This window comes from Adiantum capillus-veneris, chromosome 15 (assembly GCF_014529385.1).
Source record: "Adiantum capillus-veneris isolate H3 chromosome 15, ASM1452938v2, whole genome shotgun sequence".
Lineage (NCBI taxonomy): Eukaryota > Viridiplantae > Streptophyta > Polypodiopsida > Polypodiales > Pteridaceae > Adiantum > Adiantum capillus-veneris.
Window position 1 is genome coordinate 75,601,419 of NC_140945.1, and position 144,179 is coordinate 75,745,597.

The following is a 144,179-nucleotide window of genomic DNA, read 5'->3' on the forward strand; positions in this document are numbered from 1 at the left end:
AAACGTGCAAAAAAAAACACACACGTACACACACACACACACACACACACACACACACACACACACACACACACACACACACACACACACACACACACTATGTTACACACACAGAAAGTGAACAAACCTACTAAGAATCTTGGAAGAAGCTCACCTTGTTGATGGGGAGGAGCATGTGAGTGGAAATCTCAAGTCCGATAAGCCCTACGACAAAAGATTTGCAACAAGTGAGGATGAGGAGGGCAAGAGAAGAGGAGAAAAATGAGTAAAATACATAGAGAAAACCCGTGGGTTTTGTTTTTGTAGAATTTGTTGGTACAAGCGACACTATAAGAATCAAAACATGCACCAGAATAGGCATCAGTATATGCATCGATATGGGCATTGGTATACACCTTGATAAAGACGTTGGAAATTTGATTTTTTGATAAAATTATTGGTCTCCCTTTGGATTTACCTACACATATACCGATGCCCGCCATTGATGTCGGTAGTCTAACGTCAAAATTTAGGCAATCTCTTGTAGTGCCATTAGATAATGAAGATCTTATTGTCCAAAAGGAAGCTGAGATTGGAGTGATGATGAGGGCACTTTCAATGAGTGGTGGATTGATAAATTCTACAAATATGAAGGAGAAAGAAACTGTCATGCAGGTGCTAAACTCTTGTATTACTAAATTGTTGTGAGCAGCTAGGCACTTGGACCACTTCAAAGTGCTTAGATAGTCAAAAGTTTTATAGCTGGAAGTGCTTGGCATCACTTGAGAAACTTAGAGCTCTTGAAGGTGATCAGAGTACTTCAAAGTGCTGAGACCATCTCGGACACATTACCAAGTGCATGAGGTCTAATAACATTTAGAGAATTTTCAAACACTTCATACCACTTTGAGGTAACTCAACGTGCTTTAAAGTACTTGTTAGTGCTTGAAAATGCTTCAAAGTGCTCCAAAGTATTTCAAAGTGCCTCAAAGTACTTCAGAATGCTTCAAAAGGCTTAAAAGTGTTTGAGATTTCTTGCTAATGCTTTTCTAGGAACTTTACATCACTTTGCAGTACTTGAAAATACTCTAAATTACTACAAAGTTCTTCTCATTATAAGTGTGTCCAAGATCTCTACACCACTTTGAAGTACTTGTAGGTACTTGAAAGTTTCTCTTTCAAAGAATTCCCATGCACTTTGGTGAAACATTGTGAAGTACTCGAAAGTGCTTCAGTATGCTTCCAAGTGCACCGAAAAGTTCTTAAAAGTGATAGTTCCTTAGAAGCCTTTAAGCTTCATGCTTAGTTGTCATCCATTTTTTTGTCAATTTGGTATAGATAATAGTTCAAGAAATGGAAAGGGAATTACGTGAGCTAGAAGACAAGCCTCCTTCATGAAGGAGTCCTCCAATTTCCTCAAGAGAGAGGGTAGGATCCTTCCAGTGCCTACTCCAACTTCCAAGTCTATTTTAAGTGATGATATTGTTATAATTGGTGGAACCTGTGTGGCTTGTGGCCAAGTGTTGTTGGAAAAATATTCCGCTGGGGTTTTTAACCTACCATGTGTCCACAAATATCATCCCTTCTACTTTTTTGTTGTATGCGCAAGTGAGCTCAAGTGTGTTGTATTAGACTGTCAATGGGAGATACCTAATTTAGCAAGATGTTGGGCACTTGGGAATCTATATGAGGAGACACAATATAGTATATAGGTGTTTTATCTTAGTTTTTGTTCATGTTTTTTGTAGTTAAGATCCACATATTTTGCTCTAAATCCCCACCACACACCGATGAGGTAGAGCACATTGATTACAAAGTTCTTTGCATCATTGATTGATTTAATAAAAATAGGGATTTGGCACTCATTGTTGACTTCAACAATGTACTTAATGTACTTTCAAACATGCACAATATGGGTAAAACAAGGCTTTGCTTGGATATATCAATGCTCTACTTTGCCAAAATAGATGGAGATGACAACATTATCTACTATCTATGATAAGTCGCAAAGGTTTTCTTATTTTCATTGAGCTAGGTAGTAGAGGTGTTCCTGTGGTCCTCAAATGCTCATCAAAATTTGGAAAATGCTATTGACAAGTGCCTAACTCCAGCCAAGTGTTTCTTGAGTGGTTAGCTCTCATAGAACACCTGCTATATTAGCAATTGGACTTTTCATTATCCTCCAAAGCTAGTGTACTTCAAAAGAACTAGAAACATTTTGGTATCGTTTCCCCTTGGGGGGTTCACTATATGGAGATCTTGTATAGCACGTGCATTCAAGAGGCATTTATTAAACCCCTATTCTACATTTTTTGAGCTATATAGAGACCCCTTATGTATCATTTTTCTCAATAAAACGATCCTTATGTACCAAAATTTTAATTTTTAAAATTTAAAACACCTTAATGTATGTATATTTTTTGTAAGTTCACAAGAGAAATTAACCCCTTTTGTTGAACTCACATGAGTTTATTTTTGGCATATCCCCCTAGAAATACATTCTAATGGACTACATATAGAGAGATAGCATCACTTTTCACTTTCTCTGACAAGTGTCTCCCATGCATGTTCTTGTTTAGCATGTACTAAAAACAATGTAGGCCAAAAGATGACATTACAAAAAAGAAGCCTCCACACAAATTCTTGTTATTTCTTAAATGCTGCACTGCATTTGACGATATATATACATCCAACAAACACATTACCAAGCACAATTTCTTTTCACAAAAATCCTCACCACATGAATTTGTTTTCCATGTAGTAGAGTAGACCTCATTTGGTAGCTTGTTGTGTGTGTGTGTGTGTGTTTGTGTGTGTGAGATATTTGGATCTAGGTAGTGGTTGTTCTTTGCTATAGTTCAGCTAGTCATGGTGAAGAAACTAAGTGAGATCACGAGGTAATCAAAGAGAAAGCAGTAGCTGGAGAATGAGATAATTTTTTAGCTGATGTGTATAGTGAAAGTGACCCACTTAGTAGCAATTCACTCAACTGAGAACGACCATTTGTGCAATCTCCATTCCTTTTGCAAGATCCTTGTAGATCCTTCATGTTTAATTGGTTGAGATTATCAAGTGCCACCTCATCGTTGTCTGTCAAAAAGGCACTTATGATACCACTCTTGACCTTTGCACCCTTGCATTTCCTTGCTATCTTGATTCTAGCAGTTGCAACTTAAATGATTGAGCAAGTCATTGTAGGGTTGCTTTGTAATTAATGCCTGGACTTCAAGAATTTCCATTCTGGAGATGGCCAATGTAGCCTCTACAAGAGCATCAACAAGTTTATGAGCCTTTTGATGTTTATAGATAGCTTTCAAGTGGATCAAGTCTCAACTAATCTCCTCTGTTACAAGAATCGTTGCATTGGTGATAGAGTGTTGACCATCAGTAATCTAGTAGTCATAATATTGAGCCTTGTCCTCTTTAAATTTAGTTTGTTCCAATGGAACTGCTTTAGCTTTAACCTCTTTATCATATTGACAAACTTAATAGGCATCATGTATGAACAAGAGCAAGGATTATTTTCTTTCTTTGCAAACCACTCCAAAGCTAGTTGAATCTTCACGGTGAGAGGAGGATTAGCAAGATAGAGCCAGTGGCCTCAACACAAGGGCTAACGCATGACGGCCTCACCATGAAAGGCAAACAATAGGGGCACCACCTAGCTTGAAATGCGGCTAGGGTGCAATGACAATACTACAAATCACACCATACACCATGTCACGCAGTTGAACATGTTATAAATTGTGGTATGAGGTGGTGGAGAAAGAAGTGGAGACAGATAGTGAGAGTTGTGAATGTAGGTGCGTGAATTACTATTCACACAATAGGTGGTGAACCTGCACACCAATACATGAATATCAAGAACAAAACAACCCTAAGGTGGTGAACCCACACACCTCTACATACAACACAAAATAAATAAACAACTATGTAACATAATCACAAATCCAGCACAATAGAAAGAATGACACACCAAAAAGAGTAGATTATTTGTGGGGAGAGATAATGGATAGAGAGGGACAAGAGAGGAAGGAGGAGACCATGGGTGCCTCGTCGATGGGTGGAGATGATGTCAAGGAGTGGTGTGAGGGTGACCTTCACTCTTGTTGAATGCCGAATCCTCCACTTCAAATTGCACCAAGGCGTGGCAGTTGATGATGATGGAGGTGGAATATGTGTTGATGAGTAGCTTGTGTGTGCATAAAATCCTTACCATTGTGGTGTGACGGTGTCTCCCAATGCTCTTTTACATGGACTAATACTTCTAGCTATATTAAAAGTGTGGAGGCATGGTGCCTACGCCTCAAAATGCTCATAACTTCTAATAACGTAGAGCTAGTGTTGTGGTGAGACCATTGTTGTTTTGATGATAGAGACCCCTCCTTATATAGGAAAAGAGGGTGGGATTTTCTTATATTTTATAGGGACGTGACCCACACAATGTCACCGTGGGTCGGCCATGTGTGATGAAATGATGCTTGTGATAGAGGTCCACAGAGAGAAAATAGTAGGGGGAAGAGAGAGATGGAGGGGAAAGGAGAGTAGAGGTATGGGGTTTTTACATGGTATGCTAGTCGTAGCTACCTTATTTGAGAGAGGAGAGAGGTTTTTTTACAAGAGGTTACCGAAGGTGGTTTGTAGTTGGAGAAGATAAATTTGCCACTTATAGTGGTAGTGGCTCTATCTTTGATCAAGACTTCATTTATTGTGGCTTTGTTTCTCTCACTCATGCCCTAGATTTCAAATAAGGTTGATGTTGTCGTTTGTAATTGATGAACGTAGGCATGGCCCACCTAGTTGGCGCTTCCGTAACTTGATGCTTTGCTTGCACAAGCCTCCCTTGCGTCGTGTCGTTTGTAGTGGTCGTAGTCGAATGCCTTTGCAGTTGTCACAATGGTCGTCACTTCATTGAAGCCGTTGGCACGAAACGCGTATATAAGAGAGCATGTGCATGTGTGCAAATTGATGGTGGATGTAACTTGACTATTTTGGGCTTATGGGCTTATTTGTGAGAGTGTTTGGTGGTGATTATGAAAGTGGGGTGTTTGTTGATGGTAAGTTGTGTATGTGTGTGTGTGGCTGAAAAACAGTAATTTTCAGTTATGGAGAGCTGGGGAAAGACATGAGAGTGAGAGAGAAGAGTGTGTGTGTGTGTGTGCATGTACTCTATGTGTGCTGAAAATTGGTTGTTTTCAGCTTTGTGTGTGTGTGGAGGGAGATAAAGTGTGTGTGTGTGTGTGGAGGGAGATAAAGTTTTTTTTGTTGGTCAAAGAGAGAGAGAGAGGGAGAGAGAAAAGGGACAAAAAAGTGAAAATTTCAGCCAAGAGAGAGAGCAAGAGGCAAAGAGAAGACAAGGAGAGGGAGGGCTCCATAGATGGAAGAGGACAAGGTGGAAAGAGGTGATAATGAGAAGGAGGTCCCCTTTATTTGCTTTTGTAAGAAGGTGGTGGCCATGGTTGTACAAACCATTGAGTACCCTCTTTGAAAAGTGGGGCATTGATGTTATGGGTCCTCTCCCTAGGACAAAAAATGGTAAACTCTACATTCTAGTGGCTGTAGACTATATGACTAGGTGGGTGGAAGCACAAAGTGTGGCAAAGGTAAATGAGAGGACAATGAGCAAATTTGTCTACACTCACATTTGTTGTAGATTTGGCACACCTTTGGAGATTGTTTCTGATAATGGTCCAGGGTTTAGAAAGGGCTTGCTCACAGAAGTCTGTGAAGAACTTCACATTCTACATCGTCATAGTACACCCTACTATCCCCAATCCAATGGTCTGGTAGAAAACGCTAATGGTGTCATTGCAAGCATCATTAGAAAGATGGTGAGAAACAAGACAAAGTTGTGGGATGACTTCTTGGATGGTGCCTTGTGGGCGTATCGAACCACATATAGGGAAGCCAAGGAGTTTACACCATTTCACTTGGTCTATGGTCAAGAGGCTTTACAACCAATTGAGCCCAACATTCCAACAATGCAACTTCATGGAAAAGAAGCACAAGATGATCAAGAAGCATGGATGGATTGACTTCTTACCTTAGCTAAGCTTGAGTGGAAAAGAGAAGCAGCATAAGAGTGCTACAAGAGGAAAGCTACGTAGGCGAAGGAGAAGTTTGACAAGAAACTAAAGGACAAAGGCATCAATGAAGGAGATCTTGTGCTAAGGTATGACAATCGACTCGATAATCATTTTGATGCCAAATTTGAAACTAGATGGCAGGGGCCATACATAATTAAGAAGGCTTTCAATTCAAGTTACTATCAACTTATGGACTTGAATGGGAAAGAGCACTCTAGGAAGGTAAATGGTTATCACTTGAAGCCCTATTTGAGTCGCCTTCTACCAAAGATCTGTCAAAGGGCAGCTGTCTCATGTAAGTATTGTTACATGAAGCATGAGTGTAACTCCAGCCAAAATTCTGAGGGGCCAAACAATGAAGATCTTGTCAAGGACTCTGAAGTACTCTCTTTGGAAAAGATGCTCTATGATGGTACATGAATGTACCATCATCTTGGGGGAGGGCTGCTGATAGCCGTTTTTCGGCTCTCCGTAATTGCCATAGTGAGTTAACCCACCCTACCAAAATCATCCAAACACTGTGGCTATCCCTACCATTTCACTGTATATAGGTGTGTGTGAGTTAGGGGACTTTTCCCATATCTTCTTAAAAACCCTTAATTAGTTAGTCACTGGGCTAGTTGAGCCAAAAAAATAAAAAATAAAAAAATATAAGTATATTATGGCCCATTTGTGTGTAAATATTTCATTGTATATAGGGCCTAAATAAAAGGATTTTTCATAATTATTTTGGTATTTATTTAAATATTTCTACCTATGGTGTGTTATTTATGCTATGTACATTGACTCAACATTACCATATTTTTTCTTACCATTTTGCGTACTCTTTATTCCATATAAAAATAATTTCATGCAAGCTTCTCTTATTTTTGGTGTAACTCCATCCCAACAAAAATCCAAAAAAACTAGTTCTATTTATATGTATATTTTTTCACTATTGTGATTTTTTCCTTCCTACATCTATTCTCTATTACTCTCATAAATTAGACCACCAAAATTATCCATCTTTTTATGGTAGACTTATAATGAGAGAGATTTATTTTGGCCCCTTTATATTTTTTCCACCTATTGAGGACAAGCTTTTTGAAATGGGGCCTCTAAACCCAAACCAATGGACCTACCCTCACAAAATGTTCGTAAAGAGGTACGCACACTACTTGGGGCACCACCTTCTTTTGGGAGTGGAGAAGGAAACCAATCAAAATAACACTTGCACTCACCCACTCGAGCAACACAGTTTGAAAACCCCCTTACTCTATATACACTTTGGACACTTGAACACCATCAACGATTATGCAACCCAATGCCGTGCATCAAAATGAAATATGCAATTTGTGGAATAGCATTCACCTTCTCCCCATAAGAATACCCATAATACATCCAAAATCTTCCTCTCTCAAGCACTCATCAAAAAAATCATGCGCACAAGACTTGCCTCTCAAACACACAAGAGAATCACTTACATCAAACTAACACACTTTGCATAGAGAGGTCATCTCCATCTATGCAATGCCATGACACAAATAAAATCACCATGAGAGGTAGCCACGTGCATATGTAATGAAGCAAAAGAGAGTTGGAGTGAGAAATTTCTTTAGACCAATTGAATAAGTGTGGAGAAACAAACCAATGGTAAATTGAGAATAGAACACTTACTTGATTTCTCGCACACCGTTTAAGGGGAGGACAGACGCTGGCTAACCATCACGAATTGCGACACTTGAAAGTTTTGAAGATGATTTCATGATCATTAACATAACCATGAGAGAGATCATGATGTATTTACAAGTTATTGAGGTGCTACAAATGATTTATTGGGTTGATGGAGTAAGAGATGGTAGAATGGAAAGAGTGGAGAATAGAGTTGCACTTCCTCCAAAGAGGAGGGTTAGGAGGGAGGATGTGAAAGAGGGAGAGTTGGGGTTTTCTCTACTATTGATCAAGAAACAACATGAAGTTGAAAATATAGGTGTGTGTCCTTGAGTCTCTCCAAGGGGGGCTATTTATAGTTGTGTAGGAGTGGGATTATGCTACAGTTAATTAGAGTAAGTGATTAGACCTAATTAAGTGTCCTTTGACCAATCATTGAATTTTGGACATAAAAGGGACTATTTATTCACCAAAAATATCATTTTAGATCGTGAAGGCTCCATAGGGGTGCATAATGTAGGTGGGCCCCACCATGAGGCCCTACGGGTGGCTCCTACGGGGTATCTCAACTTGTCTGTCTTGGCATTTAGAAAGCATCTTTAGGTTGGTCCCATCACATGCAAGTGACCTTGAACACTCATTGCTCTTCTAGAAGATGAGTAGGGGAAAAATAAGATCTCACCCTCTTGATTTACTTGATTTACAGTTCCCTTTTGCTGCGAATTTGACAGATTTACACTATTTTGACCATAACTTTTTACCTGTAGCTCGGAATGACATGCTTCAAAAGGAAAAATTGACCTTCTCAACATGTTTGATATGAATTTGGACTATTCTTCAGGCCCATGCACCAAGGAATTCGGTTTGGAAGGTCCACACTAGGCTAGGGAACCTTTTGCTTCCAAGTCTTCTTGTATGGGCCCTTTGCTTGTATGCATCCAAGGGGAATCATGCTTTTTCAAAAGGCTATGAGGCTTAAACAAATAGAGGAGGGCCCAATATTATTTTCTTGTGAAAAGAATATACAATTGGAGTCTTTTTGAAAGGAGAGAAACTATATGTATATTCTTAAGAGATATTGGGCCACCTATGTAGGGGGCATAGAAGACTTGTAGAGAGGGACCATAATCTTTGGTAAAGACAAGTGGAGAGTTGATTTCCATGGGAATTTATCTATATGGGGTGGAAGATGGATATATTATTTTTCTACTACTAATTCACAAGAGGTAAGAAATTTTGGGGGTATATAGTTGGTTATTGTATGCTTATTCTATTTACAAAGAAAAAAAGAAAAGGGTGGTAATATAAATATATGACTAAGGTGACATTTTTGGGAAGAGTATAATGTATGTGTCGCCACAAAGGTTAAACGAAGAGGGAGAATTTACTCTAGATAACTTAATAGCGTAGAAAAATATATACACATATGAGGAAGAGGACGTTAAGTAGGCTGACAAATGTTGCAAAAAGATGGTAATCATTTTATGCCACTCACTATATTCTTTATATTTGACATGTACATATTTTTTTAGACCCCTCAATATTTGATTTTTTTAGTTGTACTATTCACTTATATCATGATCTCAACAATATCTTCAACTATAGACCTACCAAATAAGGTCAAGGGTATGTGGCATGCATGCATGCACCATGGGGGTCTCACTCTTGGAGGTATTCAAAAGAATCTTCCAAAGAAGGACCTCACATGGACTTTGTGCAGTGGAAATAATAGTCGGTTTTGCTGAATTTTTAAAGATCACATGCTCCCCGAATTTGAAAAGGTAATATAAACAAAAGTTGTAGCTCGTGGGCTGAAATTTTATCTCAAATGTTTTCATATTTTTTTGAGGTACGAGCTGTGAGCTATGATTTTATTGGTGGACCCCAGTTTGCCCATGTTATGCAGCCACACTCCCTCTTCCACTTTATCATTTTCCTCTTTCACACACACTTCTCCACTCATCATCCCCACCTCTCTCACCACTCCTCTCTGCACCCTACTCACCTTCTTCTCAACCTTGAAGAATAAGAGAAACCATGGTGAACTCATGTCTCCTACACACACTTCCATTCCAAAATTGACCACCTAGTCTCATTTTTCCTCTTCCATATTACCCATATCTATCAAAAAAACCACAAAATTCAGCCTCTTCTCTTGAAAGACAGCATCATGGTGATTGATTACTCATGTTCACTTATCTTGGCTCTCAAGGAAGGTCAAATTGGAGAAAAAACGTATCGTCAAAGCTAGTGGACCGTCAACAAGCTTCAAAATTGACCCTACTCAAGACACTTGGAGCATCAACATTGTAAGAAATCCATATTTTCTTACCTATTAAGAGTTTTTTCTTTCTTATTTGTATCCTATATGGATACTTCCATTGTAAATATCCAATTCCATTTGTAAATTAATAAAAATACTAACTCTACTATTTTACTAACACTAACCTACTATGAAAAATCCTATCACCTCCACTTCACTCCTCTCTCTCTTCTTCATCTATCCCCACCAACTTCTAACTCTACTAATTTACTAACACTAACCTACTATGAAAAATCCTATCACCTCCACTTCTCTCCTCTCTCTCTTCTTCATCTATCCCCACCAACTTCTTGATAATTCGAAGCAAAAGAAAATAGATAAGTGCTGAAAATCTAACCCAACCATCGTTAGAGGAGTAACCCTAGCCCTCAAAATTGCTATAAAAGGAGAGTGTAACTAGCACAAAAAGGGGAGCCATAAGCAAGAGCACTATGCTATAGCTTGAGAATCCAAGCTCAACCTCTCTAGAAGGAGCTCTTGAGTGGAAGCTCATTGTCTTATGCATATGCATGTGTTGTATTAGGGGTGATTAGGAAGGGAACTCTATGCCATTGTAAGAGAGAGTGATCATTCAATTGAGAGTAGGAAATCTATCATTTCTCCTACTACTGTAAGCCCAACATTTTTTGAATCAAGGAGGGTGGATTTGGAGTAATCTTGGATACTTTATCTCTCTTCCAACGTGAAGTAATGGACAACAATGATGTGTAAGTGTCTTGGTGTTTTTTTTTTAAAGTTCTTGATAGCTTGTCTCAGGGTGTTGTCATCAATTTAGCCATAAATCCCACATACTGTAAGAGGGCGACAGGGTGGAGAGGACTCCCTTGGCTTTAAGACAGTGATTGGGGTGGCTTTTCTTGTGATGTGTTGTGGTGTAATTTACTCAAGCTATTTTAAACAAATACTAATCTCACTTTCATTGGTCATGACAAATTTGTAAGAAGGTATTAGTGCAACAATCACCCCCTCCCCCTTCCCTCTTTTTCTTACATATATAATTGTGTTTGCTTGATCACTGTTGAACATTTCAAAGCAGCCCGAGCACTCTCTCTCTCTCTCTCTCTGTTTACGCGTCCTAGTTCGCATCCAAAACTAGGTGGTGCCCCAAATTTTTGTAGGGTTAGGTTGCGGGTTTGTGTATGTGTTTGCTGTTTTTTCCAACCCCAACCCAATTGAGCAGCATGGGAGCCTAGAAAAGTTCTTAGAGGCCACTCTTCTTGTTGCCCGCCCCAGACCGCCTCACCGCTTCTTGCTTTTCTGCTCAAAGGACATGATGTAATTGTACAATTTGAAACTTCCCCAAAAGTTCCTTAACCTTTCACAAATGGCCTTGCAAGCTATGATTTTTACAAGCCCAAGTTCCTTGTATTTATTATATTAAAAGCATGGAATCACCAAAAACATTTAATCGTTGAATACCTTGAGTCACACACCATTCTAACCCAAGAGTTAAGGTTGTATATTCTACCTCATTGTTAGAGTGAGAATCCAAGAGATTCCCAATGGAGAAAACCTTATCCCCTTGCTTGTTGAAGAGGACAATGCCAGCTGTAGCTTTGTCCACCGTCCTCTTGTAGGCTCCATCAAAGTAAAGAGAGTGAGCCCCCTCTACCTTTGGGACCTCCAACAGAGGTGTAGTCTCTTGATCATTTGGCTTTATCTTCGTCTTCTTTTCATGGTGGAGATGAGTGAGAATACCTCCTAGACTTGCCCTTGTGGAGTTCTCCACTTGCATTGTGTAGTGAAGCTCTTGCAGCCTTGTGAGCCATTTGGAAATCCTAGAAGAAACATCCATGTGCTGCATTACATAAGGAAATACTTCTTCCATTGTTAAGATTATGAATGGTCTAGACAACAAATAAGAGCGAAACTTGGTGGTAGCAAACATTAATGCAAGCACCATGTGCTCCACTGCCATGTACCCCTTTTTTGATGGAGTCATCATGCGACTAGACAAATAAATAGTATGCATGAAAGAAGTTTGAGGATCCTTTTGTATCAATACTGCCCCAACTGTGTCACTGCCCACACTAGGATTAACATAAAATGGATCATCCCACTTTGGAGGTGCAATGGTGGGTAATGAGTGTAAGATTTGTTTTACCTCATTGAACTGTTGTTCATTTTCTTCACTCCAAGTGAAGATCTCTTGATGGGTAACTTGTTGTAAAGGGAGAACCACTTGGGAGAACAAGTGAATGAACCTGCTCAAATACCTTACCATTTGAAGGAATGAGACCAACTGCTTGGTCGTAGTGGGCGATGGTAAAGACACCAAAGCTTGAACTTTGCTTGGGTCAGCTTCAATACCTTTGGCCGAGATTACATGGCCAAGAAGAGTAACCTTGCTTTCACCAATGTGGCATTTCTCCACGTTGAGCTGGCCACCCAAAGCTTGTAACCTAGCTAGACCTTCATAAACTTTCTCCAAATGAAGAGAACAAGAGCTATAGACACAAAAGTCATTAATAAAAACACGAATTGATTTTCCAAAGAATGGCTGAAAAACAAATGTCACATAGCACTAAAAAGTGGTTGGAGCATTGGTGAGACCAAAAGGCATAACTCTGTAAGCAAAACATCCCCACGGTGTGATGAAAGTTGTCTTCTTTTGATCTTCTTCAGCGATGCTAATTTTGAAGTATCCTGAGTAGCCATCACATACCGTGTAGCGCTCATGTCCTGCTACTTCATTGAGAATTTCATATTGAAAAGGGAGAGGAAAATGGTCCCTCTTTTTGGCTGCATTAAGGGACTTGTAATCAACACAAACCCTCCACTTACCATTCTTTTTTTGTGTGACTACCACTGGAGAAACCCACTCTGAGTCTTCAACAGGATAGATGAAACCTGCTTCGAACAATTTTCTCACCTCCTTGAGCAACGCCTCTTGTTGAATCACTCCTAGCCGTCTGAGCTTCTGCACTACAGGTTTACTTCCCTCCTTGGGCTTGATTTGATGCTGAACTACTGTGATTCTAGTGATTTTATCATATTCATCAATGAACAAGGTGGTAAAATTACTGTAAATAATCGCAATTATTTACTTTTTTGCAAAATTGCCTTGAAAATCATCATCATGATTCACCTATCACTAGTACACATCTACCTCATGTCACATTTCAAAAATGAGCCCACAATGTCCAGTAATTCTCAGATCTTGTCAAAAAATGCACTATAAGCTCTTTAGTCCAAATTTTGAGTTATTTGTCACATTTTTTGATCCAAAACCTCCCATATCTCACATAGAGGGTCTATAGCATGTCTACATCAATTTGAAAGAAAAAGTGCTCAAATTGATGAACATTTAAATAATTGTGATTATTTACATTTTTGTCCAAATGATCCCAAATCTCATCTTTGACTTCCGATGGGACCAAAGTAGATGACGTGACAAGCCCACCAATCAAGTTTGATCACATTTGGATCTCAAAAACCCAAAATCCCTTCATATCTACTGTTTCACAGTTTGAAGACTAAATATGGTGCAATTTCCACTCTGTACACTGAAATGGGCTCACACTTCACTCAGAGTATCTAGATCACATGTTCTTCAAGCCTATGATATCAAAAGTGCAAAAAGATGGATAAAATTTCCTGCTATAAATAATCGTGGTTATTTACTCTTCTTGAAATTTTTGTCTGGAGTGAATGATGATGATCTATACATTATGCATCTATGCATGCTCCAAAATTGGTTTGAAGCAAAACAGACATCATTTGCCATCAATTCAGGCATAGTGCATGTTAGAGAGGAGTTTATGAAATTTTCTAAGTTTGACAATTTTATGACCCTCACACCTTTATTACATCTAAAACAAGTCCTAAAATGAGTTTGGTAAGATTTGATCATGTGGGCATCACTTTGTGCTCTTGTCGACTCTAAAATCACGGGTTTTTGTTACCACTTGGTGTGTAGAGATGTTTGGTCTCACTGTTGAAGACATGGACTTGTCCGTTACATAGTCATGAGGTTGCTCATCCAATTTGCACTCATTCGGAGTCAGTTTGACTCCATATGTAAAAATTGACACTATGTTGTTTCCTGCTATTAAAGGGATTTCCTTGACTCTTTCCTTGAAACCATCCAGATGCATTGTGTATGGGCCTTGTCTATATGCTACTCGTGGAGTCAGAATTTAATTTTGGCATGTGGCAAAAACCTAGATTGTCTACTTGGGGAACCCCTCAACCCCTGCCAAATGTTCATCTAATGATATGGAAGTGTTATACTATCTAGGGGCATGCTAGAGTTCAAATCTTGTCCAATTCGGTTGACTTGATAGGCCGCCATGGTTGTTTTTGTGTTCTAGGAGTCTGCACACAACTCGAATTCTAGGGTTTTCTCGGGAATTATACCGGCTACCCGACTGCATAAAAATGCTCTTTGATGAGTTTAGAACTTATCCCTCATGTCTCGTGTGAAACGGCGCTGAAAATAGGTGACTGAGAACTCTGGAAATTGCGCGCGAAGTAGGCCAAGAGCTCTCTTCTCCAAGAGTGACTAGTGGAAATGAGATGATTTTGGGTTACCTAAGATACCTATACTCGGACTTCCCAAACTACTTTTCCCCAAATTCCCTTGTTCGGCCTAATAGACCGTGAAATCTATACTAGACTAAAAAATTTCCTCAATCAGACTCTGTTAGCGCATTCTGCGAGAATTTGCTAAATCAGGCCATAGAGACCTAATTTAGACCTCCCGCTTTCGTTTGTTGTTTTGATCAAAAAAATTTATGCCTCTCCATCTTGTCCTCTTGATCATCGACATATTTTCAGTTCCTCCATCTGAGCTCATTTGCTATTTATTATTAAATTTTGACCTGTTTATTGAAAAAATCAAAGAAAATAATAAGATGCACTAAAAAAGTGAAATATGAAACATCAACAATAAAGAAAATCAACTAAAAAACACTATTATATTATTTTTGGTGTTTTTTTTCATTTTTAAGCTCCAATATAAAGAAAAATGAATAAAACTAAAAAAAAGTGTCATTTTTAATGTAATTTTTGATATTATATACAATGTTTACACTCATCGAGGAGATTTTATCAGCTCAAATTCCCTTGTTAATGATTTTTAAGGGAAGTATTATGTAATTTTGCAAAAAACCACACGTTAACATCCAACTTTTTTCTCCCTCTTCAAACATTTCCCTTAATTACTGAAGTTTTCTTCCACCCCTCCTAGATGGAGTACTCCGGGACGGTTGTGTGCATGGGTTGAACAATCCTGTCTATGCATAGACGTGGTTGGATCTACCATGCTTTGAAGCTCAATGAAATTCAAATAAGTATGCGGTGCAAGAGTTGGGTCTTGAGTAGTTAACTCAAGGGTTTTTGTGGTCGAGGTATCTGGTTGATGTTTCCTAAATAGAAGATTTTGTAATTTATTTTCTTTTTGCTTGATTGTACCGTCTAGATGCCTTGGCACACTGATTTTTTGAGATCTCGGTAACGATGATGATGGTTGTTGAGATTTAACTTTTCATTAGTATTTGGATTTTCAATTGATGAACTATTGTGGTGGAGTTTTTTGAGATTTAACTTTCCACTAATTCATTGGCTTTACTATTTGCGGAGAAGATAAAGGCTCCTTTGGTTTCCAAACTCATCTAGTGACAGTTTCTCTTTTGAAATATGTTTTTCTCTGAGTTGTTAGATATGAAACTTCCTTTAGTATGCTAGATGAGTTTTTGGACACCCAAATTTGAGACAAATTGTCCTTGAGTTGTGCTTTTGGTATGCTAATCTTCCTTACTCCTTGCATGCTTCTTGTAACATTTTCTTGTCAAGAGACTGACGTAGATTGATTATTCCCTGGTTTCTTTTGTGGGAGTGATAGCTTGAGTTGATTGTTGTCCCAATCTGGTACTGCCTTGTATGTCAGCATCCATGAGATTCCAAGAATCATCATTTCATTTATATGCTCATTTGATATGCATATAAATTGATGAGGGCATGAAAATCCATTGATTATCACATTCAAGTTAAGCACTCCCAATGCCGTGCTGGGTTTTTGTTGCATCCTTTGATAGCAAATATTCCCAATGCTAAAGATTAATTCATTTGAGCATTGATATCTACTAATGCATTTGTGCTATGATTGTTCAAATACTGTGATACGGAGGTCAATTCCATCTAACCATTCATCATCTGTTGATACTACATTAGTTAGTGATTCCCATAGTCTTTATCTGGTTCCAAAGTGTTGATGGGAATAGGTGTTTGTTGATTTTTGAAAGCAAATTTTCTCTTGAGTACTCAAAGTCAAGCTTCCTCTTGAGCTTTTTCAACAATATGCTATTTTTTAATCTTTCTCTGCAGCATGTCACATGAGGTATGGGAGTTTTTTGTTTGACATTGAAGACAGTTTTTCAAAAATGAGTGAACATCACTCCTCATGGTTGGCCAAAATACTCCAAGTCTCAGAATCCGTTGCATCGTTTGGTCTTCCGCAAAGTGAAGATTATGGTAATGTGTGCTTGATTTAGGTATTGGGTTTTCTCCTTGGGACTAATACACAAAAGAAATATTCCATCTTGATTTCTTTTACATAGCCTTCTAGCTAGTAATTGATACATAGTCGATTGCCCAATTAATATTGGTGTAATAGGAAGCGATATTTCAGAATCCACTTGAGCTATAGTCATCAATGAGACCATATTTTTTGACCAATCGGGTATCATCTCCACGAAGAATAGATATGCATATGGTAGACCATCGTCTACCCCTTTTGGTGATTCTCCTCAGATAATCCTTGATAAATGACCTACTCTTTGGTGTGTGGTGCCCTTTTCTCAACTACAACAAAATCAAATTCCAAAAGAATAATGAACCATCTCACTATTCTCCCTGTGTTTCATGGTTTGTTGACCAAATACCATAAAGCTTGGTGGTCCACAAAGAACACAAATTTGTTGGCTAATAGGTAATTTCTATACTTTTTTACGGCATAGATCATCCCTAATCCTTCTCTTTTGGTGGTTCTATAGTTCTTTTTTGCCACATACAACTATCTACTAGCATAAGAAATGGGAAAATAAAATTTTATGTCTCCTAGTTGAGATAATATACACCCAATGGAAAAATTGGAAGCATCAATATGTATATGGAATATCATATTCCAATCTGGTGCTTTTAATATTGGGGTTGTAGTGAGAGCTTGTTTAAGATTCATGAAAGATTCTTCATACTCATCAGTCCATACAAAGAGTGTAATCAGTCCATACATGGGTTTTGTGATTATAGTATATATATAAATGAATCGTCTATAATATCCACAATGTCCCATAAAATCCTGAACCTCTTTGACTGTTGTAGGTCTAGGAAATTCAATAATAACATGAATTTTATCCATATTGATCGCTATGATATGTTTTGACACTATATGTCCAAGAATTTCTCCTTGTCTACCCCTAAATGTACACTTTTTAGTATTTAAGTAAATCCTATAAAGTATATTTTTTCGAATACCTTTTTGAAATGTTTAACACTAGGTTGGTAATGGGACACTTTTATGTCCTATTTAGTGACCATTTTCCTTGAATTATGTCAAGAGTTTCAAAATGGATTTTGAGGTGCTATCTATCTACAAAGTTGTATCATGAGCTGAAAAAAAATCGACATTTTTTTGGAATATCAATTCCATCTTTAACATTGTCCTTGCACAACATTTCGCAACCTAACTGTGTGAAAAAACGGGTCCTGTTTTTGGCTTTTTTCAATTTTTTGCAACTATACCACTCTAGAATTCATGTTTGTGATGTCTATAATGATAGAGAACTATCTTTAGTAGTCCTCAATATGTCCTGATTCTTCTAGGGAGAAATAAATATTAAAGTTGTAAGTTGTGAACAAATTACAGAAATTGTCAAATCCTATGTTTTAGCCAATTTTAGCTTTTCTATGATTTTTTTGGTGGATTTCATGATATCCAAATGCATTTTTGATTTTCGATGTCACATATTGTAACATAAAGCTAACATTCCTTGAGTTTTGGGGCTCTTAATACCCTACTTTGCATAGTACACAATGATGGTTGATTTTTTCAATTATAGAAGAAAACGAAACATTCTAGTATATCAAGTATAGCTTTTTCAATATTGTTAGTTTCTTGTGACAACTACATGCATTTTGTAGGTAGTAACCATATCTAGTCATAAGGATCAAATTTGGCTAGATATTGAATAGTTTCTATGGGATTCTATAACTCATAATGTTGAACCGAGCTTTTTCATGTTTGCTGTATTTAACACTTCATCTTTGTCCCCAAGATTCCCTTTGGTAAGAGATGTATTATTCTTTTGACATGCTCCATGGCTCCTTATGAACATAAAGGACAATAGGGAACTAAGAAAACATGCATATATTATTTGTATTGAGTGTGGCTATAGAAACTTTGATGATAGGTTTGTAGAATGGTGAAAATTCAACTTTTTTGTACCTATTTATTTTGGCAAAACAAAAAATAGTGAGTGAGAAGAAATCATATGTTCTAATCACCAACCCAATGAAGTTAACCAGGGAATTTATCTCAAGTCCTACAAAAATCCCTAATCGTATTTTTATGCAACAAAACGTAAGAAATGACTGTTTTGATGAAAATTCAGTGGTCCATCAACTTTGGAGGCTTGGTGTGACCAAAAGATAAGAAATTTTATAAGTTTCTTATTTTTTCCATGTTTAGTAGGCGTTGAACTATAACCTCATGAAAGGATTTTACAAAATGAGTGGATCTATTATGGTTTTGGAGGTTTTTTTCAAAACCCTGAAAGGACACTTTTATGTCCTGTTAGGTTACCAACCTAGTGTTAAAATGGTCAGCTCAGATTGATGAATGTACACATCAATCATCCATATATACTTCCAAGAAATTCCTAAGATATTCTTTGAAAGCATGGCTCATCAATATTTGAAAGGTGTTAGTAGCATTAGTTAGCCCAAAAGGCATCACCCTATAGGCAGAAATACCCCAGTTGCAAAGGCAGTTTTATGCTGATCTTTTGGATCAACCAAAAGTTGATTGTACTCCAAAAAGACATCTAGAAAGCTGTAAAGTTCTTTTCTTACAAATCATTCTAAAACATGCTCGGTGAATGGAAGAGGGTAGTTATCTCTAATGGTGGCTACATTCACTTTTTTGAGATTGACATATACTCTTAATTTTCCATTTTTCTTGGGTACCACCACAATTGGAGACACCCAATTGGTGTGTTCAATTTCATAAATGAATTAGACTTCCTTGAGCTTCTCTATCTCTTCTTTGATCTTTTTGGCAAATGTTTCATTATAAGTATATGGACGTTGTCTACTTGTTTTTGCATCATCTCTCATAGGTATAGTATGTTGATAATTTGTTGGATCAACACCCTTGAAATATTTATAAGACCAAGCAAAGATATCTTGGTATTCTTTCAATAAACTTAGCAAAAGCTCTTCTTCTTCTTTAGTCAAGTCGTTCGCAATGTAGGCAAGTCTCGGCTCTTCTCCTGGTTCAACTACATCTATTTTCTTTGCATTTTTAGGTCCATCATATGACTCACCTTGCTTTCTTAGCCCTTACAGGTTGTTTCACTATGAGATTTTGATCTTGAAGAGTATATTTACTGTAATGGGATGGAACACTCATTACATCTTTACTCTCTTCCTCGGTTGTTTCCATTTCAGTGTATGCACCTCCTTTAGAATTTTCTTCCACTCTTGACATGTTTTCTTTCATTCAACTTGTGTCATGGAAGGAATGATTCATCATCCTTTCTCATTTTCCTTGATGGTTTTGATGCTCCTTGCTTGTTGTCTAAAGGATATCTACTGGTGATCTTGTCTTTGACACAATCATGTGTATCTATTTGCATCACAAACTATGTTCTCCCAGAAATTGAAATATCTTTTCCTTCTATATCATTTTGTCTTCTTGGTTTTTGGTTTGGAAAGTCAAAAAACTTTCTCTCTCCTCTTTTTAGGAGTATTTGGGCTCTCACATGTTCTTTTTTTGATCCACAATCATTGGATGTAGCTGAATGTTCTTCAAGCTCATCAATAGCATCATAATAGAGCTGTGAAAGGACTTGTTGAGCTTTCAATAAGTCCTTGGATTCATGAACTTTATCTTCAATTTGAAGGGTTGAGATCATTTGTATGGGAATTATGTCATAACCATCTTCATTGCAATATTGAGTATGCATAGACGTATTCACACACACATCCATTGTTGCCAAAATGTGAGTCTATTTGAATGGATGAAACAAATGCTCCAGAAAGGGTTCAGGTATATATGCTTCATCTGTGAAATCCTTTCTAAGATACGTTCTTCTTGTTTTAAACTCCCATCTTTTGAGGCTCCACATATCCAAATAGGCATGTCTTTGTTTAACCAAGATGGAAGCTTTGATTCAGCTGAACAGATTGAGAAAATTTTTAGAATGGGTGTTTTCCTTACATCTCTATAAGAGTGATCTTTCAAATTAACCCTTGTGATTGATCCCACTTGCTTCAAGTGCAGGTAATTGTTTTCCCAATCTTGAATGAGTTGTATTGGCTGCATGAATAGCCCTTCGAAGATGATTTCATTAATCAAGTTTCTTTCCAAAGTCCACTATTGCAAAAGTATGTTGATAATCAATTCCACAAGAACAAACTATCACTTTTTCAAGCAGTCTTAGAGCAATTGCACAGTACAGCTCAAGAATGAAGAAGAATATCACCATAATGTCAAGGAAAAGCAAGATAAATAGATGGAAGAGTTAGATGAACTCCTCATGCAGTTATTAGATGCCTGTAAAAGCAAGGAGCAACATCTAATTAAAGTGATAAATGAACTTATGAGCACTACTAAGTCAGTACAAAAGCTCCAGGTACAATTGAATGTAGCAAAGCTTTTGTGCAATACTGAGAGCATAGGATCAATGACCAAGTGGCATGTCTAAAGAAAATATTTAAAAACTAAGCAGTAGCTTGACTCAAGGGGACTGATGAAGTTTACAAAACTTTAGAAAATAAAAACAAAGAATTGGAACTTGAGTTGAATCTAGAACAAGAACAAAGAAGGGACATCGCTCTAATACCCATGTAAAGGGAAGAAAAATTGCTTAAAGAGATAGAAGAATTGAAAAAAGCCAATCAGTTTGCTGAGAGAAGAGAATGTGGAAACTCAGGAGGAGGCAAGTACATTTGAACAGCCGAATCTAGAGATACTATCAATCTCTTGTGCAAAAACAAAAACACAACCAATTGAAGAGGAGATAGAAAGTTTTCAATTCTAGGTACCAATCACAAACAAGGAAGAAGTGCCAATGGTCCAGATATCTAAAGCTGAAGAAGATGCACTTACAGAGCAGTTTGTTCAAGAAGAGGACGTTGAATGGAAAGCGCCTATGGATTGGGAGTTGAGAGTCCTTCACTCTATGAAGGTAACTCAGCTCACTCCCAATCAAATCAATTCTCAATGAAATCAACAGTTACTGCCTTATCCTCTGATAGAGGTGGAGCTATTGCAAGTAAAAAAAAGACTCTACAAGGATATGCAAGAATAGGGGTCAGATGCTCTCCACCCCACATGGAGGAAAATTGGGCTAAACAAAACTCAAGGTATCTCATATTGTTTACAAGGGCACCGCCATCAATTCAAAAGGACCCAACATTTTGTCTTATACCAAGGGTAAGGACATGGCAAGCACATGAAGCACTAAAATAGAAAATGATGACTTTGCTTAACTACCCAAAACTGCCAATTTTAGAGCAAGGATCGGCAATTGAAGAATACATGGTGAATACCCTAGCGGGTGCCGTTGTCGAAATGTGTGCGGTCTAGCTGGGAAGGTGCAAAACCTCTGGCTGTGAGAGTTTGTGATGAGAGTCACAAAAACTTTGTGAAAAACATTTGTGGAGAATCGTGAACCCTCTTTCTAAGGGTGATTGAAAATCTAAGAGCGTTTGTGTAACAACAAAGTCACAAACCCTATTTCCTATCGTGCTTGGAAATTGCTTGTTTTCGTAGTTGAGATTATGATGAGAGGATCACCAAATCACATTCAACTTCACTTAAAAAGACCATTTCAAAAAACTAAAGTTTCAGCCATGAGACCTCAATGCTCATACAAGCAAAAATCTCAATCAAAACCCAAACCTCTTTCATGGTATCATGTAGCCTCGCCCCCAATTACATAGTCATAACATCAAACAGTTGAAAGGAATACTCGAGCTTCCTCCTTCATGGCGACCATTTTATGAATTTTTAGAGATTAAGAGCTTCTAAAGTGAAGCCCACACACCATTTTGATAGGGGAAACCCTATTCACTCCCTCACAAGCTCAGATACAAGATTATGAAGAGGCGAGACTGCCCTACACATAGATTGAGCAACCATGGAAGCAATTACACAGTAGAGAAAAATTGATGGTTTTTCCTGTAAAAAGCAGCCCTCTCTCTCTTACCCATGGCAGTATGAGCTGATGTGTCAATTTATGGGCCCTTTTACCACTTTGGACAGAAACTAGATCATTTTCAGCTCATTTTTGACCCAAAAAATGCAATTTTAAATGCAAAAAATCCTAGACAGAGTAAAAAAAAATACCTTTAGTTTGTGGGATCACTTTCGTAAGCATAAAAAGCATAGATAAGCATCATTTTTCATCAATACAACATTTTGGGTCATTTTCCATACAATCCTGCAACGACGCCTGTTAGCTGCTATTTTTGACAGATTTTGCCCGCATTAGTCTTTATAGGCAAGAAGAGTGTGCCACCATTAAACACTTGGAATATATAAATTGTCAAACAAAATTAGCAATATTATCAAGTGGGAAAGCACGCAAAGGTGCCACATCCAGGGCCGCGAATCCCCAGATTGTTGGGGTATAAAGCCCAATGTGGTCGCCCAGGTAAGTGGGCGGGCCACCAGGTATGTACAAATATTCTTTTGTAAAAACCTAATAAGAACTCACTATGCTCTACACATTACAGTAGAGCGAGTTCACCATATCGTCGTGCTCTTCTTCTCGCACTCTCTCTCGCGTCGCACTTCCGCTCGTACTCCTTCAACTGGTATCAGAGCTCAGATCGAGGCTCGGGGCAGCACTGCAGGAGGCTAGAGTCACCAACTCAGATTGGAGTGAAATTCGACAGGCGAAGACATGGCGCCAAATCTCGTGGGACTGCCCAAAGGGCTTGGTGTTGTCAGAATTTCATTCTGAGGTCATCTCGGCCACCGTTCGGCTTCGACAAAGGTCTGCGCATGCCATTTTCGACTACGTGGTCTCAGCAGGTGCAGATCCGACTCTGCAAATTTGGGGTTTTCGGCCTACGACTGCAGGTGCTGAGGATATCGACACTCCCAGAGTGTTTATTTGTGGCTGTCTACACATCGAAGGACGGCTCACAGTTCTTGGAGACGTGTCACATACGACAAAGAGCGAGTTCACCATATCGTCGTGCTCTTCTTCTCGCACTCTCTCTCGCGTCGCACTTCCGCTTGTACTCCTTCATTGAGTGTTCCATTGCCACCATATGTGAAACTTAGCAAACAAGATTGTCCTGTGTCTGAGGAAGAACAGGCTGAAATGGATAAGATTCCATATGCGTCTGCAGTGGGTAGTTTGATGTATGCAATGATTGCTACTCGCCCAGACATTGCATTTGCAGTGGGAGTAGTAAGTCGATACATGTCAAACCCAGGCAAGAAACATTGGGAGGCAGTGAAAGGAATATTGAGATACCTCAAAGCTACAAAGAGTATGCGTATATGCTATGGGAGTCAGGAGCTAAGTGTAAAGGATTTTACAGACTTAGATTATGCAGGTGACTTAGACAACAGAAGGTCTACGTTAGGGTATGTCTTTACATTGGCTGGTGGAGCAGTATCATGGCGTTCTAGATTACAAGATTGTGTTACTCAGTCTACTACAGAGGCTGAATATGTTGCAGCATCAGAGGCATGCAAAGAATCAATTTGGCTTAATCGACTAGTAACAGATTTGGGAATCAAAGAAGAGATTCCTGTGTTATATTGTGATAGTCAAAGTGCTATACAATTGGCTCGCAATCCAATTTATCACTCAAAGACAAAACATGTGGATGTGAAGTATCATTTCATCAGGGAAATGCTCGAGGATAAGCAACTTCAGCTTGTCAAAGTTCACACCATAGAAAATCTTGCTGATCTACTTACAAAAGGACTTCCCTCAGAGAGCTTTGCGCATTTTCGCAAGCAGTTAGGTGTAGGGTAGTACATCACTTCTCTACATCTCTTGTATATTAGCTTGTATAGTAGCTTCTCTCACACTTAAAGTACCACATTGGACTTTAAGTGGGAGGTTGTTGGGGTATAAAGCCCAATGTGGTCACCCACATAAGTGGGCGGGCCACCAGGTATGTACACATATTCTTTTGTAAAAACCTAATAAGAACTCACTATGCTCTACACATTACAGTAGAGCGAGTTCACCATATCGTCGTGCTCTTCTTCTCGCACTCTGTCTCGCGTCGCACTTCCGCTCGTACTTCTTCACAGATAGGTATGCACATGATAGCGACTGCAGTAACCGCTTTAACATATATCACAACATGTACTTTATTTATTTTCTTTCCATTGATTGAGAAGTGTCAAAGGTGAGGTGAATGTTTTTATTTCCCACTATGTACGTGCCACAACACAACACCCAAGTTTTTCATGAGCCTGAACAAGGAGGAGTGCCATGGATGTCCTTTTTAGAAGGTAACCAAGGCTTATGCTATGATTTAAGTGGGCAACCTTTAGAAGAAGTCCTTTACGACTTCTATGCAATATGTTGGTATTCAGAGAAATTTTTTCACCACGCAATATGTTGGTATTCAGAGAAGTTTTTTACACCGGTTTCTTCATGTGGCGTACAAAGATTTGTAGACCAGTGATCAACAATTTAATCGCAATGTTCATGGGATATTCAGCCATAGAACTAAAGAATAAAGTTTCTATTTAGTTTTTGCAAGTCTCTGAGAAAGAACGGTGTATCCGATATCAAAAAGCACTTCAAACACTTAATGATTGCCTCGCCAGCTGTCAACATGAAGACTACTTCAGTCCATGAATTGTGTCAAGGGACGACATAGTTGAGGAGGGGGGGAATGTTAGCAGCAAGCTAGCTCATGTAACATTTTTCGGGAGTTTCATTGTAAGACACTTATTCTTTTGATAAATTGGGAATATTGTAACTCATATTTGACGAGTGGATATTGTAATCTATAAGCAGGAGCTATAAGCTTCCAAATTGTATCATTTAATCCTTGGTTAGAGCTCCTAGATGATTAATTTTTAACCTAAGAAACCTTGACTAAGGTATACAAGACAATTTTATAAAGTTAATATTAAGTTTTTGGATAAGAAATACACAACGTGAGCTTATGACACTCTCTTCTCTCCTTCTCATGCTTCTATCTCCCTTTTTGGTTGTCACATTGTAGTGTCATATATTGCATTGTAACCAGAGGTAAGAGCTCTATGCATTGATGTAAACATATCATGATAACTAGTAGCATTTGACGTCATCGACCTACAACCTAATTGCATCATAAGTAGGAATTTAAGCTAAGAAATGACAAAGTAGGTATAGGTGAGGTATTGGGGCACCATTGCTAAGCATTTAGATGCATTTGGAGTCAGAAACAACTAGGTCAAAATCTCAATATTTTTAATGATTGCATTTTTTCCCCATCATTGAAGGTGAGATTTGATACCATAAGCATGTGTGCTTAGATGTTATATACTTTTCCTAGAAGTTTCATAGCATTTAGATGTTGTTTGATGCTGTAACAATCATGGTTTGCTTGGTGATTAACAACTAGCTTTTGATTACTTAGGTCATTTGAGTGCAGCTTGAGTTAGATGCAAGTTGGTTGTTGTTTTCAAAAATATTGACACCCTCTTGTAGCCTTCATGCACCAGCTGAGTCAACTTCGTCCCATGGATTGAAAATTATGTTTGTGGTTATTGCTATGTCTATAATAAGATAAGAGTGAGGTTAGGAAACCCATCCACAAGAATGCCAAATAGTGCATCAAGAGAGATGGAATCTCTTAAGATTTCAGCTAATAAAAAGTAGGAAGAGCCACTAACCAAATTTCTTTAAGGAACATATCACCACAATATTCTATTAATGCTCCATGGATTTCGTTGTAATGGCCATGTGATATGCCCCTACACTAAGCATCGACTACCTACACTAATGCTACATGGATTTCGTTCTGATGGCCATGTGATATGCCCCTACAATAAGCATTGATTACCTACACTAAAGGGTTGATCGCACGATAAAGAGTGTAAGAATGACATCTTTGAGTATGCTTGCTGAAGGAAGTGATTCTACAATTAATCTTGAAAGAGACGCTATTAGGTCTCCCAATCTCGAAAAATTAAAAGGCCTTGAGAAACATCAAAATGAAATAAGTGAAGGCCCGTGAGTTTAGGAAATGAAAAGACCCATGGAAGTGGAAAGTCAAAAGACTTTTTTTGTTTATATAAAGAGAGATGGTCCATTTCACATTACTACATTTTTGTTTTTCTTTGCTTAATTTTTCTTTAGCATTTTTTTCTCTTTAGAGTGTCTTTTCATTATGTAAGTAGTGAATATCTTTATTTTGAAGCTATTTTGTCTACTTTTTAATATCTTGAAAGGGATGCTATAGTAAAATACATTTTCCAAAAATCTTTATCAACCTATTTTGGTCTACAATTGGAACTTTAATTATTTGGACAGTTCAAAAGGAAAGAGGCCTTTCTATCATTGTTGTCTTGTTGCACATGCCGCCCTCGCCCCTATCCTTGCCATCACTAGCTCTATAGATTTCTTGATCCTCCTAGAATCTCTCGCTCTGCACATAGTGTTGTCCCACCCACCCTAGTCATATCTTTCTCTCTCTCTCTCTCTCTCTCTCTCTCTCTCTCTCTCTCTCTCTCTCTCTCTGCCTTTGCCCTTAGAGATTGCTCTCGATTTATCAAAGTTGATGATGGATAAGAATAGAGAAATGGGGAGAATACATGAGAGAGAGAGAGAGAGAGAGAGAGAGAGAGAGATAAGAGAGCGCGTTAAACCAACCAACCTAGGCAATGAATTAATCATTACACAATAAGGGCTAAGAGTACTTACATAGTCACCGTAGCAAGTTTCCCTACCTAGACTTTGACAAATAAGTTAAATAAATATCTAAAGACAAAATAGATATTGGGATCACATTTGACAATCTTGAGACAAACAAAGCGGCGGCTTCCTTGAGAACTCTATGCGTGCATAGTCTAATAACTAGGTGGTTCCACTACTAGCATTGGAGTGAGAAGGATCCCTCATTTTACATCCCTCACACCTTGGATTTTGTATCATCATGCTCACATTTACCCTTTAGAGATTCCAAAAAATCACTTTGAAGTTTTGTGAAGAGAAGAGAGTTGATCTTGGGCATGTGACTAAGAGCATCATCCTTCGAATGAATATATTTTGTAGACCATTTTATACCTTCATGGTTCAACACAATTCCATATTGAGTACCATACAAATAATGTCGCCTGGTTTTCAAAGTGGACAGAGCCCTTTTTCGTAATTTTGCTACGAAAAATCAAATTTCTTTCTTTCAAATACAACTTTCCTTCCTTCTTGTAGAAAGCTTCTCCACATTGAAAGTTTTTTCCCTTGGCTTTTAGTTGGTTCGCCGTAGGAACAACAATTCAAGCATAGTTTTTTAAGAGCCTTTTGTAAAAAATTGCAAATCCCAAAAAAATATGAAGCTCTTCATGGAGAAATTTAGAGCCATTTATATGAAGGTGGGCAACAAGATTAATATGCTCCAAATAGTGAATTTTCGCTTTCAAAAAGTCACAGTTGGATTTTTTGGTGTATAATTTCTGTTTTTGTTATAAATCAAAGACTTTCTTCAAGTGATATAAGCGCTCTTCCTTAGAGGTACTATATACTAGAATTCCATTGAGAGAAACAATGACAAGTTTGCCCAGATATTGTTTCAAGACACTATCCATGAGTGTCATAAAAGTAGTTGGCATAACCAAAAACTTATAATTTTCAAATCTTGTTCAAAAATTAGTTTGAGATATATTAAAAAGCCTAATTCTCACTTGATGAAACCCTAACCACAATCTAATTTTCATGAAAATATTAGCAAGGGTGAGTTTATCAAACAAATCATCCACGCATGGCAATGGACAATTATTCGTAATAGTGACCATGTTTAAACCACAATAATCTATCCACATGTGAATACTACCATCCTTTTTCTTCATCAATAGGATGGGAGATGCCCATGGTGAAGAACCGGGTTGAATAAATCCTCTATTTAGGTAGTTAGAAAGCTATAACTCCACCTCAATATCCTAAGATTGACTCATTCAATAGGGTGGTTGTGCCAACAATAATCCTAATGGAAACTCTTCTCAAAACACATCATTGTATTCCATTCAAAGTTCTTATAGTTTACTAGAAAATTTTACTTTTTCTAATGGAAGAGAAGTAGGAACAAATAGAAGAGAAGAGATAGAGAAATGTGGCATTGAGGAATCATCAATTATTAAACTGTTATTAACATTTGACAAGAAATGACTCAGAGAGTAACAAAAAAAGAGTTCTTCTATTTCATCTTAGAAGAGAGCTTCATAAGCTTAATTGTACAAATAAGTGGTGAGAAAGGAACATCGGTTTCTCCCCATAGTAGCACCTTAACACCATTGGATTCACACGTTAAGCTATTATGCGCATAGCTATCCTTTAATGAGGACTCTAACCCATACCACTCCCAACTTAGTACCATACCTTCTTGATCCATATTCATAACTTGAAAGTCCAAGGATACCCTTTAATCTCTAGAGATACACCCTTTACTTGTATATCCCACACTTCAACATTATGTCATCAATTGATCCATTTTACTAACTTATAGCTAATAAGATTATGCACAATCGTCTACCAGAATTCTCATCTTGTGACCTTGGATAAAGACATGCATTTGCATGAGCACGTGTGGACCAAAGTTCGGTTACCGCATAGATTCCATAAGATAGAACTTGTGAACCACTCCAATATGTGCTACTTCCACATTGGAAAAACAAGAAGAGGATTCTAGGGGAAGAAATTACACCATGTACACAAATTTTTTGAGGCTAAGCGCCAATGTGAAGCAGCTCGAGGGTTGCTTATAAGTAGGCATACGGTTGGGCAGAGAGCCATGCTTCACAACCCATAGCCTTAAACGGATATTTTAGCTTGACATGCAAGCTATCATTTTTGTGACCTTTTACCCTTGATCAATAAGGATTTAATCAATGCAATGATTTTGAAGTGTCAAGTATGTGTGTGCTATGTAATCTGTTCTCATTTTGATCAAGATGGATATTAGCCAACACTATAGATTTTTCAAGCGTCTTGTGATCCTAGGATTTAGCATGCTTCTTAAGCTTTTGGTGTTAGCCCATGGATGAACCCATGCACTTGTTGTAAGACAGCTTGACCCTCTATCATTAGGATCACTCATGATAGTGTGAGATATAATCAAGCAATATCTTATGCTGCTGCATAGATAACTTATCCCATGCAATCCAATTTCTATCCATTGGTGCAGCCAAAGTCGGTCCGAGCCCCGAGGGATTAACTCTATATACAAAACGGGACGCCACTTGCGAGTAGACAACTTTGATAAGATCCTATATACGACTCATATTAGGGAATATGACCCCCCCTTCTACGCTTATATGACATTCAATGAGAAAAACTATCATACCCCTATCTTACATATAAAATATAGGTCTCACATTATCTAACTGAGTAAAACTAGTCAAAGAGTGTGTAGCGTAGTGACTGGCAATGTACTAAGAAACCATTTTTGTTGATAACTAGACGTACCCTCAATGTGTCTTAGTTTGACTTTCAAACTATGTGTCCAATTACTGGCTATATTGGTTCATTTCTCACCCATCCAAAGTTGGTGACCTATTCCAAATCAGCCCTTATCTATGATTGGCTTGATGAAAAATTTAATGTGCGACTGATAAAAAGCCTCCCCAAAACTTGTTCGAGTTCGAGTGCACACCGGTGACCAATCGTTACAAATAATCAATTCGGGTCAGGTCCCCCACCCCGCAATAAATATGATACCCCCTTCCTTATTTTTATTCTTGGGAGATAAATTATTGGGGGCCTACCCCTAACTTATATGCTTATGTAGATTTTTTAAACCCCCCCCCCCTCCCCTGCACTTACGTGGTGTGGTAAATTTTCCATGGTGAATCCCCCAGGGTCCTAGCTGGAAAGTGATCTATGCCACACAAAGGCTGCAGGTAGTGTAGAAGGCTACAACAGGTATGGAGTCCCTGGGCAGATTGGTGGCAGCGAGATTATATGCTTAAAGCAATTTTTTTGGGCCAAAAGGGCTAAAGGATGGTCTAGATGGGATAGAAAATGAAGGTTCCCAAAGTGCTGAGTAAGTGCTCTAAAATGTAGTGTTCGATGTGCTCTAGAAGCCGGTCGCATGGCTTGTCAAACGGAGCCCCTGTGTGCAAGATACTGAAGTTCAAATTTGAAAGGTGTTGGAGATCCCTGACGAACATGGAAGCTGTGAACAGGTGGCCCAGGCAGATATCAGCAGGTAGATGTGTAGTGCTCAAGTTATGAAGCATGCCTGTCTTTTTGGATTGCGAATCAGAGCTCTAGATAGCAAGTTATGGCTAGTTGAAGTTTTGGCGGGGGCTAGTTATGGGCCGAGTTGATCGCATGGGGAGTCATGCCATTTGGAATCTTGTGGTTCTCGTTCAAGTTTCCATACACACAAATTGTGCCATTGCCCCAATCTTGCACAACACCAACAGCTCTCAACTAAGGTCGTCCCAAAATGAGAGGAAAAGCTCCCAGGCCAACTGGCACAGCATGAAAGTTCACTATAACATTCACATTAAAGACCTCAACTTCCAAATTCTTAATCAACCCCAAACACTTCACTTTAGCATGGTTTGCTACTGGAATCCTGAACCTAGAGCTTCCGCATGTAACTAAACCCAATCTCTTAACACATGACTGGGTGATCACACACACTTAAGCACCTCCATCAATGTAGGCCTCTCCCATTCCCACACCTTTGTGCTGTAACCATCTCTCCTCTTGGTCCCCTGTTGAGATAAGTCTAGAAGCACTTATTGCACATTGCCCTTTGGTAGAGTCCTAAAACTAGAGTAGTTCTGCTGAAGTAATTAGGTAAATTAATTATCTGAGCTTGACATAATTATCACGATTTTCCTAACATGTAATTAACCTATCATAAATAACTCAAAGCAATTTGAATCAATTTACTAATTTCCCCCTTTTAATTTGTCCTAAAAATAGAGTAATTCTGCTAAAGTAATTAGGTAAATTAATTATCTGAGCTTGACATAATTATCACAGGTTTCCTAACATGTAACTACACTCTTCATGAGCAATTACAACCATTAAGGTTGGCAGTCCACGGGACCCTTCTATTACATAAGCTTGACAAAAACTACATTGTTGCTTGGCAATAGAGGTTGTTGACCCAAAATTGGTTGAGTTTCTACAATCCCGTCGAAGGTTTTTACATTTGAGCCATATTAGGTGGATAACTATACAAAGGTTTCCCTTACGGTCTTAGTGGAACATATTGCATATTCCCCTCATACTTAGGTCTATAATAGCACTTGTGGGTCTAATGGCTTTTCCATTTTCCTTCAATATCACACCATTTTGTCGTTTAGGATGCCCCATTGGCTATCATATAGGAGGTTTTTATTGCACTATTCTTAAATTCATTTTCCTTTCCACAATTTCTATCATCTAATTCATTCCTTTCGGCATGTCTTTATATTATGCTACAGGAGGTTGATATTTGACTAGCAGTCCCACTTGAGTAGGCATTGTAGATGTTGTTATTTCACTCTTTGTGTCACCCTCAGTCTCTTTCTCACCATAGATTTCATAGTTATCCCCCAAGTCAATTGTATCTAAAATGCAAGATTTTATAGTTGTCCCCCAGATCAATTGTATTTGAAATGCAACATTTGAGTGTCATATGTTTTATGCTATACAAGTAGCATCATGCAATATTTTTTTCAAGATCCCTTCCAACAATAAGAGGCTAAACTCACTTCTTCTGGCTTTTCCCAATCTTTCTTGCTACATATCGTATCATGCAGCTAGCACAATCTCTTACGACTCCTTATTTTTTCTTGGAATTATAGATTTGACCTAAATATTGTGTTTGAACCCAATTTCAAAAAAGGCACCTAAAAATATTCTCACAAGTGTTTGAAGATCTACTGCACTTCCTATCCTAAGGTCTAAAACCAATATAAAGCTTTAACTTAAAGGCTCATTCCAAAACCTTAGTATTGTGTATGGAGATCATAGATTCATGTAGCTCTCTATAGTTGGTTTAAGCTCACCAAATGATCATTAGGATCTCCATTTTGATTATAATTTTTAACCCATTTCTTGAAATCTGTTGGCCCAACTATCCTTGAGTCTATTACTACCCTTTGATGAATTGCAGGTGCTAGTCTCATAGATTCCATCGGTCCCAAGTCTTGGAATAAAATGCTATTTCATTATGAATCTCTTTGTCTTTAGTTGGCTTGATTGACACCCATTTACATGGATTAGAGGTTTCAACTCCCTTGTTGATCTAATCTTTAGGGAATGACAATTGTTTTGGGTTGGAGCTTTAGAGTCAGATGTCATATTGGACTGAACTGAAAGTACAAAGTCAGATGTAGGACACAAAGTATTGGAGTTGATATATCCAGATGATTAAAAAAAAGTACAATTGGCACTAAGTGTTGATTACAACAAAGCTTGATGACAATAAGAGCAAGCTTGATGATTACAAAGACTCAAGACAACCCAATAAAGTGACAACAATCCCCAATGAAAGTAGTGGGTCCCATTTATAGGTGCTCGTACTGGGTTTTGATTGATTATACACTGATACCATTACTATTTGTAATTACTATTGGTAAATACTAAACCCGACTATGTACAAGTGCCTGTATAGAGGCACTTCTCCCTATCTACATTCTCCTCTCCTTTCTTTGAATTTTGGTGTACTTCAAAATTATACATTGTGCACCAATGTCATGCTTCTGTTTATCTCAATCTTTCTTCAGAGTGGCCTTCTCAAGGGTCTAAGGTGGAATTTGAAGTGTCGCATGTTGGTCACTCACTTGAGAACTTGAGGCGGTATTCTCCTTTTGGATAATTCAATAAATGGTATACTTCTATAGCTACTTCTTCTGTCATGTAGCCACTGTATCCATCTATGAAAGTGTACATCTCATGGCAAGGAATCTCATCCAATATCATATTAGTAATAGGAAAAGGAAACGGGTCTTGAATGGTTGAACATTCAGTTTTTGATAATAAGCATGAACCATCAACGTCCCATTCTTCTTCAAAACAGCCCGTATGGAAAAAAACCAGGCACTCCTCGCTACCTCAGTGTGATGAATCTTGCCTTCAACAAGTTGTCAATTTCTATCTTCATTTTTAGAATCTTAGCATAATTTGGATTCATACTATACCTCTGGAGGATTACTACCCATGCATCTAGTTTCAGTGGTATCCAATGTTGCCACACCTCTGGATCTACGCCTTTCAGGTCCGTATACTCCCATGTGAATACACCTTATATTTTTGTAGCAGTTGCCTGCATTTCTCCTTTATCTCCAATTTTAGATGTTCATTGATTTTGACCATCTTTGGATTTTCCTCTAAATCAAGATTCCATTCTTCAATTTCTTGATCATCTTGCAACACCAATTTGGTCCGCCACCTTTTCCTTTTTCCAAAGATTTGGCTTCCTTATCAGTCCTTATTCCTGCTCCATAGTCATTAAAGGAATTTCCCAATCTTGTTGAATCTATCTCTCTATATTTGATTGTATATTGTTTTGATTGGGTATGTCTACTATTGGCTGCATGTGTTGCTCATCTAGTTTGAAAACCTCTACCGTCTAACTTAGTTCTTATGGCAATTTTCCATTCAGATTCACTAGTCTTTTTCCTGGATTGGACTAAGTGAAATTCTTTGGATATTGCTGCCTTTGATGTTCTACTCTCTCTTAGTCCAAAAGTACCTCATTCAAGTCTATCTTTGCTATAGAAAATATGTTCATAGATTCTAACATTCATTCGATCTTCTTTGTACCATATTTTCTACACAATTTCTTTGGTCTCATTGCTCTCTTCCAACTTTTGGTATTATTTGTATTTACCTAGATTTTCCTTTTGGGTCCTTGAATTGTTAATGTCTGGCCTACATAATTGTAAATAGTTCTTGCAGTTTGGAGCCACGGTTGTCCCAATAGCATATTGTAGGCTCCATGTACATCTAGTATGAGAAAACTGGTTTTGAATTTCTCAAATCCCACTCTAAATTGCAAGTTCTCAAGTAAGCCACTAGCCTGGTCTATTCTCTAATCCGCTGTCCTAATTTTGAATAGATCTGGTTTCATCTCTTGAAATCCCCATCTTTTTTTTGACATGCTCCTTGAGGATGTTCACTCAAACAGATCCACGACCATCACATCTAATGTCTTTTTCCTTTGCCTTTTGATAAACCTATCAGCCCCTGGTAAGGTCCATCTGATAACATCTAGATCCATGGTAAGCTTTTGAATAATTTAACAGACCTTTACATAGATTTGATCTTATTTATTCCGAAAGTTGTTGTCAAAACTAGAGGATCTTCCCTCCGGATGGTTGCCCTCATAGTGCCATGCCTCTACTAGCTTGTTGCATCTGATGGATGCTTTTGTGGGAAATTAGATTGTTTTTGTTGAACATTTTTCATCCCCACATCTATTTTATCAACTTCTGCTCTAACTTGTCAAACATCTTCTCCTAGGCACTCCTTTGAATAATTTCACTAGTTCCTTAGTTCCCTTGACAACTTCTACCTTACCAGTCTCACTCTCTAGGAGTCCCTTCTTTGTAACCTCTACAAGATTTGGCAAAAGCCTTTGGATACTCCTATCCATTTAGGATTTTGTGGTATCTTTTGATCCAGATCCTCTGTGATCTTGGCTGCCAAAGTCCTCTGCTCTAGCCATTCATTTATATCATTGGCCTTTCCATTAGCCTTCAAGATGGCTCTTTGCTTCTTCCATCTATGAACCTCTTTAGTTTTCCTTGTTTCTTTGACTATCTCATCTGGTAAATCCTCAGTGAGACAACCCTAGCACTCCTAGTGATCACGTGCACCAAAACTGGGTCTGCCATTTTTCCTTCAAGCACTTTAGCTTTAACATTTTTGGACAATGAGCTGTAAAGTGTCCATACTTACCACATGTGTAGCATCTAGAATTATGCCTTGCAAATTTAGCTCTTCTTGATCCCCTACCAACAAAATTTTGATATCTATCTCTTCTTGGCATATTGGTCGTACTAGCCTCATTTTTCATAAACCACCCTGTAAGTGCCAGGACATGCACGGCTTGCGCACAGTCTCACAAAAGGTTCTAGAACACTTTCTAAGCTGACGTGAATCCTAGACTTGAGATAGCTTGTCCACATGCACATAGAGTTAGATAGCTTGTCCACATGCACATAGAGTTAGATATGCACGTGACATCCCCTCCTTTTCAAAGTGAGGTATTGGTACCGAGCTGTATGGCGTCGAGGGAGAGCGCTAACAACTCTTGGAATCCTACGAATGTCAAAAAATGGTGATTTAAGTACTCAACTATGCAACTAAGGCTAATAGACGTGTAGTTGCAAACCACAACAAAACTGTCAATGCTCTGGGTTGCATTTAAATGCCCGTTTAAAAAAAATTATACATATAAAAAGCTATTACATGTCGTATTCCCAGATAATGTTTGAATACCCGTATTTTTGTTTTTTATTCAAAATTTCTTTTGATAAAAAAAGACTTCAATTAAAAAAAAACTTATGAAAGAGATAGTCGCCAATTTTGATCAAAATTAATGACTGACTCTTGCGTTGTCAAGTCTTGAGAGACTAGTAGTAGGAGATGTCACTTAAGTACAGTGCGATCACGGTGTATCCATGCCAATGTAAGCGTGCACAACACATATATCAATGGCTCACCTGGTTGAGATTTTCATTCCAGCCACGGGATTATTCTTCTATTTTTTGCTATGTATGCACGACCTACTAGTCCACTGGACGTATGACACTCCATCATTGTATACACTTCCGCTATAACATTAAATACTCTGTCATGGACAAGGTAAGTAATTGATATCTTAAAACATTTTCTATGCTATTCCCAGGAAAAGTGTCCTATTTCCAGTTACCCTTGTACAGTCACACTCCCATACAGGGTCAGTGGGTCAAGATGTGACTTATGGTACCTCTCTCTACAAGAGCGTGGTACAGGTACACTGTTGTAGGCTTATAGAATAATCTAAGCCTCTCTCTACGAGGACGTGTAGTTGTACGCTTATAGGGTAATCTAAGTCACAAACATGGTCTGCACGGGATCATATGCAAGGGACATGCAATACATTCAAATAAGGGGTTTTCCTCAACCTAGCATTCTCTCTCTCCCTCTCTCTCTTCCCAACTTCTATGCGGGAAAGGTGAAACTAGGCATGATTTTATTGACATCTTTCTATGTCAATACCATAGCCAGAAGGGCTACGAGACGACATGAAAGGCTAAGAGCCATCTATTACCACCTAGTTTGGCATGGCTCTAAGAGCGTTGGCATGTCTAAGAGCCATCTGTTTGTAGTCTAGCAGTGATTGATTTCAAGATCGAACACTTCTATCCAGTTTAGTACCCACTGATTATAATGGACAAGCAAGAGTCTTTCCATTAATGATTTTTTGGGCATTATTTTAGCACTACACACTTTGAGTGTGAAAATAAAGTTGCATTTTTGAACGTCTTAAACTCGTAAGGTCTTATCTCTACCAAGGTGTTTAAATGACACAGCATTTCAGACAACACGATTGCTCACAAAACCAAAGATTATGGATTTTTGGGTCCAACAAAGATCTAGTTGTGAATACGATTCCAACTTCAGTGGTTCTCGTATTTTATCTCTAGCACTATGAGTGTTTATATGAGTCCAATTTTGGGGTAAGACCCAGCTCGTGATTATTAAATCACTTATTAAGTGTGATGGTCAATTTTGGAATCTTCACACTTGCACTTTCAAGGAAAGAAGTCCATAAGCTGCCAAGGGCTTGTGAATAATTCTAGCTTCCAAAGTTGAATTAAGATACTATCAGCGCTAGTTGAGGAGTTTTCCTGCACAATTTAACCAAGGGGTTTAACAATGTTGATTTTAACCAAGGGGTATGGTTTGCAAAGGAAACACCCAAGGTTACATGTACAATACTACTTGCATTTCACTAATTTTTAATTAGTGTTTCTAAGCCTTTGCCGACAGGAAATTTGGGCAGGTGCTTTTCACTCCGCTACATGTACGCATCTGTTTTGGTTTGGTTTCTTTTGGTTTTATTTTTTTTATATAGGATTCATAAACAATGTTTTCTCTTCAGAGAAATGACAAGGTCATGTAAGAGCCACGCAATTTGGGCTATGGTGTCCAAAATACGTTTCTGCATTATACAGTTATAGACCCACTTGTAGGGTTTATTTGGCACATGTTGTCACATGGGATGCAACATGGTCTAGGAACTCATGGCGTTCGGTCTAGCGACTGTGGAACAAGGCTAATGAAGGTCCCTCTCACTCCTATTGTGGAGTGTTTGCAGCTACCTCCACACACAAGTACATCTTGTACTTGTAGTATGTTCTTTTTTCAGACATCCTTAGTTGAGACATATTCCACATGTGGCGAATATGAGTCTCTAGGACTTACACTAGCGTCCACTATTTCAAGTATGTGCCATGACAAAGTCCCTAGGTGCTGGTCAATTTTGTTTTCTATACCATATTTAGGACAACGTATCAGGAGCACTTTCAGTGGCCAAAATACTTAGAATGGCGTTACGATACACGTGCTGCTAAACAACATTACACCTAGCTGTTTATACATATAGCAAGGCTATGAGTTGTTGATGAAAAAGTTTCATTGTTTGTACCTAGAAGTGACTTCTGTTTCACCTTCTATTATGGTTCAAACGTTTCAGTTTGGCTTGCAAATGATTGCAACAAAAGTATTTAGTTTCTTTCCAGAAATATTTACATTCCTCTTTAATGTGTGCTAGGAGCATCACATTCTCCATCAGTTGTTGCAAGGATGATCATGGATATACATGTTTGGATATGTTTCTTACTAAATGCATGCACAGTAGGTGTTATGGGGTCTAATGTTTAGCAAAGGCTGATTTGGAGTGGCATGCATATTCATGACATTAGTTGCTTATGAAGCATTTTGCATTCTATGTGCAGTCTCTCTATGAGATTATGTTTAGATCTACTAATACCCAACAAAGGTCAGGACTTGGTTTGGGTGCTTCTTGATCTTTCAAGTTATGAAAGATGGTTATTCATTTCATTGATGATTCCTCAACAACCTTGTACGATATTGTGATCCATGTTTATCAGTCATTTGGAAAGAATGTTTGTAAAACGTTGTCGAGAAATTTGCGGTCTTGCCAAGAAAGCACCGGGCTTTTGGCTGTGAGAGTTTGTGACAGAACTCCAAAAACTATATGAAGGAGTTAAACCATAGATGCCATGAAGTATAAGGTTTGGAAGAAAGTGCAATCAAAGAAGCTTCATTCTTTCTCTCTTGTACTCACATACACAAAGAAAGAACACAAAAGAGAATATTAAAACAACACAAAGATGAAAACATCAAGGCTATGGTCATATCGTATCATGGGTAATATGAAAGGGTTAATAGATGAGCTAATGTTGTTTAATCTTTGCCGATCGAACAGGCTACAAATTGTTCTTTGGAATTGTATTTTTGTGCTCACCATAATATATATGTTTTGTCTAGTGATTGGGACTAATTGTGTGTACAAATCCTCTTGGTTCATAGCAAGATAACTACACTTACATCAAAAGAAAAGTTATAGTCTATAAGAGGTAGTATGATGGGATCCGGTGAAAGAAGTATTTCATTGAGCCTTTCTGGGCCAAAGAGAAACACTATACGTTGTTGAAAGTGTATTTTACGGCTAATCCATACGTTAATTCTAATAGACCGCACAGAGTGGAGGCGATAGAAATTCTCATCATGTGGATTACTCATCTAGGATAGTATATGCGAAATGTAGATATGAGAGAAGTGAAGAGATGATAAGTTTCCCTCCCAAGCCCTATTCTGGCCCGTACGTAATAAGGATACTACGGAGAGAGATGCACCTGCAGCAAGAAGAACCTAGAATTTGTAGAGAGAATGAATTTTTAAGAGTGAGAGAGATAGGTTTGGTTAAGGAGGTGAGATTAGGTATATATATGTTGGATTAGAGATGAAAAAGAAAACAACAAGAAATAAAAAAAGTATCAATGTAGAACACATCTTACTTGTCAAACCCTTCAGCACCTTTTTGATGGAGAGAGAAGAAGAGGGAAGAACTCAACTTTGATTGATACACCAAATCCAAGACCTTCTTTTGATTAGAGTTGATCTCCCAAGGATAGCTTACAAGAATGGCTAGTCTTCTTCTAGAAGAAAGTGTAGGCTTAGGTTTATGTTAATAACTAAGTACGATTAAGCATTACTACTCACTCCCTCATGAATTCCTCTCATCAATGGCTTGAATGCTTCAATGCTTTTCAAGGAAGAAGAGTTTCCCTTTTATAGGTGAAGAGAACCCCAAGGATTTACACAAGAAGAGAGGAGCCAGTGTGAACAGAAACAGGAAAAGTTGGAAATGAGTTGTCCCTGCATGATGTGGGCACCAGTATTTTGATCATATCTCCTCAACCGTGGCTCCAAATAAAAAAGTAAAAATATGGGAAGAAAATTCAGCTCATTACCTACGACTTCCATTTAATATGTATTTTCCAATTCGGATTGGAACCTTGTGTTAAAAAAATCATCAAAATCATTAGGAAAATTTTGAACTCATTTTTGGGCCTTTTAAGAGTGCCACATCATCAAAGTTGTACAAAAGAAAGCAACCCGATAGACCCCTCTAAATATTGCTTAGAACCCCATGATATGATCTATCATTGGAAAGTTCTTGAAAAATGGATTCTAAAGAGCCAAGGTCCGAAAATTTTGGATGACTTCTATGAACGTTATGCCATTTTTTTTCAATCAGCCAGGTTTTGTTACCCACTACTACATTTGCCCCCCTATAGCGACGGCTACAGCGACGAATTTTCGTCGCATTAGCGAGGGAAAAAGGCGTCGTTGTAGCCGTCGCTACTGTACATCGCATAAACGAGGCATTTAACGAGGGCTATAGTGACGAGTTACCGTCGCATAAGCAACAAAAATAAGTGGTTTACTTTTCGTCGCATAAGCGGCACGTGGCAAAATGCGTGGTATAAGCGGCGTGTGGCATAAGCGGCGAGATGCTTAAGCGACGAGTTGTTGTTTTTTTTTAAAAGACCGCATCAGTGACGCTTTGAACACGCAACGACTATATGACGTGCAGGGTTTCATAAGTGATTTCTCTCCGCTCCCTCTCTCTCTCTCTCACACACACAGTACATACAACAATCTAACTCTAATGCTCTCTCTCTCTCTCTCTAGCTCTCTACACACACATACAAACTCTAGCTCTCGAGTGGAACACACACACCCACAAACTTTAATTCTCTCTCGCGCGCCGGTGTTCTTGCAATTGTGATTGCTCTCATTGCTCATACATTTGTTGGCATTTCGCATAGTAGTGTGGACTTTGATCGGACCGGTGCGTACGTAAGCGATATAAATTTACAATTTCGGCTTCAAGATGAATTATGGTAAACAACTCTCTCTCTCTCTCTCTCTCTTTGCTAATTTTTTAAGTTAGAACTTTAAATTAAATAAAAAATAGACGATCATGTTTGTTTATTAAAAATATATATTAAAATAAAATAGTAGGCCCTCAAGCCAATATTAAATCTCAATCCCATGATTTCTGTCATGTAGCAGACGTTTCTATAAGTTCTAAATCGGCTCCCTTTGTTCAGTTAAGAAAAACGTTCTTGATGTATAATAGAAATAATTCTTGCGAACTTCTAAAATGATCCATTGGCCAGCCGCTTCAGATCTCGTGAGCCATATAGCCTGCCAAGATGCCTCGTTGGCAAGTGGACAAGCTATGTGGGCTCACGAGATCTCAAACGGCTCGCAAATGGGCCATAATCAAAGTTCAAAAAAGCTGTATAACTTGTTCACATGCCTCATTGGCACGTGGGCTCCATGCGTTAAAGCTCGCCGATCGACCATTTCTGAAGTCCATGATAAAAAAACGCTCGCGGACTACTTTGGACGGACTACTTTGGAAACGGCCCATTGGCGAACCATTTAAGATTCTGTGAACCCACATAGCTTTTTCGCGTGCCAAAGAGGCATGTGGGCAAGCTATAGGACTCGCCGAGAGCTCAAACAGCTGACCGATGTATTGTTTCTGAGCGTTTTTTGCTTGAGGACTTTGAGAACGATCCATATATCAACGAGTTGTTTGATCTCTTAGCGAGCCGTATAGCTTTCCCATATGCCTCATTGGTACATGGACATTCCATGTGGACTCACAAGAGCTCCAACGGCTCGCCGATGGACTGTTTCTAGAGTCCACAAAACAAAAACTTCTCCCTATTTCATACAACTCGGGACATGTGGGTTTAACATGAAAATAAAGAAAACTTGGTACATGTCGGTACTTGGTACTTGGTCCTTGCTTTCATTTGGTTGTAGGTTCCATAATGAAACTTCGTACTTGCAATTGATACATGGTCCATGGTATTAATTGGTCAATGTAACTTTGTGGTACTGTAATAAATTAACATGAAAACAATAAAACCTCTTTAGTGCTAGATTTGGTATAAGGTACTTGGTACTTGGTACTTGATTTGGTACTTAGTACTTGCAACTTGAAACTTGGTACTTGATTTGGTACAAGATATGTAGAATCTGACACTTAGCGTAAAATCTGCTACCTTTACAGAAAAAATCAAAATCAAAAGCTTGTTAATACTAGAGCCTAACATAGAAACCAAGAAAACGTGTTAGTGTTAGTGTTAGATTTGGCAGTTGATTTAGAGTTTGGTATCAGGTTCCATAATGAAACTTGATAGTTGTCATTGGTGCATGGTACATGGTACGTAACTTGAAACTTGGAGCGTATAAAATCATCTTAAAAAAACATTGGAAGCCTTTTTAACAATGTGTAAACCGACCGGGCGAAAAGCCATAGGCGGTGACCCAAACCAGGACAACAACAACTGAACAGAAAGACTAACGTCCCTAGCGATATTTCTTTTATATTCTTAAAGACTTGCACAAGAGTGCTATAAGATCAAAATGCCTTAATTTTGAGAAGTAGAGCAACTAACAAAAAACTTAGGACTAGGTTTTACATGCCACATCATCATTTGGTAGCACAATGACCATGATTTCAATCCATTTTTAAAAAATATATATATAAAGACAAATAAATAACATTGAGATGGTTACTTAGGTTAATTATCTTATCGACAAATAATTAATTGTTTGACAATAGACAAATTCAGTGATGCAACAAACACATGTCAGTATATATCATCAGTAAGTTTATGTACATGTGTCCAAAATGTGTGGTGATCAATCCTCACATATACAAAACAAATCTCATCATCACATACGATGTAGCAATGCACACTGAAAAATACATATATAACGATCCCAAATATGCAAAAGAAATCTCTATGCAGGATCACTATGTGATCCATCACTACTAGAAGATTCACTATCATCGGTCTCATGATCGCTAGTGCCACCACCACTAGTCCGAACCGTGGGACTACGACTGTCCCCATCTCTGCGATCATCACCATCATGGTTAGTGATTGGGCCGCTGCTCCTCTCAGCCTCTCGACGTCTCCCCTCGGCCTCCTGTCGAGCCACCTCTGTCATATCAGCCTCCCCATGCTACTCTTGTATTAGTTAGTGAAAGAAAAAAAGAATATATTACAGTTACCATGAAAAAAACTACAAAGCAAAACAAAGATACATACAAGTGGATCTGGAGTGTCAGTAAGTGTCTGACACAAAGCACGATAGCCGGAGTATGTGGCGTACTCTATCTCCTGTGCCGTCGGTGCACGACCATAGTCTTTCGTCTACATTAAGACACAACCAAAGACTTATTAATTTTTGCATTCAATAATACTACCTTTAAAAGTTAAAATTAATACTACCTTTAAAAGTCACCTTCTTGTTTTCTCGACCGCCATCTGGTCCAAGCTATTCGCAGCCATACTGTGAACACCATTTGCTGAGGGGTTCGGCCTCATGCACACACCCCAACTTAGCGGTATACCGTAGGTTATACGCATATCAGCAGACCCTGCCTGGCTCACATCCTTTATCTTCACTTCACAATCAAGCATCACGACCACAGTGCCACATTCCAGGTTCACCACATCTCTCAATTCTTTGCATACGAATGGCTTATTGCCATGGATTTCCACAATCCCCTTCTCGGGCAATTCGAAGGTAGCAACCTGTAGGTCGCTGCGTGTCGCATGCTCCAGCTCTCCCCTCTCGTGTGGGAGATAGAAGTCCGCAGGGTTCACCTGGTGCTCCTCCTCAATTTCTTCACTGGTACAATACCCACCATTTAAGTATGGCTCACAAGCCAACAACTCCCCATCCAACAGGGTATGACTAGCACTACTTCCGGTTTCATGCAATAGTTTTTCCTCATAATGGGCATCAACATAGCCGGGAAACATTGCATCCAATTTCTTCGTCAACTCTTCCTCACTCATGCATTCTTCTCCTTCGTCCACACAGGGGACATCCATACATTCTTCTCCTTCGTCCATACACGGGGCATCCGTCTCCTTCTCTTCTTTTGCTTGTTTTTCCTCTTCGCTCAGCTTGGCATGCATCATCGACACCTTTTCAAAAAACTAGGTCATCACTTGCTCTTGCCGACGGAACTCAGCATCCATAAGCATTTTATTTCTCTCCAGCTCTTTTCTCGCTCTTCTACTTTCCAGCCGCATCTCCTCTACATCCTTGTAGTAACTCTCAGTCGTCCTCGAGAGTGTCTGAGTCGAGGTCTACATAGCCTTTTGCACCGCATCCCAGTCATATCTTGGTTTTCCTTCTCTCCATCCAGCAAAGCGTTCCCTCACGCGTTGTATCGCTCTTTCAAAGCATAAGAGGGCAACCTCCACATTGAACCATGCCTTCAGTGAGGCCATATCCAAAAGCTTGAAAAAACAGATTGGCCCTTAAAATAGTAGAATCGGTCACGCCACTTCTCCTACGCAATTGCAGCTATGAAGTCATTTAGTGTAGATGCATATCCATCGACAGCAGAAGCTCAGCAACCATCGACAGAAGAAGCTCAGCAACCTAGCATTTTTGGAGACCCATCACCTAGCATTTTTGACAATTTTTAGCATGGCGTTTTTCAGCAATGAAAGACCAGCAGATTGAGCCCCTAAAGAGTAGCACATTCAGCCCCAAGAAACCTCAGTTTTGAGCCCTAAACCTGCAGATTTTCAGCGCCAAAGACCTACAGAACAATCCCAGAATCAACGTTTTTGGACATAGTCGTAGATTTCAGCCCATAGCGTTTTTAGACAGCAGATACAAGATTGCAGATTTCAGCCCTTAGGACGGTGTCGTCATCCCCTTCGCCATTGCCAACATAGCCCCAAGAAACCTCAGTTTTGAGCCCTAAACCTGCAGATTTTCAGCGCCAAAGACCTACAGAACAATCCCAGAATCAACGTTTTTGGACATAGTCGTAGATTTCAGCCCATAGAGTTTTTAGACAGCAGATACAAGATTGCAGATTTCAGCCCTTAGGACGGTGTCGTCATCCCCTTCGCCATTGCCAACATAGCCCCAAGAAACCTCAGTTTTGAGCCCTAAACCTGCAGATTTTCAGCGCCAAAGACCTACAGAACAATCCCAGAATCAACGTTTTTGGACATAGTCGTAGATTTCAGCCCATAGCGTTTTTAGACAGCAGATACAAGATTGCAGATTTCAGCCCTTAGGACGGTGTCGTCATCCCCTTCGCCATTGCCAACATAGCCTAGAATTGCATCAGTTCCATGCATTCAGCTTGATCCAGTTGGTGCTCTCCTACGCGATTGCAGCTATGAAGTTACACCTGCCTCCATTGGGTTACTAGCATGGGAACTTTTGATGGACCAGAAAAACCAAGTTGATCTTGTTCTTACGGAGGTCGTGATGCCCTGTTTATCAGGCATAGGTCTATTGGGTTGAATTATGAACCATGGGGCACTCAAGCACATTCCGGTTATCATGATGTCCTCTCATGACTCCATGAATTCCATTTTCAAATGCTTGTCAAAGGGAGCTGTGGACTTTCTTGTGAAACAAGTGAGGAAAAATGAACTGAAGAAGCACTTGCAGCATCTTTGGAGGAGGTGCCATAGTTCAAGGACCTGAGCATTGGAAAGATAAAGATTTTGATCTAAGAGGAGTGGCTACTGCAACGAATGCACCTTTTCTAGACCTTGTGCCATCAACACATGAAAATTCTAGGACAACTGGAAGCGTTGAGGATGCTCATTTGACTGGACACCATGTACATTTGATTTGTCTCATATGGTCCCAAGCGGCGAGCATGATAGAAGAGAGGAAAAATCATGCACCCCAACAGTGCATGGTGCACCCTTGAGAGAGTTGCCTACAACCTGCCTCTACTATATGCCACACTTACTCAGAGAGCAGCTCCGACCGATTTCCACCTTGACAGATCGAGAGTCAAGAGACGAGAGAGAGAGAGAGAGAGAGAGAGAGAGAGAGAGAGAGAGAGAGAGAGAGAGAGAGAGAGAGAGAGAGAGAGAGAGAGAGACATAGATGTTAAAAATATTTCTTTCTTTCTACTTACCGTGCTGCGTCACGTCGATGACCCATGAGATTGCACATTTGCTTGACCATCCACCTGGGACTCCATCCTGTCCCATACTCCACCTCTAGTGTGTTGAGAACATATTTCTTGTCATCCTCATGCTGATCACTACAGTGCAAAATAAAGCTGATTAGTAATTCAACTAACAAACTAAAATTTACATTTTTTATGTTAATTAATACTTACTCCCATGGTATATGAACTTGCTTTAGATAAGACGAGCAGAGGTCTCCCATCTGACGTTTGAGGGCGATGCCGGCCCCGAGCTGGAGGATAGCCCCGTTAGGCAAGATGTCGCATGTGACACCCAAGCTGCCAATGCACGTGCGCATTGGTGGAGGTGGAGACACTGATGGGGGAGCTGGCGGCAGCTGAGGCGGTGTCTCACGAGTCGATCGCCCCGGTGGCGTGCTACTCTGCCGGTGATGCCTACATGCAATATAAACATACGGCAGATTAGATGAGAGTTCTTAAAAACTACTTGATATTTAATTCATAATCACCATAATAGATATAGAGTCCGAGACTGACGGCGACTAGCTTGTGAATCAGGTGTCAACTGAGTACTAGGAGGTACATTATGAGTAAGCCGCTGACTCTCATGATGTGATGTACCTGGAATAGGAGTCCTAAGCAAACAAAGACATCAAGGGAATACATATATTAAGATTTCTATATTAAAAAAAAGAATGACATTACTACTTTATCAATCGAGAAGATTACCAATGTGCTATGGTCTGATCTGCATGAGAGGAAGTCTCCACTCCTGCGTGTGGCTGGGAGGATGTACCCTCTCCAGGACGTACGGGCAAACTGAATCGCCCAAGAAACTCAATGGAGCTGTCTAAACTGGCCTCATCCATCTCCATATAATCTGACATAGCCTCCGTCAAAGCCTCTCCTGATAGTCCAGTGGTACGTAGCAAAGTCTTGGTGAACGTCAACTTCACTCTATGACCCTGGTCACTCATCCTATCTGTATATTTAAAACAAACCATATGTCCAACTAACACAAACATCGTATCTGAATGTAACATCAATTCAAGTAAAAATATTAATAGATCAAGAATCTACAGATGAGGTCGAAGCAGCCATGAATGGAGTGGACTACAACAAAATAGATCAAACAAAAATGTTACAGATGCTTCAAAAGGTTATGAATCAAATGCAAGATCAGGTAGAAAAACTAAAAGAGAAACACGCTCAGTAACAAATTCAATGCAAGAGTAAGCTACATGAGAGATTTGATGGTTTGTGGACGAATGCAGCACGAGCTTATAACCATATGGTAGATGTGGACAAAATGAAGCAGACCTGGATGTATTCTTGGAAAGGACTCAACATGAACTATATGATGTTGTTGGCAGCGCTTTCGCTTTACCTTTCGCTGCCTACTCTCACATGGTATCAGACGCTGAGGTTCTTCTCCCAAGCCGACGATCCCCTGTTGATTGCTTTCGTAATGAAAAACTCCCTCAAAACTGAGATCGCTCCCCTTGGTGGCTGTGTTTTCTACAAACAGCAGCGTTTTCACCTCTCAGGCTGCGTTTTCTCTGCTATGGAGCCAGATCAGCCATCGCTACTCCCTTCTCTCTCAGCCCTGAAGGGATTACCCTAGCCATCGCTACTCCCTTCTCTCTCACCCCTGAAGGGATTACCCCAGATCAGCCGTTGATAAAGCACTTGCAGCAGCGTTTTCAGCATTAGACACAGTACCAGATCAACCCCTTGAAGCATTGCAGAGAACCCCCATTTTCAGCCATAAAAACGCAGCAAAACAATCATTTTCAGCCACCTGAAACAGCCCAAAGATTTGCAGAATTTCAGCAGTTAATAGACCACAGATTTCAGCCCTAAAGTCGTCATCGTCATCACCGTCATTGTCATCGGCAGGTCCCATGTTGCATCAATCCATTGCATACACATTGTACCACTTTGTGCAATCAAAAAGTAGACCACTCTCGCCAACGAGAGTGGGGCCTTCGGAGGAGGGTTTTACAACGTCTCTAGTGTCATTGACAAAGTTGTTGCCCCCGCATCTGCTGTGCTGAAAGTTTTTGATGCCATGCATGACCTTGAGCACTCTCTCTTATGTGATCCCCAACATGATCTCATCGGCTACATTAGTCTCATCTCCCGCCTTGAGGAGGCTATCTGCTTTCTGTCTCAAAATTGCCCTATGGCCATTGAATGGCTTAAGGAATTTGTTGATTTTTTAGATTATAATGAGGTCCTTCAAGATGCACCCATGAAAAGAATTTCATCTCATCTCAAGCTTCTGCAAGCGTGTCAGTCCAACGGAGATTGGGCCAAGCTTGATGGAGGACTTCACTCCGTGTCCCTAGACAGGCTGGAGGGTGAATTTGAGAGAATCCTTTTTGTTGATAGCTTGCTAGTCCCTCCTCTTTGTACTGAAGTGTTAAGGAAATCTGATTCTGGAAGCGACAGAAAGCGTCAATCACAGAATTTGAAGATCTTGCACCTAATCATGCAAAAGCTGGTCTCCAATGGAAGGACCCATAGAAGTATGGAAATTTTCATTGAAACTCGCGTGCGAGTTTTTAGAGAGAGTATGAAGGCTCTACCACTTAATTATCTACAAATTAAGTCTGGCTCAAAGGTTGATTGGAAAAGCTTAGGAATGTACATTGGCCCATGGACACAACATATGGAGGTAGTTGTTAAGTCAATCTGTGAACCAGAGTATCAGCTTTGTAGTCAGGTTTTTAAAAAGCTTCCCTTTGAAGATTGGGAAGGCAGCTTTGGCAAAATTGTCGTGTCTGGAGGTTTACTGGAGCTTTTACATTTTGGGGAAGTAGCAATAAACAGTCTAGATGAACCACAGAAACTCTTCAAGCTTCTTGACATGTTTGAAGCCATGACTAACTTGAGATCATTGTTTGGAAGGCTCTTTGGGGGCCCAGGATGCAAGGATGTTCAACAGAGGATGAAAGGTTTACTGAAGTTGATAGTGCAAGGTGCTCATGCCATTTTTTTGGAGCTAAAGCAGCAAATAGAGAATCAGAGAGGCTCGAAGGCACCCATTGATGGCAGTCTGCTAAAGGTTTTGAGCTTTGTGATAGGATATGTCAAGCACTTGGTTGGAGATTTCTATGGACCGATCATGACCAAGGTGCTTATAATATATCGAAGTTGGAAAGATGATGTTCAGGACAAGACAAGCACAGAAACTCTGCTTTCTAAAGCGGTCCTAAGTGTGATGAATGCACTTGTGCTAAATGTCAATGAATCAGAGTTCAAGGTTCTTCTGGGTGAGTCTTGGCTTAAAGAGCAACAGCAGCAAGCTGAGATTAGTATCTCTATGTATATGAAGGAGGGCTGGGAAAAGATAATTCATCATCTGAATATACCAGGGGTTATGAACTTGACAGGTAGTCGTGCCGCGGCTCGAGACCTCCTCAAGACCAAGCTCAAGGCATTCAATGCAGCATTTGAGGAGCTTTATCAGATGCATGTGAAGTGGATTCTTGTGGATGCAGAGCTGTGAGAAAGGATCAGTATAAAGGTGGTGAAATTAGTAGTCCCACCTTACAGAACTTACCTTCAGAACTATGGACCTTTGTTAGAACAAGATGGCACTAAGAGCAAGTATGTGAAGTATTCTGCACAGAGCTTGGAAAGGATACTTGGAAGCCTCTTTCAAGGGAGATCCGAGAGAATTCTCAGTGGGTCTGATAAGAAATTGAATGGGTCAGCTGCCATTGCACACCCAACCACTGTTAGTGTTGTATGATTTTTACTTGACTGAAATTAAACCTACAACATTAGTGTTAAGCATTGGTATGGTTGTTGTTGAGACTATCTTAGTTGAAGGAGTTCACTTATTTTAGATTTCCCACATTTGTGTGTGTAGCCATTGCCTTGTTGAGCAGTTGCCTCCAAGGTTGGGGCATAAAGGTTGGTGACGGTAGCAATAGTAGTTGCAGGTCCGGTGGCTAATCAAACTTCCTGAGCTGAGAAGGACCAATTTTCCATGCATGCAGGCCCTGTTTTCTTGTGTTGACAAGATTGTTTAAGCATATTTTGAGTAGCACATTTTGTCACCATCTGGGCTTCTCGGCTCAGTATTAGTTTCTTTTGCCTTTCTTGTTTTTGGGTTATCGACAAGCTTGATTGAGGAAAGCTTGAGTAGCATACTTCGTCACCCCTTGGCTTCTATTATCCAAGTAAGTTACTCAGTCCTCCTTTCTCAACATGGAGTGCTGACAAGGTTGTTTGAACATATCTTGTTCTCATTTTGATCATCCCCAGTGATGGGGTTAGGGCTACACATAATGTAGCTACAGCATAGCGGCCAAAAAATTGAAGGCGGATGCGGTGAGCCCATTAACCCAGGCATCGGGACAGTGGGTGAACTCCCCCTCTGCTAGCATAGCACCCCCTAATTCCAACTATTTTTAGGAGACCATAATCAATCTTCAAGACCCAGATTCATAGATCCTCTCCCTCTCACTATCGTTAACAGAAATTCCTCTCTCCTACCCGTTTGGTCACACCTTTGAATTACATAAACCTACAGTATTGCATTTTTCACTAAAGAGGCAAGTGATGAAGAAGAGGGGGGAGGCGGGGGAGTACCTCCTCTTCTCTTGCGTATTTTGTTGTAGCGTTGCTGTGGAGCTCGGTAATGTCTATAATTTCCCGCGAGTCACATTTCAAAGGCTTTGCAACAATAATATAGAAGTGTCTCATCGCATGAGAGAAGGGGCAATGTGCAGGCGTCGCTAGGAGCCTCGTTTTGTTGCGTCGTTTAAGCAAGGACCAATTTGAAGCGTCGATTATGCCACGGCTACAAATTCAAGTCGTGGATTATGCAACGGCAGTGGTTGCTTATGCGACGGCCGATTTTTTTTAATATAAAATATCCTTGCTTATACGACTGAAACCTCGTCTATGTGATGCGTTCGTCATCGGTTAAACGACGCTCGTCAATTATTAGTCCCTCACAAACCCCCCCTATGGTTAGTAGTGACCGTTACGGTAATCTAAAATCACCTTTTTCTAGATCTACATGAATGCAATGTCCGATACATGCATGCTATATATCAATAGATAGCATTTGAAGAGTAGATTCTAAATATCCAACCTCCGACAAGTTTGGATCTTATTTGCAAAAAAATTTACCGATCCCCACTTTTTGAAAGCTATGCCACATCAACAATTCTTACAAGGCCCATTTTTTAGTCCAAACTTTTCCTAATGTAGGGTACAGTTTTGGCAGCAAAAGTCTTCTTGTGGCCCCCTTAGCCTAGACTTTCATTTGATTCCAATGGACACCTCATGCAATATGAAATCATGACATTGCTCTTTGACAAAGTTTTGTAATCATGCTTGCAATAATGCATTAAAATAAGTGTATTGTTGAAATCATGCCACCTAGTGTCCCACTAGGATTTGATTCCCTCCTAGTAGCTATTTAAAAAGAAATATAAGAAAAATACATAGAATATATATATATATATATATATATATTGGAAATTACCCTAGATATAGGATCTAGCTAGGGTGTGAGATAATAATGAGATGGTAGAAAGAAAGAATCAATGCTTTTTGCCCCAAGTTAAAGAGGCGGAGCTATTGACGCTTTTCCCATAGTACTTTTTGATTGGTAAAGTAAGAATACGTTATCCTCGAGAAAAATAATAGGATGAGATAGAAAGCTTATTATTATACTTAAATATGCATATGTACATTATAAAAATATAATTATGTAATTAAAAAGTTACAAGATAGATCTTGTAGCCGCGTTTTCACTATGTAAGTGTCACATCACGACATCCACCCCCTCTAAACCTGCACATCCTTCGGTATGTGCCACATTCTCTCTTTGATAGATCAGCCCTCCTGCACATCTTCCTTGCTTTCTTCTTCACTGGATGATTCCAAAGCTTCATCTTCACTTTGCTCTGCACTTGTGTTTTGTTCTTTCTCCTCGTCAACATCTTCTGGATATTTGTCTCTTCTTCTCTTAAACATTTTGATCCTTTTTTTTGTGATGGGAATCTTTACTTATGTACCATCTAGTTCTGATAAGTTGTAAGTAGCATTTTCATGCACACGCTTTACAACATATGGTCCAAACCATCTTTTCGAAAACCTACGCATGAATGTGTGCTGATTATCAAGGCTACTATCATATACTAAAACCCAATCACCTTTGTCAATTACTTTGCTCATGAGACGATGTCGCTTATCAAAGTAGTCCTTGTTTTTCAACCTTGCATTTTTGAGTCATTCTTTTGCAGCCTCAATGTCTCCAGGTCTTCTCTCTAGTTGCCTTATGCGCAATGAAAGGAGACCTTCCCTGCTAAGCCCCTCTTGCCAAGGTAGTACATTCCATGTGGGAATTGTTTCTTCAATCGGCATCACTGGATTTTGACCATACATTAGCTCCGCAGGCATGTAGCCAGTTATTGAGCTATGTGTTCTACGATCAGCCCATAAATCATATGGTAACAGTTTTGGCCATTCACCAACTCTTCCTTCACAAGCCTTGGCCAAATCTTTGATGATAGGAGGATGCCCTCTTTCACTCTTTCCATTGCCTTCAAGGTTGTAAGCTATAGTAAGAGAAAGCTTGATTTCTAATCTGGAAAAGAAGTCCATTGCTTCCTCAAAATCCAGGTCACCTCTATCTGCAGTGATCTTTCCCACACAACCATAACGGCAAATCACCTCATCAAGAAGGAATTTGCACACAGCTTATGTGGTTTTATCTCTTAATGCTCTTCCTTCAACCTGATTAGTTAGGTCCTCTCGTGCAAGAACCAAATACCTCATCTGCCAGAGTCCTAAAGGCATTGTGACTAGATCCACAATCCATTTATAGTTCATGGCCAGTGGATATGTAGGATGCAATCCATCATGATGTCGGACATTTGAATACATTTGACAAGTTACACATGACTCTACAAATTGAGATACATCTTTATACATACCCTTCCACCAATATTTTTCTTTCAACTTGGAGAAGGTTTCCCACACACCCTTCTGTCCAGCCCATAGACTCTCATGAAACTCCTGCATGAGCTTTACTTGAGTCTCTTGTTTACATATAACCCGTTGTGGTGTAGCACCCTTTTGTTTAGGATGCTTCCACAAGTAACCATCCCTCAAAAAGTACCCATATGCTTTCCTACATATCCTCCTGAATTCTTGTTGAGACCAATCATCCTGTTTTGCTAGAGTACTCAAATAGCTTCCAATAATAAGCCAATGACCTTCATGAAGATCTTTCAAGAATGATTCAAGTAGATTAGTCATGGAGACATTGTTACCTTTGACATGAGAGATAGAATAGAACTTTGTGCCTACATCATCTCTCTCATCAATCATCTGTGACTCATCTTCATACCTTTCCCTTGATAGCATATCTTCCATTGTATTGTCTTTACTTGCAATGTGCTTAAACTCAGGATTTAAGGACTTAATGTATGCAATCCACCTCATCATAGCAATGTCTGGCGTTGAGCAGATCATAATTATCCCAAGAAGTGGTAGACAATCTGTTTCTACAACTACACATACACCAATTAGGTACTCTTTCCCACTTTTCAAGTCTGTAACCATACCCCATAACTCTCTCTTTATCTGCGGATAGTTTCTTTGGCGAGTACTTAGTACCTTTGCTCCAAATATTACCACATACCTGTGTCCTTCTTTGTCATCTTGCCCTATTGCCCATCCAATCCCTGTAGAACTGGTGTCTACTGTCCCAATTACTGGCCTTTAACACTCATAGTCTACCTTTCTCAAAGTTGGTGATGATTGAAGCAACTCTTTTAGCTTTCTCATGGCTTTTACATGTGCTTGTGTCCATTTAAAATTTTGATTCTTTCTACGCAAATGATAAAGAGGATCAGCTACATGTGCATAATGTGGAATCCAAATAACATAAAAGATACATGCTCCCAGAAACCTTCAAACCTCAGTGATGCTAGTGAAAGTTTCTTTCATTCTTTGGATGGCATCTACCTTTGTTGGACAAGGTTTCCTACCATATGGTCCGCACATGTGCCCCACAATGAGCACTTCATTGACACCAAACATAGACTTTTTTCCTAACAAAGTAAGTTTCACTTCCTCCAACCTAGACAAAATTTTATCACAATCATTTATGTGATTTACCACAAACCTGCAACATCCCTTGAGATCCAAAGCTTCATCTTTGTCACTTTCTTCACATCCTTTTATAGGCAAATCATCAATGAAAGGCATTGTGATTTGAGGAATAAAGTCACATAAGACCTTATTCATTCCATTCATCATATGTGCAATCAAGTTGGTTGCTCCCTGTGGAAAGGTACACATCCTTACCAAACCCAAAGGTCTCCTAATGGTTGTCAAGTCTGTGCTTTCAATCGCAAGTTGAAATTGATCATACCCTGAGTAGAGATCCCCCATTGAGTAGATTGCCCTCCCTGTAAACACCTCTACAAACTCATCCACAATTGGACCTGTACCTACATTTCTGATTGTCACCTTGTTCACTGGTTTCATATCTTGGATGAAGCGTAGAGAACCATTCTTCTTTGGAACTGTGAACCACCTATTTGAGTATGGGGCACAAGAAGGCTCCAAAATTTTCATTTTGATTTTCTCATTCAGTACTTCTACTAACTTTGGCAAATGAGCCTTTGAAACTGGAATAGGCCGCAGATTTCAAGGCACATGAGGTATTGTGAAAATTACCATAGGAGCTACAATAGAAGGATCAACAGATCCTATCTCATGTGGCTCAAATGCAAAAGCCTTACCATGCTTTGGAATCATTCCTTTGAAGCACTTTGTCTCCTCCTGTGTTAGAAACTCCTCGCGACCAATCTGCAACTCTTGGAAAGACTCCTTTGTGAAGGTATGCCCAGTCTTTTTAGGATTCCTCAAACTTGGTTGTAAAGAATCCTGCTCAATCTTTTCCCTGTTGTTGGGTGGTAAGGGTGAGGCTACTGGTTTCACCTTCTTTGCTACACTCTTGTCTTTAGTTTCAACATGGACTTCTGGGCCAACTGTTTGGTTTTCTTTAAAGGATTCTATTACTTGATACATTTCCATAGAACAAACTTCCACAACTTTATTTTCAAGATGCAAATTAGACCCCATTATAGCATCAAGCTTACCCATAGTATCTACAAAAGAAACTTGTTTACACAAACCCAAAACATTTTCAATAGGCTTTAGCAACCCACTCTCTTTCATGCCTATTTGTCCATTATTTACATATTGCCTCTTACATCTCTTCAAATCTTCAAGTTTTGTAAAACATACTGATCCATTCCTTGTTACCAAGGAGCCCGTTGAGAAAGTTTCACCTATTTTTTGGATCAGACGAGACCCTTTTCTTTCTGTACCACAACAATTCCGCTTTACAATGGTACTTGGCCAAAACCCATCATTTCCCTATGGTCATGAAACTCTTTGCTCACCTTTGGCAGAGGATGTTCTCTGAGGTTGTCACGATTTCTTTCATGGTTTACACAAACTGTGAGAAATTGGACAGCACGTTTATCATCTTTGTTGCGTATCATAGCATATGCTGAACCATCGTCCATTACCTTTGTTTCCATTCAAACTCCCACAATGTAGGGATGTTCAAGGATGAGATGATATGAAGATGTATCCTATACAAAGAAGTTCTGGTCAATATTTACATCACCTATTGTCACCTTCATACCTGGACATGCTGCATACAATTCACCGAATGAATTGTTTGCCACTTTTACCATACAACCATGATCTGTTTCCATCGGTCATTTGCACTTGTTGTTGAGACTCTTTGACATTATGTTTATTTCTGAACCATGGTCAATCAAGGCAACAAATGGATCTTCAAGATCACCTACCTTGACCAAAGTTTCTGTAGTAGCCCTTGCCCAGTGACTTCGTGAATAGTAGCTCCTAGGAATAACTTCAACTTCTTCATCATCATTTGAGAAATGCACTTTCTTCACTCTCCCACTAGATTAGTAGCATCCTACCACTGCTCCATCATCCTCCTTATTTTGCAACCGCATCCCTTGTGTCTTCAAGGTTTCTCCGTCAACCTGTGGGACGAGCAAAATCAGCAAGAGTTTGCCTCTTTCTCTTGATGATGTCAATGATTTCCTCGTGGAATTCATGCTTTGCAATGCCAAGGACTTCTCCCAGAGTGAACTCAATCTTGCTATTCAAAATCCTTTCCTCCAAGACTTTCTTTAAATCTGTAGCAACCTCAATATCAGATTGTAGTTTATAAGTTGGGCCTTTTGTCTTACATTTTGTTGGCTCTTTCTTCTTTCCTGTTGTAGACTCCTCCATGAGTACTTCACGTGGAGATGCTCCTTGTGTTGAGGGTATTTGAGAAGGCATTGAGTCGCTTCACTACTAGCCAAGGGGGTGGTTAGCGACGGTTGTAGCGATGGATAAACGTCGCTTAAGCAAGGGTCAGATGCGTCGCTAGAGACGTCGCTATTGTACGTCGCATATGCCACGACCATAGCATGGCTTTTTGCATCAACTTATCGTCGCTTATGCATCGGTTGTAGCAGCACCTTTTGCATGGCATGTAGCATCGCTATTAGCATTGTCTGTAGCATCGCCTTTCGATGCTTATGCCACGCTTGTAGCATCGAATAAAGCATCGATTATTGATGCTTATGCCACGCTTGTAGCATTGACGCATTGTCTCTTATGGGACGTCTCATTTTTTGTTAATAAAAGTGCGTCGCAAGCGACGGTTCAGGAGTGTTAAGAAAAAAACGACCATTTTTTATAGCCGCGAGCTTGTAACAGCTTGCGCTGCTATCTTAGCTTGCTCTCTATCTATCTCCATCTTTCTCTCTCTCTTTTTTTGTTTGTTTAGCTAGTAGTGCTCTCTCTATCTCTCTCTCTCTCTCTTTTTGTTTAGCTAGTAGTGCACTCTCTCTCTCTCTCTCTCTCTCTCTCTCTCTCTCTCTCTCTCTCTCTCTCTCTCTTTGACATACACATACATACACACGCTCGCTTTCTTGAGTTCGTGATTGCTTATGGAGTTTTTATTATTTGCAAAAGTTGATTGGATCAGTGCGCAAGGAATTTCAGATAACTACTTCAATGGCAAGGATGAATTCTGGTAAACACACATATCCCACTCTTGTTGCTTTGTTATTTGATGCTCGACTAGATTGGGATATTAGAATGCGTAGCGTAGAATCCAAAACTTATGAAGAAACTAGAGAATCATAAGCATGTTAAAAGTAGATCATAACATAAAAACAACGCTTCTGGACTTAAAAAACATGGACATCTATTAGGGTTGTAGAAGCACCCCCCTCGCGGATGGGCACGTTTGCATACTATGGAGCTCGCCAATCGACGAAGGTTGTGAGCTCTCAGCGAGTTGTATCCCTTGGCCACACGGTGCATTGATCAATAAATTAACAAAAAAACAAAGAAAACCTTTAGTGTTAGATTTAGTACTTGGTACTTGGTGGTTTGGTACATGGTACATAGAATTTGATGCGCCGCGTATGTTCTGACTCTTTGTACTTGGTACGTAATATGTATTCTGATTTGGTACATAGAATTTGATACCTGATAGTTCAAACTCGATACTTTGGTACTTTGTACTTGGTACTCGACTTTGTATGTGATACGTAGAATCTGATAGGTATCGTATATTCTCAAATTTGTGCAGAAACTATGGAAATCAAAATCTTGTTAATATTAGAGTGTGACATAGAAAAAGATTCCTAAAAATTAACCCATCGACCAGCCACGTTTTGTTTTTCTTAATGTAAAAACGAATAAACTACGATGCTAATTTTTGGTGCACTTTTGAAGTACATGGATCAATAAATTAACAAGAAAACAAAGAAAAAATTTTAGTGGTAGATTTGGTACTTGGTACTTTGTGGTTTTGGTACATGGTACGTAGAATTTGATGCGCCGCGTATGTTCTGATATCTGATACTTGGTACATAGTGATAGCCGTTTTTCGGCTCTCCATAATTACCATAGTAAGCTACCTCACCCTACCAAAATCACCGAAACACTATGGCTATCCCTACCATTTCACTGTAAATAGGCGTGTGTGAACTAGGGGACTTTTTCCATATCTTCTTAAAAAACCCTCAGCTAGCTAGTCACTGGGCTAGGTGAGCCAAAAAAAATAAAAAAATAAAAGTATATTATGGCCTCTTTGTGTGTAAATATTTCATTGTATATATGGCCTAAATATAGGGATTTTTTATAATTATTTTGGTATTTTATTTAAATATTTCTACTTAGGTGTGTGTTTTATTAAACCTATGTACACCTTCTTTCATCCTCTTACACCATAATTATATTTTTTGCCAATATGTACATACTCTAACCTCATATTTTTCCTTTATACAAATCACTCCCACATTTTCACCCTCACCCTCGTGAAAACAAAAAATTGATTTCTACTTATTGGTTACTTTTATTATATTATTTACTTGCATACCTTTTCCTCTTTCACCCAAAATAATTCAAGGAGGGACCATATCATATGATTCCAATATCTTTCCATATCCATAACTCCTCCATATTTTTATTATTATTTTTACTCATTATTCTAACACCATGTGCTTATTGAGCTAAAGTCCATGAATAGTCCATACACTAGTCCCACCATGTATATATTTCTTATTTCACCAATAATCCTCCTCCATGCATGGGTCAAGGGCAACTTGAATGCCTTGTATTATAATATGACAAAGGAGGGGCTCACTCTTGGATGCATTGTACAAATTCAACAAAGGAGGGGGCCACTAAAAGACTTTTGCAGGCATAAAAAACAGGCTTTTTGGTGAGAATTTTGGCACCTATCTCCACTCCGAATTTGGAGCGGTGGTCAAAAGAGAAAATGTAGCCCACGCTCTGAATAATCACCTCAAAGTTTTTCATGATTTTTGGAGCTACCAGCGGTGAGCTATGATTTTTTGAGTGGACCCCAGTTTGCCCACTTTTCTCACAAGTAGCCCTTAGTCTTCTCTCACCCTTCCACACACCTACTCACTTTTACACATCCCTCCCTCTCCTTCCCTCACTCAAACCTGCAATTTCCATGGCTTCTCCCACCCTCTTCACCATTACCCTTCTCTCTCATCCCTATAGTTCTTTTATGAACCTCTACATACATACACCCTCTCCATGTCTCTCTCTATTGCTTCTATGTTACAATTTCATTTACCTCTCCTAAAATATCTAAAATTCAGCATCTTAACCATGATAACTTCTGCAAATTGAGGATTTGCATCAACAAATCCTCTTTTCATCGTGGTGGTCAACCGTGGCTGCGGCGTAAAGAAGCGAAGAAGAAGAAGAAGACCAACGGTCATTTTTTCCACAATCTACACAAGGGTGAGTTCAAGCTTCTTAAAAGCTTCACCATCTCAATGATTCTCTTTTAATTCACCCCTCTTCCTTCATCAAATCAACTCACTCTACCCATTGTAAATGTAACATTAACTTTCTAGTGATTACTAACGACTAACATACTAACACAAAATAGCATTGACCTAACCATAAAAGACACCTCACCTCAAGACATGTATAGTAACTCTCTCTCTCTCTCTCTCCCCTTCCTTAAAACTTACTTTCACCTTCTCTACCATCAATAATGCTCTCTTTTGAGCCCACACCCATGACTCAAGCAGACAAAGAAGGCCCGCAATGTTTTGATATTCAAAAAAATCATAATCCTGATTTGTTAGCTTGTAAATTAGGATTTTCAATAATCTTAATGAGGGGTCTCCAACCTATAAATAGGCCCCTCTCCTTCTTGTAAAACAACCTCCAACATCTCACATAGCACCCCAACACTCTATGCGTGAGGAGAGACTTAGGTGTAGCAACCACTTGTGAGCTTCACTCTTGGTGAGAGAAGCCTTCAAGCTACACATTGCAAGTGAGAGAGCGTGAGTTCCACAAATCTCAAAACCACTATTGTACATGCTCCTTCATCATCAATAAATTGAGGTTTGGTGCATCAAAGGCGTGATTCGACGTTTAAATCTTCGTCCTTCCATTTGTGCAATACGGTTTGGTGAATTCAAGGTGACTTATGTATTTTGAGTTTTATCGGTTGATCTTGATTTTAGAAAGTGTTTTAGTGTGTTTTTCATTGCCAGTTTTGTGTCCATTGTAAGAGGGTATTGTGGTGAGAGGCCTCCCACACCCTAAGACAATGTGTGTGTGTTTTGGCAATGATTAGCAATCACTAAGCATTGAGTGATTTTTGTACAAGTTCTACGATAGCATCATAACGAACCATCTCCATTTGCAAGTCACAAATAAGGTATTACGCAAGATCCTTTCCTCTCTCTCTTCCCTTTGCTCTAGCTCTCTCTGGTCCATTTCATGTGTGTCTTGGTGTGAGGTTGCTTGTGTGTGTTGTGTGGTGCATCTTCTTGGTTGTGCCAAAATCTCTCTTGCGTCCTAGTTCGCATACCATAACTAGGTGGTGCCCCTATCTTGTTTGGGTTTGGCTGTGGGTTTGTTGTTTTGTTGTGCTTGTGTTTGCCCCAGCCCCAATTGAGCAGCACGGGAGCCTTGAGGGGTGTTTAGAGGTCGCCTCTCTTGTTGCCCGCCCCGGACCGCCTCAATTTTGGTGCCCCCACTGAGGAGCGATCGTGTACTTATTGTTGTTGTATTGCATGAATGCTTAAATTTCAGCATAATCAAGTAGATTATATGAATCATGGAAACATGTATGACCGATTTTAATTTCAAGGAAACAAAAATTGATCTAGAATATGGTTCGGATTATGCATAACATAAGAAAGGAAAAAAACATTTTCACATAAGAATCTAGAATTCATGCTGAAAGACCCTTCAAAACTTTGTGTAGTTAGTTGATGATTGTTTGGAACTAATCTTTGTGTGGTTGTAGCATTGAGAGACTATGAAACGCTATACCTTTGATGATATCCCAATCTTCTTCGGAAATCTAGAAGAAGATGTTGATGATTTTCTTGCTGATTTTAGAATGGTTTGTCATATCCTTGGTAAAAGGGATGACATTGAAAAAGGGGATTTTCTATTGCTATGCCTTAGAGGCAACGCTGAGCAATGGTTTTGGAGTATGTCTTCTCAGATTGAAGATGGATATACCCAAATTTCCAAAGCTTTGAAGGCCAGATTCTCTAAAGTTCCAACAATGGAGAAAGCATGGGCTTCACTACGGAGACTTCAACAACATGGTGAAGACTACTATGCTTATGAGGATATTTTTTCTCGTCAATGGGAAGGATGTGGATTTAGTTCTACATTTCCAGATTATGTAAAAATGGATCAATTTATTTCGGGTTTGTCTCCTTTCCTTAAGACTAAGGTTACTTGTAGTGGACCCTCTACTTTTGAAGAAGCGGTCACTATTGCCCGAAGGAAGTTTCACAAGTACTTCTACATCAAAAATGGTTTCCATCATGCTAGAAGAACCAACCACCATGAAAGTGTTTCTATCAAGGAGTCATCTCCTTTGCCATACTTGTCTCCTTCTACTCCGACAAATGTTGAAGAAGTTACTTACATGCTAGCTGATTATTCAAGTGCTAAAGTGTGTGGCCAAGATTCAACTGTGGAATCTCTTTCTTCTACCTTTATCACAAGCATGCGAAAATCAACACAAGATATCTCAAATGGCATTGATGATTCAATAATGGATATATCCAACCCTTTGGTGGAGGATCAATTTCTAGTCCGAGCAGACGAAGCTTTTGTGCAACATGACTCGATGGAGAATGAAGACCTTGAAGGTAACCTTGATCTTATGGAATGTTCTGAGAGTGTATCTTGTCTAAAAGAAGAGAGTGAAGAAGAAGATGAAATCATAGGTGGAGAGATCATAGACCACATTGATCATAAAGAGATGATTGTGTACATGGAAAGCCAACTCCAAAACGAAGTAGAAGAGTGTGAGTTGAATCCATGTGAGTATAATCTTCAAGAAGTGTTTGAGGATGTTGAAAAGCATTGGTATGACCCATGTATGTTAAGCATAGAGGAACCTATCATGCAAGAAGCCAAATGTTTCACAAAATCAAGCAGTATTCCATCAACCTTTGAGGTGGTACAATGTGAGGAGTTACAACCTTGCCAAAGGGGGGGCTTAGAAGGGGATGAAGAACATGGGAGAGTAGTAAAAGATAAAATCATAAAAGGAAACTATCAGAAGGGTATCATTCTCTTCAATGGTGTTTTAGTGGGTGGCTCTTCATTCATGGGACAATCTCTTAGCAAGGAAATCCAAGCTTTTGAAGCCCCAATCATCTTCATATTGGGTTTCACCTCTTCAAAGTCAACTTCTCCTCTCTTCACATATACCTTTCATCGAGGGCACCATACCTTCTTAAGTGGAGGAGGACATGAATACTTGGTGATAAACGGATGTTTCCAAATCTTATTCACTTGGTTCTTTGTTGTATGGAGGTCGCACATTGTGATGCTTCTGGTCTTCATCATAGATGAAAAACTTGTTGACTGCTACATGTGGATATCTCATCAATCAGTACCAAAATCTATTCTCTTCCAATGTGTTGGAAGCAATAGAAACCTTCGTCTATTATCTACTTATGTGGTAAACTATTTGCAATACCTTCCAATAGCAGCTGGAAGCATGGATCGAGCTTTCCTAAATCATGAAGGCCATATAATTTTTGACTTGGTGAGCCTACCCAGGTTGAATGAATTTTATGAGCTACAGTTCAGGAATTCGCTCATACAAGCTCTTGAAGATCGTAGCAGATACATCAACTTTACACAGGAGGAAGAGCAACCAATCTTTTATATCACATTCATAGTGATAGATGCAATGATGGACAACAGTAAAATCTACAAGTTTCTTCAACCAAAATCAGTAAGTGATTCCATACCATACATCTGGCTTTGGGAAAGATATTTCAAGATCTTTGATCCTGGGGGGTGCTTATGGAAACTTTCTCAATGGAGGAGGTTTACTCCGTCACTTCATTTCATCTTGCTATTGGCTCGGAGAACCTTCCATATCACACAAGGTTTTTTAATCATACAACAAAGGTTCTTCAAAGATAAGAGCAGACAAAGACAGACGTTACATAATATACATGTTGTATGATCAGATAAATGGTACATGAATGTACCATTATCTAAGGGGGGGGCTAATGATAGCCATTTTTCGGCTCTCCATAATTACCATAGTAAGCTACCTCACCCTACCAAAATCACCGAAACACTATGGCTATCCCTACCATTTCACTGTAAATAGGCGTGTGTGAACTAGGGGACTTTTTCCATATCTTCTTAAAAAACCCTCAGCTAGCTAGTCACTGGGCTAGGTGAGCCAAAAAAAATAAAAAAATAAAAGTATATTATGGCCTCTTTGTGTGTAAATATTTCATTGTATATATGGCCTAAATATAGGGATTTTTTATAATTATTTTGGTATTTTATTTAAATATTTCTACTTAGGTGTGTGTTTTATTAAACCTATGTACACCTTCTTTCATCCTCTTACACCATAATTATATTTTTTGCCAATATGTACATACTCTAACCTCATATTTTTCCTTTATACAAATCACTCCCACATTTTCACCCTCACCCTCGTGAAAACAAAAAATTGATTTCTACTTATTGGTTACTTTTATTATATTATTTACTTGCATACCTTTTCCTCTTTCACCCAAAATAATTCAAGGAGGGACCATATCATATGATTCCAATATCTTTCCATATCCATAACTCCTCCATATTTTTATTATTATTTTTACTCATTATTCTAACACCATGTGCTTATTGAGCTAAAGTCCATGAATAGTCCATACACTAGTCCCACCATGTATATATTTCTTATTTCACCAATAATCCTCCTCCATGCATGGGTCAAGGGCAACTTGAATGCCTTGTATTATAATATGACAAAGGAGGGGCTCACTCTTGGATGCATTGTACAAATTCAACAAAGGAGGGGGCCACTAAAAGACTTTTGCAGGCATAAAAAACAGGCTTTTTGGTGAGAATTTTGGCACCTATCTCCACTCCGAATTTGGAGCGGTGGTCAAAAGAGAAAATGTAGCCCACGCTCTGAATAATCACCTCAAAGTTTTTCATGATTTTTGGAGCTACCAGCGGTGAGCTATGATTTTTTGAGTGGACCCCAGTTTGCCCACTTTTCTCACAAGTAGCCCTTAGTCTTCTCTCACCCTTCCACACACCTACTCACTCTTACACATCCCTCCCTCTCCTTCCCTCACTCAAACCTGCAATTTCTATGGCTTCTCCCACCCTCTTCACCATTACCCTTCTCTCTCATCCCTATAGTTCTTTTATGAACCTCTACATACATACACCCTCTCCATGTCTCTCTCTATTGCTTCTATGTTACAATTTCATTTACCTCTCCTAAAATATCTAAAATTCAGCATCTTAACCATGATAACTTCTGCAAATTGAGGATTTTTCATCAACAAATCCTCTTTTCATCGTGGTGGTCAACCATGGCGGCGGCGTAAAGAAGCGAAGAAGAAGAAGAAGACCAACGGTCATTTTTTCCACAATCTACACAAGGGTGAGTTCAAGCTTCTTAAAAGCTTCACCATCTCAATGATTCTCTTTTAATTCACCCCTCTTCCTTCATCAAATCAACTCACTCTACCCATTGTAAATGTAACATTAACTTTCTAGTGATTACTAACGACTAACATACTAACACAAAATAGCATTGACCTAACCATAAAAGACACCTCACCTCAAGACATGTATAGTAACTCTCTCTCTCTCTCTCTCCCCTTCCTTAAAACTTACTTTCACCTTCTCTACCATCAATAATGCTCTCTTTTGAGCCCACACCCATGACTCAAGCAGACAAAGAAGGCCCGCAATGTTTTGATATTCAAAAAAATCATATTCCTGATTTGTTAGCTTGTAAATTAGGATTTTCAATAATCTTAATGAGGGGTCTCCAACCTATAAATAGGCCCCTCTCCTTCTTGTAAAACAACCTCCAACATCTCACATAGCACCCCAACACTCTATGCGTGAGGAGAGACTTAGGTGTAGCAACCACTTGTGAGCTTCACTCTTGGTGAGAGAAGCCTTCAAGCTACACATTGCAAGTGAGAGAGCGTGAGTTCCACAAATCTCAAAACCACTATTGTACATGCTCCTTCATCATCAATAAATTGAGGTTTGGTGCATCAAAGGCGTGATTCGACGTTTAAATCTTCGTCCTTCCATTTGTGCAATACGGTTTGGTGAATTCAAGGTGACTTATGTATTTTGAGTTTTATCGGTTGATCTTGATTTTAGAAAGTGTTTTAGTGTGTTTTTCATTGCCAGTTTTGTGTCCATTGTAAGAGGGTATTGTGGTGAGAGGCCTCCCACACCCTAAGACAATGTGTGTGTGTTTTGGCAATGATTAGCAATCACTAAGCATTGAGTGATTTTTGTACAAGTTCTACGATAGCATCATAACGAACCATCTCCATTTGCAAGTCACAAATAAGGTATTACGCAAGATCCTTTCCTCTCTCTCTTCCCTTTGCTCTAGCTCTCTCTGGTCCATTTCATGTGTGTCTTGGTGTGAGGTTGCTTGTGTGTGTTGTGTGGTGCATCTTCTTGGTTGTGCCAAAATCTCTCTTGCGTCCTAGTTCGCATACCATAACTAGGTGGTGCCCCTATCTTGTTTGGGTTTGGCTGTGGGTTTGTTGTTTTGTTGTGCTTGTGTTTGCCCCAGCCCCAATTGAGCAGCACGGGAGCCTTGAGGGGTGTTTAGAGGTCGCCTCTCTTGTTGCCTGCCCCGGACCGCCTCAATAGGATATATATTCTGATTTGGTACGTAGAATTTGATACCTCATAGTTCAGACCCGATACTTTGTACTTGGTACCCAACTTTGTACATGATACGTAGAATCTAATAAGTATCGTATATTCTCATATCTGTGCAGAAACTATGGAAATAAAAAGCTTGTTAATATTAGAGTGTGACATAGAAAAATATTTGTAAACTTGAAAAATGACTCATCGACCAGCCACGTTTTGTTTTTCTTAATGTAAAAACAAATAAACTACGTTTCAACGCTAGTTTGGTACCAAAACAGGACACTTAGGTGTCCCTTTTTGAAAAATTTATATTAAATGCTACTTGCATTAGACAATGCATTTAAGAAAACCCTCTTAATGTGATCAAACATATCAACTAGGGGATCTTTTAAAAAATATAATCTTGCATTTTGGAAGCTATCATGGTCAAGAATTACAGTCATCAAGTGGACCCTTGTAAGACTATGGTTGATGTTTTCAAAACATTGACTTTACAAGCTAAAATAAAAATGAATACACCTTGTAGAAAACTATGACAAAAGTTTGATATTGACATTTTGAGACAAACACATTAAAATCCTCAAACTTTGAACGTAGATCAACTAGAATTGTTAAATGACATGGTATGGACACAGTTGGAGCACCTAGAACCTTGGTTTCAATGTGCTTGTATAGGACTTAAAATTTTCAAGAGATTTTGCACGACAAAAAAATCAAGATTGGGTTCAAGCAACAAGATTTAATTGAGTTAGGGATCTAAAAAATATCTACTGTCGTGGTTTTTACATATAGAACAAGTGTCTCATCTCCATCAGCTCATATACAAAATGCATGTACAAAACGAGTCTCATCAGCGCATATACAAAACGTGTCTCATCAGCGCATATACAAAACAAATATCTACTCTCATCAGCCGCATATACAAAACAAGTCTCGTCTCCATCCTCAAATATACAACAAACAAATCCCTAGTCTCTATCACTATATGAGCCGTGCTCACTACCAGAACAATCACTAGCATCTGTGTGGTGACCAACAGTGTCATCTCCATCAGCATCACCCGTGGCACTACGATTGTGGATATCTCCAACCACGTCCCTAGGTCTGTCATCACTGACCGGATCGCCGCTCCTCTTAGCCTCTTGGCGTCGCCCCTCTGCCTCCTGTCGAGCCACCACTGCTGGATCGGCCTCGCCATGTTGCTCCCTTATTAGTAGTGAAATCAAATAGCAGCATATTACAATCTGCATGAAAACAAAGTACAAAATAAACAATCATACTCACAAGTGGATCTGGCCTGTCAGAAAGCGTCGCGCACAAAGCCCGATAGTCGTAGTACGTAGCGTACTCTATCTCCTGCATCGTAGGTGGATGACCATAGTCTTTGGTTTGTAGTAAGACAGAACCAAAGACTTGTTGTCAACTTCATTTGCTAATATTAGCTTTGAAAGTTCAAATTTGAAGGGTCTATACTCACAAATGTGGCCACGAATCCATCTCGTCCCATCCGGCCTAGTCTAGATGTGTGACCACTAGCCACTCTCTTTCGTGCTGCCTCTTATGTAGATCTGATTATATAAAATAACATACATTAGAGAATCGTATAATAGATAAGTTTCTAATAATTCTAGTATATGTTGGCAAAAACACACACCTTCTACTGAGGAAAAGTGATGCGTAAGCGCATCTCCTTGTGGTAGTTCTGCCATGTCTCCATGCAAATAGACGCCTTCCTCTTGTTTGTCTCCACCAAATAGTAGCGTCTGCTTATTTTTTCATTAGAATAAGCGTTAGAGTATACTGTAAGATTTGTTAGATTTCAACGTTATGTTACTTTTATTGAGTTCTTATTTTGTTTTTTTGATAAATGTCTCTTGTTTTTATGTTAAATGTAAATTAGATTCGGATCGGTCAGAGGGTACACCGCCACCCCCAACTACTCGTGATTGGGATGCAAATGAACCCATTTATGATGATTTGTACTACGACGAGTCTATTATATGTTGGTGCACTCGTTGTTGTGGCACATATCGGAGACCTAGACGGGAGTGTTTTTCACATCAGATGACTTATGGTACTTTTGAGCGAGCACCACCTCCTGAGGAGCGACATCGACCTATGGTATGTGATTGATCTCTCTTATTTTCATATTGAAATTTTATTAACAAAAAATTGATATGTAATAGAACCTATTATATATGTAGGTTCCTTCACTTGATGAGGAGGATGACTTCACTATTAGTGGTGCACATGTCCCTCGCACACGACACGGACAAGTCATTTATCAGCTGTTGCAACTCGAGGTTTCTCGGCAGCCTCTACCTCTTGCTTTGGACGCTGAGACGAGTGGAGATCACCTCTTGCCTACTCATTTGCAAGCTCTAGTACAGACGTACGATCGAAGGCGATACGGAGGATGGTAGGGAGGATCACTTCCTTTAGATGGAGTTGTTTTTAGCTTTTGGGGCAATCGCTACATGATTGCTCCGTCCACCATCAGTGGAGCAGGACGAGGCCTCTTTATTGCACAGGATTTGCACGTTCCCCCTCATTCAAAGGTCACCCTTATGTCTTTTTGTGGACCTATATATGGATGTGTTCCATGGCATCGGCTTGCTCGTTACATCCAGAGCATGAACACATATGGTTTATGTCTCAATGCAGCCTCTCTTTCTGATAGAGGGATTATACATGCAGAAGGACAAAGACTCTATGTTGATGGAAGACCTTACTCTCAAGGAAACATAGCAGGTTTAATCAACAGTAGTCGAGGGATGAGTGCAAGAACCAATTGCACATTTGTGGAGTGTGAGAATAGTCATGAACCAGGACATATGAGTAGGGTTGTACCACGATATATTGTTGTCAATGCTATCAGACCATTACGGGCTGGTGATGAATTGTTTGTAAACTATGGATGGCGTAGACCTCCGTGAGCACCCTTAACAAATTATGATTAAAAACTTCATTGTATACAAATTATTAATGTTATTTTGGACTCTTGTATCCTAATTTTACACTTTAATTTACATCTTGTTTCTTTTATCTCGGATTTATTGTGATGATCGTCTTGTCTTTTATTTTAATGTTTGTACATGTGTAACAAAGTGCAATTTGAATTATAAGGAAAAGTGCTACTTATATGTGTGTGCCTGTCTAAACATTCTAATGATACAATCTTCTTTGCCTATGCAGATTCCGGATTATGACATTGATAATGTCGCAAACCAACATCCACATGGCGGATCTCACATGTCTATAGAGTGCATGAGGATCCTACGCAAAAGTGATCCTCACACGTATACAAGACTTAAAGAACAATATTCAAAGGATTTTAATGGATGTGCTGATATCTTTGATAATGACGATGGCATGGCTGAATTTATTGAGGATTGGTATCAAAATGATAATACAAATATTCCTAAAACTGAGAAATATCTTCAAGAAGAAGCTCTAAAGCATATCTACACAGGAAGCCAGCTAACACGACTAAGTGCAAGCTTACTTATACTTAATCTTAAGAATCATTTTGGATGGAGTAATGTATCTACTTCAGCACTATTGAAGTATGTATGAATACAACATATTTTTTTGCTAGAATTCTAAACTTTTGTGATTTTTATTGATCATAGTTTTTGTTCAACTTGCAGACTACTCTCTTAGAAGTTCTTGCCGACAAGCAATATCCTTCCTACATCACATGATGAGGTGAAAAGGATGATAAGTAGTCTTGGACTTGACTATTCTTCTATACATGCATGTCCCAACGATTGCATTTTATATAGAGATGAGTACAAGGACGATATATCATGTCCAAAATGTCAAACGTCTCGTTATAAACAGAAGAAAGGTAAGGTCCGTAGAAAGGTGTTGAGACATTTTCCCCTCGCTCCACATATAAAACATATGTTTCAAAGTCCCGAACTAGCTAAGCTTCTGTTATGGGGAGCAGAGCACAAAAGCAAAGATGGAGTAATGCGAATTCCAATGGATAGTCCTGCATTTGAGCATATTGAAATGCTATGGCCAGATTTTACAAAATAACCACGCAATTTAAAGATGGATGTAGCATTGGATGGTGTGAATCCATTTTCTATGAAATCAAGTAAATGGTCTACATGGCCGGTGGTAGTTATCAATTATAACCTACCCCCATATCTCAGCATCAAGAAAGAACATCTAATGCTCACTCTTGATTCCCGAAAAACGACAAGTTAAAGACTTGAATGTTTATTTAGCTCCTCTTATCGATCATCTTCAAGAATTGTGGAGAGGGATTGATGTCGTTGATATGTCTAGAAGCATTCATCAGAGAAAATTTACTTTTCGTGGAATTTTAGCATGGACTATCCACGATTTTGTAGGATATGGATTTTGCTCAGGTAAATGTGCTTTTATATATAAATTATATCATATGCTAGGATTTTTAATGCGTTAATCACCTTCATTATTTTTTTCATGCAGGGATATGTACGAAGGGTTATAAAGCTTGTTCTGTTTGTGGTGATTGGTTAAAATCGATTTATAGAAAAAATCTCAACAAAAATATATATCTTCTACATAGACGATTTTTACCTGAAGATCATCATCTACAAAACAGAAAGCAAGCCATACATTTTAATGGTTTGGTAGAAGAAGGAAGATGTCCAATACCAATGACACCAAAGGATTGGTATCTAAAGTGGACTGTTGGACCAGCTATTGATCCGGAGTCTGAGATCATAAGCGACGACGACGATAATGGTGTGAAGGCGCGAGGCAGAGAAAAACGTTCCTTAGCTCAAAGTCCTTCGATATGGTACACTTTGGAATATTGGAAGGATTTGAAGATATGTCATCTTCTTGATCTGATGCACATATTCAAGAATGTTGGTCATTCATTATGGCAACACCTCGTTGGCTTAAAAGACACAGCGGCAGTAAGACATGACTTAAAAGATCAAAACTCAAAGCCCAATCTATGGCCACTTTATGATGAAACTCGAAATGAGACAACTTATGAGCCTGCTCCATGGGTACTTACAGCAGAAGAGTTGCAGGCAGTTAACATGAAGATTCAGTCAATTCGTACACCCACGGGATATGGAGCATCTTGTAGAAACATGTTCACTTTAGATGACAAGAGCTTGTCTGGTTTAAAAACACATGATTGGCACAACTTTGTGAAGGTAAATCTACAACGATCTTTGTAAATAGTTAGTTTCTTGTATATTTTCTTGATTGGATGAATCATGTATGCAGCATGTTCTACCCCTTATTATTGATGGGTGCACTACCCAAGGAGTTCGAGATGTAATTTATCGTCTTGGATCGCTTGCAAGGTATATATTTATGGCTCTTTAATTTTCAATGAGAATTTTTAGTTGATAACTTATTTGAATCATTCTCTAATGTCTTCTTGATAACTTACTGATAGATGGATTACAGCTAAAGAGATCGACAAACAAATAATTCCACAAAAGAGGCGTGAATGTATAGAGCTTCTTTGTTTGATGGAGAAGGAACTTCCAACATCCTTTTTTGATATTCAAGTCCATCTTCTAGTCCATCTAGTGGACGAGATAGAGCTCGCCGGTGTTGTTTCTACTCGATGGACGTTTTGGGCCAAAAGATTTATGGGCGTACTTAAAGGTTATGTACGTCAAAAAGCAAGACCTGAGGGTTCAATGGCAGAGGGATGGATTCTTGAAGATTCAAGAATGCATGTATTACGTTTCAGAATATCTTGAACAAACGGACTCTAAAGCTCCGCGTGCGTGGACAAATGAGTCTTCTTCTATCATGTCAGACGAGGTACTGTCTGGTAAGGGAGTCTGTTTTCGACTTAGCATCCAAGATAATTTGGATATTTCTACTTTCATTGTCTATAATAGCGAATGCATGCAACAATTTGTTGATGAGTATGAAGAGGAGCTTGCAAACCAACGAGTTGGCAGATGTAAAAAGAGAAGATCTAGATGTCAAACTAATGTAAATAACAAGCAGAATGTATCTTCTTTCACGGATTGGTTATACACCCGTATGCAACGTGCGGTTAGTGATCATGAGTCAATCTCAAGGGAACAACGAGAGTATATGATCGGGTGTGAAAGAAAGGTAACTTCTTGGGTTTCAAAAATTGAACTAAATAAGCTTCAATCTTCTCTTTTTTCTTATATAATTTTTTATTGTTCTAGGCTCGAATGTATACCAACATGTGGGCTTATGGGCAACATCTTCAGATAAAAGACATTGACAACTTACGTCTAACTCAGGATTCTTGCGTTGTTGCCTCTTTCAAGCAATTATCACGTGCCAGTTCAAGAGACACAAATCTTGTAGACAGTGAACTTGGTTATGTGGGAACCATTGTCGGTATTTATGAAGTATCGTATAGTATCTTCAAGCAGGTAAAATGAAATCTCTCTTCATGAATCAATAACTTGTAGTTTCTTGAAGCTATGCATAAGTCTAAAGTTTTGATTCGTGCATTTTGACAGGTGATTTTGAGGTGGATTGGTTTCGTGCCGAGTATAAAGGCAATAATGCCACAATGAGACGAGAACCATCCAGATTTTGGTCCATCGACTCCTCAAAGTTAATGCATGCAACAAAAGAGCCTTACATTCTGCCACCTCATGTTGAACAAGCATTCTGTTTCAAGAATACAGATGCTCATCCATGGTGGCATGTTGTGCATGTCCAACCCAGGGGTCGACACTTGTTTGATAGCGTTGATCTTGAGGAAGAAAATCAAGAAGAAATTGTTCCTTCCCCGAATCTAGACACATTGACTTCAGAGAATTGTAGAATTTTCCTTGCAGATCATGATGACATTGTACATGATGAGAACGACAATGATTCGTGCTCTGACACTATAGACACTAAAGAGGAAGACATGATGGATGTCGAGCGGACAATGGAAATGAATGTAAACACAAATTTAATGGCGGAGGAGTTTGAGGAAGTCCACAAGGATAATGAAGACGAGATTCTATTGACGATTAATCTCAAAGATGACAATGAGGACTACTAGTCTTATTAGATGTCAACTCACGACTCAACTTATGTTGGGTAAGATTTTATCTCAAAGAAATTTATTGTATGTCAAGATTTTTATTATTTTGAAAATCATACTAATAAGGGTGGGTGATGGGGAGTCTCTTGGTGATAGCCTCATATGGCTAGTGTCGGGGTTCGATTCCCCTCAGACTCGTTTTTCTTTCTTTGGTTGTATACACGGTGGCAAGGGTACCTTCATAGTGAACCACCAAACAACATACTAGAAGATTGACTCCCAAGCTAACAGGAAGGCAAACACAGTGATGCACAATACATTCAGAATTTTCTCAATGACTGCTGTTTTTGGACTATTTTGCAGCCATATGGATGCCTGGAACATTGGGAATAGTGCCCAATTGTCAGAGTACACTTTTGGGAATGGTTGGGGTTGGAAATAGGTGAAAAACCAGAAATCTAGAAAGCTGTAATTGCTCTTTTTGAGTTGGAATTAGAGGTTTTTTGTCAAAGAAAGTGAGTTCTTGGTTGGAAACTTGTTTGGGACTAGTTTGGAGTTGTTATGCTGCCAAAATTTGGTCAATACAGGTCAATAGGGTGGTGCATGAATCTCTGTCATAACCTTCTGTCGAAGAAGTCGACAAACGCAAAGATTTCCACGAAACATCAGAAAATGAATCAGGATGTTCGCCACGAACAAGAGCGTCATAGGGCTCAACAAAATCCGCATCTGTATTGTAATGATCTTGCATCTCATCCAACTCGGTCGCTACATGTGGACGCCTAGACAAGGTATCTGCTACCACGTTCTCCTTGCCCGCAACATGCACAAGCTGAAAATGAAACATAGACAAGAAGTTGGCCCATGACAAATGCTTCTCACAAAGCTTGGCCTGAGTGAGAAAATATCGCAATGACTGATGATCAGTCTACATAGTAAAATCCGCACCAAGAAGATAGTGCTTCCATGACTCTAGAGCATGAATAACGCCAAGCAACTCCTTCTTGTAAATCTACATATGCTGCTCTGGCCCTCTCAATACCCTGCTCTTATAGAAAATAATAGGTCCATCTTGCATCATGCAAAGGTGTTGCTATCTCTGCGAAGAAACGAATAGTCATAGTAGATGTATATGCAAGCCCTATCTCATTCGTCTTTACTCCCATCTTCTCAGCTAGCTCTGGTGTAATAAAACTGGCCCTTATCCCCGGATCGAAGAAAACAAGCAATTGATGTTCTCGGACCTGACCCCATGCTCTGCAGCTCTAAACTCGCATCCGCATCCCTTGATCCCGGATTATCAGGTACTAAACCTGTAGATGGATGGGATCTACTGGAAGACGATCTCTGGTTCTGGTTCTGGTTCATCAAGATCAGCCATAGTCTGGGCTGTCTTGGTATACATAGAGAAAGCCTGTCGACCAATGTTAGCTGATGTATAGTGCGAACCCGGGACTTGATACAATGATTCCCGAGTATCTTTGGCAATCCTATAACAAGTCACTCAACTTGCTCCTTAAGAGTAACATTCCGAAACGAAGTCATCGGCAACTGTGCCTTCCAAAACTTTGATATGTACTATTCCATAGTCGAGCAACCAAGATGTGAGTGTATTCCAAGTTGCTATCACATCCGCTTCAAAAGCCACAGCCATAAAGATAGCTGCAAATGTTCTCTTGAAATCCACCCATGTCCTCGGCTGAATGCGGTTGTTCATAAGGCCATTCCACCATGAGTGCGTGTCGTCCTTCAAAAAGTAGCGACTTTGCGAAGTTTGGCAGCCTCTGCAAAATTCTCACCATTAAAGGCATTGTCGAGCTAGTGGATAAAGGCTAAGGCCTTTACCTCATCCATCCCACCATGGAAAGTATTAAACTTGATTGACTGGCCATCGTCTTTGTAATATTTTGCTGGTCCCACAAGAGTAAGGTCATCGGGGATTGGAGCAGCAAAAGTCCTCGTCCCTCCAATGTATCCACCATGCTCTTGGCCTTCTCTCAAAGTGCCATCATGTGATGGTATTCCTCCCACAAAACTACGTAGAGTTCTAAAATCATATGCGTATCTACCAAGTCAGCCTCCTCCGTTCACTTCGAGTCTATGCTTTAATGGCTTCCAAGAGACAACGTTCAAAAGCACACTCCACAAGCATTTTACGTGCTTTCTTCAGTGCACCACATTTGGCATATATGTCAAAGAGATAGATAACGGCTTTGATCAATCTTTTAACTTAATATCTCCACCTGGATGTACGACATCGGACTAGACTACCTCCTTGGCGCCTTTCCTTGTGGGCTAGAATCTGCTCAGGGTGTAATACTTTGTCGAGCTCATCAACCTCGGGTTGTGGACTGTCCTCGGGTTAATTCCCGCAATTCTCCCATGAACTGTCGAAGAAGACTCACATGGAAAGCGTTATGAATCTTCCACGAGGCACTCTCGCCTTCTCAAATCGAAGCAAAACCCAATCACCTTCTCTAAAGTACAATCGGCATCTATGCTTCTCTTGAGCTTTTTGACTGGCTCATCAGATTGATAATGTACAATCTTGTGATTTTTGATGCTTTGCTGCTGAGGCAAGAGCCTCCCTATATAGGAACATGTGAAGTTAATTACCTCGCCAAGCAGGTACAAAAATCAGCACTGTTTGGCTGCTGCTTTTGAGCTATTTGGGGGCAATTTGGTGCTCGGAATCATGCCGGAATCAAGGGACACATGGCCCAAGGTACAGAGAACAGTATAAGGACACTAGAGAGGTGAAAACAGGTCAAAAACAGGCCATAACCAGAAAATACAGCGGCCTGAAATTGCCATTTTTGGACTGTTTTGCAGTCATATGGATGCCTGGAACATTGGAAACAATGCCCAATTGTCAGAGTACACTTTTGGGAAGCGTTGGGGCTGGAAACAAGTGAAAAACCAATTCCAGAGAGCTGTAATTGCTCTTCTTGAGTTGGAATTAGAGGGTTTTTGTCGAAGCAAGTGAGTTCTTGGTTGGGAACTTGTTTGGGACCAGTTTGGAGTTGTTCTGCTACCAAAATTTGGTCAATACAGGTCAATAGGGTAGTGCATGACTCTCTGTCATAACCTTCTGTCGAAGAAGTCGATAAACGCAAAGCTTTCCACAAAACATCATAAAAGGAATCACGATGTTCGCCACGAACAAGAGCGTCATAGGGCTCAACAAAATCCGCATCTGTATTGTAATGATCTTGCATCTCATCCAACTCGGTCGCTACATGTGGGTGCCTAGACAAGGTATTTTCTACCACGTTCTCCTTGCCCGCAACATGCACAAGCTGAAAATGAAACATAGACAAGAAGTTGGCCCATGACAAATGCTTCTCACAAAGCTTGGCACGAGTGAGAAAATATTGCAATGATTGATGATCAGTCTGCACAGTAAAATCCGCTCCAAGAAGATAGTGCTTCCATGACTCTAGAGCATGAATAACGGCAAGCAACTCCTTCGCGTAAATCTGCATAAGCTGCTATGACCCTCTCAATACCCTGATCTCATAGGCAATAACATGTCCATCTTGCATAGGAACTGCACCAATACCGCTGCCACATGCATCACACTGCCCTTGAAAAGACTTTCTCGAGTCCGATAAAATAAGGAGTGGCTTTGTAGTAGGCTTCTCTTTTAGAAGCTTGAATGCTTGCTGTTGTCTCTGGCAAGCCTTGCAGATTGTCAATGTAGAGCAAATTGATGGAATCCCCTCCTCCAAGGAATGCCTAGCCGCGCGCTATAACATCGCATAGCTAAGGTGGACAAACCTAGCATGCCAAAGTGTAGATGAAACCGCGCCCTGTGAGAGTAGAGCCTTGAGCTTGAATAACCAGCCATCACGCTCCCCTCTAGCAAGAATTGGACCTGTAGCACCATCTTTAATAATCACCTTACCATCCCCAAAAGTGACAAAAGCTCCCAAGGTGTCCAAGGAGGAAACTAAGAGAAGGTTGAAGGCTAAGTCGGGGACGAAAAGCGCATCAACCGCACTATACTTGGGGTCTACTAAAGAGCGGCAGATAGGAATCCTCCCAGTCCCAGCCACTGGAATCAAGTGAGAATCACCCAAGGTAATGTATTGATCTGATGAAGAGGTAAGAGAACTGAACCACTCCCGCATGGGAGTCATGTGAGTGGTCCCACCGCTATCCACAATCCAAGCACCGGACTGTGAAGAGGTCAAGGCAAGGTCCTGTGAGGCAATCAAAGAGACTCCAACACTCACCTTCACCTCCGGCATAAAACTCCGCTCGGCTCTCAATCTGCATGAGATGGGAAAGAGCCTCCTCCCAAGTGGGTTGCGTGGTACACCTTGACTGAATGAGACTCTGGTAGAAAGAGTCGAACCTGTCTGGAAGTTTGAATAGGAGTTGTTGTGCCATCCGAGTAGAGGTCATCTCGCCTCAAACCGCAACCAAATCATACCATAGCTCTCGCATCGTGCGGGTCAACCCTGAGAGAGAGTTGAATTGGATATACTGGTAGAGCTCCTTCTCCAATCTCATAATATGGCCAATAGACTTGTCTACGAAGAGATCTGAGAGTCTCTTCCAAAGACCATGGGCATGTGACTCCGTTCTGACTTCCTGAAGGATAGAATCAGAAAGGTTAAGCAAAAGGAAAGTAAACACCGTGCGGTTTATCTTTTGCCACTCGTCTGCCATTCCATGTGTATAGTCCTCCTCCGCTCGGTGAGGCATAACCGCCTATGCCGCATCCTCGAGCCAATCCCAAACTTCGTTGTACATACATATAGTACGCACCTTTGTCTTCCATATGGACCAGTTAGCACTGTCCAACTTGGCACTCTCTGGGAACATGGAGAAGCCGTAAGGTATAATTTGCAACTCCGATTAGTGTCCTCCTCAGAGGGCAAGGTACGCCACATACGAGAGATGCAAGACTCCAAGATCGAATAGGCACAGAAACGCAACCGCAAGTGGACTCCTCCTCAAAACAGCTCGAGAAAACAGCCTGAGATGCCTCCAAAACACTTTCGAGAAGTGTATAAGCCTCCGAAATGTCGATGTCATCCAAAAAACCCAGTAAATCCGTTGCTGTCCGCCAAAAAATAGCAAGTGCAGAGCACTGAAAAACACAAAAAACAATGATTTTCAGCGACTTACGCGCACCCATAAACGTCCAAGACGTGTAGTGCCGATGGGGAGAAGCCAATCCTTGCGAGGTAGGCTGAGTTTGGGACCTCTTAGTTTGAAATATTTAAACTAGATCTCTCTCTCTCTCTCTCTCTCTGTCTCTCTCATAATAGAGCCACTACACTGCCTTGTTTTCAGAATAACCTACACTCAGAGAGCTCATGGAGTCCAAAGACTAGAGACAGCTTGGATGTTTTCTTCTAGAGATGTAGAGACATAGAGATCTGATGCTACAGTCACCTAGTGGAGATAGACAGTCCCAGTTTATAGATTTTTTTCATCGAGCGACTCTAGCACCCCCTATTACTACCACACATAGAGGGGTCACTCTATAGCAGGAAGAGGTGGTTAGAGCTAGGAGACGACCTAGAGTTGTGGGATACCGGACCCGACGAGCACACCAGAGGGAGATCCACCAGATCCGGGCACACCATGAGCATGACAAACAGAGTGCGATACAGCGAGTCTACTCCGACCCTGCCACCATACTACAAGGACTCTTCACACCCTACCGACCTATGCATGATATCCTACACCCCCAGTTTGGTACCGGATGGAGCAAGTTTGCATATCATGGTTGTATCTCCTGAGCATATAGCTACTCATCCATTATAGATAGAGCTCCATCCCCTCATTTTACATGCACATGTACTCACCCTACCCTTGAGGAGATTACTCTAGCCTTGTATCACCTTTTTTTTAGCAGTATGTACCACTTTACTTTAGTTTTTCAGCACTTTAATGCTTTTTGGTTACCAAAGGATACACATATGTACATGGTTTTGTCTCATAGTCCGACTTCGGCCTCTAGAAGAAGATGTTAATAAAGCTTTCTCTCTCTCTCTCTCTCTCTCTCTCTCTCTCTCTCTCTCTCTCTCTCTCTCTCTCTCTCTCTCTCTCTCTCTCTCTCTCTCTCTCTCTCTCTCTCTCTCTCTCTCTCTCTCTCTCTCTCTCTCTCTCTCTCTCTCGTGCATACCGTGTATTGTTTCGTCGATGAGCCATGAGCTTGCACATTCGCTTAAGCAACCATTTGTGGCTCCATCCTGTCCCATACTCCGCCTCGAGTGAGTTGATGACATATTTCTTGTCATCCTCAAGCTGATCACTACATTGCATCAAAAAGTAATTTAGTAATTCAAATAAAAAACTATAAATCATACATTTTGATGTTAATTAATACTTAGTCCCATGGAATATGAACTTGCTTTAGATATGACAAGCAGAGATCTCCAATCTGACGTCTGAAGAGTAAGCCGGCTCCAAGAGGGAGAATAGACCCATCAGGCAGGATGTCGCACGTGACGCCCAAATTGCCGGTGCAAGTGTGCATCGGCAATGGTGGGGGCACTGGCGGCTGAGGCAGTCTCCCGCGAGTCGATATCTCTGGTGGCGTGCTACTCTGTTGACGACGCGAGCTACATGAATACAAACATACGGCAGTTAGGATGATAGTTCTTAAACACTACTTCATATTAATTCCATAATCGACATAAAGAAATACCTCCGAGATTGACGGCCACTAGCCTGTGACTCAAGTGTCAACTGAGTACGAGGAGGTACATCAGGAGTAAGCCACTGACTCTTGTGATGTGATGTACCTGGGATAGGGATCCTAAGCAAGCAAATATAGCAAAAGAAACAAGTTTTAAGAGTACTTTACACAAAAGAAGACTAACATTACAATTTTATCACTCCAGAAGCTTACCGAAATGCTCTAGTGTGATCCTCTGCTCCTACATGTGGCTGGGAGGACGTACCCTCTCCCGGACGTACGGGCATAGTAAACCTCCCAAGAATCTGGATGTCGTCATCTAAACCTACGGCATCCATCTCCACATAATCGGACATAGCCTCCGTCAACGCCTCTCCTGAAAGTCCAGTGCTCCGTAGCAAAGTCTTGATGATGGTAAGCTTAACACTACGACCAGGGTCACTCATTATATCTGTACATTTTAAAATAGCTATATGTCAAACTAACACAAACATATATAATACAACTAGCTCTCTCTTGACTCTCCCTCCCTCTCTCAAAAATAGCCATAATCAGCCTTTTTTACTCCCCCGTTTTGGGAGCGTTTCTGTGAGTCAGGCCCCTCCGGTTGCGGTTGCATTTGGGGCCTCTCGTTTCCATTTACCATTTCCTTTGCATGTAACTAATGCTATAGATAGCATCTTCTCCAACTTATTGAGAATGGTCTTGTGATGAGGCCGAGATACCCAGACACCCACTTATCTTATGGGATACGATGTACTATCTTCCATGGAGTCTACAACTCCAAATGGTTCTCGAAAAGCCAGGAAATTTGAAAGTCGTTGATGAAATAGAGGCAAACCCTACTGTAACAGTTGCAGGAAAGCCACCTGCCACCTAAGCAGGCATTGATGCTTGTAATAAAAAGGACCTTGAAGCACGCACCGAAATTATCCTTCATCTTGGGGGCAAACAACTACAACTAGTTCGGCAATCTCCAATAGCACATGAGATGTGGAGTCTTCTAAAACAACAGTATCAAAGAACCACTGTGGTTTCACGAGTTCTTTTACACAAACAACTAAATGAACTCACTATGAAATCTTTTCCTTCTACGAATGCTTTCCTAGAGCGCTCACAACGCCCCACTTTCTTCTTCCAAGCAGGCAATGCCCCTCTCTCTCTGTCTCCATCAATCTCTCTCTCTCTCTCTCTCTCTCTCTCTCTGGACACAAGGTTGAGAACCCACATATTATTATGCTATCCCGTTTGATACACGGGAAACCCTCACTGCCACATGACATCATCAGAGCAGAGCTAGACACACCACCTATGCTAGTAGAGGCTCTTTTTTAGACAGTATGTTTTATCCAGCGAGTGCGACAGCTTCCCCCAGATCATAGATATCACATGGAGCACTTGAGGAATCCCTCCAGCTAGCTGAGTCTGGAGAGAGTGGATCATGGTATGCACAGGTGACATAGTGGTTCAACACCCATGGTTTGGATATTCAGCAGCTACCATCCTTTCAGTACAACCCCGAGTCACCACTCATTCACCTTTCCCATGAGGAGAGGAATCATGTGCTCAAACATGGTGTTTGGCAGCTATATATCAGGGAGACATGGATCACACCTAGACAACATCTTCCACCAAAGATGTTGTACTACAAGGATCAATTCATGACTATTCTAGAGGATGGCTTCATCGAAAGGCCTAGATACATGGATGTTTATATGCCCCACAACACTAGAGTAGCCATTGGACAGATTCGAGTCTCTTCACACACACTGGAGATTGAGGTAGGGCGAGCAACTCATATCCCTAGAGAGCACAGGATATGCAGGATATGTAGAGCAGAGGTAGAGAGCGAGGAGCATTATGTTTGCAGCTCTCGAGCCTACCATGATATACGGAGCCACTACACTGCCTTTTTTTTAGGACAGCCTACACTCAAAGAGCTCATGGAGTCCAGAGACCAGAGACAGCTTGGACGCTTTCTTCTTGAGATTCAGAGACATAGAGATCTGATGCTACAGTCACCCAGTGGAGATAGACAGTCCCAGCTTACAGATTTTTTTCATCGAGCGACTCCAGCACCCCCTATCACTACCACACAGAGAGGGCCACTCTACAGCAGGCAGAGGTGGTAAGAGCTAGGAGACGACCTAGAATTATGGGATATCGGACCCGACGAGCACACCAAAGATAGATCGACCAGATCCGGGCACACCATGAGCAGGCCAGACAGAGAGAAATATAGCGAGTCTACTTCGACCCTGCCACCATACTACAGGGACTCTTGACACCCTACCCACCTATGCATGATATCCTACACCCCCAGTTTGGTACCAGATGGAGCTAGTTTGCATATTATGGTTGTATCTCCTGAGTATATAGCTACACATCCATTAGAGATAGAGCTCCATCCCCTCATTTTACATGCACATGTACTCACCCTACCGTTGAGGAGATTACTGTAACCTTGTATCACCTTTTTCCTAGCAGTATGCACCACTTTACTTCAGTTTTTTCAGCACTTTTATCCTTTTTGGTTACCATAGGGTACACATATATACATGGTTTTGTCTCATAGGCCGACTTCGGCCTCTAGAAGAAGACGTTAATAAAGCTTTCTTTCTCCCTCTCTCTCTCTCTCTCTCTCTCTCTCTCTCTCTCTCTCTCTCTCTCTCTCTCGCACACACACACACACACGCCGGCTTCGGCCTCTAGAAGATGTTAAAAAATTTCTCTCTCTATCTCTGTCTCTCTCTCTCTCTCTCTCTCTCTCTCTCTCTCTCTCTCTCTCTCTCTCTCTCTCTCTCTCTCTCTCTCTCTCTCACACACACACACACACACACACACACACACACACACACACACACACACACACATATGCCGACTTCGGCCTCTAGAAGACGTTAATAAAGCTCTCTCTCTCTCTCTCTCTCTCTCTCTCTCTCTCTCTCTCTCTCTCTCTCTCTCTCTCTCTCTCTCTCTCTCTCTCTCTCTCACACACACACACACACACACACACACACACACACACACACACACACGCACATATGAACATTGGCAAGAGAGGGTGTGGGAGGGAGGAGAGCATACCTGAACTGCGTGACAAGTGTTCGCCAAGCAACACAGAAGGAGCTTCGTTTGAAAAGCTCGGTGAATTTTGGGAGCCCACGGGTACTGAGAATTCCCGAGCGTCCCTTAAGGGACGCAATCCAGTCTCCAAACGTCGCAAAGGCCGTCGTTATTTACCGTCGCATAAGCAAAGCTTAATTATGGCATCGCATAAGCAAGGCTTGGTCGTCCCATAAAAGACGCCAACTTTTTTTGAAAAAATTTTGCGATGCTTATGCATAGGGCACAGCTTTGCTTATGCATCGCCTTCGTCATTGCTTAAGCGACGCCCGTAGATTTTAGGCCATCGCTACACACCCATTGGCTAGTAGTGCTTCTTCCCCCACTTCTAGAAGCTCTTTTTGATGGTCCTTCATCAACATTCTCACGTCTGCGCTTCTCTTCTACAATATCTTCATTTTGTTGGCATTTTGTAATGTAGGCATGCACTGACAATGATTCCACTAAATCATTCCATTTTGTTTCTAGACGTATACAATGACCTGCTTCATGTAGAATCTCTTTTGTAACCTTTCCTTTTTTAGCTAAATGCATGAAATTTGGCCAAATTTGACCATGATGGTCACTCACCTCTTCATCACTAAGATGCTCAATTTTTACTCCATAAGTAGTTGTCTCAACTGAAGAGGTGGCATGGTTAGTTTCCATATCTTCAACTAAGGTTTGCATTCCCCCTTCCCAAAGTTAGTTCTCAAGGGTAGACCTATCTCTCTTAAGTGTATTTTACCATCCTTAAAAAAGACAAAATCTTTTGACAAAGCATCACTAAGATCATCACAATCCCTTCTTACATGGTTTGTACTATCACACCAAATACATCTATTAACAAACCCTTCTTTGGGTTGTTGCCTTTGCCTAGGAAGTGGCCCTGACGGTTGACCTTTTTCTTCAAGCTTTGCAAGCTTCACCTTCAAGTCACGTATTCCCTTCACAATTAGATCATCTAGCATGGACTCATCAAACTTAGGAGCGATAAAAGTAGGCTTTACCATTTTGTTTGAAGTTGAGGTGGAAGGACTTGTAGTGTTTACTAGCATCTTGTCCCTTCTTCTTTGTCGTTTGGCAAGCAGTGAGACAACACCTTCAACTTCGTTCCGGTCGGTCTTTAGTCCTTGATCAACATATTTATCTTCAAGAAGAAGCTCCAAATTTTCTTGAAACTATTTACCTGCAACTTGTAAGAAAAGATCTGTCTTCTTTGCATCTAGTGTGGCCCTTTCTGTCCTGGTGAGTTGTGCATAGCGCCACTCAAATTCCCTAAGTAGCTCCATTATTGATAGTCCTTGCTTTGGCTTGACTACCCATTCTAAGAATTTCCTTTTTGTCACTCTCTCTGAGTCCTCCATGAAATATTCCTCCTTTAAAGCTATTTTGAGTTCTTCCTAGTTTCTCCCATGCCCATCTTTAATTGCCATAACATGTGCCCTAATTTCTGGAGCAACAACTAGCTCAAAGCTTTGAATCATCTCACCTTCTGACACACGATGTAGCTCCATCTCCTTCACACACTCGCGTAAGTACCTGGTTACACCTTTGCCATTGAACTGATCCATTCTGTTGAACGACCGCTTGTATGGCCTTGGTTGCTGAAATTTCCCTTCTTTCAGTGGCATGTTGTTGTTGCATGAACATTGCAAATTCTTGAAACATTTGCATTGTTGCTGGGTCAAAATCGATCTCCTGTTGCTCAACATGATCACCCATGGTTACCCAAAAACTCTCACCCTAGCAGATTCGTGTCGGGTTCACCAAAAATATGTCGAGAAATTTGCGGTCTTGCTAGGAAAGCACTGGGATTTTGGCTGTGAGAGTTTGACAAAACTCCAAAAACTATATGAAGGAGTTAAACCACAGATGCCATGAAGTATAGGGTCTGGAAGGAAGTGCAAGCAAAGAAGCTTCATTCTTTCTCTCTTATACTCACACACAAAGAAAGAACACAAAAGAGAACATCAAAACAACACAAAGATGAAAACATCAAGGCTATGGTCATATTGTATCATGGATAATATGAAAGGATTAATAGATGAGTTAATTGCGTTTATTCTTTGCCGACCAAATAGGCTATAAATTATTCTTTGGAATTGTAGTTTTGTGCTCACCATAATATATCTGTTTTGTCTAGTGATTGGGATTAATTGTGTGTATAAATCCTCTTGGTTCATAGCAAGATAACTACACTAACATCAAAAGAAAAGTTATAGTCTTTAAGAGGTAGTATGATGGGAGTAGTTGAGAGAAGTATTTCATTGAGCCTTTCTGGGCCAAAGAGAAACACTATACGTTGTTGAAAGCATATTTTACAGCTAATCCATACGTTAATTCTAATAGACCGCATAGAGTGGAGGTGATAGAAATTCTCATCATGTGGATTACTCATCTAGGATAGTATGTGAGAAATGTAGATATGAGAGAAGTGAAGAGATGAGAAGTTTCCCTCCCAAGCCCTATTCTTGCCCGTAGGCAATAAGAATACTGCGGGGAGAGATGTACCTATAGCAAGAAGAACCTAGAATTTGTAGAGAGAATGAATTTTTAAGAGTGAGAGCGATAGGTTTGGTTAAGGAGATGAGATTAGGTATATATATGTTGGATTAGAGATAAAAAAGAAAATAACAGTATATAACAAAGTATCAATGTAGAACACATCTTACTTGTCAAACTCTTCGGCACCATTTTTGATGGAGAGAGAAGAAGAGGGAAGAAGTCAACTTTGATTCTTTGATTAGAGTTGATCTCCCAAGGATAGCTTACAAGAATGGCTAGTCTTCTTCTAGAAGAAAGTGTAGGCTTAGGTTTATGTTAATAACTAAGTACGATTAAGCATTACTACTTACTCCCTCATGAATTCCTCTCATCAATGGCTTGAATGCTTCAATGCTTCAATGATTTTCAAGGAAGAAGAAATCCCCTTTTATAGGTAAAGGGAACCCCCAAAGATTTACACAAGAAGAGAGGAGTCAATGTGAACAGAAATTGGAAAACTTGGAAATGAGCTGTCCCTGCATGATGTGGGTAGATTGGGGTCCAGTATTTTGATCATATCTCCTCAACCGTGGCTCCAAATAAAAAAGTAAAAATATGGGAAGAAAATTTAGCTCATTACCTACGACTTCCATATAATATGCATTTTCCAATTTGGATTGGAACCTTGTGTAAAAAAAATCATCAAAATAGGGTACAGTTTTGGCAATATGAAAGCATGACATTGCTCTTTGACAAAGTTTTGTAGTCATGCTTGAAATAATGTATTAACATAAGTGTATCTTTGAAATCATGCCACCTAGTTTCCCACTAGGATTTGATTCCCTCCTAGTAGCTTTTTAAAAAGAAATATAAGAAAAATACATAGAATATATATATATATATATATATTGGAAATTATTTTAGATATAGGATCTAGCTAGGGTGTGAGATAATAATGAGATGGTAGAAAGAAAGAATCAATGCTGTTTGCCCCAAGTTAAAGAGGCGGAGCTATTGACGCTTTTCCCATAGTACTTTTTGATTGGTAAAGTAAGAATACGTTACCCTCGAGATAGATAATAGGATGAGATAGAAAGCTTATTATTATACTTAGATATGCATATGTACATTATAAGAAATATAATTATGTACTTAAAAAGTTGCAAGATAGATCTTGTAGCATGCTTTCCCACTATGTACGTGTCACAACACGACAACGTGGGGAAACACACCTCAATCCTGTCAGTTACCCTAAGGGGATAGGTAGATTACATAGTGTAATTTAGTGCTAAAGGATATGCAAAGTTCGTACATTAGCACCAAGCAATCCGATTAGTAAGCATTTGTTGCTCTACTTGGAGTTTGCTTACCATAAGTTAAAGCATGTTTGTGACTAGGTTTAGTCTCTTCATTTATAAGTCAGTTTCTCAACCTTGAACACTAGCTATGGTTGGGTTGTTTACTAATGAAATTTGAGAACAAGTCAAGGACTTATATTTTGCTAATAAGTTCCATCAGCCCCAGTTATTTTCATGGAAAGTGAAAAGAGGTACTCTTTTGGGTACATCTTTTTTGTGATAACTCGTTTCACATGCTTGTATGCGTTCTAAATGGAGGCTACACACTATGTTGGATAGGAGTTGGTAACACATAATGGTTGCAAATGGAAAAAAATGTTGAAAATAATAATGTTACTCTTGGTTTCATTGAACCTCCTACTGAACTAGGTTCAGGCTAAATGCACAGCTGGATCCATGAAGGGTGGCACTGTGGAACACATTAGTGTATCACCACTCTTGTTTTCTAGGACAAAAATGCTTCTCCAAGGGGGGAGTAATTTCAGGACAAGGATCCTAAGGAGCAAGGCTCACGGCCTAGGGGGTCAGGGACCTGAGCCACGGGCTCGAACAGGACCAGTGTGGACTGGGGATCCATATTGTGGCTAGGGCTAGGAGCCGGCCTATATATAGGGTGATAGGGTGGTGGATCCAGAATCTTAGTCTCCTAGGTCTTATAAGAGGTAGAGAGAAGGTGAGTTCAAAGGCCTAGATGACATTCCCAAAGGGCAAGTGCAATGAGCAAGTAGGCGGCGGTTGAGCCGGGCAGTCGAGTTGAGCATACAAAGGGCCAAGCAAGTGGTGCACCATATAGAGGTTGCCAAAATGGTTTATGCCAAGTGCAAGCAATGAAAAGCTAATTCTAAAAGGAGCTCAAAGAGAAGTTCACAAGATGAGAACTCACCCATTTTTTATGTTTTAGGTCTCCTAGACACACCCCTATAAAATAATGTAAACATGATATTTTTGGGCCTTTTTGCCATTATGTCTTTTGGCCATTAGTGGTTTTTGCTTGTTTAGGCTTTTGATCCATTGTCCTGTTGCCGAGGGTTGTGCCGAGAGAGGGTTGATTATATATGGTGTTGTATATGCGAGAAGGCTATTCACTGTTGTCTCTGGGCATAATTTCCCGTTTTCCGTTTTCTTCTCAGCTCGTGTGCGTGTGTTTCCGGGTGTGTGTCAGCATGTGTGCCCCCCCAAAGTGTGTCATGCAAAGAGAGATAGAGAGAGGTTTTGTGCATGTGGAAAGCTGTGAATTGAGTGGACCAGAGTGATGGGGTCTGTCTAGAGCATTGCAAGGCATGTGTGTGTATGGTTGTGTGCAAGCGGTGGTTTGCTTGCGGGTAGTGTCGAGTTTTGAAGGTGAACTCTAGTGGATTGGGGCGCTGTGTATACCCTGGGATATAGTGAGGCATTATGTTGTGTGCTAGGTGTGTTTCCCTTTTCCCCTCTCCATCTTTTGGTGCCCCCACGGAGGAGCTATCTGATGATCCAATTTGAGGTTGAAAGCGGTGTTTTTAAGCCGACAAAGCGGTTGGCTAATGGTTGAGGTGTTTGATGATCAGGTTTGAAGCTAGCAGAGATGGTGGAGCCAGGATTTGACCCCATATTTACGAGCATTGAAGATCCCAAAGATTGGTTAGCAGATTTTGAGTTATGGCTGTTGTTGATGCATATGTAAAGGAATGCAGAAAATTTGGAGACGGTGCCGTTGTTCATGGTCTAAAGAGCAGTGATCGAGAATCATGGTAGAGATTGCAAAGCCAATTTCTGGATCAGTTTTGAGAGGTGATTACGCTGGAGGAAGCTGGTGCAAGGCTGAAGGTGATAGGCCAAGATGTGAGTAAGGATTTCTCTATTTTTGTTTAGCAGTTTGAAGCTTGTTGGAAGCAGTTAGAGGTGGCTACTGGGATCGAAAGAAATCAATACTTGAAGCTATAAAAGCTGCTAGAATGCTTGCATTGGAGGATTAGAGAAAAGGTGGAAGACGGTGTGTATACCTATGAAGATGCGGTCTTTCTGGCAAAGAGGAAGAGCAGGAAGGTAAAATGGAAGATGGAGTTGGGCGTGTTAAAGCTAACAGACTATATGCCTGTTGTAGAGGTAGCAAAGTGCTCTTTGGTTTGACGAAAGGGGGTTCCACTTGTTGGAAGTGTAGAGCCTGTTGAGGTAGGGCCTACTATTGGTTATGTTCATTGGAGGTTTCCAGTTGGTGATGTGCATGTGCCAAGGGTGGATGGGCTTGGTAACGAGGAGAATCTACATATTGAGGTGAGAAAAGGTGCAAAAGCGGTAGCAAATGTGGAGTTTCCGGTGTGGATTAAAGAGGTAGAGTCTATCCTTGTGGAAAGTTTGTATGAAAAATAGTATCATGCAATTGGATTGCAGATATCAAGGGTTCAGAAGCTGATGAAGAAAGTGAGCAAAGTCATGATGATGGTCAAGCTTTTGTGGAGAAGCAAGCGGATGAAGATGCAGATACGGAGTCAATATATGATGCTAGTGATGATGAGGATACAAGCTCGAGTTGTTGGGAGACAAGCGAGGACGATAGATCGGTTGAGTCCACATCCTATGACAAGGAGACAAAGTCTGACGAACCAGAGCTGGTAAAGGTAAAACTACCCTCTTATGTGTTTGATGATATGGTAGTAGCCCATGTGCAAGAAGATCAGGGAACAGAGCAAGTTGATATACATGATGAAGACCAAGTGGAGCGGTTTAGGCCTACAGGTGATGGTATGCAGGTAAAGGTGGTGTGTGGTGCCATGCTAGTGGCCATGCTTATGAAAGTGGAGGTGGTGTGCCATGGTGGTGCAACAGGTGTAGAATCTTGTCAGGAGAGACGGAGCAACCTGTTAAGTATGGAGTCTTATTTAATCCTTGTAATTTTTTGTGGTAAAAACACACATTTGTAAGGCCCCCATTATGAGGAGAAGCCATCGTGCATGAAGAAAAAAAACTCACCGGAAACCAAAATTTTCACGGTGGCCACGTCGGAATATTCCTTTTTGTCGGAATATTATGGCCGGACAACGGTCAAAAAGTGGTCGGAAAACGATCGAGCGGTTGGTCGGTTGGCTAGTTGGCCGGTGGTCGAAAGTCATTGCCAGTGGCCGAATTCAAAAGCGGATTTGTCTTCTCAAGGGCGGCCACACATGGGCGGATTGGAGGATCCAATTTGGACTTATCTACACCAGGGTAGCTACACATGGCCGTCTCTCATAAGAGAGGGTAGCCCTTTTGGCCTATAAAAGGAGGCCATTTCTACACACATTTCATAGTGTGAAGTTGATGCAACAAGGTGGGTGTGAGGTGGTGAGAGTGAAGCAAGGCAAGAGCTCTATTAAGGGTGTAATCCCTTTGTGACCTACTGTAGACACCATAATATGTTTACATTTTGTACCAAAACTGGGGTAACTTGGGGATTTGCACGGGCATGTTAGGTGCATTAGCATGTTAATGATTGCCATAATGGATGCATTAGCGCTAATGTTTGTTAGTGTTTATGATTGCTTGCTGATAAGTTCTTACTTAAGGAAGTTAGTCCCTCGGTGGCTTGAGTTAGTTTTAGGGATCTTGTCGATAGCTATCTTAAGGACTCCAAATTCAAGCTATGGCCATTAGGTATCTCATTTTATGCTGTTAGTGACCGCCATGGGGTTGCGAGCTCGAGATTAGTGAGAATGGATTCTTTAAAATTTCTTATAGTTGCTTTATGATGTAAACAAATTCTTCTTTTAATGACCAATTTGGTAGGATAGATGAGTCGCCCCATGCCTAGTCCAAGTGAAGTGCAATAATGAGGTCTTGAATCCAATCTTAGCCAAAGTAGATGTTTGGAGTCTTGTGAGTTTTCCCTTACTTACATTAATGCATGTTAGTCGGTTGAAACAGTAAAACCCTAGTTAGATTTTGAGCTTGCCTTTGAAGAAACGGGAAAGTTATACAAGTTTTAGTGTAGCTATCGGGAAAAGCTTTAAATTTTGACTTAGAATCCGCGAGGGACCGTGAAGTTCAAGAGAGCAGGGAGAGAGAAGATGTGAGCTCGATGCTCATTGTCATGATAGAGATCTTTGAGGTTTTGGGGATTTTACCCCTTTTTCAAGGTGGGAGCGAGGTCTTAAAAGACCAATACTTGACAATGTTTAGAAAACTATAACAAAACAAAAACAGAATTACGTTTTGATTGGCCAGCTCTGAATCACCATGTAGAGAGGAACCGCCAGGAGGTGAGGAAGCCAGAAGACGAGAGAGGGAATTGTCGCCAAGTGAGTGGGGAAGAAGGGAGCCCAAGAGGGCTACCCTTGCGTGTACTGTGTGTGTGCAGACGAGATAGGAGCCACCAAGGGCCGCTAGGTGTGTGAGGACGTCATGCAAGCCCGAGAGGGCGCTGTGAGAGGCGAGCCCATGAGGGGCCGAGAAGGGATGCACTGGGTGTGCAGAGCATGAGGAGAGAGATAGGGCACTGAGGAGAACGCGAGCGTGAGAGGAGGAGGAAGCCCAAGTGGGCTTCCCTGTGTGTGTGTGTGTGTACTCATTCGGGAGAGAGCCAAGAACCATAGCATGTTGTTGAACAGCTGAGGAGCCCCAGAGGAGAGGTGGGGTCGCCGGAGAGAAGTCGGGAGTCGCAAGAGCAGAAGTTGGTTGAAGAGATAGAGTTTCTTGCCACAGAGTTAGCCTGAGGGTAGCGCTGTAGTACAGAAGTAGAGAGAGAGTTTTAGTGCTGGGAGTTTAGTGAGAGAAAGAGAGAGAAAATGGTTATGACTGTGGGCGTTCATCTGTTCGAGAATGCATGCGTGTGTGTGTGTTATTCTTGCTTGCATAGTATAGCAATACAGAGAGCAAAATAGTGAGAGAAAGGGGTAGCGCTGAAGTTAAGGAAGAGAGAGTGATTCCGTTTTCAACTTCCTGTGTGTGTGTGTGTGTATCCATTTGCTTGACTGTGTGTGTGTATTAATATTTGCCTGCATAGTATAGCGCTACACAGAGAAAGTAGAGAGAGAGAGAGAGAGAGAGAGAGAGAGAGAGAGAGAGAGAGAGAGAGAGAGAGAGAGAGAGAGAGAGAGAGAGAGAGAGAGAGAGAGAGAGAGAGAGAGAGGGTAGAAGAGGGAGGCCACAGGGGAGGTAGGATGCAGTCTAAAGAGAGAGAGAACATGAGTTCCTTCCTGTGTGTGTGTCGTAGGCAGCCTGTGCGAACTGTGTGTGTGTGTATGTGTAGCGTCAGTGTAAGAGAAAGAAAGCGACATTAAGTGAGAGAACCGAGGTGGCCGAGGCCCCTGACGAGGATGACGATTACCTGTGTGTAGAGACATAGAGAGAGAACGAAAGAGAGGGTTGCCTTCCTGTAGCGCAAAGCATAGTAGAGATCAATTGCAGCAAGTCATTGTGTGCATGGAGTTCAAGAGATAGAGAGAGAATAAATACCTTGCTGAGTGAGAGTGAGAGAAAGAGAGAAAGAGAGAAAAATTTGGAAATAAAATTCAAAATCTTGCTGCGGAGTGACTCACTTTCAAGTGAGAGGAGCCGCTACTCGATTTCGGACGGAGACGGAAAGCAAAAGTACATTCAGAAGTGAACGTTAAAAATTCACTGGTTAGTTTTTGTTGATGTCTAAACGATTTCATAACACTAAAAAGAAGTATTGTTAGTTTATTATTTGCATTGCTAGTTTCATAATTGAGAATAAATCTGATCGTTTGAAGATGTATCTGCATTAAAAGAATGTTTGGAAATGAAATGTTGCATATTGTTGCATGATTGATGGCATTTGGGAAAGGAAATTAGGTTAGTGACAATTTTTTGCAATTGCAATGGAAATTTACATTTTACAAGATTATTTTGGTGTTTTTGATTGAAAAGTGTGCAAATCTATTCAATGATTCTAGTTGCAATGTTCATGAATCTAAAATCCAATGAGTGATTGGTTTGTTTTGTGAGTTTTGAAGTGTAGTTTTGAACTCTAGCGGTCAAGTAAATGTCTAAATGATTGCGTTTTGATAAATCTTGGCTAAAAACTCCATTAAAAATGTATATGAGAACTCAGATATGCTATTTTAACCATAAATAGCATATCTAGAGATGCATACATGAGAAATAGTGCATATTAGAGAGTTGGACTACGAAACTAGGAGGGCAGATATATTTGGACTACGAAGCATAGCAAAGTAAGTAAAATACGATCGTATAATCAGAAAATTGCTAAAAAGAACTTGAAAGCCGCACAATTATGGAAAATTAGTGCAGTTCTAGGTTAGTTAGGGGACCGTTGGTTTAACTGAATGCTATTTAGAAGACTTGGAAGGCGACGTTCATTTGGTGCATCCGCCGAGAGCCAACTAGCCAGCTGGCTATTAAAGCTACGGGGCACCCCGGTGCATATATTTTGCATGCTGGTACCTAAAGTTTTGGCCAATCAAAAAGAGGCAATGTCTGTGTAGTAACGCTGAAAAGAGCGAGTCTTAGATTGACTTGGGATTATTTCAATATTATATATACTTTTCATGCTTGTAACCTTGGACAAAATGAATTTAGCTAAAGTTGACATGGTGTGAGTAAAGCTCAAGATGTATCTTAGGTGATTTAGAGAATATTGCTTAGGCTGATTCAGTTTGGTCTAAAGGGACTAGAGCAATGGAGCAAGAGAATAGTGAAGGCTATAATGTGGATAGTGTGATCAAAGATTGTTTGGCAAAAATATCCATATTAGAAATTGAAAAGAACCAAGCTTTGCTTGAAGCTAAACATAACAAGGACCTAGTCAGGATAATTGATGATTGTTGTAGTAGGGATGTTATAACATTAAAAGAGGAAATAGGAGAGATGTGTGAGATGATTAACCACGAACGTAAATCTCATTTTGAACAAATAGCATCCTAGAGAAATGATGTTAAATCAATGAGAGGGGAACTTGAAAAGTATAGAAAACTGGCATTAGGTGGTGAAGTGACAAGTGGCCATAGGGGAGATGAGAGTATAGTTGCATTAAGAGAAATGGATAGTAATAATTATTGTGTCAATCAAACTGAAGAACTCAATACTTCATGTTCATTAGAAACTAGCAAAGAGCAAACTAAGGAAGGGAATGAGTCGAAAATTATCAAACCTAAATATCAACCGAAATGTAAGCATTGTGGTATAGCAGGCCATATTGCTAGATCGTGTGAAAAGAAGAAATTATCCCAACAAACACTGGTGCAAGATAGGAAATAATGTGCGTAGTGGATAGGGCATTTTATATGTAGGACACTACATATTTCGAGTGGAAAGTAAGTATCTGTAGCATGTATATATGTTTGGAATCCATAGCACAATAGAAGAAAGAGGATAGGGTTTCACATACATGTAGGGAGCTGTAGCTTTTTGGTAAAAGTAGGTTTCTGAACCTTATATAGATGCCTCTAACTAGGGCATTGACTACAAGTAGGATTTTGAAGCTTTTACTGAGAGTAGGCAACTGGACCATGTGTGGATATCTGTAGTCCATAGCATATAGCACCTTTTGGCTTAGCCAATGCACCTGCACTATTTCGTCATATGTAGCGAGAGGCTTTCAAAAAAAAATAAAAAAAAATAAAACAAAACCACAAAAATACAAACAAATAAAAAATGTCACAAAATCCAAAAAGAATCATTTCTTTTATGATTGATTTTCTTTTTTATTGAAAACAAAACACTAAAAAGAAAAAAACAAAAACAAAACAAATAAAACAAAAACCCATAAAAATTAGGAGTAGGATATCTACATTCCTTTAAGGGGAGTGTAGTCTAATCTTTTTGCAGAACCGGTCAACTTTGTGCAGAGAAGTACCTGTTACAAATTGGAGCTGACTGCCAAAGCTATCTCTGGGGATGTAGCTCTAAAGTGAAGCATTTTCAAGCAGATTAACCAGGTGGTTTACTTCTAACTATACTTTCAGTTATTTAGTTTTGATTATTTGTGTGCTTGCTATAATAGATGAGTCAGTCACAAGTTAGTACAACACTATTCATAGTTATATTAGACTTGTTAGCTTAGGGGGTTTATATGTTCTTTTTAACTTTCCTTTATCTAGACTTAGCAATCAGTGACCGGTGACCAAGCTGTTAGTGGCTGAGAAAGGTAGTCAAGGTGATTATTTAATAGAATCACTTTAGCTAAACTAGTTTTGGGCAATATATTTATGCTCTTAATGGTGATCTAACGATCCTTAGAAGTGATGTAGGTCTCTGTGGTTGGGAGTATAGACCTTTAAACTCTAGATTATGGGCGATATGATAGTTAATTTACACTAGTGATGAACCAAGGGAAGAATAAAACAAAACTTATATGTTATATGTTGTGTGACCGTCGTCGTACAAGTTTGGTAGGCGGGTGGATCCACTTTGTCTCTAGTGACAGAGCCACGAGCCGTAGGCAGGTTTTGTACGAGGTGGAAGTGTAAGTGTTAATAATTCCTGCTCGACGCAATAGTGAGAGTAGAATGTGTGCGGGAAAAAAAAAACAATCAAGTCTGATGTGACTTACTAAAAAACAAAAACAAGAAAAAGAATGCATGGAAAAAAAACACTAAAAACTTGGGAATTCAAAAGAAGGGAAATAGATTAAAGGCGATGACTTCCACTTAGATGTGAATACTGTATAGTTTCTATAATATAGGGCTCAATTGGTTTACCTCTATAGAGATCTAGCACCATGGAGGGGGGTCGTTCTTGCTATTAAACAGTAATAAATTTATGGTCTTGCCTAGGGCGGTTTATAGTTATTCCATTAACTAGTCACTTTATTATTAATTTTAGTTGCTATTGGTGAGGTTTAGGTTTGTGATTTTTAAATCTTTGTAAATGCTAGTTAGTGAGGGTATATACGTTTCCTGGGCCCAACATGTTTATATAACTATGTCTAGTGTTTATTAATTTGTCACTAAGTTGTCACTAAGTTGTCACTGACTGACTGATTAATGGTTTTATTGTTGAAACAAATCCTTGTTTTAAATCAAGTAAAAATGGACAGACTACTGGTGTTAGTGTCATGTGTTTCAGATTTTATGCTCACGAGGGCATTCGCAGTTAAGGAGGGGAGCCAGTTATTTTTCGAAGTGTAGCTGCCAAGCTGGGGAGTTGTAGCAGTTCAAGAAGTTCATACGAGTGTAGAAGACATTTTTGTTCGTCGAGGATGACTTCATAATTCAGTGAGGGAGAAATGTAGACACTAGAATATTTTTACATTTTGTGCCAAAACTGGGGTAACTTGGGGATTTGCACGGGCATGTTAGGTGCATTAGCATGTTAATGATTGCCATAATGGATGCATTAGTGCTAATGTTTGTTAGTTCTTATGATTGCTGGCGGATAAGGTCTTACTTAAGGAAGTTAGTCCCTCGGTGGCTTGAGTTAGTTTTAGGGATCTTGTCGATAGCTATCTTAAGGACTCCAAATTCAAGCTATGGCCATTAGGTATCTCAGTTTATGCTGTTAGTGACCGCAATGGGGTTGCGAGCTCAAGATTAGTGAGAATGGATTCTTTAAAATGCTTTATGATGTAAACAAATTCTTCTTTTAATGACTGATTTGGTAGAATAGATGAGTCGCCCCATGCCTAGTCCAAGTGAAGTGCAATAATGAGGTCTTGAATCCAATCTTAGCCAAAGAAGATCTTCGGAGTCTTGTGAGTTTTCCCTCATTTACGTTAATGCATGTTAGTCGGTTGAAACATTAAAACCCTAGTTAGATTTTGAGCTTGCCTTTGAAGAAACGGGAAAGTTATACAAGTTTTAGTGTAACTATCGGGAAAAGCTTTAAATTTTGACTTAGAATCCGGGAGGGACCATGAAGTTCAAGAGAGCAAGGAGAGAGAAGATGTGAGCTCGATGCTCATTGTCATGATAGAGATCTTTGAGGTTTTGGGGATTTTACCCCTTTTTCAAGGTGGGAGCGAGGTCTTAAAAGACCAATACTTGACAATGTTTAGAAAAATATAACAAAACAAAAACACAATTACGTTTTTATTGGCCAACTCTGAATCACCATGTAGAGAGGAACCTCCAGGAGGTGAGGAAGCCAGAAGACGAGAGGGGGAATTGTCGCCAGGTGAGTGGGGAAGAAGCGAGCGCAAGAGCGCTATCCTTGCGTGTACTGTGTGTGTGCAGAGGAGATAGGAGCCACCAAGGGCCGCTAGGTGTGTGAGGACGTCATGCAAGCCCGAGAGGGCGCTGTGAGAGGCGAGCCCATGAGGGGCCGAGAAGGGATGCACTGGGTGTGCAGAGCATGAGGAGAGAGATAGGGCACTGAGGAGAACGCGAGCGTGAGAGGAGGAGGGAGCCCAAGTGGGCTTCCCTGTGTGTGTGTGTGTGTGTGTGTGTGTGTACTCATTCGAGAGAGAGCCAAGAACCATAGCATGTTGTTGAACAGCTGAGGAGCCCCAGAGGAGAGGTGGGGTCGCCTGGGAGAAGTCGGGAGTCGCAAGAGCAGAAGTTGGTTGAAGAGATAGAGTTTCTTGCCACAGAGTGAGCCTGAGGGTAGCGCTGTAGTACAGAAGTAGAGAGAGAGTTTTAGTGCTGGGAGTTTAGTGAGAGAAAGAGAGAGAAAATGGTTATGACTGTGGGCGTTCATCTGTTCGAGAATGCATGCGTGTGTGTGTGTTATTCTTGCTTGCATAGTATAGCAATATAGAGAGCAAAATAGTGAGAGAAAGGGGTAGTGCTGAAGTTAAGGAAGAGAGAGTGATTCCGTTTTCAACTTCCTGTGTGTGTGTGTGTATCCATTTTCTTGATTGTGTGTGTGTATTAATATTTTCCTCCATAGTATAGCGCTACATAGAGAAATGAGAGAGAGAGAGGGAGAGAGAGAGAGAGAGAGAGAGAGAGAGAGAGAGAGAGAGAGAGAGAGAGAGAGAGAGAGAGAGAGAGAGAGAGAGAGAGAGTAGAAGAGGGAGGCCACAGGGGAGGTAGGATGCAGTCTAAAGAGAGAGAGAACATGAGTTCCTTCATGTGTGTGTGTGTGTCGTAGGCAGCCTGTGCGAACTGTGTGTGTGTGTGTGTGTATGTGTAGCGTTAGTGTAAGAGAAAGAAAGCGACATTAAGTGAGAGAACCGAGGTGGCCGAGGCCCCTGACGAGGATGGTGATTACCTGTGTGTAGAGACATACAGAGAGAATGAAAGAGAGGGTTGCCTGCCTGTAGCGCAAAGCATAGTAGAGATCGATTGTAGCAAGTCATTCTGTGCATGGAGTTCAAGAGATAGAGAGAGAATAAATACCTTGTTGAGTGAGAGTGAGAGAAAGAGAGAAAGAGAGAGAAATTTGGAAAGCAAATTCAAAATCTTGCTGCGGAGTGACTCACTTTCAAGTGAGAGGAGCCGCTACTCGATTTCGGACGGAGACGGAAAGCAAAAGTACATTCGGAAGTGAACGTTAAAAATTCACTGGTTAGTTTTTGTTGATTTCTAAACGATTTCATAACACTAAAAAGATGTATTGTTAGTTTCTTATTTGCATTGCTAGTTTCATAATTGAGAATAAATCTGATCTTTTGAAGATGTATCTGCATTAAAAGAATGTTTGGAAATGAAATGTTGCATATTGTTGCATGATTGATGGCATTTGGGAAAGGAAATTAGGTCAGTGACAATTTTTTGCAATTGCAAAAAATTTACATTTACATTTTACAAGATTATTTTGGTGTTTTTGATTGAAAAGTGTGCAAATCTATTCAGTGATTCTAGTTGCAATGTTCATGAATCTAAAATCCAATGAGTGATTGGTTTGTTTTGTGAGTTTTGAAGTGTAGTTTTGAACTCTAGCGGTCAAGTAAATGTCTAAATGATTGCGTTTTGATAAATCTTGGCTAAAAACTCCATTAAAAATGTATATGAGAACTCAAATTTTAACCATAAATAGCATATCTAGAGATGCATACATGAGAAATAGTGCATATTAGAGAGTTGGACTACGAAACTAGGAGGGCAGATATATTTGGACTACGAAGCATAGCAAAGTAAGTGAAATACGATCGCATAATCAAAAAATTGCTAAAAGGAACTTGAAAGCCGCACAATTATGGAAAATTAGTGCAGGTCTAGGTTAGTTAGGGGACCGTTGGTTTAGCTGAACGCTATTTAGAAGACTTGGAAGGCGGCGTTCACCTACATCTTGTTTGAAGTACTAAATCCATTAAGTGGTTGCTTTTCCATAGATGTAGCCCACATTGGTTGAACCACGTATATCGTGTGTACTCTCTCTCTCTCTCTCTCTCTCTCTACTCTATAATCTCTTGTGTGTGAAGATTATCTCTCTCCATTAAGTAATCCACTCAATTATGTACCTAGCTACATCATATTTCCCAACACAACCGTACCTATGGAAGAAGACAAAGATATGCAATAGAGAATGAGTTTCTCTCTTCCTTGGCGGAGCATAATGCAGCAGTAGAAGAGGTGCTTGAAAAGCAGTTGATTGAAGTTGAAGAGCAAATGGTGCTGATCGACCTTGAAGGGCCGGTTGAAGAGGAAGGGCTTGATGATGCTGGAATTGAGTGCGTGGCCAAAGTAGAGACTGTGATGCCAAAGATGGTGAAGGTTCCAATGCACCAGACATGTCTAGAGGTGGAGAAAGGAGAATCTCAAGCAGTGGATTTGCTTCCATTGAAGGTATGTAATGCATGGTTGATGCATATGGTGGTAAATACATCTATGAGGAGGATGGTTCAGCCGGTACATGGGTCTAGTCTTGAGGCCTCCACTTTATTTGGTTGGGGGGGAGGGTCATACATGTGTTGGAGTTCGTTTCCAGGTACATGTGCTTTTGATGTTATGCTTGGTGATGCTTGGTATGGAGTAGATAGTTTATAGAGGGATGCATGGGGAGCTAAAGGTAGGCTATGGGCAGCCTACACACATGATGGTCTATGTGATGGGGTATGGAATTATGGTGAGCAGGTACAGATGGGTGGAAAATACAAAAGGTAGGTGTTTGATCTAGGCAGAAGCTATGCGATTCAAGGGGTGGGGCAACCCACTTGAAGGTTTGGCAGTAGACAACATAAGACTATGTAACTATGGTTTTGGTTTTCTCATAGTGTGTGCCAGGTTTTGCAGATAGGAAATGAATAAACCTCTTTTTTGGTTGAGCATAAATGCTCAACTAGGGGGTGGGAAATGATGGTACAACCAAAGTGTCTCGACCATAGAAGATGGCATGGGCACATATGTGCAGGCTAGCAGAAGCATGGCAAAGGCTGGAGCAGCTAAGAAGATCATGGACTAATAGGTAGCAGTACAGATGTATGACTGATGCGGTCTATAGGTTAAGGAAGGCTCCATAAGGGGCTAATTTGGGGATCATGTGAACGACATGCAAGGTGCAACTTTTGGGTCCAAGAATGTATAGCTTGAAGTGCTAAAGGAGTAGGTCCAGATGGCTCATCAAACAGAGATATGGAGCCCAAGATATCCAAGGTTGAAGGTTTAATGTAGATTCTTGCCGGACAGGGCACTTGGGAATAGGTGACCCAAGTGGATGTCAGTGTACAAGTGGGTAGTGCTCCATTTATGGAACCTACCCATCTTTTCAAATTACAGATTAGAGCTACGGTTTGAAATTTATGGCTAGCTGAAGTTTTGTCGAGGGCTAGGTTGAAACCACGTGACCACATGGGAAGTCGTGCCATCTGCATTTTTTGGACCGCGATAGAGTTCAAGGAGGCTGTGCAATATGAAGTTAGCAGGAGTTGATTGCTGGTCAAACGGAGCTCAGAGCAAGAAGTTACAAAAGCCAAAAATTTGGAGGCATTTGTCCAAAGATGACCACAAATGGTTTTCTCAATTTTTGCGGCCTCAGTTTGGGGGCTTGGGGAATCTCAAAGTGCCATGAGCACGGGAAGGTTTGAAGTCAAGAACCCGCTTGATCAGTCGAGCTTTGTAACAGGAGCACCGGATGCCTAGGTGAGAAGTTGCAGGAGTTTGAAGGTGTCAGAAGAATAAGATTTTGTTTAAAGGGGAAAAAAAAAGTTAAGTGGGGAGTTTTCAAAGGGCTCAATGGGCAATCAATGAACAGCTGCCACGTGGCAGGTAGCAATCCCATATGCGGTGTGTGGTGACCAGCAAGCGGAGTATAAGGGGGCCACCATAAGCCCTTTGTAGAGCATGGAGTAGAGTGGGCGCTCCCCTTGAGCATGGATATGGCGGCCCACCTAGGGCGCTGTGTTGCGGTTGCGCACTGGTCTGAGCGCGGCGGCGCTGCCGTCTTGGCGACGGGTTTTGGAAGAGAGGGCAGCCCCCGGCGGTGGCTTGCGGTGGGTGGTGGAGCATTATGATGATGTGGCAGTTTGTAAGGGCTTGTGCCCGCACAGATTGGGACCAATTTTTTGACGGCAAAATGCCCCCTCAATAGTGACGTCCCTATTGCTCACTATGGGAAGGGGTCCTACAATGAGAAAGAAACACTTTGAGAACTTTCCAAAAGGGACTATCCTGCCAGTGGGAGAGCAAGAGGGAGAGAGAAGGTGAGTTCAAAGGCCTAGAGGCCATTTCCAAAGGGCAAGTGCAAGGAGTAAGTAGGCGGCGGTTGAGCCAGGCGGCCTAGTTGAGTGGACAAAGGGCCAAGCAAGTGGTGCACCATGCAAAGGTTGCCAAAATGGACTATGCCAAGTGCAATCAATGCAAAGTTAATTCTAGAAGGAGCTCAAAGAGAAGTGCACAAGATGAGAGCTCACCCATTTTTCCATTTTTAGGTCTCCTAGACACACCCCTATAAAAGAATGTAAACGTGATAGTTTTGGGGCTTTTTTCCATTATGTCTTTTGGCCATTAGAGTTTTTTGTTTGTGTAGGCTTTTGAGCCATTTTCTTGTTGCCGAGGGTTGTGCCAGGAGAGGGTTGATTGTATATGATGTTGTATATGCGAGAAGGCTATTCAATGCTGTCTTCGGGAGTCATCCCCCTTCTCTTCTCTGCTTGTGTGCCCCCCCTAAGTTTGTCGTGCAATGAGAGATAGAGAGAGTTTGTGTGCGTGTGGAAGGCTGTGAAATGAGCGGAGCGGAGGGATTGGGTGTGTCTGGTGCATAGCGAGGCATGTGTGCGTATGGTTGTGTACAAGCAGTGGTTTGCTTCCGGGTAGTGTCAAGTTTTGAAGGTGAACTCTAGTGGATTGAGGCGCTGTGTATACCCTGGGCTATAGTGAGGCATTGTGTTGTGGGCTGGGTGTGTTCCCCTTTCCCCCCTCTCCAATGGGTGTGGGAGATATTATTTTGTTGAAAACTGTGTTAAAAACCCGGACAATCTTGGGAAAGCATATATTAATGTCAAGAAGCTGTGAACGATCAATCGATAGTAGATGATATAAAACTTCCAAAATAAACCAAATTTGAGAACGGATCAATTATAATTCAAAGAAAATCTTGGAAATCCAAACGATACAGAATGTAGTGATTTTAAGTGTGAAATGTGTCAAAGTTTGAATGTTTCCTCATCTCAAAGGACTTTATGTGTCAATGTGAGAAAAGTCGGAGTGCAGAGTACAAAATTTGTGATTTTGAACAAGTTGAAACGATAAAGGAGATTTGTGTACGTGGTTTGACCAAAGATATGCTTAATAAAATGCTTAAGAATGGACTCCAACTTGCCAAAGAGCACAAAGTGACTGAACAAGCTCCAAATCAAATACAACTCATCATGTAGCTGGGGTTGGGGTACATCTTCAACTTCAAATCATCAACAAAGCCAAATTTCAAGCTGATTGATCACAATGAAGGATCTAATGTGCCATCTAGAAACACTTATGGCAAAGTTGTACCAAATCAAACCATAACTTGGGAAACTAGGGAAACAAGAGATAAACTTGTCCAAATTTAAAAAATGCTTAAGAATGGACTCCAACTTGCCAGAGAGCACAAAGTAACCAAACAAGATCCAAACCAAATACAATTCATTAGGTAGATGGGGTTGGGGTACATCTTAAACTTCAAATCATCAATAAAGACAAATGTCAGGCAAATTGATCATAATCAAGGATCTAAAGTGCCATCTAGAAACAATTATGGCAAATTCATACCAAATTAGACCATAACTTGGGAAACTAGGGAAATAATATTTAAACAGAACTTCACCAGTGTGTTAGGATAGACTATATCCCAAAATGTTGCTCAACATGGATTGTGATCCATGACCCCCTAATGGTTGACCAAGCACAAACCACATCACCTGATCCCAAACATCCAGGATAACCTAACCCTAGAGTTTCAAGTCATTTGGATTTCAAAATCCTTGCCAAAGTGCCAAAAATCTCTAAGTCTGAGAAAAATTTCAAAATTTGACATAAAATCCCAACGGATGATCCAAATTCAAAAAGAAGTGAACCATAGCATCCCCAACTCATGCTCAATTAGATGGTATCACCATAACTCCAAAATGTTGTTGAGCAAATTTGACACGTAATAGTTTTTGCTAGTATCTATAGCTAGCATAGATGCATTGGTGAAGTTTGGACCACATTGGGCTTGTTTTGATTAAGCTATACTCATTTTTCAGTTTATGGTCAAAATTTGCATTTTTTGACTCTTGTCAACAACTTGTTGGCTAACTTTTGGAGGTAATTTCTAGAATGTTAGATCACAAAATTCCTCGCAGATGACCGGGGAAGCAACGGGAAGCCCCACCCTACCAAGTCATACAAATCGCATCAAATGAGAAGGACACGCATCAAATAAGGAGCTGCCACAAACTTGAAGATTTGATGTGGTTGATTGTTCCAAAGTAAGATTTGAATATCTTTATTAGAAGATTTGTAGCGGCCGATGGCACCAAAGTAAAAAACACCATATTTATGAAGGAGCTTTGGAATTTACACCCATAGCAAGAAGTGATTGAGGGACCAAGATGCCTCTAGATGGACACATGTTTCTGACTACAACCATGGAGAACGAACTTTCAGCAGGCCCATGAGCTAGTGTCCTCAATCTAGTACAATAGGGAGGCAATACTAACTGACAAATATGGAGCCAAAGTCAAGACCACCCCTCCTCCGACTCAAGAATCAACTGATGAGGAAGTTGATAGAGAGAAAGTTGAGCAGACAACAGATATGACAAGGAAAACATCTGAGCAAGTGTTGCCAAAACCACCCACAAATCAAGTGGCCGATAAATCAAAAGGAAAACTTGGAGATGGAGCAGGCTCCACCACCACCTTAAGAGCAAAGTGATAAGGATAGGAAAGCAGCGGCCAAAGGAAAAATAGAAGCCGACACCTGCAGCCAACCTCAAAGGACACAACCAAAGAAGGGGTCACCACGCTCACATGCCATAATACAAGATGGAAGGTGGATGATATACTCTTTCGACATTGACAATCATCTGGAACAAATCAAGCTACAGTTCCAATGTCAAAGAGCACAACCTACGAGGAGTGGAGTTGGGAGATACCAAGGAAGAAGTAGCTAAAGCACTTAAGGTCAATCAAGAACTACAAAAAAATATTGAAGATTTACAATGCATTCAACAAGAGCTTCAAGCTGAGCTACAAAGGGCTGCTAGGTAAATGCTACTCATTCCTACCACAAACCTCAATCCTTTAAGGAGGCTAACACAAATTTATAGGTCAAGCAACAATTTCTAGAAGAAGAGATGGGAAAAAAAAGGTAGAAGAGTCCTATGTGGTTGTCAACAGAACACTTACACAACACCTGGCAATGCAAGACACCCTAGCCCCTGCTTCTTATTTAGCGATGTCGGAGGCTCATTGATACAAGACTTGAAGGATCTCAAGGCAGTCCTAGCTAAAGAATAATATGACATAAAAATCATGACAGTTGGGCACAAAGCCATTCAAAAGAAAAAAGAGGATGAAATTGCAATGCTACAATGGAAAAATAAAAAGAAGAGTTGACTGCTCAAAGTGCCGCATGTCATAAAATCTAATATCTAATGAACCCAAATGATTTTCTCATATTAAATTGATCATTTGATATGGGAGAATAAACGGGAACAAGGGTTAACACTAGACTTGTAATGAGCCACAAAATTGGCTGAAGCCACAAAAATGGTTCACATCACGATTCTAGTAGATGAACTATAACTTTCGTATATGAATTCAAAACTACATGAAACTTCTTAATCATGAGTTCAAGATATGAAAAACATTTCTACATACACAATTTGCATGAAAATATCAAAACTAAAAAAATATACTTTTTTAAAAATAACAAATTTTACGTAAAACTATACTTCACTACTTAATTCGGAGAAGTAAAAAATATTGGTAGTCTTTGTAAATGGGTTAAAAAATCTTGGTACATCTATCATATACCAATTGAGGGTTTTTTCAAAGAAGTTTGGGCCTCATCAACAATGATTTGATTCACTTTCAAAAGAAAATAGAAAAAAATTGTCCATCCGCACAAATTAGTCCTAGAAGATGGCAATTGAAAGACACCTTTATACCTTCATTTAGCTTTGTACTATTTTTTATCAACTCATATCGAGTGTTGGTCATAATTCCCTAAAACCATTTTCTATTTAGATAACTAACATAGTGTTGGAGAATTTTTTACAAAAGTGGCTAATTGTTTACAGGACTAGTGTTAAGATATAGACATGTTCTTATAGATCCATCTCAACAAGGGGCCAATGTTAAAGGGGCCCAAAATGAGAGATGGTCTATCAAAGAGAAAGGCTAACCAATGGAGCATAAGACCTTAGGGTTAGCTTCATTGAAGACCTCCAAAAGTTAGTATAAAAGTCCTTTAACCTTAGGTAAGCTAGGGTTGAGCTTGAGGTGGGAACCCGACCCAAGCTTGAGGTGCTTGAGGCGGGAACCCATCCCAAGCTTAAGGTGCTTGATGATTGAGGTGTTTGAGGTGATTGATGATTGAGATGCTTGAGGTTCTTGACATGCTTGAGATGCTAGACCTGTACTTGAGGTGAGAACCCAGCCCAAGCTTGAAGTGCTTAAGGGACAAGCTTGTGTTGGGAACTGGCCCTAAGCTTGAGGAGCTTGAGGTGTCAAACGTCAAGATTAAATCCCTACAAGGAGGGGTTGAGCCCTACAAGACGGGGGATGAGAGAGAACACACACACACTCACACAAGGCATACTTGGTACAAAGAAAGCATAAGGGACACTTGTCAAGACTCAAGTTCCTCCTCATGTTGCCCTCATGGTGTGCCTGAAGCCTATTGGTTGGCCACCCAAGGCGTCCAATGATAATTTAAGAGATTTTATTAATTTATTTTTCATTTACCAAGTCCAATCTATCGAAGGGGAAAGGGGGAAACTTGTTCCAAGGATACTCTTGTTGCTTGTAATGCCTCCTTCTTGTGTTTGGTTAGGCCGGGAGGGGTCCAGTGAGCTTCAAGAATTAGCTACAAGGGGGGGTCGACCAAAGAAATCTAGGGGGTTGCTTAGGGGTTATACTCTCCCACACACACTCACACACACTCTCATTGTGCATTGTGCAAAGTGCAAGAGGGGGGGCTCCCTCTCTTTCCCCAAGCAAGTATAGGTTGAGAACCTACACCAACACTCTTGGATATGGAGTGCAAATCCAACCGAGAGCCATGCTTCAATGCTTAAGCTTTCCATCTTCTCCATCTTTATTTACTATGCTATTATTATACTAGTAAGAAGAGTGATATTAAGTGAGGGACTAATTCTTTCTCTATGAAATGTTTCTTCTTCGTCTTCCCTACCCTCATTCCCTGCTAGCTCTCTCCACCTTTGAAGGTGTTTGAGCTCTTGGGATTGAGGCTTGGGATAGTTAAAGCTTTCCACAAAGTTTATGTTATGCTTGTGATGCATGAAGCTTTCCATATTCATTGCATCACCTAGGTCACAAGGAACATAAAGACTGTATTGTAACAAGTCTCTCTTAATGGGAGAAATCATAATACATATACTATTGGAGGGGGGACCGGCTCCACATAAATTCGGTCCATAACTGTTGTCATGTTCTCCAAATTCTCTCTCTTGCAAAAGTATTGTTCATTCCAAGTTAACCAAATTCTATGTTAATGTTGCTACTATCAACTATGTTCACCTGCTATGCTCACAAAGTAATTTCACAAAAGTATTCTCTTTAATTTCCTCTAGTCTCAAGTTAATAGGCCAATTCCATTACATTGGTATTTGAGCATTTGGTTTCTCTTTTCTTGATTAAGAATATAGGTCCTTAAGTAGCCTATAAATGGTTGATGTTGTTAATTATATTAGGGTAAGTGGAACTGGGATCTATTATCGGTTTTGTTGAGCCCACTATGTGGGATATGGTGCACACCTCGGGAGCTTTGGACTTAATAAGGGAGTCCTTTTAAACTTGCCTATGAATTTATCATTATTGACCCATAAGAAGTCCGAAAGGAGCTAGCCCTTGGCTATTCTCCTATGTTAGACCTACTCCACTACTCTCTATAATTAACCACTTCGAGCTGTGGGTGTATATACTTAAGAGCCAATTTCCAAAGGCTAAGTGGAGTGGCAACTAAGGTTTTGAATTGCCAAAGCATACACTAAGTACATACATAAATCTTGTTAACATGGATAACAATAATCAAGAGAGTAGAATGAACATTGATAGCTTTGCTTTTGCACATGAAGGTGCTTATGATGATGCTCCCATGTTCATGAATTATCTCGTTACTAGGTTGCAGCAAGCTATCGACAACCCTACTTTGCAAGCCAAAGTTACTCAACAACTTCATGCTTATGGAGTTTCCCTTCCTCTCCAAGAGGAGAGAGAGCCTAGGAGGCCTCTTGAAGAGAACCCCAAAACAAGACTCTCTCCCATACAAGAGGAGGAATCCAAAGAACAAGAAAGCACTGAACCTTTAGATTCCTGTGAAGATGTGGCTCCACGAAGGCGGTAGTCTAGACGATCACCCACTCCTCCCAAGAGAAAAAGATCAACACATAGTCATTCTCCTCATCATTCCAAAAGGGAAGAGAGGAAACAAAGGAAGAAAAGGGCTAAAAAGAGGTCACCCTTTTCTCCTTGTTCTTCACCTTCCTCCTCTTCCAACAAAAGTTATGGCTATTCTCCTAGAGAATACAAGAGGGGAGGACATCGCAAATCATAACCTGCATGCCAAAGGTCACAAAAGCTAAAGAAGTTCAAAGAGGGAGGAAAGAGTATGTCTTTTCTCACCTATGATGGCACCTTTGGTGCTACTGACAAAGTGTTGGCCTTCATCCAGCAATTTGATGCGGCCTTTGGAGACGAGGGCTTCACTGAGTCCTCCAAGCTACACCATGTAGCTATGCACTTCCAAAAATTAGCTGATCAATGGTGGGCTAGCCTTTGTGGAAATTTCAAAGCCCCAAAGACATGGAAAACTCTATGAGTTTTCATCATGAATCAATTCCTTGCAAGTGATGCAAAGGACAAAGTGCTTACTGAATGGCACATCTTGAAGAGTCTATCTCATGCGTCTATCCACAAGTATGTAGACACGTTTTGGGATTTACATCTCAAGTCTACTATCTTTCAAAAGATAGACTTTGCCAAGAAAAAGCACCAATTTTGTGTGGGATTACCTGAAGAGATGGCCGAATACATCAACTCTCAAAGGCCTGGTTCTATCACCGAAGTAATACATCACACCGTCAATACTTCACGCATCAATTTCCATCAAGGGGCTAGATGGAATGTCAAGCCCATGGAAAACAAAGACAAAAATGATGCTAAGGGAAAAACCAATCCTCAAAATTCTTCCTAAGGAACTTCCAACAACAACAACAACAATCGATCCAAGGAGAAGGGAGTATACAAATGCAAAAACAAACTCTCTCCTGAAGAGCTTGAAGCTTTTTGCAAGGACCATAAGTGTTTCAAGTGTGGGGAGCAAGGACATGGTTATCGTTCTTGCCCCAAAAAGAATTCTCTCAATGAGACTCCTAGGGCTTCCACCATCGAAGCTCTAAAAGAGGATGTTCATTGCAAAGAATCATCACTTTCCTATGCTTGGGGAAAGTTAAGAGAGAATGATGCCTTCATCTTGTTTGACCCTGGCTCTACTCACAACTTCATATCAATGGAGTTGGCCACCAAGTTGGGCATTCAAGCTTTCGAGATGGGAGATATCGTAACAGCCGCCATAGCTTTCAAGGGACAGCAAGCCTCCGTTACTCCCTTGATTGGGAAGTTGAGGCTTCATGTCCAAAGCTATGTCAACAAAGGAGACTTTTTCATCTTTTCTCTCCAACATGAGGATGCTATCCTAGGGGCTCCATGGTTCGATTGCATCTCTTCCAATATGAAGTTCCCTGAAAGGAGAATCTACTTTACCTATAGGGGAAAGAACATGTATATAGATGCTAGTGAGCATGGTCGCACTATTCCACTTCAAAATCCTCCTTCTTTTCATTAATCAATGAAGAGCTCAAATTTTGCGCACATGATTTTTGTCAAAGAGTCTCTAAAAGATCCTAATGTTTCATCAAATGTAAATGGTAGGGATCAAGACAAGTTATACTTGCCTAATTTTCTAAAAGGATTCCAAGATGTGTTCATCGATGATATCCCTATGGACTTACCTCCAAAATGAGGGGATGATGATCATCATGTTGAGGTCCTTCTAGGAAGCTCACCGCTTAACAAGCCTCTTTATTGAGTCTCTCAAGCTCAGCAAGAGGAGATCATGAGGCAAGTACATGAATTGGTAGACAAAGGGATGGTGAGGCCTAGTTCATCTCCCTTTTGTTCTCCAATCCTTTTAGTGCAAAAGAAAGATGGTACATATCGTATGTGTGTGGACTATCGAGAACTGAACCATATCACTATCAAAAACATATTTCCTACGCCTCGGGTAAAGGATCTGTTTGATAAGCTACAAGGCTCTTCCTACTTTAGTAGGATTGACCTTAAAAGTGGCTATCATCAAATAAGGATAGTGGATGAAGATATCCTAAAGACCGAGTTTCGCACAATGATTGGTCTTTAAGAATATCTAGTCATGCCTTTTGGCTTGACTAATGCACCAGCTATGTTCAATCATCCAATGGATAAAAATTTTAGACCTTACCGTAAATTTAGTGGAGTGTTCTTTGATAATATCATCATCTACTCCAAGTCTTTGGGGGAACATAAGCAACATCTCCAAGTGATTTTTCAAGCATTGAGAGAGGACAAGCTTTTTCTCAACCGAAAGAAAAGCAAATTTTTCCTTCAAGAGATTCAATATCTAGGTCATATTATCTCTCAAGATGGTATCTATATGGATCCATCAGAGTTAGAGGTAATAAAAGCATGGCCTAATCTAAGGAATCTACATGAGCTAAGAAGCTTTATTCGTATGTGTGCATACTAGAGACGTTTCATAGAAAATTTCTCTCAAATAGCAGGACCACTACATGACTTAACTAAGAAGAACGTTAAGTATGTATGAACTGCTAAGGAGAAAAACTCTTTTGATAAGCTCAAAGAAAATCCTACCTCCCAACCAGTCCTCATGCTTCCAGATCTCTCAAAGCCATTTGAGGTCCAATGTGATGCTTGTGGTGATTGCCTTGGAGCAGTTTTGCTTCAAGAAGGGCATGCCATAGCATATGAGAGCCGAAGGCTCAATACCAATGAACGAGTCTTGGGCATATATGAGAAATAGCTTTTAGCTGTTCTACATGCCCTAGACACATGGAAGCACTACTTATTGGGGACTCCATTTATTCTACGAACCGACCACCAAAAGTCTCAAGTATTTCATGACGTAAACCAAGCTCTCCGACAAACAAATGAGGTGGGAAAATTTTATTTCGCAATTTAATTTCCATATTGCTCACTTTATTGGTAAGCACAATCAAGTGGCTGATGCACTTTCACGACAACCAAAAGTTAATGCGGTGGTTATAGCTACTCACAATGATCTATCATCTATGATAGATGATTATCCTACTGACCCTGACTTTAGAGACATAATGTCAGCCCTTGCTTTTGGGAACAAAGAGGAACCATTTACTTTGCAGGATGGTTATCTTTTCCACGGAAATAGGCTATGTGTTACCCATTCCCTTCGTGAGAAAGTTATGTATGAATCCCATGCTCCTCCCTATGCGAGGCATAGAGGCAGTCAATCTACTCTCCAAGGAGTAGAGACATATTTCTATTGGCCTACCATGAAAGTGTATATACAAGAGTATGTTTCAAAATGTGTAGTATGCAAAAAGACCAAGTATGATAGAGGGAAGAAACCTGGATTACTCCAGCCATTGCCTATCCCAAATTCACCATGGGAGAGTATGTCCATGGATTTGATCTTTGAGTTACCCAAGCCTATCGATGGGAATACAAGAATATGGACAATAGTCGACAGGTTCAACAAGCAAGCACACTTTATTCCTGTCAAAAAGACTATTAAGGCACACCAAATGGCAACTCTCTTCATATCTCAAATGTTCAAACACCATGGATTACCAACATCCATAATGTCAAATAGAGATCCTAGAATGACCATTATTTTATGGAAAGGTCTCTTTGAAAATCTAGGAACAAGATTGAATTTCTCTTCGGCCTATCACCCACAAAGAAATGGCCAAAGTGAGATAGGAAATCTTACGATACTCGATCTACTAAAGAGTTATGTTATAGAAGTAGATCAACGCTCACAATGGGAAAAGTACTACCCTCTTGTAGAATATGCCTACAATAATATTGTACATACTTCTACGGGAAAAGCGCCTATTGAGATCATTGAGGGAAGACCTAAAAGTCCCTTTCTACTCAAAGTACATGGGAAGATCTTTGCCGTCGACGAGTATAGCCGTGACCTACAAGAATGTTTTCAAAAGATTAAAGAGGCTATATCCATCTCTCAACAAAGGCAAAAAGATGTTGTTGACAAGCACAGAAGAGCCTTAACGTTCAAAGAAAATGATTGGGTCTTACTTAAGTCTCCTAAAGCTCAATCAAGGCAAACAACAGGCAAAAATCCTATGGGCCATCAATAGTATTATGCTAAGTTAGCAAAAAGATACTATGGTCCTTTCCAAATCTTGAAGCCCATCAATGAGACGGCTTACTAGCTCAAGTTTCCCAACCATTTTCTCAAACAAAATGCCTTTCATGTGAGCCTACTTAAGCCCTACAAAGGAGAGCCACCAAGTGAACCAATTATCAAAGACCCTCCCGAAGTCGAAGACCAAGAAGAGGTGCTACAACGCAAATCTATCCTTCAACATGAAGACAAGGTACTACGACATGGTAAGAATATCTGACGGTATCTTATTAAGTTCAAAAATTATCCTTTTGAAGATGCTAGATGGATGCAAGGAATACAGCTTAAGGATAGTATGAACCTTGTCAGTGCTTACAATGCTACATTAGAGTAAGCAAATTCACAAATTTCTTTTAAATGACCCATGTTATAAGGCTAGTTCTCTTTTTGATTGTGCACAAATTTAAATAGTATGCATGCTTAGACTCGTGTTTGTGATGAGGATGTCTCTCAAACACCAAGTAGAGTTTGTCACTCTACTTTGGGAGAATGAAATGGACTAAAGAGCAAACATGCTTGTGGTAGCTATTTCTCCCAAACACTAAATGGATTAGTCATCCATCTTGGAAAGATGTCGTATGGTAAAAAGGGATCCTCTACCCGCTAAGTTAGATTGACTAAAGACTAAGGCTTTATCTCTTCTACCTCATAGTTGAGGACGATTATGATTTCAAGAGAAAGGTAATGTCATAAAATCTAATACCTAACCAACCCAAACTATTTTCTCATATTAAACTGATTATTTAATGTGGGAGAATAAATGGGAACAAGGGTTAAGATATAGACATGTGCTTATATATCTATCTCAATAGGGGCCAATGGTAAAGGGCCCAAAATGAGAGATGGTTTATAAAAAAGCAATGCTAACCAATGGAGCATAAAACCTTAGGGTTAGCTTCATTGAATACCTCCAATAGTTAGTGTAAAAGTCCTTTGACCTTAGGTAAGCTAGGGCTGAGCTTGAGGTGGGAATCCGGCCCAATCTTGAGGTGCTTGAGGTGGGAACCCTGCCCAAGCTTAAGGTGCTTGAGGTGCTTGATGACTGAGGTGCTTGAGATGATTGAGGTGCTTGATGATTGAGATCCTTGAGGTGCTTGACATGCTTGAGATGCTAGGGTTGTACTTGAGGTGAGAACCTAGTCCAAGCTTGAAGTGCTTAAGGGCCAAGCTTGTGGTGGGAACGAGGCCTAAGCTTGAGCGTCTTGAGGTGTCAAAAGTCAAGATTAAATCCCTATAAGGAGGGGGCAAGCCCTACAAGAGGGGGGATGAGAGAGAACACCCACACACTCACACAAGGCATACTTGGTATAAAGAAAGCATCAGGGACACTTCTCAAGTTTCTCCTCACGTTGCCCTCATGGTGTGCCTGAAGCCTATTGGTTGGCCACCCAAGGGGTACAATGATAATTAGGAGATATAATTAGTTGATTTTGCATTTATCAAGTCCTCTCTCTCAAACAGGAAAGGGGGACACTTGTCCCAAGGCTACCCTTGTTGCTTGTAATGCCTCTGCTTGTGTTTGGTTGGAGGGGTCCAATGAGTTTCAAGCATGAGCTACAAGGGGGGTCGACCAAAGAAAGATAGGGGGTTGCTTAGGGTGTATACTCTTCCACACACACTCTCATTGTGCATTGTGCAGAGTGCAAGAGCTCCCTCTCCTTATCCAAGCAAGCAGAGTTTGAGAGCCTGCACCGACACTCTTGGATTTGGAGTGCAAATCCAACCAAGAGCCATGCTTCAATGCTTAAGCTTTCCATCTTCATTACTATGCTATTATGTATGCTAGCAAGAAGAGTGATGATAAGTGAGGAACTAATTCTTTCTCCTATGAAATGTTTCTTCTTCCTCTTCCTTACCCTCGTTCCTTGCTAGCTCTCTCCACCTTCGAAGGTGTTTGAGGTCTTGGGACTGAGGCTTGGGATAGTTAAAGCTTTCCACAAAGTTTATGTTATTCTTTTGATGCATGAATGTGCGCTCCTTGCCGCATTGTCGAAGCAAGGGACTTGCCAATACACCGTATGCGAGCCACAAACGGCTCCAAGCACACAACAAGCCTAAACTAGTGATAGCCGTTTTTCGGCTCTTTGTAATTGCCACAATGAGTTACCTCACTCTACCAAAATCACACAAACACTGTGGCTATCCCCACCATTTCACTGTACATAGGCGTGCGTGAGTCACGGGACTTTTCCCATATCTTCTTCAAAAACCCTCAATTAGCTAGTCATTGGGCTAGTTGAGCCAAAAAAATAAAAAAAATAAAAAAAAATAAATAAATAATAAAAAATAAAAGTATATTATGGCCTCTTTGTGTGTAAATATTTCATTGTATATATGGCCTAAATATAGGGATTTTTTATAATTATTTTGGTATTTTATTTAAATATTTCTACTTAGGTGTGTGTTTTATTAAACCTATGTACACCTTCTTTCATCCTCTTACACCATAATTATATATATTTTTTGCCAATATGTACATACTCTAACCTCATATTTTTCCTTTATACAAATCACTCCCACATTTTCACCCTCACCCTCGTGAAAACAAAAAATTGATTTCTACTCATTGGTTACTTTTATTATATTATTTACTTGCATACCTTTTCCTCTTTCACCCAAAATAATTCAAGGAGGTACCATATCATATGATTCCAATATCTTTCCATATCCATAACTCCTCCATATTTTTATTATTATTTTTACTCATTATTTTAACACCATGTGCTCATTGAGCTAAAGTCCATGAATAGTCCATACACTAGTCCCACCATGTATATATTTCTTATTTCACCAATAATCCTCCTCCATGCATGGGTCAAGGGCAACATGAATTCCTTGTATTATAATATGACAAAGGAGGGGCTCACTCTTGGATGCATTGTACAAATTCAACAAAGGAGGGGGCCACTAAAAGACTTTTGCAGGCATAAAAAACAGGCTTTTTGGTGAGAATTTTGGCACCTATCTCCACTCCGAATTTGGAGCGGTGGTCAAAAGAGAAAATGTAGCCCACGCTCTGAATAATCACCTCAAAGTTTTTCATGATTTTTGGAGCTACCAGCGGTGAGCTATGATTTTTTGAGTGGACCCCAGTTTGCCCACTTTTCTCACAAGTAGCCCTTAGTCTTCTCTCACCCTTCCACACACCTACTCACTCTTACACATCCCTCCCTCTCCTTCCCTCACTCAAACCTGCAATTTCCATGGCTTCTCCCACCCTCTTCACCATTACCCTTCTCTCTCATCCCTATAGTTCTTTTATGAACCTCTACATACATACACCCTCTCCATGTCTCTCTCTATTGCTTCTATGCTACAATTTCATTTACCTCTCCTAAAATATCTAAAATTCAGCATCTTAACCATGATAACTTCTGCAAATTGAGGATTTTTCATCAACAAATCCTCTTTTCATCGTGGTGGTCAACCGTGGCGGCGGCGTAAAGAAGCGAAGAAGAAGAAGAAGACCAACGGTCATTTTTTCCACAATCTACACAAGGGTGAGTTCAAGCTTCTTAAAAGCTTCACCATCTCAATGATTCTCTTTTAATTCACCCCTCTTCCTTCATCAAATCAACTCACTCTACCCATTGTAAATGTAACATTAACTTTCTAGTGATTACTAACGACTAACATACTAACACAAAATAGCATTGACCTAACCATAAAAGACACCTCACCTCAAGACATGTATAGTAACTCTCTCTCTCTCCCCTTCCTTAAAACTTACTTTCACCTTCTCTACCATCAATAATGCTCTCTTTTGAGCCCACACCCATGACTCAAGCAGACAAAGAAGGCCCGCAATGTTTTGATATTCAAAAAAATCATAATCCTGATTTGTTAGCTTGTAAATTAGGATTTTCAATAATCTTAATGAGGGGTCTCCAACCTATAAATAGGCCCCTCTCCTTCTTGTAAAACAACCTCCAACATCTCACATAGCACCCCAACACTCTATGCGTGAGGAGAGACTTAGGTGTAGCAACCACTTGTGAGCTTCACTCTTGGTGAGAGAAGCCTTCAAGCTACACATTGCAAGTGAGAGAGCGTGAGTTCCACAAATCTCAAAACCACTATTGTACATGCTCCTTCATCATCAATAAATTGAGGTTTGGTGCATCAAAGGCGTGATTCGACGTTTAAATCTTTGTCCTTCCATTTGTGCAATACGGTTTGGTGAATTCAAGGTGACTTATGTATTTTGAGTTTTATCGGTTGATCTTGATTTTAGAAAGTGTTTTAGTGTGTTTTTCATTGCCAGTTTTGTGTCCATTGTAAGAGGGTATTGTGGTGAGAGGTCTCCCACACCCTAAGACAGTGTGTGTGTGTTTTGGCAATGATTAGCAATCACTAAGCATTGAGTGATTTTTGTACAAGTTCTACGATAGCATCATAACGAACCATCTCCATTTGCAAGTCACAAATAAGGTATTACGCAAGATCCTTTCCTCTCTCTCTTCCCTTTGCTCTAGCTCTCTCTGGTCCATTTCATGTGTGTCTTGGTGTGAGGTTGCTTGTGTGTGTTGTGTGGTGCATCTTCTTGGTTGTGCCAAAATCTCTCTTGCGTCCTAGTTCGCATACCATAACTAGGTGGTGCCCCTATCTTGTTTGGGTTTGGCTGTGGGTTTGTTATTGTGTTGTGCTTGTGGTTGCCCCAGCCCCAATTGAGCAGCACGGGAGCCTTGAGGGGTGTTTAGAGGTCGCCTCTCTCGTTGCCCGCCCCGGACCGCCTCAATTTTGGTGCCCCCACTGAGGAACGGCTTGTGTATTTTTGTGTAGAATCAACCTTTAGTATAGTCAAGTAGTTTGCATGAATCACGAAGATTTGTATGATCCCTTCATTCCCATTGCAAGGCAAAAGGTACACATAATTGTTAGTACTAAGTTGCAATTTCAACGTGTCATTCGTAGAATTTTAGGTCCTCTTAGGTTGGCCGAGATAAACGCTTCAGTAAATCCTTTTATTTTGCCTCTTATTAGGTACGACCTTAGTTTGGACGTCTATATTTTTGTTTTCTTTTAAGCATTAGAACATGCATAGGCCATGGATAATGGCCCAGGAATAGAGGTTTTCCCCTTCCATTTCACTCCACACATTAGAATAAACATTGCAATTAGTAGAAAAATCCATTTTCAACAACGTATGGTATTCATGTTTGGTGCCCAAAGAGTAGGAGAAATTCTCGCATCACCAAACCCTGTCATTCTACCTCTTATTGATTATCATAGGTCATTTGATGTGAATATTTTTATTTTGTTGTAGAATAGATTGCAATTTAGAAAATATTATTGTGTAAATCTTTTAAAGAAAGAAAAAACAAAAACGCGTCACTTTGAAATCAATTCAATGGAGAGCCAACGCCAAATGTCTGGATATCCTCTTTTCTTTGGAGAGCCGGGAGAGGATGCAGAATTATTTCTAGCAAATTTCAAGATGTCTTGTCGTATCAAGAGGATAGTAACTGATCAAGAACGTGTAGAAATGTTTGAGGTAGTCCTTAGGAAAGACGCTAGCACTTGGTTTGACTCTTTGCCTGAGGAAGTTAAAGAAAATTACATGGAAGTTGTCAATCATTTCAAGAGATACTTCTTTGATCCCCAAAACACTCAAAAGCTATGGCAAGACATTGTTTCTCATAAGCAAAAAGACTTAGATGACTACTACTTGTACAAGCAAGAGTTCCTACGTCTTTGGGCTCTATGGATACGAAATGTTGCTAACCCTGGTGATGGTGCAGAATTTCTAAAGAAGGAGAGGTTCATAGCCGGACTCTTTCCTGACCTTAAGGTAAAAGTTGAGGCGGGTGCACCTGCTACCTTTGATGCAGCTGAAACTAGGGCTGCTGAGAAATATAGGAAACTCAAGTGCTTAAGGGGGGAGGTTCCAATAGAAGGTCTTAGACCCAAAGGTAAGTCACAAGCATCAACATCTAAGGAGCTTCCTGAGGTGACGGTTGAAGTGATTGAGAAGTTAAATGAATCCTTAAGCAGCCTGTCAATTCACCTTGCACAAGCCGTAGGTCCAAAGGGACAAGCAAAGAAGTCTGAAGAGCGAGACCCACGACCTAGGAGAGTCTTGCAATGTTGGAATTGCGGAGAGTCTGGACATGGGATGTATAATTGTCCTTGGCCCCGTGGAGAGCCAGGGAGACCTAACTTGAATTACCCAGTGATGAATGCAGGAGAAGGAGCTGGTCAACAACCAAGGCTTCTACAAAGGCCAAATGGACCAAGACCACCTCCACAAGGGGTAGAAGGAGTTCCACCTTTGCCAGATCCAAATGTGCATGTGGTAGAGGTGACAAATTCAAATGAGTTTGACATGGAAGCCAATGGCATTAAGCGTGGCCGAGGAAAAGGTAAAGAGAAAGAGGGTGTCCCATCAAAGAGTGACCATGGACAAGGCAAGAAGGCAAAGGAGACCAAGGAAGCTAAGAGGACTCGACGTCGTATCAATCTCCAAGACTTCCCTCTTGGACATGGTATGGCTCCATACAACCTGTTGGAAGACATGCGAGGTAAGGGTCCTGATATCTCATGGCCTCAGTTTCTTGCATTATGCCCACAAGTTAGGAGGGATTTAACAAAGGCAGTTAGCACTAGGAGAAAGGTAAAAGAGAGTTTTCCTGTTGTAAAAATTGCACATGCTGAAATGAACGAGGATATTACACCTGTGCTAGATTGTTACATAAAAGGAAGATTGGTTAGGAAAGGTCTAGTGGATGGGGGTGCACAAATTTGCATCATGACAGAAGGGCTCATGCAAAGACTAGGCATGCACATCCATGAGACACCTGAAATCAAAGTGAAAATGGCAAACAATAGCAAGGCTAGGTGCGTAGGCATTTGTAAAAATGTTTTTGTGGAGGCCTTTGGCATTAAGAAAGCGGTGGATTTTTATGTTATGTCGACCAAGGGAAGTGGTTATCCATTTATCCTAGGAAGACCATGGCTAATGAAAATGCGAGCTTTGCAGGATTGGGAGAGTGGGAAATTAATTTGCAGGAATGACAATCATAAGAAGGTTGTCTTTGACATGAAGGAGCAACGCCAAGAGGAGCTCCATGAAGAATCATCTCAAAGTGAGACGGAAGAAGGTTGGACCGATAGCACTTCAGAAGAAGAAAGTAGCGGCAGCATTACTGAAGAGGAGTCTTCCATCGAAGTCATGGGGGTAAGGTTTAAGCCAAGCAACCAAGAGACATCTTGTCAAGGCTTGGAGGAGGTAGGTACTCAAGAGAACGAAGGTGATCAAGATGAAGGGATGCTGGAAGGTATGCTATCAACAACACTTACAAAGGATGAAAGAGAGGAGTTCAAATGTGTGCTAAGGAAATTTCCGAGTCTTTTTGCTAAAGACTACACCGATGTGCGTGGAGTAGATGTTGTTCAACACAAGATTGAGTTGAAGCCAGAGGCCACACCTAAGGCTCAAAAGCTACGAAGGCTAGGAGTCATTAAGGAGCAAGCTCTTTTCAAGGAGGTAAGAAAGCTTCTAGCAGCAGGTTTCATTTATCTAGTGGAGAATTCAGAGTGGGTCTCTCCCGTTGTTGTCACTTCTAAGAAAAACGGCAAGTGGAGGGTGTGTGTGGATTACCGTCCACTCAATGAGGCAACAAAAAGAGATCACTTTCCCCTCCCATTTCAGGATGAGATACTAAATGAGGTAGCTGGTCATGAGAAGTACACTGTGTGTGATGGCTACTCAGGTTACTTTCAAATAGGGATTGCATTGGAGGATCAATTGAAAACAACCTTTATCACTCCTTGGGGTTGTTATGCTTTTAGAGTCATGCCATTTGGTCTGACAAATGCTCCTGCAACATTCCAACGTTTCATGAACATGGTGTTTCAAGCATTCTTTGGAAAGTCAATTAGGGTGTTCATTGATGATTTCTGTATTTATAGCTCAAAATCATTGCATCTACAAAGGGTAGAAGAAGGTTTAAAGAAGCTCTATGACATGGGAGGTCAACTCAACCCCGACAAGTGTCACATAGCTGAGGATGAAGTGATCTTGCTTGGTCACAAGGTTTCCTATAAAGGCATTGAGGTGGATCCTTCAAAGGCAAAGGCTCTTATTGAGCTACCATCACCCAAGAGTCTTAAGGAGGTCATCTCTTTCATTCAGAAGGTGAAGTATATGTCACGCTTCATTCACTTAGCCTCGGAGTTGCTTCATCCTTTGCAAAAGTTAACACAACAAGTAGAATTTGCATGGTCTGATGAGATTGAAGAGTATTTTTGTAACATTAAAGTCATTTTGTCAGAGCTACCAACACTCATGCCTCCTTGTTGGGAGTACACATTCTTTGTTAGCTCTAGTGTTGGAAGGGAAACAATTGGTGCTGTGTTGCTACAACAAGATCCCCACAGTACAAGGATGCAACCCATCTACTTTGCTAGTAGGGTCATGAATGCTTTGGAGAGAGACTACACAGAAGCAGAACTCATGATGCTTTCTCTCATGTTTGCGGTGAGAAAGTTTAGATCCTACCTGCTACCAAGACCTTTTGTAATTCTCACTGCAGAGAATTTGTTCCCTTGGGTGTCATCTCAAATGAATCTTAGTACTAGGATCTCAAAGTGGATTATGGAGTTGCAAGAGTTTCAATACTCTTTCAAGGTAGAAGATAGTGTGCGTGCACAATTGGCAGGGATTCTCACTTATAGGGTGCATGAAAAGGAGATTAAGGTGCCTGAAGTAAAGACCCTACCATTGCCACCACCAAAAAGTATTCCTAATGCTTTTACTTTGTTCTTTGATGGAGCTTTTCGTCAAGCCACAGGAAAAGCAGGGGGAGGGCTAGTGTTGCTCAACCCAAGTGGAGAGGTGGTCATGAAAGAGAAGTTCAATCTACCAAGTTCAGCTAGCAACAATGAAGCAGAATATGACACTCTACTTCATGGTTTGAAGATGTGCATTGGCCAAGGGATACAACGCCTCATGGTAAAGGGAGATGCACTTCTCATTGTTAAACAGATTTTAGGCATTTGGGCATGCAAGAATGAAAGCTTACGGACAAAAGTTCATGCCATTCGTAGATTGTTTAATCAATTTGAAGAAGTGCAACTATATCATATTCCTAGGAAACAGAATGAAGATGCCGATTTACTTGCACAGCAAGTAGTTACATGTGTTGAGAAAGAAGTGCAGGTCATCATGGTGGCAGCAATCGTCAAGCAACCGAGATACCAGGGATTGGAGTCATTGACTCCCATTATTAGCTACATTTTGGAGGGCGAGTTTCCACAAGACTTCACGAAGTCTCAGAAGAGGAGACTCATGAAGAAGGCAAGCGTATATCTCTTCCTAGAAGGCTCCCTCTATCAAAGAGGGAGGGATCAAGTATGCAGAAGAGTACCAACTATTGAGGAAATTCCGGCCATTCTAAAGGTTTGCATGAAGAAGCATGTGGTGGTCATTTTGCCCAAGAATTAACTGTGAAGAAGATTTTGCTTGCGGGGTATGTTTGGCCAAGTCTGCATGTGGATGTCCAACATTGGTGTAAAAGTTGTCACAATTGTCAGGTAAATGGGAATAGAAGATTGGTTTATGGTCCAAGGCAAATCGTGCTTGCAAATGGACCGTTTGAAAAGTGGGGCATTGATGCTATGGGTCCTCTGCCTAGGACAAAAAATGGTAAACTCTACATTCTGGTGGCTGTAGACTATATGACTAGGTGGGTGGAAGCACAAAGTGTGGCAAAGGTAAATGAGAAGACAGTGAGCAAATTCGTCTACACTCACATTTGTTGTAGATTTGGCACACCTTTGGAGATTGTTTCTGATAATGGTCCAGGGTTTAGAAAAGGATTGCTCACAGAAGTTTGTGAAGAGCTTCACATTCTACATCGTCATAGCACACCATACTACCCACAGTCAAATGGTTTGGTGGAGAAGGCTAATGGTGTCATTGCAGGAATCATTAGAAAGATGGTGCAAAACAAGACAAAATTATGGGATGACTTCTTGGATGGTGCCTTGTGGGCATATCGAACCACATTTAGGGAAGCCACGGAGTTCACACCATTTCACTTGGTCTATGGTCAAGAGGCTTTACAGCCAATTGAACTAAACATTCCAACAATGCGACTTCATGGCAAAGCAGCACAAGATGATCAAGAAGCATGGATGGATCGACTTCTTACCTTAGCTGAGCTTGAGTGGAAAAGAGAAGCAGCATACGAGTGCTACAAGAGGAAAGCTACGCAGGCGAAGGAGAAGCTTGACAAGAAACTGAAGGACAAAGGCATCAATGAAGGAGACCTTGTGCTAAGGTATGACAATCGACTCGATAATCGTTTTGATGCCAAGTTTGAAACTAGATGGCAAGGGCCATACATAGTCAAGAAGGCTTTCAATTCAAGTTACTATCAGCTTATGGACTTGAACGGTAAAGAGCACTCCAGGAAAGTAAACGGGTATCGCTTGAAGCCCTATTTGAGTCGCCTTCTACCAAAGGATCTACCAAAGATCTGTCCAAAGCCCGCTGTCTCATGTAAGTATTGCTACATGAAGCATGAGTGTAACTCCAGCCAAAATTCTGAGGGGCCAAACAATAAAGATCTCGTCAAGGACTCTGAAGCACTCTCTTTGGAAAAGATGCTCTATGATGGTACATGAATATACCATCATCCAGGGGGAGGGCTAATGATAGCCGTTTTTCGGCTCTTTGTAATTGCCACAATGAGTTACCTCACCCTACCAAAATCACACAAACACTGTGGCTATCCCCACCATTTCACTGTACATAGGCGTGCGTGAGTCACGGGACTTTTCCCATATCTTCTTCAAAAACCCTCAATTAGCTAGTCATTGGGCTAGTTGAGCCAAAAAAATAAATTAAAAAAAAAATAAAATTATTTTGGTATTTTATTTAAATATTTCTACTTAGGTGTGTGTTTTATTAAACCTATGTACACCTTCTTTCATCCTCTTACACCATAATTATATTTTTTGCCAATATGTACATACTCTAACCTCATATTTTTCCTTTATACAAATCACTCCCACATTTTCACCCTCACCCTCGTGAAAACAAAAAATTGATTTCTACTCATTGGTTACTTTTATTATATTATTTACTTGCATACCTTTTCCTCTTTCACCCAAAATAATTCAAGGAGGAACCATATCATATGATTCCAATATCTTTCCATATCCATAACTCCTCCATATTTTTATTATTATTTTTACTCATTATTTTAACACCATGTGCTCATTGAGCTAAAGTCCATGAATAGTCCATACACTAGTCCCACCATGTATATATTTCTTATTTCACCAATAATCCTCCTCCATGCATGGGTCAAGGGCAACATGAATGCCTTGTATTATAATATGACAAAGGAGGGGCTCACTCTTGGATGCATTGTACAAATTCAACAAAGGAGGGGGCCACTAAAAGACTTTTGCAGGCATAAAAAACAGGCTTTTTGGTGAGAATTTTGGCACCTATCTCCACTCCGAATTTGGAGCAGTGGTCAAAAGAGAAAATGTAGCCCACGCTCTGAATAATCACCTCAAATTTTTTCATGATTTTTGGAGCTACCAGCGGTGAGCTATGATTTTTTGAGTGGACCCCAGTTTGCCCACTTTTCTCACAAGTAGCCCTTAGTCTTCTCTCACCCTTCCACACACCTACTCACTCTTACACATCCCTCCCTCTCCTTCCCTCACTCAAACCTGCAATTTCCATGGCTTCTCCCACCCTCTTCACCATTACCCTTCTCTCTCATCCCTATAGTTCTTTTATGAACCTCTACATACATACACCCTCTCCATGTCTCTCTCTATTGCTTCTATGCTACAATTTCATTTACCTCTCCTAAAATATCTAAAATTCAGCATCTTAACCATGATAACTTCTGCAAATTGAGGATTTTTCATCAACAAATCCTCTTTTCATCGTGGTGGTCAACCGTGGCAACGGCGTAAAGAAGCGAAAAAGAAGAAGAAGACCAACGGTCATTTTTTCCACAATCTACACAAGGGTGAGTTCAAGCTTCTTAAAAGCTTCACCATCTCAATGATTCTCTTTTAATTCACCCCTCTTCCTTCATCAAATCAACTCACTCTACCCATTGTAAATGTAACATTAACTTTCTAGTGATTACTAACGACTAACATACTAACACAAAATAGCATTGACCTAACCATAAAAGACACCTCACCTCAAGACATGTATAGTAACTCTCTCTCTCTCCCCTTCCTTAAAACTTACTTTCACCTTCTCTACCATCAATAATGCTCTCTTTTGAGCCCACACCCATGACTCAAGCAGACAAAGAAGGCCCGCAATGTTTTGATATTCAAAAAAATCATAATCCTGATTTGTTAGCTTGTAAATTAGGATTTTCAATAATCTTAATGAGGGGTCTCCAACCTATAAATAGGCCCCTCTCCTTCTTGTAAAACAACCTCCAACATCTCACATAGCACCCCAACACTCTATGCGTGAGGAGAGACTTAGGTGTAGCAACCACTTGTGAGCTTCACTCTTGGTGAGAGAAGCCTTCAAGCTACACATTGCAAGTGAGAGAGCGTGAGTTCCACAAATCTCAAAACCACTATTGTACATGCTCCTTCATCATCAATAAATTGAGGTTTGGTGCATCAAAGGCGTGATTCGACGTTTAAATCTTCGTCCTTCCATTTGTGCAATACGGTTTGGTGAATTCAAGGTGACTTATGTATTTTGAGTTTTATCGGTTGATCTTGATTTTAGAAAGTGTTTTAGTGTGTTTTTCATTGCCAGTTTTGTGTCCATTGTAAGAGGGTATTGTGGTGAGAGGTCTCCCACACCCTAAGACAGTGTGTGTGTGTTTTGGCAATGATTAGCAATCACTAAGCATTGAGTGATTTTTGTACAAGTTCTACGATAGCATCATAACGAACCATCTCCATTTGCAAGTCACAAATAAGGTATTACGCAAGATCCTTTCCTCTCTCTCTTCCCTTTGCTCTAGCTCTCTCTGGTCCATTTCATGTGTGTCTTGGTGTGAGGTTGCTTGTGTGTGTTGTGTGGTGCATCTTCTTGGTTGTGCCAAAATCTCTCTTGCGTCCTAGTTCGCATACCATAACTAGGTGGTGCCCCTATCTTGTTTGGGTTTGGCTGTGGGTTTGTTATTGTGTTGTGCTTGTGGTTGCCCCAGCCCCAATTGAGCAGCATGGGAGCCTTGAGGGGTGTTTAGAGGTCGCCTCTCTCGTTGCCCGCCCCGGACCGCCTCACTAGCAAGCTCAATAAAACAAAGGGTGTGTCACTCACCGCTCTACGCTCGCCTTCGTGGTGGATTCCTCGCCGCGATGAAGAAGAAGCTGCAGTCGTGCCGCGCTCAACCGCTTCGCCGCCGTCGTGCCTTCGTAATGCTCGATCGCACACACACTCTCCCTCTCTCTCTCTCTCACACACACACACACACACACAAGGAGGTGAAGAAGAAGAAGATTGAGATGGAGCAAGAGCACTCTTCAATTGCACAAATGAGAGAATGAGTAAAAATTAGGTTTAGTTGGCTTTTATAGGAGCTCACCCCATTCACACTTGGGCGCCCATCCTTAACCAACTAATCCCTTGAATGTCCAAGTTAAAGTGCGCCTCTCATCGGCGATCACTCTACCTTTCCCTATTGGTCCGACAAGCCCGGTACCTGACTCTAAATCATACATAATACACGTCCGTCGTAGGTGATGGGGTGTCCGTGAGCCGTGAGGGTTAACATGCCCCCCTTCCTGATGTAGATTCCGTCCTCGGAAGCTATTGAGTTGAAGCTGGATCGTCGAGGTGGAAGAGCATTTGAGATGAATGTCCTTAGCCTTCTTCAGTCACTGCAAAATCAAACAACATTGGCACAGTAATGGCATTCTCTTAAAAAGCATATGCAGTTTTAGGTAGACACATTGATTGGTAAAAGAATTTCAAACAATTTGTTAGCAATGAACATTAAATTGCAATGTAATCAAATGCATAAACAGATGTAAAGGCAAAAAATTAAACAAGTCTGGGGTCACTAATTTGACGGTCGAAAGGCACTAGAGATCGAATATTAATACCATGGGTAAGCTTCTTAATTTTCTGTGGTCAATTAAGTTGTTTAATCGCGAGAGCCAAGTATTCATGTTCGAGGGCTGACTAGAGGCTATACCTAGAAAACCTTGTAGTTAAGCTACCATAAAAGGAATTTCTCATGAAATCATCGCCTGACTGATTACTTTTTCTTTGACCCCTCAAAGTCTTTTCACATTGATTCAATTATGATGTGTGTGCTTATTTTGTATGCCTTGGGTTTTTTTCTTCTCAAGGAAAAGCGCCCACACTGGGAACCTCTAGGGCTCTAGTACCATAGGCAATACATGTGAGTGAAGTACCAAATCAAGCTGAGATTTCTCTTCCAGCTTAAAATTTTACATTGTGGCACTTTGATTTTTTGTTTGTTCATTTTCAGCATTTTAATTTTGTAACTTTGGGAGGTCATATAACACTGTTACACTCCCCAGGCTCATCACATTAGTAAACTCCCTTTATAATACTTAAGCTAAAGGTCAATAGGGTTAAGCCCACTAGAAAGCCCTAGTACATTTCATACAATTCTGCCTAAATCGGATTAAGAACCTAAGTAACCATTGTTTATTAGGAAGGCATTCCCCATGGTATTAAGAGAAGATCTCTAATACCTAGCTTGGTCAAACTAGCTTAGTCGGACTGCTTGATTTTTAAACCTAGACAAGTGATTATGACAAAACATTACATTGAATTAAATGTTTGATACTAAGCCAATGCGCTGAATATTATGCTACCAATCACAATCAAAGCAGACAAACATGGATGCAAAAAAGATAAGGGCAATGCTAATGGATAAGAAACACCTGTTTGTGTCGATGGTCGCGCTTGATTTGAAGGTTCCATGAAGGTCCAAATCCTATCAATAGCAACACGCTCCTGTACACACTAGGAAATAAAAGGAATACCTCCAGGAGGCACATTAGTGGGAAAAGAGAACTTTGCTAATCACTCAACTCTAAAACAGAAACACTCCTATCGTACTAATCTTACCTACCCTCCATCACTCAAGTGATGAGGATCAAAGGTGTTTTATGGCATAGGTTTCTGTTTCACTGTACCAGATGTGACATGTGTAGGTCTGAGTCAATGTTTTGACTTTAATGTGCATACTCGTTTGCTAATTGCTCTTGCTCTTTATTTTTTGTTTTTTTGTGAGTATAAAGCTTTATATGTACATTCCCTAAGATTGGAGATTAAGAGGTCAGGAAAAAAGGTTGAGAGGGAAACAAATGAATGATGACTGTCAGCAAACACTCCCCCCTTCCTTGGGTAGATCATACCGTTTGAAATGAGCTTGTCACCCTTTGAAACCAATTGTTCCAGTTGGTAATAGGTGAGGATTTTTGCCAGTAGTTTGCTATTACCCTAGGTGCCTCGTCAAGTTGTAAGGGTGGTAAGGTACTCTCCCAGGATCGAACTTGAAGTGGTTCATTAGGTGATTCTTGAACACTGGGAGGTGTGGATTCTTTTGTAGCTTCATTGAGGTCCACTACTATAGATGGAGGCGGTGTAGAAGCTTTTACATCTATGGATGTATTACATGAGGAGCTAGAATCTTCATGGGACTCCCCCCTTCCTGAGCTAGGTGGAACAAATCGTTCTTTCTTTGGTACCCAAACTAGCTCGGGAGCGGGTGTGTAGCATTCTGTGATTTTTTCCTTTCCACGATCATTGATTCGTTTTGGAGCTACGGGATTGGGCTCACTTGGGTCAGGTGATAGGTAAGAGCACAATCTACGTTTTGGCACCCAGATTTGATCATTTCCTTGATAGTATCCTTGGGCTTCCAATAGTCGTTTAGGAATCCAACGCAGTGTTTCTTTACATTTCTTGGAGTGAGTGGTACGGTTCTTACTAGGTTTCCGTTTTTTAGCACTAGCTATGGTCACTAAAGAAGCTTTAGGGACCCACTTGTATGTTTTCTTCGTTACATTAGGATGAGTCTTGTCAGAAGCGATATGCATTGCTTGTAGCATATTTAAGGGTATAGGAATTTCATCCCCCTCAGGTGTTACCCAGGTCGTCCCCCTATTTCCCCAAGTGTCTATGGTTGATGCTAGGTGTACCCAATCTACATTGTCTGATTCCGTCATACCCGGTAACACATCCATGTAAGGAGAATCTTGGCCAATGTCTGTATCCTTCTTACAAGTGTAACAATATTGTAGTGGGGCCGAGTGAACTGTGGTGTCAGAGCGATGATCAATAATGGTTTTACTCCCTAAGGGGTGTACCTTACCAGTCACCAAATCCACTCTAAGGACAGAGTCTTGGAATTGCAAATAGACATGATTTTTAGACCAATCGTGAACCATTTGTGCTTCCCTCATGAATGGTCGTCCTAAAATCATTTCATATGACATAAGGTGTTTAGAGAAATCCATTACAATGAACGTATGTCGAACCTTGTGTCCTAGAACTTTGATCTTAAGATCCTTGAGCATCCCCATAGGTTTGGCTATGGTACCATTTGCCATCTTTACCACAATGTTAGTAACACTGAGGCGGGGTTTTCCCATGGATTCCCAACAATCTTTTGTAACGATGCTAACTCCCGCACCACCATCAAGAATTCCCTTTATAGTTAATCCCTTGGTAGTGATGGGTAGGGTCGCATTAGACTCGTCGCCTTCAAAATACTGCCCTAATTCGTTAATGGGTACCTCGATCACAGACTCGTGTCCATCTAAGTCAAGTGATTGCACATGATTTTCCTCATCAATCATAATCGAGTCAGGCCTATTTGGTTGTGCAAACTGCGGTAATCCCGTTCGTAGCTCTCCGTTAAGGAATGCTCGAAGTGCAAGGAATAACTCAGGATCTCCATATAGCTTTGCTATGATCGTGGTTCGGACCTCAGAAGACATGAAGTCCACTAGTTTGGCAACATTCATTGGCGTTTTGCAGGGTGTAGGTCCTTGACTAGGAACTGGTGAGGATGGAATCTCATATTCCTCAATGGGATCAGGTATTCCTTCGTTAAACATCCTTTCCAACAAGAAGGGTGTATGCTCACTTTCTGATGTCCTGTCCTCACTCCCTTCTTGGATGATACTAGATATGGCTAACGGTCTATGGTTCATGTGGGGTGGATGAACTTGCGTGGGAAACACTGTGTCATGAATTTTTACATGCATGGGTTCTAGTTCTAGTTTCCTTTGAGTCTCCTCCACTAAATCTCTTAGATGTTTCACCTGCTTAATCTCGTCTACAGGGTTTGGGTACGTCCCAATCTTCTTTTTACGATTCTTCCCTTTTTGCCCCTGCGGTTTATCTTGGGGGTCTTGGATTGGATTTGGAAACACTTGTGGTGTTTTCAGAGGCTCTTTATGGTTTTCTCTTATTCGGTTTTCATTTGGTTCCATGTTACGGTTTTCTTTGTCGGTCTTTCCCTTTGTGGTATTGGTTCTAGTCTCCATTGTCTCGACTGAATCTGAATCATCCTCGAGGTCATTCATATACACGGGGTCATCTCCTGTTCCTATGTTTGTTTTGGAACTTGGCTTTGAATTTTCCGTATTCTGCGACTTCTTCCTTCGTGTCTTCTTTTTCTTTGCTTGGATAACTGACGCGGTATCTCTCTCTTCGAGGATATGTCCTGGCCCTTGAAGCATGGACCGTGTAATCGCATAAGTGGGTGCAACGGGTGGTATTGGCGATGTCACACTAGCAATTTCAACCAAGTTCAGGGGTGTGATTTTAGGCGCATTTGGGTTATAGGGGCATTGGGCAATCAAGTGATCTATGCCACAACGATTACATGTGAGTATTGGCATTGCAGACGTGCTCCCTTGATTCACTTGCATCTGTGCAGCATTCTTTTGCAGCCTAATAGGGCACTCCGCTACTCGATGTGGTCCACCACACTCGTAGCATTGAAGAGGTGGCCTCCTAGCCTGGGTGTTGATATTTTGACCTCTGGATGCGAGAGCAGCAGCTTGATAAACCGGCTTGACTTGCCCCCAACAATCTTCCATGTAGTATATAGGACATTCTTCCAATGTATCAAGTCCGTAGGCAATACTAGTGTCTATTTCCTCCTCACAGCCATCTGCATAAGCATTTGATGGCTCGCAACCCACTTGGTTCATAGGGGCGACTCTTGGATGCGGGGGCTGCGGTCCTAGCACAGGAGGTGGTAACGGTGTAGCTTGTACAACATTTTGAGATCTAGGGACCATGTGTTGCGGTAGTTGCTCAACAGGTGGAGTAGGCATCAATACAGGAGCTCGAGGTGCATCCGTCCAGGCTACAGGTGGTCTATTTGCCATCATACGTTTGATCATTAAACAATCCTTAGCTTGGTGACCATACCTACCACATGCGTTGCAAGTTCCATTAAATTTTACTCTAAACGTAGGGCACTCACTAGTGCTATGTGGACCTAAGCAAATGGAACACCATTGTTGCTCCCTTCTTGGATACATGTGACTATTTTGAGGGGGTCGATTATCCTTAAGAGACTCTTGGATTGCCTTGGTGAGGTCTGTCAAGAATGTCTCAAATACCTTTGGCTCATTGGCAATGGGCTTTGCAGTCATGGGTTCATACTCAATGGCTTGTGAGCTAGTGGATCTCGTGTCAGTAGACACCCTCATGCCTGCTATCATCAAGTTGTCCTCTAGTTGGATTGCATTGGCAGTGACATCTTCCCAGGTTGTGATACCTCTAATCACTAGTCCATTATAGATTCCTTCATTCCTCAACCCTCGAATGAATCGATCAAGCAGTTGGTTATTGTTGAAGCGCTCATTTACAGGGCAACGAGAGTTTAAGTGCTTTAGACGACTAATGAAGTCCCTTACTGACTCTCCTTCCTTACGTTCGGCCTTCTGTAGCTGAGATGCTACACCCCAAAGCACACCTTCTCGTATGTACTCCTTTAGAAACAACCTTCGAAGGGTAGGGTAGATTGTTTTCTCGTCCACCCTTAGGGTCCTATACCAATCTCCAGCCTTCCCACTTAATGTCAAGCTTAAGGCATTGCACTTATGTAGTTCGTTGCGTTCCCCTATGGAATCACATACTTGTTCAAACACTTCAATGTGTTTTCTAGCATCTTCGTCCCCATTGAATTTTTGCGTGAGTTTGGCAATTTGTACTGCCTTACTTCTAGGCTCTCTATCAGATGCATGACGCATATTTTCCGCGATAGATCGACCTATGGTTTGAGCAAACGCTGCCAAGTCACCTATGTGAGGAGGCAGGGCCGGTGGAGGTACTCTTGGAATCATATGTGGGAGAGGAACGGGTACCGGTCTTGGCATATGTGTAGATGATGCAGGATATGGAACATAACCGGGCATAGGTCCACTCGGATAAGAGCTAGGGAGCGGCACTCGAGGAGCATAAGAAAGTGGTACAATTGGAGGTGTGGGGGCCATGTGTGCATAAGGGGCTAGAGGCACATATGGTCGAGGCCCCATATTAGGTACTACGACACTAGGTAGTGGCACTGCGCTAACCGTAGATGTCATCGGTACATTCTCTGTTAGGCTTATCCCTGGAGTGAGCACTGTGTTTTCCTTAATAGAGGGTTGAGCCAAGTTAGGGAAGCTAAAGTTTTCGCTCGGAGGCTCAGATTGCATAGAGACCCCAGGTGAAATGACGTAAGATGGGTCCATGGGGCTCATTAGAGGAGTCTCCATTTGAGATAGAGTAGGCTGTTGAGCCTTGCTCGTATCCAGAAATCTCATGGGGCCAGTTGAGAGTATATTTACCCCTCGGTTTTGCCTTTCTGATTGAATAATGCCATGGATAACATTACATATCATTTTCTGTTGATCTTCGATGCTCGTGGCACTAGAGGTGGATTGTACAATCTCTATCCATCCTACATGGTAGGCGTGGCCAGAGTGTAGATCCGTCAACACCTCAGTGTGGAGGTCGTATGTCCAATGATCATTAATGAACAATCCTTCTAGAGTCGACGTGTTAACGGTTTCTTGTGAGGTAGAAGCAATGTTGCTCCCCGTGGTTTTACTTGTCACCAACGGTACTCTAGAGGGAACTTCTGAAGGAGGCAGCTCAACAGGGCCTTCTTGGTAAGAAGTTGGTAGGATATCCACATGGACACTCTTTGGGGGTGTGGGGTCCACGTGCGATGTGAAAGGAGATTCCACTTCCCCACCCCCTTCGCGTGCTTCATCTGCATCAGGTTCCAAGCGAGTAGCTCTACCTAATGTTTCCATGAAACGGCTAAACATACTAGTACTAGGCTGTGGAGCTTCGGGAGGTGCATGGCCTTCTCTCTCAGTGTTTTGGGTAGGGTATGCTTCCATGATTTCTGAGTCGAAGGAGGAATCACTAGCGGCTATTTTAGGGTCTTGGGTGGTGCTACCTTGTGTCCCCGCTGAGGGTCTAGAGCTTATCGTGGATGGGTAATGGGTGTCCGTATGAACAGAGGCACCCTCAATATGCTCGTGTTCTAGCACCCGCCCAGAGCATAAGTGCATGTGCTTTTGATACCCTAAGGTGTCAAAAAGCTGCTCTAAGAGGCCTTGTGACTAGTTTTTAGCGTGTTTTTTGTTTGTTTTTTTGCTAGATTTTTTAGAGCATGTTGTGGAATGGGCCGTGTGATAGCTCGAAACGAGCGTATCGGTCAGAGGGTCGTGCCGTGCTTTACAGCCCTCCGTTTGGTCACTCTATACCCTCGGAATCCCTAAATCTGTCAATTTCCAGTAGGGAACTAGGCCCAAACTAGAAAGTCTAAGGGTGCAAGTGGGAAGAGAAAGGAGGAGAGTGGAGGACTTGTCCCACATGCTCTCATTCTCTCTTGAGGGAGTAGGGTATATATATAAGAGTGAGTCTAGTATATATCATAGGATTGAGGCCTGGGCCTGGGCCTGGGCTTGGGCTTGGGCTTGGGAAAATGATCCCGATCTATCTTTTATACAAACCAACCCGTCCGTTTTAAGAGTCACGTTTTTTATTTTCGAAAAATTTCGCCGCCCGCTCACTCGCGTTTTTTTATTTTCGAATTTTTATTTTCTTTTTTTTTTTTCAAATTTTTTTTATTTTCTTTTTTTTTGGTGAGAAAAAATAAAAAACTTTTTTTTTTTTTTTTGTGCAGAAAATACAGAAATTGAAAACGCAGGTATGCAAAAAATGCAGAAATTGCAGAAAATTGCAGAAATTGCAGGAGAAAACGCAGAAATTGCAGGAAAAAACGCAGAAATTGCAGAAAATGCAGAAATTGCAGAAAATTAAAAAAACGCAGAAATGCAGAAAATTGCAGAAATTGAAGACGTCGAACTTGAAAATGCAGAAATTGCGGAAATTGAAAAACGCAGACAATAGCAGAAATTGGAACTTGACAGCAATTGCAGAAAACGCAAAAAACAGAAATCTCCACACACTCCTTCCCTGCCTTTCCTATGATAGAAATTGCACCACAAGGAAGCGTAAAGTGCTAACCGAGCTTAGTGTAGGGCATATCCCCGGCAGCGGCGCCAAAAATGTGCGCTCCTTGCCGCACTGTCGAAGCAAGGGACTTGCCAATACACCGTATGCGAGCCACAAACGGCTCCAAGCACACAACAAGCCTAAACTAGCAAGCTCAAGAAAACAAAGGGTGTGTCACTCACCGCTCTACGCTCGCCTTCGTGGTGGATTCCTCGCCACGATGAAGAAGAAGCTGTAGTCGTGCCGCGCTCAACCGCTTCGCCGCCGTCGTGCCTTCGTAATGCTCGATCGCACACACACTCTCCCTCTCTCTCTCTCTCTCTCACACACACACACACAAGGAGGTGAAGAAGAAGAAGATGGAGATGGAGCAAGAGCACTCTTCAATTGCACAAATGAGAGAATGAGTAAAAATTAGGTTTAGTTGGCTTTTATAGGAGCTCACCCCATTCACACTTGGGCGCCCATGCTTAACCAACTAATCCCTTGAATGTCCAAGTTAAAGTGCGCCTCTCATCGGCGATCACTCTACCTTTCCCTATTGGTCCGACAAGCCCGGTACCTGACTCTAAATCATACATAATACACGTCCGTCGTAGGTGATGGGGTGTCCGTGAGCCGTGAGGGTTAACAATGAATCTTTCCATCTTCATTGCATCACCTAGGTCACAAGGAGCACAGAGATTGTATTGTAAAAAGTATCTCTTAATGGGAGAAATCATAATACAAATGCCTATTGGAGGGGGGACCGTCTCCACATAAATCCGGTCCTCAATTGTTGTCATGTTCTCTAAATTCTCTCCCTTGCAAAAGTATTGTTCATTCCAAGTTAGCTAAATGCTATGTTAATGTTGCTAATGTCAATTATGTTCACCTGCTATGCTCACAAAGTAATTTCACACAAGTATTCTCTTTAATTTCCGCTACTCTCAAGTTAGTAGGCCAATTCCATTACATCGCACATGCCATGGCTTTGCAGCAGAAGGATTTGGCCATTAATGCCATAAGGGTCCAGCCAACCTTAGTGGAAATCCATCAAACAACCGGACAAGAGAAGATAGGCATGGATCTTCCACCTATAGAACTACCAAGCACATCTACAAAGGCAAAATTATATGATGTAAAAGAAAAAGAAGTTCAAAGAGATGCTCAAGAGGAGATTCAAAGGTGGATCCCAAAAGTGTGTGATCCCTCTCATAAAGAATATATGCAGTGCAAACTAAAGGTACTAGAGTTTGTTGCACTTCTAATGATCACACCTGATGAAGTGGTCAAGAACCATGGTCATCAGGTATTTAATATTTACGTAATTACGTCAAATTTTGTGTGATCACAAGGTCTTATTGACACATTTACATGATCACAGTAAACATGATCACACAGAACCCGGTTAATGGTGACCTGCAAACCCACAAAATTTCCGTCGGGCTTTTCAATATCCCCGGAGGGCCCGCCAGGGTTTATCATTCTTCCTGTGGCCCGTCGGGGATACTAAAAAGCCCGGCGGGCTGTCAGCATTATATATACCCGGGCTCGATCGCGCCCGCTGGGTGTATTAGCGTTGTGAGGGGGATGGAAACACACAGGACGCCTCTATAACGACCCGACACACACTCTTAGAAAGATACACACACACACTATGGGGCACCACTCGGCTTACACAACCCACCTGGCCGAGACAGGGAACACACCGATGGAGTGAGAGGAGAGAGACTATCCACTTACCCACTCCACACAGAGACACACACACACACACACACCCAAAAAACTCAGCTCAAAAGAGGAGAACTTCTGATAATTAGATACAATAGAGCTTCGGCCAACACCAATGGGGTAAACAGCTCACACAATATGGGTGAAATATGCCAGATACAATCACAAACTGGAGCAGAAGATTCGCTCATAGGAGAAACTTACACAGCCAAAACAGCAAAAAAAAAAGTGAGAAATTTGGCAAAATGGACAGCGCCATCGCATCCGGAATGGCCCAAAACCCCAGTCTACAATGTCAAAGTGCTCAAATCGGATGAGCAGTTTACGGCCAAAACAGGCTCCAAAGCCCCAAAAAACACACCTGCGACTGTTCCTCCTCCCTTCTCCATGTTTTTTCTGGTCTTCTCTCTTTTTTTTCAGTTCCCACACTTAGCTTTATTAGTTGGGCATCCTTGGCCTTTTAGATGACCTCAAACGGACCCCGAACAAGCCAAAAACTGACCTCGCAGTGCATAGTTGTCACCCTACTGCATCTATGCGCACACCTGGCACTCAAATTTTTCCAATAATGCATCCCGCCACCATGTGAAGTGGCCCCAAAATATGGTCATCATGATGACCTTTCTGCATAATTATCACAAGAAAACATCCACGTTGTGTCCGTACTCATCCACGTGCAAGTATTGACCCCGTTCGGCCTCCTGACGCCACTAGATGCCATCTGACGCACCTGCTTACCTCATGTCGTCGGCCCGCGGATAGATTCCTCGAGAATTTTTAAGCGCTACCAACTCCTCATTATTGTAGAGATAACACACTGGTACTGGTAATAGTGAAAATCGATGCACTATGTACATGGTGTCCTACCTATACACATGTGGGCCCCACGTAACCACCTGGCTAAGGAAAATGGGAAATCCTTTATTGGATGCACGATGCATGTGTATGTACATATGTTCAATCCGTTGCTCCAAAAATCTCTTGACATAATTTGCCCATCCCCTAGCCTGCTAGATCATTCATGATCAGCAGCAGCAAAAAGTGATATGAGACTCACAGCGTCACAAGTCTCCTCATCCTTCACCAACACTGCTTGATCCATAGACAGCTCATCTTGCTCCACCATCATTAACCTGGCATGATACAATTACCCTTGACTTATGTAGAACCCCATCTAGGTTAGCCAACTGATATGTACCATTCGGAAAACACTCCACTACCTTGAAAGGGCCTTCCCACTTAATATGAAACTTCTTTTGGAAGGTGTTGTCCAGCTTACTGTTGTAGCGCAAAACCAAGTCATTCTTCTTGATACCCTTACTTTTGACCTTTTTATTTATCTTTGCCAAAGCATTATCCTGCATCTGTCCATAATGCTCCAATGTGCTCATCCTATCCAACTGAACCTCGTGTAACTGCAAGAGCCTCTCTTTGAATGCATCACTAGGAGGCCCAAGCAACTTTTCTAACATCTTGACTGCAGGAAACTCCACTTCCACAGGCAATAATGCTTCCTTTCCATATACCAAATGAAATGGAGTAAACCCTGTACTCGTCTTCACTGAAGTACGGTAAGCCCATAATGCACTAGGAAATTCCAAATCCCAATTCTTTCCTTGGTGCTCTGTCACTTTCGAAAGAATTTTCACCAACTCACCATTGAATCTTTCATTTAAGACATTACACTGTGGGTAATAAGGAGTGGTATGATGGTGCCTAATCTTCATCTTCGCGCATAAAAAGTCTAGCAGTTTAGCTCTAAATCCTGGCCCCTTATCTGAAAGTAGCTCTAATGGCACCCCAAACTTACAACATATTTCATCATACACAAATTTTTCCACATCCTTTGCAGTGATCTATTTTACTGCTATAGCCTCTGCCCATCTAGAGAGATAGTCCAATGCAGTCAAAATATATCTTTTGCCCCTACTTGTGATAGGTAACGGGCCTATTGCATCAATCCCCCACTTTTCAAACACATCAAACGCCATAATGGTTTTTCGTAGCTCTGGTTTCAACACTCTCTTCCCAAATGCTTGACACCTATTGGAAGACCTACACCAATGGTGAACATCCTTGTGAAAACTAGGCCAGACATACCCTTCTTGTAAGATCTTATGAAAAGTGATCTTTAGAGCAAAATGGCTGCCACATGCGCCTTCATGATTCTCTTCCAACACTCTGTAAATATCCTCCCTCCATGGTACACGTATCAACACGAGATCAGCCCCTTTCATGTATAAGACATCACCGATTAATTTGTACCTGTATTCTCTACACACAAAACCATACTTCTTAGACTTCTGAATCTCCTTTGGAATGCTTCCTGTTAGCAAAAGCTCCTCTTCTTGAGCCAAACTTTCCCGGCCATGATAAAGAGGTAAAGTGGTCCTCAACACAAATAGCTCCCCAATTATGCTTTGAGTTGCTTCATGTGCCTCTCCATTTAGAGCACGTTCAATGTGTCTGATGCTCCATGCTTCAAACTTTTTTAACAGGCCTTTAATTCTAAAACATATTTCCTTCAATGAGGTGTTCTTGCTCTTCCACGCACCCAGCACTTGCTTCACAACTAGCAAGGCATCACCTTTTATGCTCAACCTTCTAACCCCTTGCTTCAAACAAATGTGTAATCCAGCTTCCAATGTAGCATATTCAGCCTCATTGTTACTATGAGCATCCAATTTGAACCCTCTCTTGCATACTAGCTTCCGCTCTGGATCATAAAGTGCTATACCCCCTGAAGCTGCATCATGGCTCTTTCTATATGAACCATCAAAGAACAACACATGTGCATTGCTGATCTGTGGAACTTCTTCAACTACCTTTCTCACCACCTCTTCCTTAACAATAAGGGGATTCTCCTTGTAGGTCAACAAATCAGCTAGGGTAGCCCTTGTACTGTCTTCCACTAGAAAAGAGAACTCAAACTCTTGCAGCTCAATTACCCATTTCTTCACCACATTTGACATGTTAGTGCCGTTAATTAATTGTGGAAAAAAGGAATAACTCGTCAAGAAAACAAAAGGTCGTGGTAGCAAGTAATGACGAAATCGTCGACAAGCAAGTATTACACTGGCCATCACTAGCTCAACTTCTGAGAACTTTCTCTCTGCTACCAACTTCACTCGACTTGCACAATACAATGGCCTCATATAATGGCTACCCTTCCCCTTTTGCAATAGCATGGCTCCAGCGGAATCATCCCCTACTGATGGATTTACATAAAACACTTTCTCCCAATCAGGAGCCTGCATGGCTGACAACCCCCCTAACACCTCTTTCACTTCTTGAAACACTTCTTCACATATGTCATCCCATGGCAATGGATCATGCTTTGCCAATTGTTGTAATGGATAAAGGAGCTGTGAAGACAATGGAATAAACCATGCCATGTACTTCACTTTGTTTATAAAGGTTGCCAATTGCTTAGTACTCGTAGGTGATGGGAGAAGAATAATAGACTTCACCTTGTCTAGATCAGCCTCAATGCCATTTTCTGACACCGTATGGCCCAATAGTTTCACCCTTGGCTGTGCTAGATGAAATTTCTTTGGATTAAGTTGTCTTCCACATTCATCATATCGAGCCAATACCATCTGTAGCTTCTCATGGTGCTCAGCCCTACTACTGTAGACACAGAAGTCATCCATAAAAGCTTTAACACAACTACCAATGAATGGTTTCAATACCCAATTTGCTCTCTCTTGATAGAAAGATGGTCCATTTTTCAACCCAAATGGCAATACTATGTAGCAATAGCAGTCCCATGGCGTAATAAAAGTTGTCTTTGTGCGGTCTTTAAGAGAAATCTTCAATTGAAAATAGCCTGAAAAACCATCACACAGACTGTACCTCTCATAACCTGCCACTGAATCCAAGATCTGATCAATGAATGGAAGAGGATATGGGTTCTTCTTAGTGGCTGCGTTTAAGGGTTTAAAATCTACACAAATCCTTCACTTCCCATCCTTCTTTGGACTGACTACTACTGGACTCACCCATTTTGTGGTCTCCACTGGAACTATAAACCCTGCCTTCAATAACTTGTCCACCTCTTCTCGCAACGCTTCCATCTGCTCTTGACCCATCCTTCTTAGCCTTTGTCGTACTGGATTAGCACCTTCTTTCAGCTCTATATGCATCTCTTCGCCCTTGAACCCTCTGATCTCTTCCTATGAAGTAATGAACAAATCAGGAAAACTAGCTTGCATGTGCAAATATATCTCCTTCTCCATAGCTAAGAGGTCCCCACTGATCATTTGTGTCATCAATTCCTGCTTCTTTGACAACTCAACCTTGGTTTGCATCAGCCCTTCAATCAATTCATAAGGCCCTTCACTTTCATCTTCAGCCTCATTTGTAAATGCGACTAAACCATACTCCTGGATTCCTTTGTCCATCAAAAGAAACGAAACATCAGCATCCTCATCACTGCTCGTAGTGCTATCACTATCCTCATCACTCACTGTGGAATAGTCTTCATCACTAGACTCATCTTCATCTTCATAAAGTTCCTCCAATTGTTTCCTCGTGTCCATATTGTATAGCTTCTTGACACCTATCTTTCCATAGAGGCTAATAGTACCACGTCGCCAATCTTGAACGGCTCCCACTACACGTAACCATGGTCTGCCTAATATAATCGGATATGCTCCCAACCCCGCTGGCATCACATGAAAATCAAACACTGCCTTTGTATCATATGCTTCCACTTCTAAGCTCTTTACAACACCCAAACATTTTACTTTCTGATGGTTTGCCAATCTGATCTGGAAACCTGACACCCCAGCCATTGTGAGACCCATCTTCTCAACGCATGAGTGTGTTATGACGCATATTTGGGCTCCGCCATCCACATAATCTTGTCCCAAATTTTCCTTTTATGCCACACATCTACTATATGGACAAATGTCTGGTAGCTCATCCATTGCCAACACCTTTACTGAACCTCTCTCTGGCTCTTTCTTCATTGGGTTAACCATCCTCTTCCACTGTCACTTTAGCTTAGGCACCATCTCTATAAGCTGCCCAAAAGTAGCATCTGCCTTCCTGCTCGTCAGATCCTCCTTCAAGTCATAGCTTAATTGCCCATCCCCTAGTGGAAAATCTGAAACATGAAACTTGCGACGAGCCCTCCTTTTCCTCTTGGCCTTGACATCCTCGCCTTCATGACTCTTTCCCTTCTTCTTACTAGTACATGGGGCACTTCTTCCTTCCTTTTCCTCTGTGGTCCTCTTCCCAATAGGCATCACTAATGTATCCTCTCACTTTGATGCCTTCTCCAAGGTGACTACACTTAACACTTTTGTCTTTCCCTTTTCCTCTTGGGTTAATCCACTGGTTACTTCATCTCCCTTAATTTCTATGCCATAATCATTCGACCTAGTTAGCACCTGTCTTGGCAATGGATACATGTCTCCCCCCATCCTTGGTGGCTTATCACATTGCGGGCTGATGTGTCCCAACTCTCCACAATTATAACATGTGGGCGTCCGCCTCCAAAACCTACCATTGCTTTGTCCAGCACCATTCCTAGGTCTTTCTTCACCTCCTGGCTGATTTGCAAACCTCCCTCGACTTCCATTATTTCCCACTTGACCTATCATGTTTAGGCTGAGATTCTTCATTAAATCTACCACTTGTCTTAGCCCATCATCTTGCACTGCTGTAGTGACCACTGCTGGCATAACCTGAGTAGTAACAGGAAGCACTGGTTCGTGATGAACCCTTGGCATGCGACCTTGTAAAGAGTCCATAGGCTGAAATTCAGACCTCATGGGCAAAGACTCCACCTTTAACTGGCTCATTTTCCTCAACTTCCACTCTTTGTTCCTTGCTACCTCCAATGCATCTTCATATGTCCTAGGCTTCTTTAGCTCCACTCTCCAACGTATATTCTCCGAAAGACTAGCCAAGAACCTGTCCTTCTTCATCATGTCAGGCGGGGGTATCTGTGGTGCTAAGGCCTTGCACATTTGCTCCCATGCCAATGAAAACTTATGTATGTACGCATCTACTGGCTCACCTTCCTTCGGCACCAAACCTTGTACTTCTTGCCACACTTTGTCAGGATCTTCTATCTTCACAAACTCCACTTCCAATCCATGCCTTAGATTGTCCCAACTCAATCTTACGGGTGGATCAGCCACACGCAACTCCTCTTGAAATGCTTTGGACCAAACTCGTGCATCACTCTTCAAACAGATTTGAAGAAGACGTAGCATCTGCGCAGGGTCAAGAATCTAGTTGTTAATGCAGACAACCTCCATCTTTTCCAGAAAGTCTTCCAAATCTTCATCACTTCTTCCATGAAACTCCGGATAAGAGAAAGCCATGGCTACCCAAGTTTCAATGCTTTGAGAACCCCTTTGAACACACGTGCAAGAACCCAAAACTTTTACTGACTCAATTCCCAGAAACTTCAATGGAGCTCAACTTTAGATAAGGACAAACACATGCACATCAAATGAGTTTTCATAGTTGATCATCGGAATTACAACAGGCAAAGGACATTCTAGGATCTCTCTTAATCTTCTTGGCCCGAACATAAAGACTATGCGCCGCTGGAAAAAAATCTTCCTGGACACATGAACATTTATCTGGATTCTTTGAGTTAAATGAAATGGAGTGAATTGAGGGCCATTTTGATCATCCATTAAAGCCAACCATGCAGCTCCCAAGAAGGCACACCTGACTTATCCTCTGATTTTGCCAAAATTTCAGCAGCATAACAGCATAAATGGCTCAAAAGACCAAGAAACCAGCCATCATAACTTGGAAAAATTTTGACAGAGTTTCCCCAGAAGTAGAGCAGTAGGAACCCAAAATATAGACTGTATATGTATGCATAAACTGTCAACAATAGAACCCGAGCATCAAATCGGACTCACTAGTACATAGCCTATGGCGAGGTCAAGAAAAGGGTGCTCCATCTACCTGTATCACCGAAAGGATCTCCACATTTGAGAATCCCCCATCTCAATAAAAACCTCACGCTATCAACCCTCACACGAAGGCAAATCGCGTATAGTCAAGTCTCAGAAATGACTATCTTCCAGAACAAGTCTCAGAAATGGCTGGGACTGCCAAATAAAACCAAATATGGCTCCACAAAGGCGTACAATGGCAGTTTCCACAAGTAACGTACAATCCAACAGACAATGCGCTCAAACAGGCGCCAAATGATGCATACCCACAACAGCTGCAAGTGACACCATTGCTAGGATATCACTGTACTCCAGCTACCTGTACCTGTGTGAATCTCCTGTACCTGTACCTGTCCCTGTAACATGTAATGTGCAACCTGTAATCCCGAATCTCGAATCTCAAAGCTCGAAGCAGAAGGTACTCGAAGAAGATCCTCCGTGGGGACGCCAAAAGAATGTAAGTGGGATGGAAACACACAGAACGCCTCTATAACGACCCGACACACACTCTTGGGAAGATACACACACACACACACACTATGGGGCACCACTCGGCTTACACAACCCACCTGGCCGAGATAGGGAACACATCGATGGAGTGAGAGGAAAGAGACTATCCACTTACCCACTCCACACAGAGACACACACACACACACACACACACACACACACACACCCCAAAAACTCAGCTCAAAAGAGGAGAACTTCTGATAATTAGATACAATAGATCTTGGGCAAACACCAATGGGGTAAACAGCTCACACAATATGGGTAAAATATCCCAGATACAATCACAAACTGGACCAGAAGATTCGCTCATAGGAGAAACTTACATAGACAAAACAACATAAAAAATGTGAGAAATTTGGCAAAATGGACAGAGCCATCGCGTCCGGAACGGCCCAAAACCCCAGTCTACAATGTCAAAGTGCTCAAATCCGACCTCGGATGAGCAGTTTACGGCCAAAACAGGCTCCAAAAACCCCAAAAAACACACCTGCAGCTGTTCCTCCTCCCTTCTCCACGTTTTTTCTGGTCTTCTCTCTGTTTTTTCAGTTTCCACACTTAGATTTATTAGTTGGGCACCCTTGGCCATTTAGATGACCTCAAACGGACCCCGAACATGCCAAAAACTGACCTCATAGTGCATAGTTGTCACCCTGCTGCATCCATGCGCACACCTGGCACTCAAATTTTTCCAATAATGCATCCCACCACCACGTGAACTGGCCCCAAAATATGATCCTCATGATGACCTTTCTGCATAATCATCACAAGAAAACTTCCACGTTGTGTCCGTACTCATCCACGTGCAAGTATTGACCCCGTTCGGCCTCCTGACGCCACTAGATGCCATCTGACGCACCTGCTTACCTCATGTCGTCGGCACGCGGATAGCTTCCTTGAGAATTTTTAAGTGCTACCAACTCCTCATTATTGTAGAAATAACACACTAGTACTGGTAATAGTGAAAATCGATGCACTATGTACATGGTGTCCTACCTGTACACATGTGGGCCCCACGTAACCACCTGGCTAAGGAAAATGGGCAATCCTTTATTCGATGCACGATGCATGTGTATGTACATATGCGCAATCCCTTGCTCCAAAAAACTCCTGACAGCGTCTTGCTTTCGTCTTTTGAGAGAGAGAGAGAGAGAGAGAGAGAGAGAGAGAGCTTGCGACCACCTTTGCAGGTACGTTGAGAGGAGAGAGGAGGTCGTGTGGGAGCGTGATCTGCGTCGCTGTGCGCGACAACAAAGCAGAGTACCTAACCACACAATCCGGGTATGTGTTTTGTGTGTGTGTATGCGATGTGTGGTAGCGTGCCTTTTGTCGTAGTGCACGACAGTAATAAGGTACCTTACCACACAATGGGAGTGTATGTGTAAGCTATTCTACGGAACAGTGCTTATCACGGGGGCATCACCTCGGTGACGCGGGGAAGATGGTGTCCTTGTGGTAAGTATTGGCTTACTGTCTGGGTACCACGTCGGTAACGCGGTGAATCTAGTATCCTTATGGTAAGTCAACTTCCCTTCCCCTTTCCCAAAAAACATATGGACATCGGTCAGTAACGCGGCTATATGATGTTCGTATGTAGGCCATTGTTTTTCTTTAGATTCACGCGGCACTTGATCGGTAACGCGGCTAATAGAGTGTCTTTGTTAGAAGCATATGTTTTTGCATAAATGTGGCGTTCAAGTCGTTAACCCGACCATACGAACGTCATATAATTTGTATGTGCATGTGCAATTAATTTTTGAAGTATTAAGTATATGAAATACTTGGTCGGTAACGCGGCTGTGAAGAGTATTTCATATACAAAATGTATGAATTGTTTGATTTTGTTGTTTTTAACTATCCATTTAAAATTATATACAAGCTAATCATATTCAAAAGAATACTTTATTCATCAATCATCGCTATTTTGAATGTTCCATTTATATAGAATACTTTATTCATCAATCATCGCTATTTTAAATGTTTCATTAATATAGAATACTTAATTCATCAATCATCGCTATTTTAAATGTTCCATTTATATAAATTACATGTAAAAAAATATTTGCACACAAATTGCATGTTTAATATTCTTTTTTAATCTGTTTAAAGGACTCTCAAGCATTATCGCTATTTTTAATGCTTCATTTACATAAATTCTCTATAAAAAATCTAAATGCACACAATTTGCATGTTAAATATTCTTTTGTATCTTTTTAAAGAGC

At 40.7% G+C, this 144,179-nt stretch overlaps 1 protein-coding gene and 5 pseudogenes across 1 annotated transcript; 3 read left to right on the forward strand and 3 right to left on the reverse strand.

Moving 5' to 3' along the window:
* Positions 1-42,803: 42,803 nt before the first annotated feature.
* On the reverse strand, positions 42,804-46,973 carry LOC147440907 (uncharacterized). The gene is made up of 8 exons (XM_086483354.1): positions 46,726-46,973; positions 46,506-46,631; positions 46,189-46,431; positions 45,982-46,110; positions 44,292-44,373; positions 43,328-44,002; positions 43,115-43,219; positions 42,804-43,028 (listed from the first exon to the last, which is right to left on the reverse strand). Exons 1-8 carry the CDS (start codon positions 46,971-46,973, stop codon positions 42,804-42,806), a joined length of 1,833 nt encoding a protein of 610 aa, XP_086339480.1.
* Positions 46,974-47,095: 122 nt separating this feature from the next.
* Positions 47,096-49,756, forward strand: LOC147440908 (exocyst complex component EXO70A1-like; annotated as a pseudogene).
* A 17,014-nt stretch (positions 49,757-66,770) lies between these two features.
* Positions 66,771-67,519, reverse strand: LOC147440909 (uncharacterized; annotated as a pseudogene).
* Positions 67,520-68,279: 760 nt separating this feature from the next.
* On the forward strand, positions 68,280-68,762 carry LOC147440910 (uncharacterized; annotated as a pseudogene).
* A 1,695-nt stretch (positions 68,763-70,457) lies between these two features.
* On the forward strand, positions 70,458-72,215 carry LOC147440911 (uncharacterized; annotated as a pseudogene).
* Positions 72,216-77,420: 5,205 nt separating this feature from the next.
* On the reverse strand, positions 77,421-77,948 carry LOC147440912 (uncharacterized; annotated as a pseudogene).
* Between the last annotated feature and the right edge of the window lie 66,231 nt (positions 77,949-144,179).

Coding starts and splice junctions, on each gene's coding strand:
- LOC147440907 (XM_086483354.1), bottom strand. CDS start 46,973: ATGAGTGACCAGGGTCATAGAGTGAAGTTGACGTTCACCAAGACTTTG. Junction 46,432..46,505: donor CGGACTCTATATCTATTATG/GTGATTATGAAT, acceptor TATTGCATGTAG/GCATCACCGGCAGAGTAGCA. Junction 43,220..43,327: donor ATAGCTTGGACCAGATGGCG/GTCGAGAAAACA, acceptor GTCTTAATGTAG/ACGAAAGACTATGGTCGTGC.